Below are 144,179 nucleotides of genomic sequence, written 5' to 3' on the forward strand. Positions count from 1 at the left end.
TAACCCATATCACTGTATAGAGGTCTTTTTTATTGTCTTGTATGGTTATATAGTAGTGCACTGGGTGTAGGTATATATTATTTTATTCAACCAGTTTCCTATTCAGGATCATTTTTTACCCTAAATGTCAGGGGAAGAGTTTAATGTGCTGTGAGGGGAGGGGGGGAAGAGAAAACAAAACAAGAAAAATGGACACAATCATCATAGGAACCTCAAAAATATGCTGAGTGAAAGAAGCCAGAAACGCAGGACTGCAGACTATAAGATTTTCATTTATGTGAAATATCTCAAGAAGACCTATCCACAGAGACAACAGGTTAGTGGTTGTCCAGGGCTGTGGGTGAAATGGGGAATGAAGGCGAATGAGCATGGAGTTTCTTCTTGGGGGTGATGGAGATGTTCTATAATAGGATCAGCTCACAACTCTGTAGATATATTAAAGTCATTAAATTGTACATTTGAAACAGGTGGATTTTAATGTATGTAGGTTGTACCTCACTAAAACTGTTAAAAAATTAGCATCAGGTGGTATGATCGACATTCCTAGGAGAATGTGATGACCTCTAATTCCAGCATGGCTTAAAGAGTTAAACCCTCCTAGATGTCATGCATGCTTAGTGGAAATGCTGGGAATCTCTCTTATACTTCAGATCAGAAGTTTGTTTGTTTGTTTGTTTTAAACAGGATTTTCTGCTTGAGGCTTTTAGTGAACCGATAACCCCTAAAGACATTTACTTATTTTAAACTGTGACAGAATTGATTTAATACATTTAAAGAATTAAATTCTGAAGGACCTCGTAGACCACTTTGTTATGCCTCTCATTTCACAGATAAAACTCTGTTAAGAGTTTTAAAACTCTAATTATGTAATAAAGTTAGAAATACAGTCTACTGTATTTGTACTCATCTGTTTTACTCTTTAAATATTTATGCTATTCTGTTAGGCAGCCATTAAAATGATAATTATTAAGACTGTGTAGAAACATGGAAAACTGTTTATTATACAAATGAAAAAAAGCAGCATGCCAAATGACCTAAATATCATGATTGCCACCAGTGTGTCAAATTTGTGTACATATTGAAGCCTGGAGCATAATAGACAAAAACAATATGTGTGTTGTGGGTGTTTCTCTTTTAATATTCCTGAATGTGGCTGCATTTGTGGCCTGCCTTTGCAGACTTTTCCAGACTCCTTCCAGCACCGGGAGTGTGTGTGATAAGGTTACATCATTCTAAGCCCCTGGAACTCTTCCCTTGTTTACCTGCCCCTGGAAGTCTTCCTTTGTTCTCTTGTTTCTCATCTTACTTTATGGAATCTACCGATCCGGCATGGTTGAAGAATGACTTCTATGTGGGTGGCAACTACTGTTATCTACCTCTACAGAAGGCAGAACATAAAGAAATTGGCTTAAGCCATCACTTCGTGGTTTAGATGACGTTGGAAGAATATTTTGTCTCCAACGTTGAATGAGTTACAAAGAATGATTGAGGGCATTCTTTCTCTGGTTAGCTTTACAACTCAGTGGATTGTCTAGAATGAGGTTCGAGGAAGGGAGACGAGGTGACTCACCCCCAAGACTACCCTGGACTTGATGTTTCAGTGTGACTCTAACTAAATGCCTTTTCCATGTGATAAGCATAAAAGAGCTACATAAACTATTTAAGCATCCCACTGTTTCAGATCCTAACTCTGCCAGACACCTTTCAATCATATATGCTTGTTTGCTGTGGTGATGAAGCTGGAGTCTTAGCCCAAGGCTGAGTTGATGGGATAAATGTGAAGCTAGTGACTATTAATATATTATATAAACACCCTTCCTCATTGAGAGATTGGATCCTACTTTCTAAAATATTTGTGTTTCTCCAAATGATGTTTTTGCTAAATTATAGATGGTGTTTATTAGCTCAGATAGCTGATTATTATACTTTTTTAAAAAAAAGATTTTATTTATTTATTTGACACACAGAGCAATCAAAAGTAGGCAGAGAGGCAGGCAGAGAGAGAGGGGGAAGCAGGCTCCTCGCTAAGCAGAGAGCCTGGTGTGGGTCTTGATCCCAGGACCCTGAGATCATGACCTGAGCCGAAGGCAGAGGCTTTAACCCACTGAGCCACCCAGGCACCCTAATTATACTTAAGAGAAAAAGATTTTATTTATATGACAGAGAGAGAGGAAGGAGAGAGAGAGAGAGCACTTATAAGCCTGGGGATGGGGAGGGGAGGAGCAGAGGGGGAGGAAGATGCAGATTCCCCACTGAGCAGAGAGTTCATCTTGGGGCTTGATCCCAGGACTCTGGGACCACGACCTGGGCGAAGGCAGATGCCCAACTGACTGAGCCATCTAGGCATCCGTGATTACACTTTTATATCATTGTACTTTTCCTGTTGAAGTGTTGAGATGTTATGGCCATAGCAGTTCCATTTTAGGTTGAAAAAGGGGGTGTACTGTGAAAAGGAAAGAGAAAGAAAGGGCAGTGTGAACAAAGCAGAGGACACAATGTCAGATAGATAGGTAGTGCTTGCTGTTAGATCTTTGATTGTATAGTTAATTCAATTTTCCACTCTGGTTTAAGCAATTTATTTTATTCTCTCTTCCCAAAGAGACATCTTCCTGAATTATGGTTTTATTTTATTTTTTTAATCCCACGAATCCTTTGCTCAAATGTCTGGTGAATCTCTCATGACAATGGATTAAGATCTTATTCTACCAACATCCCCGACTTCCTACAGCCTACTTTTTTATCCAGCCCTTGGAACCTTCTGTCCCATCACTTTCCTTTTGAGTCACTCTTCCAAAGTTGGAGACCCATCGTTCCCTATCCTCTGAATATATCTCTACTCTTTCTCATCCCTGAGCATCTGATACTGTGTCATTACTACACTTCTCCTCATTCTAGCCCACTGTATTCTCCTTTCATTATGGAATCCCATAGTATTTTTGTCTTTACTTTTGACTTGGCATTTATTTTTAAAGTTTTCCATATATGGTTTTATTGTCTTATATATAGTTATATATATAAAACACCATTTATAGTGTTTATGATATGCCAGACACTGTTTTCAGTACTTTACAGGAATTGACTCATTCAATTCTCAACAGCATTTCAAGATTATTATCCTTATTTTATAGGTAAGGAAATGGAGGCACACAGGGACTAAGTAACTTGCCCAAAGTCATATAGCAAGTTAAGTGGCAGATCTGGAATTCTATACCAGGCTGTCTAGATTCAGATTTTGTGTTCTTGATCACAGCTCTAAACTACCATTAATAAATTGTCTTTTTAGGTGTTTCATTCTCACAGAGTTAACTTCTTTAAGTCAAGGACATGGTCTTGTTCTCTGCTTTGTGCCTGAAACAAGGAGTTTGCTCTGTGAACATCTGTTTATTGATGTGACCTATTATTATTATTACCTATTTTTATTTTTTTATAGATTGTTATTGTTAAGTAATCTCTACACCCAACGTGGGGCTCGAATGTATACCCCTGAGATCAAGAGTCACACGTTCATGCGCCTGGGTGACACAGTGGGTTAAGCCTCTGCCTTCAGCTCAGGTCATGATCTCAGGGTCCTGGGATCAAGCCCCGCATCAGGCTCTCTGCTCGGTGGGGAGCCTGCTTCCCCCTCTCCTTCTGCCTGCCTCTCTGCCTACTTGTGATCTCTCTCTCTCTCTGTCAAATAAATAAATAAAATCTAAAAAAAAAAAAAAAAAAAGTCACATGTTCTACCAACTAAGCCAGCCAGGAGCCCTGATGTGACCTGTTGTTATCAGTGGTCAGTCGAGTTCTCAGATTTTTCTAGGAGTTTTGGCTTTGTTGGTTTGACTTGATGATTTTATCTCGATACGCTGACACTCCGTTCTCCCTGTAATTACTGGTATGATGTGGTCAGTGTGGCTGTCAACAATTCAAATCTGGGGCTTTTGTTATTACCTAAATGAATGGTACTTAGTAGTGTGTGACTACTTAACGTGTGCAAAACCAAATCTCAAATTTTGCTCTTTGCTTCAAAGTAAGTATTTTAAGTTTGTGTGTTTGTTTTCATAAGTGCTATTTTGTTACTTTTGAATTTTTGATATGTCAGATAAAAGGAGAAAGAGCAGCCTATACTTCACTTTCCTTGCAATATCAAATCCTAAAACCAACTTAATTTTATGCAGTTCTTCTTTGATTTCTTTGGAGAAGAAAAAGCTCTTCATGCAAGGAAGAGTGAAAGTTGGTTATGCTGAAGTTACTTTTAGTCAGTGCCCTGCACATACAATATCTCACCTTTAAGATCACCTTATCTCTCCTGGTAAAGACAGGCTACATAGTCATAAAAGCTGACCTCTCATGTTGTTGAAGTTTATTTTCTGTGTTTCTTTGATCTGTTTCTAATGGCATACTGCTTGATAAGATAGGTACTCCAAACCAGATGTTTGTAGTGCTCTCGTGGTTATAAAGGTGCCTTTGTAATGGTCAGTGAAATAAAAGCTATCTCTGGATAATATAATAAGAAAGTATTTGGAAGAGTATTGAATAACTTGCAGAATCCAGAGGACAATGTCAGCCTCCAGGATAACCGTAACAACTATGGAATCTTAGGGTGGCCAGGCAGGAGTGTCTTTTAAGTTTTGGCCATTGAAATAGCTCAGTTCTGTTTCCTTCCCATGCTCAGCTCAGGATTTGTGTTTTTTGGAAGGGACTCAGATTTGCTCTTAGCTTAAGTCAGTCAGGTGCCCATTTCTTAGTTGGGGTGATTGGCCACCAAAAACACATGAAATGGAAAAGGAGTATTTCTAGTTACCAAAGAAGGGGAAACAGGCCACACCGGCAGACGCCCATTTCTAACAAGGTTCATCTCAAAGCAGAGAGAATTTAAATGATAGTTTTAGCTTGGACAGTGAGAGATTTGGACAGTACCTGAATTCAATCACTAAATTATTCTTCTAGGTGGAAAATCTTAGCAGTTTATTTCATTAATCAATGGACGTTTTATGCTGAATTGTGAAAAAGTGATTTTTTTTCTGATCACATTTTTAAAAGATTTATTTTCGTATTTATTTATTTAAATATTTTTATATTTATTTGATTTTCAAATATATACAGAAATATAATAGTATGAACCCATAGTAGTCATTATCCAATTTCAAAAATTGTTAACATTTTGTCAATTTTGTTTTTATTGATTGCATCTTCAAGGATTATCACAAGATGTTTTTACAACTGACTAAAAACTCACAAATATTCACTATGAAGTCTGAGAAATGCTTTCTAAACATAAATCCAAGCATCAAATTATTACTCTCATACCAAAAAGTATGTTGCCAGTTAGAACAAAAGATGGTCCTGTGTAACATTGATGCAATGTTTACCTGGAAGTAGAAATTTTCTTTCAATCAGGAAGGCTATTTTTACTGGTTTAAGACTGGTGAATCAGTTCCTCAATGGCTCTTTCCAGATTATTTTTCCCAACTTTAGACTTCTGGTTCTTGGAATCTTTGGGAGGTGAATCTGAGGTTTTATTTGACAGTAGATTTTCTTTCTTTCTTTAAGACTTTATTTATTTATTTGACAGAGATCACAAGTAGGCAGAGAAGCAGGCAGAGAGAGGAGGAAGCAGGCTCCCTGCTGAGCAGAGAGCTGGATGTGGGGGCTTAAGCCTGGAATTATGGGATCATGACCTGAGCCGAAGGCAGAGGCTTTAACCCACTGAGCCACCCAGGCGCCCCGTGACAGTAGATTTTCTGAACGCTAGTCTACACGTATACGGTTTAACAGCTAAACGTGCTCTAATCTCTCTTGGCAGTTGAAAGATGCATGAGTGTGATGCAGTCGGGGACACAGATGATCAAATTGAAACGTGGGAGCAAAGGGCTAGTCCGGCTCTTCTACCTGGATGAGCATCGGACCCGCCTCCGGTGGAGACCCTCGAGGAAGAGTGAGAAGGCAAAAAGTAAGACCAGTCTTTGAATTCTTTGCTTGACGTGATATAGTTCCACATGGGTTATATTTGCTGGGCTGTCTGGAAGCTTCAGATCTATGAAACTTTGATAGTTTTGTAAGTTTTGGGGTCAGTTGCTAAAGGATGCAGACAGTCTGAATAAGTAATGACCATTTTGTCTTTTTAATTCCTTGGGGATTTTAATCCATAAAAGTTTTCTTGTCCATGTGAGTGCGGTAAATGTTAATATTTGCCCTGTGCTGGAAACATGATTTATTTTTTAGTTGAGATAAGAGGTTTTATAGCCTGAGTCCCTCTATTTATTTATTTATTTATTATTTTATTAAAATTTTTTTTTAAAGATTTTTTTTTTTAAAGATTTTTTATTTTTATTTATTTGACAGAGAGAGATCACAAGTAGGCAGAGAGGCAGGCAGAGAGAGAGGGAAAGGAGGAAGCAGGCTCTCTGCCGAGCAGAGAGCCCAATGCGGGACTCGATCCCAGGACCCTGAGATCATGACCTGAGCCGAAGGCAGCGGCTTAACCCACTGAGCCACCTGGGCGCCCCATTTTTTTTAAAGATTTTATTTATTTATTTGACAGAGAGAGAGAGAGAGATGGTGAGAGAGGGAGCATAAGCAGAGGGAGAAGCAGGCATCTCGTGGAGCAGGAAGCCTGAGGTGGGGCTCGATCCCAGGACCCCAGGATCATGACTCGAGCCGAAGGCAGATGCTTACTGACTGAGGCACCCAGGCACCCCTATTTATTATTGATTTTTAATAAAAGTTGAAGGGTATTATAAATCCAGTGGACTTAAAAGTGTATTGCCATATTCTGAGCAAAGCTAACTGATCAGTGAGTTAGCTTTTAGTGATATCAAGCAAAAGAGTTTTGATCTGACCCCTACTGAAAGTCTCTCTCCCACACCTTGTACATTCAGCACCAAGTTGGTCTTGGGTCCTGAGTAGTGGCTCTCTCATCTCCTTCCTTCCTGTTTTCATAGGAACCTCCCTGGTCTCTGGTCTCTTCACCTATCTGGCCTGTCGACAAGTCTCCTGACCAGTCTCCATTTTGCTAGTGTCTTTTGTTTTTGTCTGTTAAGATGCTTTCATCTTCAAGTAGCATAAGACATTGACTAAATTAGACTTACACGAAAAATAAAGATATCATCTCACGTAACAAGAAACTCAGAGATCGGCAGGTCCAGGTGTGGGATGTTGAGTCTTTAGTTCTGTTTTCCTCAGGGCTCTAGGCTGTTTCCCCTGTATGTTGACCCTGTCGTCAAGGCAGCAGCAACATGGTGCTTCCTTTTTAGGAGAAGGGAACCCCTTTCCAGAATTTTCTCTCGAAGCGGACTGCCCCATGTCTCCTTGGTCAGAATTGCATTATATTCCCACACCTAAATCGATCATAGGAAATAGGAATGGGGCCTCTCCAATGTCTTAGACATTCCAGAACTTGCCCTGGGGACTGGGGGAAGCGGGGAGGCGTTGGCTCATTTCTCTATGAATTGTGTGGGGAATGAGTTGATACCAGAAGAAAATCGTGGCTTTGCCACGAAGGCAGAGTGGAGGAGATGGTATTAGAGGCAATCAGTAAGATTGCAATACTTCTGATCCACGCTTAAAAACAAGCAAGCAAACAAAAAAGTAGTATTCTAATTTAAGTAATCATCCCTGTTAGTGCTTCTCTGATCCAAATCTGCAGTGTTGTTTCATTACCTAAAAGATGCTCAGCTCTGGTCTCTTATCCCAGGCTCTCTGTGATCTAGCTTCTCCCTACCTTTCTGGCTGTATGTCCCACTATACTCTCTCTTGAGCTTTCTAGTCTTGCACAAGTGACCTATTTAATATCCCTGCAGTGGACCTCATGTTTCTGTATCCTATGTTTTTTTTTCTTCTGGGATACCATTTTATTCCTCTACCTCTCTAAGCCCTGCTTGACCTTTACCGTCCTGGCGTTCTTTCTGGAGATACCAGTCACATTTAGCCATGCTACTCAGTTACCACCAAACGTTTTGTTCCTTCCAATATTTAACTGTCATCTTATGCACAACTCCAGAGTTGGTTCTAGGTCTTTGTATGTTTTCCCTGTGCAAATATGCAAGCTGTAAATTTGATACATTCCTAGTCTCCTTTTTGCCCTGATCTGTGTATCGCTCTTCCTGTCATAAATTTCAACATGTCCTGACTCAGTGCCTGGGAAGGCGCGGTCCAGGCCCAAGGCTGCCCGGGAAGGTAAGGTGGCCAGTCTCCATTTTGCTGGCAGAAGGTCCCTAGCGGGAAACGATAGGGCTTGTATTTCACATTTGAACTTAATACCACAGTTCACAGACAGTGAATTTGTTCATGCTTATTTTTTTTAAAGACCTATTTATTTGAGATAGAGTGAGAGTGTGTGTGTGTGTGTGTGTGTGAAGCAGCAGAGGGAGAGAATCTTCAAGCAGACTCCCTGCTGAGTGTGGAGCCCAATGCGGGGCTCGATCTTAAGACCCAGGGATCGTGACCTGGGCCGAGACCAAGAGTCAGAGGCTTAACTGACTGGGCCACCCAGCTGTCCCTGTTCGTGCTTATTTTTAGAATTTAAGATGATTTTGCTGTTTAAAAAAAATTTTTTTTTCCCCAAATCCATTATGCCATGCAACTGTGTGTTCTGCTTTCCCCGCAGTACTTATCGACTCCATTTACAAAGTCACCGAAGGTCGGCAGTCTGAAATATTCCACAGACAAGCGGAGGGCCACTTTGACCCCAGCTGCTGCTTCACCATTTACCATGGCAACCACATGGAGTCTCTGGACCTCATCACCTCCAACCCCGAGGAGGCCCGCACCTGGATCACAGGCCTGAAGTACCTGATGGCCGGCATCAGTGATGAAGATTCCCTTGCCAAGAGGCAGAGAACCCATGACCAATATCCTCCCTACAATGTTAATGTTGAGCTGTGTGTGTGTGTGTGTGTGTGTGTGTGTGTGTGTATTAGACCGTGTTTTATTTTCCCCTGCAGTTTTGAGGCTTAAAGCCACCTTCCTCTCTCTCTCTCTCTCTTTCTTTACCCCTAGCACCTTTCTTCCCCCTCCTCCCTCTCACCCCAAGTAGATGAATGCACAGAACAGACAGAAATGAGCTGGCATGAACTCCGGCTTCTAAGGAGGAGACTGAATTTAGCTTCACAATCAGAGATCTCCAAATGCAGCCTAAAGTTTCCTAAGAGAGACGTGGTAGCTGGGAAGGTGTTTATTTGGATTAGAGAAAATCCTGCTTTGTGATCAAGTCAGTTTAGTTTAACAGGTACTCTTTGAGTTCTAATTACATATGAGATATTAAGCTCCTTCCTGCTTTTTCTGTCTCTCTTTTTAATTTACAGTATGGAAACTGATGGATACGGAAGGGGAAGTTATTTTTTGCTTCATATCATTTACCTTCTCTGAATTGTAAAAGAAACTAGGGACTTCTCTGAGTGTCCTTGATGAAGCCTGTTCTTGAGGTCCTGTGCTGACCAGATAGTTAACCTCCTTGGTCTGGAGATACCTCTTGCGCTGGTATTGGCCTGGTCATGGGACATGGACTTTCTGGCCTCAATTTCCTTATCTGTAAAGTGAAGACAATGGAGTTGTTGACTGCTTTGATTTCCTTTATCACATTTTTTTTTTTTTAAAGAAGACTTTATTTATTTATTTTGGAGAGGGAGTGAGAGAGAGCACACACAGGGGGGCAGTAGGCAGAGGGAGAAGGAGAGGAAGAAGCAGGCTCCTGGCTGAGCAGGGAGCCTGACTTGGAACTCAATCCCAGGACCTTGGGATCATGATACTTAACCCACTGAGCCACCCAGGTGCCCCCTTTTTCACATTTGGAATGGTCTGAAAATACATGTACCCCTATCTATGAAGGGAGTGGGACTACTTCCTTGCTGTCATTGGAATGTATGCCCTAATTTTTTCCCCCCAGAGTAGTGATAAATTTGTGCTGCTCTAGTTATGATTTCTCACCCAGGGTATTGTTTGAGCAGAGTGGAAATATTCAGCCCATGAAAGGAATTTTGACAGTGTGAAGGTCTGAGCTGATGAGCCATGATGTTTTCATCAATATTCACAGCATGCAGATAAAGGCACCTGGGATTCATAAGTGAGCAAAACACAGACATAGAAACTAACTTTCTGTGCTTTATTCTGTTAATTTAGTTCTTAACTCCTTAACATTTGGTAAAAAAACAAACAAAAATATTGAATAAAATTGCTTTCTGATATAAGCCATGGAACCGTACTGTGTCCCAAACTAAAGGAATATTAATTTTTCATGAACAGGAGAGGTGAGATGGGGCAGTTCACGGGTTGGTTAATCATGGCTCAGTGATGTCATCAGAGACCGGAGTTCTGCCAGGCTCAGCCTGTTGGGATGGTCCTTCAGCGGCTGCCCCATGGTCAGATAGAGGTACACCTGCTTCAGATAGCAGTTCCAAACACAGCACTGCTCTGAGGGATCATAGTTTCTTCTCATAATTCTTTTTTTAAGAACAAAGTAAATTTTCCCAGCCATGCCCTCGCCCACCCCCCGCACCCACTGCAAGGACTAAATCTCATCATTGGCCCAATGGCTGTTCTAGGCCCATTCCTAAAGCAGTCTTCAACAACATAAACCGATTAGCATAATTGGAGCTCGGGACTCTTGCACTCGTAAAAACTGAAAGGGTTTTTGTTTATGTGGGTTTCATCTGTTGATACTGTCATATTAGAAATTAAATCTGAGAATTAAAAAAAATTGTTAATACTCTTAAAATTATAATAAACTGGAGCACCTGGGTGGATCAGTCTTAAGTGGCTGCCTTCAGCTCAGGTCATGATCCTGGGGTCCTGGGATTGAGCCCCGCATGGGGCTCCCTACTCCGTGGGAAGCCTGCTTCTCCCTCTCCCACTCCCCCTGCTTATGTTCCTTCTCTTGCTGTGTCTTTCTCTGTCAAATAAATAAACATCTTAAAAAAATAAAATCATAATAACATTACATGTTAACATATTTTTATGAAAACTATTTTTCAAAACAAATTAGTGAAAAAGAATAGTGTTCTTTCCTCTTTTGCAGGTGTCTTCAATGTCTGTCTGAACAGCACGCATGTATTTTCCTATCCGCTTCTGCATTTAATCTGTACGTTGTATTGTTTTGGTGGAAATATGTGAAGAAAATTTAGCCTCACACAGATAAATGGTTGGAAGGGGGGGACCTCATGGTTAGGGGGATGCTTTGGATTCTACTCTGGGGATGGCTGCACTAAGGCCAGTCGAAGATTCACCTTCTGCCTCCATGGGAGCAAATTGTTCTGGCATACCTGAACGAAACTGAAGTTCTTCAACAAGGAAGAAGGAAGGGAAATGGTTGTTGGGAAGACAAGCAATTGTAGAAGTGCTCTCCTCACCCAGTTAACTCCCACAAGTTCACAGTGTTCCAGAGCTTTTAGCCACGTATATAAACGCTTCTCATAAACTCTGAAGTAGACCAGTAAGAGCAATGGGCATACTGTTGTTTTTTCTAAATGGTGGCAAAATTTACCCCTTCACTCGACCGTTCTAGTTAAGTGAGAAATGCATGCTTATTGCAGTAAGCCAAAGAATACAGAGCTGCATAACAAAAAGATCAATTGTCTTTATCCCTGTCTATGAATTTTGTACCCACTCTTTCAAGGTTACTGATGTTTGCAATCTGATACACCCCCGACCCGGTTGTCTGCTTTTCTGTTGTTGAATTTTGAGAGTTCTGTATATTAATTCCTTAGTAGTTACATGGCTTACAAACCTTTTCTTTTATTCCGTTGGTCTTCTTACCTTCTTGATAGTGTCCTCGGTGCACAATATTTTTGAAGTTTCATGAAGTCCAGTTTGCCTGCTTTATCTTTTGTCACCTGCGCTTTAGAGTGTCATACCCAAGAAACCTTTGCCAGATTCCATACTGTGAAGATTTCATTCTGTTTTCTGCTAAAGAGTTTTATTGTTTTTGGTCTTACATTTATGTCATTGATTCATTTGAATTAATTTTTGTGGATGGTATTAGGTAATTATCCAACTTCATTCTTTTGCATGTCAATATCCAAGCTTTCCAGGCCAATTTGTGGAAAAGACTTTTTTTTTTCATCAATTGGTCTTGGCGGCCTTGTCAAAAATCATTTGACCATAGATGTGAGGGTTTATTTGTGGGCTATTTTGTTATATTGGTTTATATGTTTGTCTTCATACTAATACAACACTGTTTTGATTACTATAGCTTCAAGATAACTTTTGAATTCAGGAAGTGTGAGTTTTCCAGTTTTGTTCATTTTCAAGATGGTTTGGCTACTCAGAGTTCCTGAATTTTAGGATGAATTTTTCTATTTCTGCAGAAAATGTCATTGGTATTTGGATAGAAGTTGCATTGACTCTGTAAGTTGCTTTGGGTAGGACTGACATTTTAACTAAATTGTTTTCCAGTCCATGAACATGGATTCCATCCAGTTATATCTTCTTTAATCTCTTTCAGCAATGTGTTGTGTTTTCATTGTGCAAGTTTTTGACCTTCCTTATTAATTCCTAAGTATTTTGTTATTTTGATGAGATGTACATGGAATTATTTTTGTAATTCCTTCTCAGATTGTTAATGTTCATATATAGAAATGCAGCCAATTTTTGTGTGTTGGCTTTGTGTACTGCTACTTTGCTGACTGAATTCATTTATTCTAACAACTTTTTTATGGAGTCTTCAAGGTTTTCTGTATATCAGATCATATCATCTGCAAACAAATAATTTTACTTCTTTCTAACTTAGCTGCCTTTTCCTTCTGCCTGACTGCCTTCCTGCCTGCCTTCCTTCCTTCTGCTCTGCCTAAAACTTAGTACTCTGTTGAATAAAAGTGGTGGAAGATGGCACCTTTGCCTTGTTCCTGATTATTGAGGAAAGCTTTCAGTCTTTCACTATTGAATATATTTACTGTTTTTTTTCATACGTGTCTTTTACTATATTGAAGAGTTTTCTTTTATTCCTTCTGTCTTGAGTGTTTTTATCATGAAAAGGTGTTGAATTTAGTCAAATGCTCTTCTGCATCAGTTGAGATGATGATGTGGTTTTTTTTTTCCCCCTTCCTTATGTTGCTGTTGATCTATTCTCATATGTTGAGCCATTGGTATATTCCAGGAATAAATCCCTCTTGGTCATGGTGTATAATTCCTTTAATATACTGCTGAATTTTATGTGCAAGTATCCTGTTGAGCATTTTTGCACTACTGTTTCTTGGTCTGTATATATATATTTTTCTTGTGGTATCTTTGAGTTTGGCATCAGGCTAATACTGGCCTCATAGAATGAGCTAGAAAATGTACCCTCTTGGGTTTTTTGAGAAGGATTGGTGTTAATTCTTTTAATGTTTGGTAGAATTCAGCAGAGCTGAATTTAAGTTTAAGTATCAAATATTGAGTTTTCTTTGTTAAGAGATTTTTTGGTTACTGAGTCAAGCTCCTTACTGGTTAGAGACCTATTCACATTTTATTTTCTTTGTGATTTAGTCTCTGTAGGTTTTATGTTTCTAGGATTTGTCTATTTCATTTAGTTTATCCAGTTTGTTAGCATGCAGTTTTTCATAGTACTCTCTTAAAATCCTTTTTATTTCTGTAGAATTGGTAGTAATGTCCTCACTTTTGTTTCTGATTTTAGTAATTTAAATCCTTTCTATTTTTTGTTAATCTAGCTAGCTAAAGGTTTGTTAATGCTGTTGGTCTTTTCACAAAGAGCCTCCTTTTCATTTCATTGATTTTTCTCTTGTTTTTCTATCTCTATTTCATTGCTCTTTCCTCTAATCTTTCTTATTTTCTTTTATGCTAGCTTTGGATTTAGTTTGTCTTCTTTTTTTCTAGTTCTTTAAGATGTTAAGTTGATGGTATGTGAAATCTTTCTTGAATTTCATTTTTAGTCATTATTTCAAAAATTGTTTGTTTTTTAATAGAATTAGAATTGAGGTGCAATGTTATATTAGCTTTAAGTTTATTTTTTTTTAATGTAAGCATTTATAGCTGTAAATTTCTCCCCTTAGCACTGCTCTTACTGTATAAGTTTAGTGTGTTGTGTTTCATTTGTCTTTAAGTGTTTTCTAATTTCCTTTATGATTTCTTCTTTGATCCATTGGTTGTTTAAAAGTGTGTTGTTTAATTTCCATAATTTTCTGAATTTTCTAGTTTTCCTTGTAGTACTTGTTTCTAATTTCATCCCATTGTGGTCAAAGAAGATACTTTGAATGATATCTATGTTTTAAAGTTGGAGACTTAATTTATGGCCTAAAATATGATCTAGCCTGGAAAATGTTCCATCTGTCCTTGAGAAACATGTGTATACTGTTGGTTAGAGTGTTCTGTTCATGTGTGTTAGAACTAATGGGTTCATTGTATTGTTTGCATTCTCTATTTCCTTATCTTCCATCTGGTTGTTCTGTCCATACTGTGAGTGGGGTAATGAATTCTCCAACTATCATTTAGAACTGTCTACATCTCCCTTCAATTCTATTAGTTTTTGCTTCATATATTTTGATTTGTCATTAGATTTGTCATTGTTATAATCATTATATCTTCGAACCTTTTATCAATATATAATGTCATTATTTATCTCTTAAAAATTTCTTTTGATTTAAAGTTTATTTTGTTTGTTATTAGAACCACCTCTGTTCTCTTTTGGTTACTCTTGCATGGAATATCTTTTTCCATCTTTTCACTCTCAGTGAGTGGATCTTAGTTGAGTCTCTTATAGTTGGGTCTTGTGTTTTTATCCATTCTTCCAATCTCGGTCTTTAATCCATTTACAGTTAAAGTACTTACTGATAATAAGGGACTTACTTCTGACATTGTGCTATTTGCTTTCTTTATGCCTTATATCTTTTTGTCTCTTGTTTTCTGCATTCCTTTTTTTGTTTAGTTGATTTTCTTTTTTTGGTAGAGAAATTTTAAATTCCTTCCTCACATCCTTTTGTATAACTTATAGCTGTTTTCTTTTTTTTTATAAACATATAATATATTTTTATCCCCAGGGGTACAGGTCTGCGAATCACCAGGTTTACACACTTCACAGCACTCACCAAAGCACATACCCTCCCCAATGTCCATAACCCCATTCCCCTTCTCCCAACCCCCCTCCCCCAAGCAACCCTCAGTTTGTTTTGTGAGATTAAGAGTCACTTATGTTTTGTCTCCCTCCCAATCCCATCTTGTTTCATTTATTCTCCTACCCACTTAAGCCCGCATGTTGCCCGTCACCACTTCCTCATATCAGGGAGATCATATGATAGTTGTCTTTCTCCGCTTGACTTATTTTGCTAAGCATGATACGCTCTAGTTCCATCCAGGTTGTCGCAAATGGCAAGATTTCATTTCTTTTGATGGCTGCATAGTATTCCATTGTGTATATAGACACACTTTATCCATTCATCTGTTGATGGACATCTAGGTTCTTTCCATAGTTTGGCTATTATAGACATTGCTGCTATAAACATTCGGGTGCACGTGCCCCTTCGGATCACTACGTTTGTATCTTTAGGGTAAATACCCAGTAGTGCAATTGCTGGGTCATAGGGCAGTTCTATTTTCAACATTTTGAGGAACCTCCATGCTGTTTTCCAGAGTGGCTGCACCAGCTTGCATTCCCACCAACAGTGAAGGAGGGTTCCCCTTTCTCCGCATCCTCGCCAGCATCTGTCATTTCCTGACTTGTTAATTTTAGCCATTCTGACTGGTGTGAGGTGATATCTCATTGTGGTTTTGATTTGTATTTCCCTGATGCCGAGTGATATGGAGCACTTATAGCTGTTTTCTTTATGGCTACCATGGGGATTACGTTTTACATCCTAAAGTCATAATATTCTAATATGAATCTACACCATTTTAGCTCAATAGATTTTGTTTGTCCATATTTACTGCATTAGAAAGTTTTCATGTTTGAATTAACCAAGTTGACAGCTGAGGGATTTTATATTCTGAAAATATGCTAACTGGAACTACCCCAGAACTGCACAGGGAACAATTTTATGAGAAACAGAGAAACATTTGATGCTTGTGTCAGTGAGGAGAGAAAAGGAAAGAGGAAATTAATGAATAATAAAGAAGAAGCTGATGTCAAAATTTGGGAAAGTTATGTGGAATTAGGGAACCATTCTCATACAGATTTGCCAGAATTTGATAGGGTTTTAGGCAATACCTTAATAACAGAATAATATCCTTGATTGGGCATACATTTAATTACACTAGTTGAGACGAACAGCTTTGGGATGTTCGTTATTATTACATTTCAAATAGGCCTGAAACTTTCAACTGTGAATGAATACTGAGAATAATGAATCTTCTGTGGGTATATGAAAAAAATCCATCCAGTGTAAAATGTAATTCAAGTTATTTCTGCAATATGGTTATGTTGCATTGAGGCAGTTGCAGTACTCATGTCTATTATAAGCAATATAGTATTGTGTTTAAGGACTCAGCCTGGCATTGTACTGCCTGGCATTCAGCCCCAAATCTGCCATATACCATATAATTTTGGATAAGTCATTCAGACTTTTTTGCCTCAGAGTCTTTGTCTGTCCCCTGGTGATGATATTAATCATAGCATGTGCCTTATAGTTTTGTGAAGATCAGATATCTGAGTTGATACACACAGAGTGCTTTATTTTTTATTTTTTTAAATTTTTTAAGATTTTATTTATTTATTTGACAGAGATGACAAGCAGGAAGAGAGGCTGGGGGGGAAGCAGGTTCCCTGCTGAGCAGAGAGCCCAATGTGGGGCTCGATCCCAGGACCCTGGGATCACGACCTGAGCTGAAGGCAGAGGCTTTAACCCACTGAGCCACCCAGGCGCTCCACACAGAGTGCTTTAAAACACTTATCAAACATACATGAAGCACTTATAAATAATAGCTACTGTTTTTATTGCTAAAGAGAGGTAAGAACTGACACATTTTTTCCTTTCCTATTCAGATAAAGTTTGAAATCTCAGTGGCCCCAGCCTGCAAGCCTCACCACTTTCCTCCATCGGTCCGCTCTCCTCCATGATTCCCCCACCTTATCTCTTGACCCTATAAGGAAAATGATTACATCCGGAGGACTTTAGGCAGTCCCTTATGGATGTTGTGAACCAAAGGTTTACACCTTGCCTATAACCAGGAACCTTGTAAACTGCAGCCTGTAGGGTACATCTGGCCTATCGCCTTTTTTATATGTGCTGCTAAGCTAGGAATTGGTTTTCAATGGCTGAAAAAATCAAAAGAAGAGGAATATTTTGTGAAATTGTGAAAATTATATGAAATTCAAATTTCAGTGCCCATAAGTACAATTTTATTGCAACATAACCCTGACAATTAATTTCTGTGTTGCCTGTAGCCACTTTCTTGTCACGGGAGCAGAATCAAATAGCTACAACTAAGACCTAATGGCTTACAAATCCTAAAATATTCACTATCAAGCTTTTTCCAGAAAAGGTTTGCCCACCCCTACAGTAAATACTAGCATTCAATGCTTTACATTTTCTTGTATTTTTTTGATAGAAAATTCTAGGCCATAACTTGTCATTCCTAGTTTTTCTTTTCAGAATGATAGTTTCCCTTCTTAAACTATCCCGTATTATGATGAGAATCATTAATTTAGAGCTTTCTTGGGTACTCCTATCTTAATTATGAAGAATGGCTTTAAGATATCATAAGAATTTTACCTGTAATTGTGTTGTATACCATGTGTGCTGTTACTGGAAGAGAGTGTTTTTTTTTGTTTTTTTTTTTTTTTTTCTGTCATAGAATCTTAGAGTTGGAAGGGACTTCAGGGTCATCTGGTTGTGTTCAGTGACCTTACAGATGAAGAAATGGGAGGTCAAGAAGTAACATAAGTAACCCTCTGTCACAGGGCGAGGTCAACAAAGAATCAGGACTAATGTGCATTTCCTGGTGTTATTCTACCTCTTTTTGTGTCATACCAATCCCATATCCCCTAAACCAATCGTCAAGGCCAGCTTGTGCGTCTACACAGAAGACCTTGCAGATACAGCCTACCCTTAGGGTTTATATCAGTAGAATACTCATCCTCAGGGTTTGCTTGTCTTTGCCTTTTCTCTGGAGAAGTCTTTGAGAGAGTTTGGTGAAGAAGTAAAAAATGAAAGGATGAGAATATTATCACTACTGGACTCATTTCATCACTCTGAACTCTGCCAGAATACCTTTTTGGGCACAGAGAAGCATCCATAGACAAAAGAAATAGATAGGGATGGGCATTGTGTGCCCAGAAAACAGAAAAAAAAAATGACATTCAGGTACTTATTAGAAATTGGCCCAAATATTTCACTTTTGATTCTTCAGCTATTTTTACTTTCATCCTGGGTCACCTGTTAACTTCCAGGGATCATGTATAATGAGCTCCTACTTGAACTCTATGAGGAGAAATTGAATTAGAAAGAACTGGGGTGGTTATTTTCAAATATAACAGGAACAAAATGTGAGATGAGGTATTTACAGTATTAAAATGACCTCTATATAAATTTAGATGAAATAAGATTTTTGGTTGTTTTTACTTCTTGAGGTACAGTCTCCCACAACCATAATTTGAATCACCCAAGAAATGTAAATGTGCTGTGTTACCATTGGGTGGACTGTTAATATTTTGGCTTTGAAGATCAGTGTGATGTCATCTGCTTGATAAGCAAATATTATCCATTTCCCCTTTTCTCTCACCTTAGTCCCATTCTCCCATTTGTTGGTTTTAAACCTATACCTTTTCCTTACTTTGATTTTCTGGTTTCTTTCCACCACCTGTTTTTTGCTCTTCATTCCCATTCAAATTTTGAAGCTCAATTTGGTTTTCTAAATATACACATGGTTCCCGCCTTCTGTAATTTACTCCCAACAACTATGAATCATCCATTTTAAAAAAGATTTCAGTTCATCCACTGGTTACCATTTATTCTGCTTCCTTACCATGTAAAACAACCCAAGAGCCATTCCCCCTGAGGGGTTTTTTTAAAACCTCAGTTCACCTGATGTAAATCTTTTGTATCCAAATTCAGCTTTATATCCTCAGTCACCTAATACTATACTGGCATTTCGAGGGTAACTTGTAGCATATCTGACTTGCCCTGGAGTTAGAAGTTTGACATTATTAGGCAAGAACCTTCAGAACTAGTAATAGGAAGACCAACATAGTCTAGAGATAGGCCTTCTGCATAGGAGACGAGAGTACTAGACCAGGTTGCCAAAAACCTGGATCTCTTAACTAATTTATCCTTAACGAATTCTCTCTTCTCCTCTAGCTTAATATCTTCATCTGAACAATGAGGACATTGAACTAGACCGTCTGAATTTCAGAATGTAGGAGTGGGCCTAGAGAAGGGAACTGAAAACATTGCCTAGTGTGGGGTGTTGTGAAGGTAAAAATACATTAACTGGAAGGTCATAGAGGAAGAAGATGAGGCCTAAATTTGGTATATATGCAGTTTCTTTCTTTTTTTTTTTTTTTTAAAAGATTTTATTTATTTATTTGACAGAGAGAGATCACAAGTAGACAGAGAGTCAAGCAGAGAGAGAGAGGGAAGCAGGCTCCCTGCTGAGCAAAGAGCCCGATGCGGGACTCGATCCCATGACCCTGAGATCATGACCCGAGCCGAAGGCAGTGGCTTAATCCACTGAGCCACCCAGGTGCCCCTATATGCAGTTTCTTCACATCATATTCCTTAACGTATTGGCTAAGAAAGTGTGAGGTAAAGCAGCTCTCAGGAGGACATGGGTTGAGTCTCCTTTTAAAGCGAAGGGAATCAGGTACGAGTGTCCAGCCACCCGTTGATTATGGTCACTATTAGTGGCTCACTCGCCCGTGGATGGCAAGCAGGGCCTCCTCCAAAGACTTTCTTCTCAAGTTCTGTGTTTATGAGAAATGTCCTTGTGAGGATTCTGTGAGAGAGCCATTTTTATTTTGATGAAAAAAGTGTTTTTCTTGACCTTTCTTCATGTGGGTGAAGCAGACCTTTGAGGAAGCTGATAAGAATGGTGACGGCTTACTGAATATTGAAGAGATACACCAACTGATGCACAAACTAAATGTCAATCTTCCCCGAAGAAAAGTCAGACAAATGTTTCAGGTACGTTTTCACAGTTGGGTTGGCCTTGTATAAAACACACTTTGGAGGTTATTGTTATACTTGGATATTTCAAGGACTGGTCCGTTTTGTTGGAAGTTGATATTATCTGTTCTGTATTATATTTTTCTTTGAGGAAAAGAGGCACTTTGTTTTGTGAAAGAAAAAAAAAAGCTTCTTAAGCTTAACACATATGCACGATTTCACTTCCCAAGATGCTTTTTTATTGTTGCTGTTTTCAGGGAGTGATTATAAGCGCTTTACCTGGCACTTAGATAATGGAGTAAACCCAGTCAAGGGCCTTCAAGGGAGCGATAGCATTTCAGGGGCCCACCCCACAGAGCTCTTGTGAGGATCAGAATCGGACTAGGTAGTCTGAGGAAATGACACTTATTAAAGTCCTTGAGAGGCTCTGTTTCGTTTCAGAGGGGTTTAAGATTTAGAACCCATGATGCTTAGAAGTGCTATCTCACTCCTACCATTTAGGGAACCCTCCATAAGTTCATTCAACTGCCTCCTGGTATTAAATGAAATGCTCTTTCCCTCTTGGTCCGTCCTTGAGGAAAACCCTTGGGGCCAAATGTACCCTGTGGCCCCCAGTTGGGACTATACCTAGTCCTCTATTGAAGGTACAGAAGTGAGCTCTATTGAGTGAGTACAAAGACAATGTCAGATTATTAGTAATTGCTAATATACTAATTAAGGAAGTGCTCTTATTTGGAGAGAAGTCATATGCGCGATCCGTGTTTTGCAATAATTTTCTGTTCTAAGTGATTAGGTGATATTTTGTACATGTAAAAGTAAGCCGAGAGTGTGATATTTTCTGATGGCTAATGTTTTGTGCTACTTTTGTTTTCTAACCGTTTGTTTTTCGAGGCGGTAAGGACAGAAATGACATGAGGGATAAGTTGCAATGATGAATTGAAGGTAGAAGCTGGTTCCGTTCTGTGACCTCTTATTCTTACCGTGGCCCTGTCCTTGGCAAGCTCGTGGCTGGACATGGTTTTCAATGAGGTCACATTGCACTGGAGAACAACAGAAGAGAAAGGAAAAGAAGAGAAGGCAGATGCTGTAGAACAAACCCCAGAGATGGAGAGAGGCTTTGGAGGGGAATTGTATTGCCACAAATAGAGAACTGTCTTTCGACTGTATGGAAGGATTTGCCATGTTCCTGGCACTCCCTGTGACATCTCACTTTTGTCCTGTTGTGAGCCCCACACTCCTAGCTGTTCCTTTCCACAGAAAATTCTCATGGTACTAAAGAGGTAGCTTCTGATCAAAGGAGAGGGGCCAACCTTAAAGAGGAAGGCAAAGTGTATACCTACAAAAATAATGATGTGGGGTTAGATAAGGGAATAACATAAAATATTGATCTATTTTTACTTCTATGATTTTCCCCTTTAGACACCTTTTATTTCTCATGCACTAAGCATTTTGCAGGGCAAATCAGGAAATGTTTATGTCAAATGTCTTATGCGTTCAAAGTAAATCTTTAGACAAGTCTTAAGAAAACACGAGGGGTCTCTTTTTATGACCTTAGGTTTAAAGACTGATGGAGCCAGAAGTAGGATAAGCAGTAGGACCTGCTGGAGAACATGTCCACTGCAGGCCTTGTACCTAGCAGGGTTGTGGAAATGCTCTTTGTCGGAGAGGGTTGGGACCAAAGGTCTTGGTATTATTTCAGGAACATTTTTCTTCTGGTTGAATCGCTGGTGCAGACATTGAAGCCTTCCTAGAATTTTCTTTGCTTTTTTGTTGCAAAGCAAGATTCAACTAAAATGTTTTAAAATAAATCTTTTAAGTTATGGATAGCTACTTTTTTATTATATAATTTTTTATAAACATATAATGTATTATTATCCCCAGGGGTACAGGTCTGTGAATTGCCAGGTTTACATACTTCACAGCACTCACTATATCACATACCCTCCCCAATGTCTATAACCCCACCACCCTCTCCCTACCCACCTCCCCCCGGCCACCCTCAGTTGGTTTTGTGACATTAAGAGTCTCTGATAGTTTGTCTCCCTCCCAATCCCATCTTGTTTCATTTATTCTTTTCCTACCCCCCAGACCCCCATGTTGCATCTTCACTTCCTCATATCAGGGAGATGATATGATAGTTGTCTTTTTCCGATTGACTTATTTTGCTAAACATAATACCCTCTAGTTCCATCCATGTCATAGCAAATGGCAAGATTTCATTTCCTTTGATGGCTGCATAGTATTCCATTGTGTGTATATACCACTTCTTCTTTATCCATTCATCTGTTGATGGACATCTAGGTTCTTTCCATAGTTTGGCTATTGTGGACATTGCTGGGATAGCTACTTTTGAAGTCTTTGAATGCTGTTGTTTATATGTCAGAGTTTTATTGTTCTTAATTGTTTATATTTATAAGGAAGTCTTGAAAAATGTTTTTTTCCTCTGTATCTAGGGTTAGATACTTTGAAACAAAGGTATGGCAGAAATTTTGAATATTAGACCCAGTTTCTTAAGACACAGTAACTGTACAAACAAGCATCTCAGGTTCCCAAACTGGATATTCTATAGACCATTCTCCTTCTACCTTTGAAAGGACTGAAGCCAGTCAGCTCCACAACGAAACTGTGTATGATTTAAATATTGGTTAAAGTGTGTGCTCATAGTTATCCCAAGGTTAGCAACATTTTTAAAAATATATTTTTTATGAACATGTTGACTTGCAAAGCTATGTCTAAAACCCCATAACAGCTGAGTATAGATGTTGCAAAACCTGGGCAATTCAAGATGCCATTCGTTCCCTGTCAGTTTTGGTTCAGTTACAACTGTGTTCACTTAAAATGAAGATCATATGAATGGATTGGCTGCTCATTACATATTCCCAACAATTTTAGAGTTTCCTCAAAAATTCAGCCAATCAGTAGGAAGATACACGTTGAAAGATTCTTGCTCAATATTTCTAGAAATGAATAATTTCAACTAGAAATCAGTCCAGGTAGATTTTTCAGACTTCTGTGGAGGGAAAACAAGGAAGTACCAATGATCCTGATGGCTGTAAGAGAAATAAGCTACCTAGGCCGAATTAAGAGAGATTCTATTATATTTAAAAATTGTATTTTTTTTTAAGATTTTATTTATTTCTTTGACAGAGAGAGATCACAGTAGACAGAGAGGCAGGCAGAGAGAGAGAGAGAGAGAGGGAAGCAGGCTCTCTGCTGAGCAGAGAGCCTGATGCGGGACTCGATCCCAGGACCCTGAGATCATGACCTGAGCCTAAGGCAGCGGCTTAACCCACTGAGCCACCCAGGTGCCCCTAAAAATTGTATTTGATTGAATTACAGTTCAGAAGCTGGTCACAGACTAGTATTTTCATAACATGTTAAATATTTTTTCTCTTTTATTCCTGGTTTGTCTTGTCCAACATTTCTTTTTCCTTTTTTTTTTTCCTTTTTAAAAGATTTCATTTATTTATTTATTTATTTATTTGAGAGAGAATAAGCCTGAGGGGTGGTTGGTCAGAGGAAGAGGCAGACTCCCTGCTGAGCAAGGAGTCTGAAGCAGGACTTGATCCCAGGACCCTGCGTCACAACCTGAGCTGAAGGCATTGTTTAAGCCACCCAGGCACTCCTCAACATTTCTTTTTCATTCTTCGAAAGACCAGCTCTTGGTTTAATTGTCACCCTTGGATGATATATCTGTTTTCTATTTCACTGCTTTTTGCTTGTTTATAATTTATTTCCTTGTATTTTCTTTAGCCTAATTTTCTCTAGCTTTTTGAGTTTAATTATTGAGTTGAATTATTATCTTATCTGTTTTCAGTTTACCTTGTTCTCTAATACGTTAAAAACTTTATTTCCTTCTAATTACTGCTTTAAGTCATCATACGGATTTTAATCTGTAGTGCATGTTTCGTTTCCTATTTAGAAACGTATTATGTTGTCTTCAGACATTTTTTTTTTAAACTTTTTTTTGGTTGGTATATAAATTTACTGTGACCAGAGAAATTGGTTTTTATAAGGTTGAATCTTTATAACATACATCTTTTTTTTTTGTGGTCTAATAAATAGTTAACTTAAATCGACCCATGTGTGCTTGAAAAGAATGTGTTTACCATTTGTGAAATGTGTTCTAGCCTTTTTATAGTAAATATGATTTCCCAGTACTGAGTTTCCTATTTCAAACTCTCATAATACCTTTATTTTTCCTCTGCCTTTAGGAAGCTGATACAGATGAGAATCAAGGAACTCTGACATTTGAAGAATTCTGTGTTTTCTACAAAATGATGTCACTGAGACGGGACCTTTATTTGCTGCTGTTGAGCTACAGTGACAAGAAAGATCACCTAACTGTGGACGAGCTGGCGCAGTTTTTGAAGGTGGAACAAAAGGTATCATTAGACTGTTGAATTGAATTGTTTACTTAAAAATACAACTAAATAGGTGTCTTCTGGTGTTGGACTAAGGTACACTCTACCTTTAGGATAGAGGAGTAAATATTACAATTCCATCAAAAAATCTTATGAGTTATTTTTAACAGATTTCTAGCAGCTTTTATGAGGGAGTGATAAATTGAACACTCACATAACTTTTTAACTGAAATAAGTTGAATATTTTTCCACAGAGTAAGGACGTTTCTCATGTGTTTCATTTTAGATATAATGGTTATGTTTTCTTTATACTAAAAATATAGGTAGGTATTTGTTAGGTATTTGTTAAATGTGACATAATTCTTTTTTTCTTCCTGAAGATCTTATTTTCATTTATTTATTTGTTGGAGAGAGAGAGAGAGAGAGAGCATGAGCGGGCTGGAGGGGCAGAGGGAGGAGAAGCAGAATCCCCGCTGAGCAGGAAGCTTGACATGGGGCTCAATCCCAAGACCTGGAGATCATGACCGGAATCAAAGGCAGACACCCAACCGACTGAGCCACCCAGGCACCCCAACTATGACATAATTCTTAACTAGTATTATAGTAATTCATTGATAATTTTGATAGGAAATCGACATTGGATCATATCAGAAGACCAAGTAAATTAAGTCCTGATTAGCAAAGAGAACCCCTAAATATATTTAAAATAAGAACATTTCTTTAAAAAAAAAAAAAGATTATATTTATTTATTTGAGAGAGAGAATGAGAGAGGGAGAGGGAGAACATGAGGAGGGGGTCAGAGGAGTAGCAGATTCTCCACTGAGCAGGGAACCTGATTCGGGGCTCAGTCCTGGGACTGCAGGATCATGACCTGAGTCGAAGGCAGGTCTGACTGAGACACCCAAGTGCCCTGGCTCTCACATATTAAAGCGTAACATGGGGCTCGATCCCAGGACCCTGAGATCATGACCTGAGCCAAAGGCCGATGCTTAACTGACTGAGCCACCTAGACAACTTCTATGAGTTTGACTTTTTTAGATAATACTTTTTCAGTGAGATCATGTGTCTTTGTCATTTCATGTAGCATAATTTCCTCTAGGTTTTAAAGATGTCACAAATGGGAGGGATGATTTAATCAATCAACCTACATAATGGAACCTCTACCAAAGCCCCTGCCCCACAAGGTTTGCAGAGCTTCTGGGGTTGGCAAAGCTACAGAATGTACTGGGTAGGGGAAGGGGTATACCCTGAGAGGGCACGGAGGATCTGAATACCTTCCCACACACTTGCCCTATGCATTTCTTCATTTGGCTATTCCTGAGTTGTATACTTTGTAGTAAATCAGTCCTAGTAAATAAAGCACTTTTCTTAGTTCTATGAGTCATTCTAGTGAATTTTGGGAACTCACAGGCTTTCTCCTTGACTAAACTCTAGGCAGGCTCTTCTGAGTCCTTTTTTTTATTTTTTATTTTTGACTAGGCTCTGTTGTTGGGCCTTGTCTTCAAGAGTCCAGCTCTAGCAAGAATCCTGCTAAGTCCCTTTAACTAAAACCCGCATCTCTGATACCTGATCACCTCAACAGCTGATAAAATTCCTTATTTTCACCATCTCCTAGGTGATATCACCACTTTTCCTTTAGCAAGAACCCTGTTAGGTAAGTTTACCCAGAATCCCCTCTTATCTCCGATGTTTCCTCCACTGACCCCCACCCAGCTTCTTGGGTATAAAGCCCTTGTATTTATCCTGTATCTGGACCTGAACCAGTATTATATACTGGAGTTCTCTTTTCCCCTATTGTAATAGTTACTGATTAAAATCTGTTTTTATTGCTTTAAATAGTGTCTAGGTCTGTTTTTTCTTCTTTTCTTTTTAAAAAAAAAATTTAAATTTTTATTTTTTATTGAAGATTTTTATTTATTTATTTATTTGAGAGATTAAGATTGAGAGAGATCACAGAGGGAGAGGGAGTAGCAGAGTTGCTTCTGAGCAGGGAGCCCCACATGGGGCTTGATCCCAGGACCCTTTGATCATGACCTGAGTCAAAAGCAGATGCCTAACCCACTGAGCCACCCAGGTGCCCCTGTTTTTTCTTTTTTTTTAAAGATTTATTTACTTGAGGGAGAGAACAAGCATGCACACAGGTGCATGTGGGCCATGGGGGAGGGGCAGAGGGAGAGAATCTTTGAGCAGATTCCCTGCTGAGTGCAGAGTCTGACAGTGGGGCTGGATCTCAGGACACAGGTGATCATGTCCTGAGTGGAAACCGAGAGATGCTCAACCGGCTGAGCCACCCAGTACCCCATGGTCTGTTTTTCCTCTGACAGAACCCCCAAATTTGTAGTAGGCCTAGCAGAAATGGGGGTAGCCTGAATACCTCATTTGCGGCTAGAATCTGAGGTGGAGCAGTCTAAGGGATTGAGCACTTTACCTGTGGGGTCTAATGCTAACTCCTGGCAGTTAGTGTCGGAACTAAATTACATTGTTGGATACTCTGTTGGAGAATCAAAAACTTGCTTGGTGCCAGAAAAAGATACACTAGATTTGGTAATGATTTACTTTACCCCATTCCACAATCACATACATTTTAGGAATAACAGATTCAGATTTAACAGATTTTGGTGTTGCTTTCAAGTATTAGCAAATGTTTCTATCAAAATCAGTTATTTTAGTTCGTTTGCTAATTTGGCAAAGGAAGAGATTCTCCATTAACAATGTTAGCTATGATACAGATACAACATGGGGATGTGGAGTAATAGAAGAATATTCCCCCCCCCCCCCCAGAAAATAAGCCCTACTACATACATTGCTTCTCTGTTTTCTGCTTTTGTAGCTACTTTTGTACTCTCACCTGGACAACTCCTCTAATACTGTAGAAAGAACATTAGACTGGGAGCTCAGAAGATCTACATTCCACGCCCTACAGGCTTTATTGATAGGAGAATTTTGGGCAGGTCATACATAATTGTTTCTGACCCTTTGTTTCCTAATCTATAAAAGGGAGCTGGTATCTACCTTTCCAATCTCACAGTGTCAAACTGAACATTGATTATAATGCTGAATGTGAAGAAGGCCTCTGACATAGATATTCAGAAGCACAGCAATGTGACAAATTAAAATTACAATATTTAAAATTCCTGACTTTAAATTCATTTGGACAAGTGGAATTAACCCGGTCCATTTGAATAGCAATAGTGAATGTCACTTGCTAAAGGGCATGTGTTTCTTCCCTCCTTTTGGTTATACTGACATTCAACGGGTAAATTTTTGTTAGGGAAAACAGAAGCCAGTGTTCTATGACATCTGCCCCTGGCAGACGATTGATTACCTGTATCCAGTTTAATTTTCTAAATTAGCTTGAAGCTACATATGGGCATAATCTGAAAGGAATTTTTAAAAAATTATCATACATCAAGACACATAAGTCATAAAGGAAAATATTAATGTCTTGAAACTTTTAAGTTTCTGTGTGATCCAATTTATCAAACACCATAAAATTAATGTCTAGCACAAACTAGGAATATATTTGTAATATACAAAGGGAGAAACAGTTAAATTCCTTAATGTGGGAAGTGCTGTCATAGACTACTGAGGAAAAAAGATGAATACCCATTAGAAACTTGGGCAGAACATTGGAAACATTAAACATTTAATAAAAAGTCGGGGCACCTGGGTGGCTCAGTGGGTTAAGCCTCTGCCTTTGGCTCAGGTCATGATCTTAGGGTCCTGGGATTGAACCCCACATCGGGCTCTCTGCTCAGCGGGGAGCCTGCTTCCCCCTCTCTCTCTGCCTACCTCTCTGCCTACTTGCAATTTCTCTCTGTCATCTTTAAAAAAATAAATAAATAAACATTTCATAAAAAGTAAATAAGCCTATTGAAAAGTTCACCCTTCATTAGGAATTCAAATATATGAAATAAAATGAAAAGACCATTTTTTACCCACAAAATCAGTAAAGATTAAAAAAAAAAATTCTATCAGACATGGTGTCTCATTTCCTTTGAAGTTGTGGAATGGTATAATCTTTCTTTAGGACAGTTTAATGATCATATTTTATATAATTTATTAAACTTTGACCAATGTGTTTTACTTCTATGGTTCATTCTAAGGAAATAATTGTGTACAATGAAAAAAAAGGATGTAAAGTTGTGCATTTCAGCATTCTTTAAAATAGAGAAAAATTGAGCACCATCTAAATGTGCACCAAGAGAGTCATTAGTTAAGAGTTTTGTGGGATTTTAAGTTTTAAAACGGGATTTTCACAATGGAACAAATTGGAGACAATTTGACGATTCATGTGGCAGTAATTCATTCGTTTCTGATGGCATAAGATTAGTGTAGACACCAGAGTATTCAACTTTTACTGATTCTTGCAGTTGTGAAATGAAATATCACTGCTGGTCACATATGTTGTCAAAGATTATATGAAATCAAATATTGGCCACGGGTCAAATTTTTATTTCACTGAATTCATACCTTTGACAGGCCCAACTGCTGTTTGATTAGGGCCTTTCATTTTTAAAACGTGGATGTGCTTGGAGAAATTCTCTCTCTGTTTTATACCCATGAAGAAGTGCCAGTTAAGAAGAAACCAGCGGGCTGACACTTCTCTTTCACTGCTTCCTTGCAACTGCAAATAAAGATGACCGACATCCACAGGTCTGTGATTCCAGAGTACTAGGTCTGGTTGAGGTTTTTTGTTTTATTTTTACCCACTGTGTTTGCCGAAAAGCAATCTACGTCTTCTCCAGATTTACTATGCATTTGATGGCGCTGGGGCAGAATGTGTTGTGTTCAGTTCTTTTCAGAGTTTTGGTTCAGGAGCGATAATTGGATTTCATTCCCCCATCCCCCTGACAGCTTTTCTTAACAAGCGTCTACTTTCTTTCTATCCTTTTGTGTTCACTTTCTATCCTTTTGTGTCTTGTGGATGGAGGAGAGAGCCAGGAGGAGTGAAGCATCCTTGCTGTCTGCTGTCTGAGCAACCATCTAGCTGTTTACTGAGTGCAAAGGCTACACTCCGTGGAGCAATGGAAAGCAGATTTCTCTTTATTCTGCACTTTCATCTGAAATATACATATGGATGGTTAATTCCAGGGGAACTTTCAGAGCTTTACGGATCTCTTGCTAGAGGGTCTTCTTCTTACTGTTACTGTTTGTCTGGCATGGATATATACATTCTATCATTGTGTTGCTTCTGCCAGTTATCCCCGTTGTGTCTTTATTCTCTCTGCTCAAGTAGTCCCGTGGTTCTTCTGATCCAATGACCAGTGTCACTTGCACCATCTCGCTTCATTATCCTTTACTGAATCCAGAATGATCTGGTGAGAGTCAGGGTCATTCCACCTTGTCTCTCTGTGAGAAATAATTTTAAACACTTCTTCATTTATAACTACCTTTAGTGCCAGTGTACCTTTATTTTTTGGTTAAACATTTTCCTCATCATAAAAGCATTCCTTTTAAGAGTCCTTCTTGAGTTTCTGTTTCATTTACTTAATTATTCACAGTTAAAGCAATTGAGAGTTTTCAGAGTAATTATATCTTGTAATATTTTGCTGCCTCAAATATAGTTCCCAAATTACATTTTCTGTGAAATAGTCATACCTTCTAATGCTTTGAAATTTGTGGTTGAATTTTAGGATGAGTTAGAGGTAGCCAGTTTGGGGAGGTAAATTGTTTTTTATTCAGTTGCAAACTGAAGGACCATTCATTTAGAGATGTTCCTCCACTCCCTTCTGAAATTACCCCAAGATTCAGGAAAGAGACTTCTATTCTTCTGCATAAAATGACAAGGACAAAGAGAACAAGGGAGGAGACAGAACAACAAAATCTTGAAATTTGTCTGATCTAAAGAAGACCCTGAAATTCAAGCCTACAGAGCAAGAAACATGAATCGACTTCACTCACTCAGTGGAATCCCAGAAAGGCTCAAGAATCGAAGTCACATGATGCTCTTGAAAATAGGAGATGAGGCGGGGTGACAGACACAAGCATGGGTTGGAAGTGGGGTTCTGGATCCTCTCTCCTACCTCTTGCAGCAGGACGACTGTTCCTTCTCCAACCTGGCATAACAGGGGAAGTCAGAACTGGAGAAGGATGGCCTGGAAGGGTCCCAAGGCGTGCCAGGCCTCCCTGAGTACTGGACACAGGGAATTGTGGTAGATAGTCTGTGAAGATGGCTGTAGGAATTCCCCTATTCCTGTCTGCGTGCCCCTTGTCAATGTGACCTTCCCTCTTCTCCTATCAAGGAGTGGACTCTTTTCCTGCCCCTTGAATCTGGGCTGGCTTCGGAATTTGGTTCGACTAACAGATTATGGCAGAAATGATGAACAAGGAATCCCTGGGCGCCCTGATGGTTCCACTCCTGCCCTGTTGGAACTGTGCAACTACCACATGAAGAAACCGGGCTAGTGTTTTTGAGGATGAGAGACTTCTCAGGGAAAGAGGCCCAGGACCAGCAGCCAGCACCTACCATAGGCATGTGAGTGAGGCCATCTTAGACCACTGAACTGTAGTCAGGGGACTGGGTACCTGTAGTCACTTGAACAACCCCTAGTAGGTGAAAACAACAAAATAACTGTCCAGCCAATCCAGTCCCACTTACCAGCTTGCACAAATGTGATTTAAAGAAAAAAAAAGAAAAAGAAAAAAAGAAAAGTGGTGGTTGTTTTAAGCTTCTAGGTTTTGGGTGGCTTGTTTCAGAGAACTAGGTAATGAGTTCAAGGACAAAGTGAACTTCTGTGCATTGAAGTGGGAGAGCCATACCCCTCTTCTAATACTCTGCTCCCACATTTATTTAGGGGAAATTATAGATAGGAAATAGGAGGATATTATAAGCCATGGTGGTTGGATAGTGGCCCCAGAAGATATATCTCGAGTCCTAACTCCTGATACCTGTGAGTGTGATCTTACTTGGAAATAGGGTTTTTGTAGATGTAATTAAGTTAAGGATGTTGAGATGATAAAATTTTAAATTTAGGGTGGACCCTCAGTCTAGTGATGAGTGCTCTTAGAAATGACAGAAAAGAAAACCTAGACACACAGAAGACCACGGAGGCAGAGACTGTACTTGGGAAGCCCCAAGCCAAGGAATGCCAAGGTTAGCCAGCAGCCAGCGGATGCGAGGAGTGAGGCATGGAGCAGATTCTCCCTCAGAGTCTCCAGAGGGAATTGGCCCTGCCAACACCTGGAGTCCGGACTTGGGTTCTCTAGAACTGTGAGAGAATCAATTCTAAGTTTGTGGTAATCCGTTAACAGCAGCCCTAGGAAACTAATACACCAATTCCAGGAAGAAAAACCCCAAACCTGAAGATATTTACATCAGATAGCTAGTAAAATAGTACAGCCAGGAACTTTTCCAGCGAAACCCACCAGTCAGTCAGCTCTGCCAGGAATACAGAGGTTCCAACTCATTTATTACTGACTGGGTTTTAAATACATGTTTAAATAATTTTAAAAAGGGGTTTTAAAAAGGCAAGGTTACCATGTTTGAGGAAATCCTCTACCATAAAATACAGAGACCAAGGTAAACTTGGAGGGAATAGAGGCAATGCAGGGAAAAGGCATCTTAAAAACTGCTATTAATGTCAGAGTGATGGAACACAAAACTTCAGCCGTGAAGCCAGAACACTATGCACTGGGAAAAGTCGGTTCAGGGGAAGAGCAGAGCAGAGAACTAAATTCAATAAATGGCTTAGAAGATAGTGAGAAAATCACCCATAAAGTAGAACAAACACAAAAAAATGGAAAATAGGAAGAAGAGATAAGGTAATTAGTGGATCGATCCAGAAGGTCCACTCTCTGAATAATCGCAATTGCAGAAAAAGATAAGAACAAATATAAGGGCAGAAATTATAAAATAAATAATACCAAAAATGGTTAGCATGGAAAGTTAGAACTCTCTCGGTTGACAGGGCCACTGAGTGTGAAGTGCAGTGAATATATAAAGATCCACAGAGAGGCACCTGGGTGGTTAAGTCGACTGAGTGTCCGACTTTTGATTTCAGCTCAGGTCATGATCTCAGGGTGGTGAGATTGAGCCTGGGGTGGGCTCAGTGCTCAGTGGTGAGACTGCTAAGGTTCTCTTTCTTTCTCTTCCCGCCCATGCCTCCTGCCCCTTGCACTCGTGTACTCTCTCTCTCAAAAAAAAAAAAAAAAAAAAAGATGCACCCAGAGATAAATCATAATGGAATTCACAATGCCAAGGATAAAGTGAAACCCTGAAGGTTTACATAGAGCAAGAGAGAGAGAGGAAAAAAGAAACACTGATCCAATTAACAAACAAAAACAGGTCCTGTCAAAGGATTAGAATCAGTACAGCATCAGACTTCTCATCAGCAACTCCAGAAACCAGAAACATAGGGCAACATTTTCTGACCTAGAATTTTCTGACCTAGAATTTTTCATACACATTTCTACAGTAGAAATGTGTATGCAGAGTAAATGTGTATGCAGAGTAAAACACAAGTACACAAGAACACTTATGCAAGAAATAATTTGCTTTCCAAGCGTTCTCTGAGGAGCATGAGGGCAAGAAGTCAGAACCGAAGCTGAATAAAATGCTGGAATCCTACTAGCCTGGAAGAAGAAGGACCTTGGTAGGGGGTAAAAAATTGGAGTTCATGGGTTATTTGTTACCTTTGGTAACTGAGAAGCCATTAGAGCCACTAGGAAGAATTTATGAGAGGGACACTAGAAATTAACCATTGGGTAGGAATTGCAGTAATTAACAGATTGGAAAAAAATTCTGTAAGAAACACAATCATTATACAATAGACTCAGTGTTCAACATTTGCATAATTAGAATAATCTACATTAAACAGTATTTTAATAAAAATTAAGAAATAGCTATCCTGGGTGGAGGGGTAGAGGGAGAAAGTTTGCAGGCCCAAACAGGCTAAATCTTTATCTAACACAATAAAAAAGTCAAGAGACAATGCTTGAAGTGTATAAAAACAGAAAATAGTATCATTAGTATCAATAGTATCATTATCATCATAATATATATATATATATATATATATATATATATATATATATATATATATATATATCATCATTATCATCATAGTCAGGAATATAAAGACTTCTTCCAATGGAAATATCTAGAAATGTTGACTGTTTTTTCTGGAGTGTGGTTCTCAGTATAGAAGGGGGAGTTCTACTTTCAATCATAAGCATCTTAGTTTTGACATTTAATTATGAATATATTACTTTGATAAAAGTAAATTGAAAAGAGCTTAGCAATATTAAAATTTTCTGCAAGTTACATTATGATTTTTGGGTTTGGTGTGCTTTGGGAATCATAGCTATAAGAAATAGAATTATTTACTTCTTTGTTTTGAAATTCTCACTCGTTGTCCAAACTTTGCTAGATAATGTACAAGCTGGGGATAAAAAGTCAGTATCAGAACAGTAGTATGTGATATAGAGACCTTTGACTTTGATCTCTGTAACTAGTCCATTTGAAGTGGGTTGACCTTTAATATGAGGACCAGATAGTCTTTTTTGGATGAGGCTAAGTATTACAGCAAACAAGGAAAGGAGAATGGAATCCAACCTGGACTAGTCAAAGAAGTTAAACTGCAATAACTAACTTGAGACCTCCAAGCATCTCAAAAGGGGATGCCTGGGTGGCTCTGTGGGTTAAGCCTCTGCCTTCGGCTCAGGTTATGATCCTAGGAGTCTCAGGTCACGGTCCCAGCGTCCTGGGATCAAGCCCTGCATTGGGCTCCTTGCTCAGCTGGAAGACTGCTTCTCCCTCTCCCACTCCCCCTGCTAGTGTTCCCTCTCTCGCTGTGTCTCTCTCTGTCAATAAATAAATAAAAATCTTAAAAAAAAAAAAAGGCATCTCACAGGTAAGAAGTTAAGATTTAGTAGTTTTAGCTATATTGAAAGAAACCATCAGTTTTGAAAGTAAGCATTTCAGTGTTTCAGTACAAATAAAGAACTCCCAGATGATAGGTATAGTGTAAAAGAAAAGGCTTTGGATCTGAAGTCAGAAGATTGAAATCGGATCTGTGGTCCTGCCTTCTGTTGGTTTTGTGACTTTGACATAGTGAACCTTCCCTAGCGTAAATTTTCCTATTGTAAAATGGGGATTAAAATTCCAAGTTTACAAGACTTTTGTAAGAACTATTTACAATTATGCACGCGAAGGCTCTTTCTAAACTGCACAGCAGTGCCTGCATTATATAAAGGTAAAGAATCATTATTGTATTCAGGTTTTTTAAAGCTCTTTTAGCACCTGTTGCCTGGTATAGAAAGAACAGTTTTCTGTGTTGGAAAAAGCAAGTGCCTCAGATATTGATACCAAACAAAACTTACGAATGTGCTCCACAGGGAACAGTAGAGAGAAGTTGTTTTCTATTTTCCTTATTAGCTATGTCACAAAACAAGGAGAAAGGAACCATACAGGGCATTAATCTATGTTGAACCCTGCTTCATACAGCAAAATCTCACAATAATTTTTAAAATAAGGTCTAAAAAATTGTGTTGTAGAAAATGCAGGATTTTGCTATTGGGAAGGTTAGCTACTGGGAAGGTTAATAAATTAGACCAGGGAATGGAGGAGGCATGGAAGCTGAATGAGTTATACATTTCCTTTCTCATTATTATGTGTTACTACTGTATATCACCGAGTTACTCCGTAATACTTGAATTTTGGTAGGAAATGGATTACCTTTCATTTTTTTTCTTCCTGTTCTTTTGTTTTGTTTTGTTTTGTTTTTTTAAGTAGGCTCCACACCCAACGTGGGGCTCGAATTTATGACCCTGAGATCCATAGAGTCGGATGCCCAACTGACTGAGCCAGCCAGGTGCCCCTCACATTTATTTTTAGATCATGCTCAGAAAATTGTACGCTTCTTAGAATGTCTACTGATAGTTGCACCAGTTTACTTCCCCAATAGGATGCTTTTAGTTAACACATTCTGCTTTGAATCTTGAACTAGTGACACGTTCCCTGTTCATTTCCAACTAGTTCTATCCCAGGATGATGGTATTTTGTTGTTTATTTTTTAGATCCCATGGGCTCCTGGTAGACTACCTGAGTCCAGGACAAGACCCCTACATGTCTGAACAAATTGCTTCATAAACCGAGTAATTGCAGTGTAAACTCAGGCTTCCCACGGCGCATGAATTTTTAGTTGTTGTTGTTATCAATTTGGCTCTTCTTACTTTGTGAGAAATTATTTGTTTTTTAGATTGTACGTGGTAAACCTTTCTAGTATGTTGCGGACAAATTAATGGCCTGCTCCAAGCCTGGGTAGGGCAATAGAGTTCTTATAGGTAGCATGGTTTCATTTATTTTATGGTATTTTCTGATGTTGTCTGGCAATATAAACCTCTGAATGTAGTAAGGGTTGTGAAATTTATGCAATGGATGCATTAGGCGTATTACACAGCTGGTTTGGGGGAAAAAGCCGTCTCTGTTTTTGCAAGCAGGCAAAAAAGAGCTGCATAACAGAGCTTTTGTTCCCCTGCAAAAGGTTTAAATGCTATCAGATAGACAGTTTAGAAAAATTAGATTTCACTAAAATGTAACTATTGAACCTAAGACTTAATAGACTATTTGAAAAACACTGTGAAGTATGAAATCCTGGCTCATAGGATTAGCTTCCCCTATCACTATTCATTAGTATTTTTAAATGTCATTGTTAGACTGTGGGGCTCAGTGGAATTTTGATCAAAATATCATATCCTGCATGTTGCTGTTTAATTAAAGAAATTATTCCAGAAGAGTTTGCTTTTCCCAGTGACACTGAGTATATAATGTTCATGCAGTGACCTTGAGAATGACTTAGTAGGCTGCACTGCCTTTTTGATGTCACATGTTGATTGTAGTTAATTTAATTCTCACAACTGCCTTATAAGATAGCCACAGAGAAGGTAAGTGACTCATTCAAGATCCCACTGTTAATGATGTGAGCTGGCTGATTTGAACATGAGCCATCTAGCTCCAGAATTCTTTGTTATGCTAGCTGCTTCACCTAGCTTTCTGGTTTTACTTTCTCTCACTCACCTTTGTGATCTTGAATCATCACGGCAGATTGCTCTTCTATAGATCTACACCTACACGTATGGATTTACCTAGAGCATTCTGTTCTGATAGGGAATAATTTCTTTCTATCTGTATTTATGATTGGCAAATTTTAGTGTTTGTCTAGAAAATATTAATTTGTAGATAGCTACTAGCTTATAATGTGTAGATTTTGGCAGTGGATTTGCACTTATTATTGGTTCAGTTTTATTAATTTTGCTTCGTGGAGTACATTTGTCTAGTACTTGAAGGGATGTTTTCACTGATTAAATCTGAAAGATAATGTGGAAGGATTGAGATGATCATTTCCCAAAGATAAAGTTACTATGACACTAGTAATCTCAAACACTGCTCATTTAACCACTCTGCTCTGTATCAGGAATGCTTAAAAAGTGTGTAGAGGCATGCATCTGGTGAAATTGTAGGTGCTTTACTAATGTTCTGTTTTGTTTAGATGAGTAATGTGACAACAGAATATTGTCTTGACATCGTAAGAAAATTTGAAGTTTCAGAAGAAAATAAGGCAAAAAATGTTCTTGGCATAGAAGGTAAAATAACCAGTATTGTCTCTTTTTTTTCCCCCTTTCAAGATTTCTTTAAATTCATGTTAGTTCACATATAGTGTAATATTAGTTTGAGGGATAGAATTTCGTGATTCATCCGTTGCTTTATAACACCCAGTGCTCATTATATCCCATGCCTTCTTAATGCCCATCCCCCAGTTACCCCATCCCCCACCAATCTCCCCTCCAGTAATCCTCAGTTCGTTCTCCATAGGTAAGAATCTCTTAGGGTTTGCCTCCCTTAAAATAACCAATGTTCTTAATTTCTCATTTTTCAATTCAGGTTGTTAAGTTAAATTCTAGCAAAATTTTTAGAAAATCAGGAGGTATTCATGGATTACAGATGATTCAAATAAAACTCACAATACAACATATTTTCCTACAAAACAGATGCCATGATATTGCTCTTTCTCTTACTTCTTAAATGATGATATGCATTTTCCACTCGAAGCAAATCAACTCTATCCCACCATGCATATGCTAGATCTCAAGAAATATTTGGACTTTTCTCAAATGGCTAATTTTGGAAAGCTTCAACCTGGTAATTGCAAAAAAGGAAATTTGGTCTTAAAATAACTAACCTATGACACTAGTGACTTGAAAGTACATGTTTTTTAAAAAAAATATTGGCAATGAACTTGTTTTCCCTAGTTGGTAGCAGTGGAGAGGTTGTTGGAATCATAAATTTTGTTAATACAACTATTTTATTACATAGTTGAGGAAAGTGAGGCTCTCAAAGAAATTAAGTAATTCGCCCACAGTTATGTATTCAGAATTAGCTTATAGGATCTTAGATATAAATGTGAATTTAGGTACATATATGTATAAGTTATATTTATTTAAAATATGTGGGAAAATAAACTTTAGGCTGCTACCCAATAGGAGATCAAGTCCCAGGCAGAACCAGCAATCTTAATGGAGGACCCCCACTGGGGCACTCCATTGCCCTCAAGAGCATCCAAAGCTGTAGTTTATCTTACTAATTTAGATTGTTGACCTCCTATTCTCCTCTACTTTCAGACTCAGTGTGGACAAAAGGGTTTTGATATCACCGGTTTACTTCCTGGGGTGGAGGGTAATTAAGAGAAAGGAATAATTTAAAACTTATTTCATGAAGAACCATTATTAAAACAACTAGAGAGGATAAATTAATTTAGGCCAAGAATTTATTTTTTTTTTCTGGTGGGGCCCCCCCAAATGGGATTAAACATGATTTCTCCATTATGGACATAAGGATAGGCAATGAAGAAATTCTCCAGAGTCTCAGAGGATATTTACAGACACTGTTTTACCCACGTAATTCTTGACGACTTGAAACAATTTACCCTGATAATTCTGCTTAGGTTGTTGGAGATCATTCCCATATTTATTCATTTTTGATGAGTGCCTCTTCTACTCAGGTGTTCTGTTTTGAAAAACTATGGAAAACTCATAGGATTTTCTACATCATATATATATATATATATATATATATATATATATATATATATTTGAGTATAGCTGATATACAATGTCAAATTAGTTTTGGGTATACAACTTAGTGATTTGACAACTTACATATTATGTCATACTCACCACAAGTGTAGGCATTGTCTGTCTTGTTACATTGCTATTACAGTATCACTGACTGTATTTCTTATGCTGTGCCTTGTATTCCTGTGGCTTGTTTGTTCCGGAACTGGAAGCCTAGATCTCCCTCTTCCCATTTTGCCCAGCCCTTTACCCCTTTCCCTCTGGCAACTGTCCATTTGCTCTCTATATTTCTTCGTAATCTTTAAACACTATTTTAAACTCATTAAAAAGTTGCCAGCTACTAGCAGCATCTTCTCAAACCAATTTCATAGTCCAATAATCACACTCTGAATTTAGGCAGTGCCTAACTTTTTACCTGTGGCCTCAACTATGGCACTAACAGTACTGTTTTTTGAATTAATAACTTATCACGTTGCTGGTCAATCAACCAACGGTCGAGCTGGTCAAGCTGAGTCAATATGGCTTGACCACTGCCTCAGTCTCCCATTAGATCATGCTCCGCAGTCATAGCTTGAGTTCAGTAGCTAACGAATGACTTTGCAGTAAGCCCTCTCCCAAGAACTTAATCAAAATTCTTGAAAAGTTGACTGTAGGTTATGTTTAAACTACTATTTCCCCATTGTATTTACGTTTTTGACACTCATTGACCTGAAGCAAATCTTATTGCTTTAGTATTCCTCCCAGTAGCTGTCCTGAGTGTAAATAAGCTAATGACTTTGAACGTACTTTGACCTCTGTTGTCCCCAGTGGGTTTGAGTAAGCACCCGTGCTTTGAAAGCTCGAGTCCTTCACTGTCTCTTTCTTCCATAGGGTTCACGAACTTCATGCGTAGTCCTGCTTGTGACATATTTAACCCGCTGCACCAGGAAGTGTACCAGGACATGGATCAGCCCCTGTGCAACTACTACATCGCCTCATCTCACAACACATACCTGACCGGGGACCAGCTCCTTTCCCAGTCCAAAGTGGACATGTACGCCCGGGTGCTCCAGGAGGGCTGTCGATGCGTAGAAGGTGTGGGCCTTGTCTGAGCTCTGCTGACTGTTGATGAACGTGGCCTTTAGTCAAGTCAGTCAAGTCTAGTATAAACAGTGGAGACTTGAAATAGGCACATGAACCAGAACCATTTTTTTGCTCGTTGTAGCATCATTCTTAACTCGTAATGTTCTCTGACTTCTCCTTACTGTCCAATCAGGAGGCAAGGAGATGAGCTGGAAGTTAGGAAGCACACCTACAGTTGGTGAAAGATTGGGATGACAATGAAAGTTTTCCTAGAAAGGGATTTTTGATTCGACAATGGCAGACATAGTTCTGGACCACTCTTTGATTTCAAGACGCTTCATAGTCTCTCAGTCAACGTTTATTAAATTTCTAATGGGGTCTTGCTAGTGGGGACATAGGTACAGGTGTCTGTCTTCAAGGAGCTGACAGTCTAGCAGAATGGGTGGCCATTAAAAATGGTAGGACAGTGTGAGAATTCCACCAGACCAATCACATACATGGTAAAGAAGTGGAAGTACGAAGAGAAAGGTGTGAGATAAAACGCGATGAGAAATAGGCTGGGAAGGTAAAGTTGGGTCCATCGTAAAGTGTTAAAGGGCTTGAGGAATTCTAGTCTTTGGTAACAAGGGTCCAATGCAAGGTCTTAATACATACTGTGGTGTCATCAGACTTGTAGTTTAGAAAGATCACATGCGTCTCTGTGTAGGAGGACAGTTTTTTTTTTTTGTTTGTTTTGTTTTGTTTTTTAAAGAATATGTGTTTGTGGAGAGAAACAGGGTGAAGCTAGATAGAGCAAGGGAAATGATGGGAAAGGCTCTTAACAATGATTTGGTAGAAGGGTTATAAAAACTTGGACTTGCATCGATATTAAAGAAGACAACTCAGCAGGACCTGGTGCAAGAAGTGAAGGATGTAGGAAATGAGGGTGAGAGCTATAATGAGTGAATGGTGTCACCATGTACCGTAGGGAATCTGGGGTGAGAGCATTCACGTTTTCTATCACTTGAGTTTATTGTCATTTGGTAACATTCTCTTGGACGTTTTTATCAGTCAGTTGGATAATAATATCTGAACAAAATGGAAAGATCCAGGCAAGATAAAGATTCCATAGTTCTGAGTTTTGTATGTGATAGTTAAGGTCTTGGAAGTGTACAAGATCACCCACAGAGAGGAGCGGACAAGCAATGAGGCCTGAGGAGTTAAGTGATCTGGCAGTTACATGCAGGAAGAGCAAGGGGAAACCACCGGGATAACACAGAATGGTCACTGGGATCTAAGAAATGAAATGGGCAAAAATGTCCCATGCAACAGCAAAGTAAGTTAAAGCAAACACTAAATCATCCAATCTGGTTGCATTTCACAGCTGGAAGGTTGCAGGTGTCTTTTGATAGGTTTGGTGACAGGCTAGTGGGAAGTTGGGGGGAGCTGCTGTGGATTCGTCACTTGGCATTTTTTTCCATTTGAAGAAAACTAGGTGATACAGTTTGGGGAGGTTTTGAGACTTGGAAGAAAAAGAAACGAGGACACAGATTCTGTTTTTAGATGGGATATGGGGGCTGAGATTTTCAAAGCGTTTAAGCCTGATCGCCTCTCCTTTCTCTGGGAAGAGAGGATCATTTATGAAGTGTAAAGTGGGGGGAAGTCAGTTTGGGGCTTAAGATCAACAAACAATGGGATAGGAGAAACTGGAGAAACCCTAATTAATTTCAAAAACAGTCTAAAAACCATCCTTTTGTTATTTAAAATCTGCATGCTTAGACTCTTCCCATCCCATTCCCAGGAGATTAGATATGGGCTGGAGTTGTGATGGGATTGAGCCCTACATCAGGCTCCCCAGATGGGCTGTGGGAAGCCTGCTTCTTCCTCCCTCACTCCTGTTGGTTGTGTTCCCTCTGTGTGTGTGTGTGTGTGTGTGTGTGTGTGTGTCTCTGTCAAATAAATAAATAAAATCTTAAAGAGAGAGAGAAAGATTAGGTATAGGAACAGTGAAGATAGATTATAGAACTGATCCAAGCCTCTGGATTTTTAAGTCGTGTAAAATATCATCAAGGTGTTGGTGGGAGCTCTTTTAAGTAATTAGTCAGTAGGTTCATGAGTCTTAGAAAGGAAAAAAAAGTGAATATGGGGCTACAAAATGAGGTAAGACAACCAAGAGATAAAAAGACGGAGAAAGTTGTCATCACACATACAAAAAAATAAGAACAGAGAATTGTCATCACAGAGTGGGATTTTGATGTAGTTACAGGTGATGATTGTATCCAGGCCGAGTCATGGGTGAACATGAATGAAGAGTGGGGATGAGTTTGTTAGCATTGGGAAGGTCAAAGCTAAGAGACTGAGTAAATTGCCCATGTGGACTTTTAACTCACGAAGGATGTTGACAGGTAGATTCCTTATTAAAAATTTTAAAGATTAGAAGTTGGAGATTAAAAACTGTAAACCAGATACTTAAGTGCAAAAAGAATGCTCTGGGAAAGGCACTTAGAAGATGCCAGAAACGTAGAGTTGGATACAGTGAGGTTCCAAAGTGGGGGGATTATTTTTTAAATGAATATAGGAGAACAGTTATTTTTTTTTTAAAGATTTTATTTATTTATTTGACAGGCAGAGATCACAAGTAGGCAGAGAGGCAGGCAGAGAGAGAGGAGGAAGCAGGCTCCCCGCTGAGCAGAGAGCCCGACGTGGGGCTCGATCCCAGGACCCTGGGATCATGACCTGAGCCGAAAGCAGAGGCTTTCACCCACTGAGCCACCCAGGCGCCCCTAGGAGAACAGTTATTTAAAAGTGCCAATCAAGGCCTGGAGCATGCCCCCTGGTCAGGGATTTATACACAAAAAGCACCTGTGGAGAAAGGTAGTGTCCTCCAAGGCAAGCTGGCGGCTACTCAAGGTTCAGAGGTGGAAGGAGAACTCTGCAGAGTCTGATGATAAAAGGGAATTTGTGATGGAACGGAGATTCCACGGAGCAAAAGGGAATCACTTTTTGGTGGGGGTGTGGTGGGGGTTAGGAAAACAGGGGTGTTGTGCTGGGGAGGTGGAATAGTGTAGAGGAAAGGAATAAAGCAGTAAGGTGATAAGACTCGTAACTGGATGGGTCTTTGTCATATAGTTTCTGGCATGTTCTAAGGGTCAATTAACATTTTAAGACTGGACAGGCATTAAAAACCGTCTGCATACAAAACAATTAGAGCTGCTACAGATTTAGTGTTCTGGAACCTCATGCTTTAAGACACAGCATTTTTGCAGTTGGTGCAGAGAACGCCTCCTGTCACCAGTGACAGACAATTGAGTAGCTTAAGTAACTGAGTAATGAAGATGCTTATAAAATATTAACATAAAGAAAAACCTTTTAAAAGTCTCGAGATGACATCTGCTCTCAGCCGTTATTCAACCCTTTGTTTGTTCAGTGCTCAAGAAGTTTTATGTGTGTGACATGCATAGGGGTTCCCTGGGCACAGACCCTCATTGGATTCACAGTGATGGTTGCCTATCATTTGAAATGGTGACATGTCCTTTGAGGCCAAGGAAGGAAAATGACTTGTAATGGCTCTGTGATGTGATTGTTAACTCCAGACTGTTTTGCGATTTTTTAAAAGATTTTATTTATTTATTTGACAGAGAGAGCGATCACAAGTAGGCAGAGAGGCAGGCAGAGAGAGAGGAGGAAGCAAGCTCCCTACCGAGCAGAGAGCTTGATATGGGCCTCGATCCCAGGACCCTGAGACCATGACCTGAGTTGAAGGCAGAGGCTTAACCCACTGAGCCACCCAGGTGCCTGCAGGCACCCTGCGATTTTTTTAACTGCTGTGTCCTGTGGAGTATTTCTTTCGCTTTCCAGGTCTTTCAGTACCCAGTCTTCTCTTTTTTGGTTTTGCTCCCCCAAAAATCAGTGTCCTATCCAAGCCTAATCATGTTCCCATTATCAGTTCCTTATCCTGAATCAGAACATCTAACCCTCCAGTTTTGTTTGGGGTATTAAGAAGGAAATTATCTGATTAAGACAATTTATAGCAAGGTACAAGTGATTTTTTTTTTTTTAAAGATGTATGTATGTATTTATTTATTTATTTAACAGAGAGACAGAGATCACAAGTAGGCAGAGAGGCAGGCAGAGAGAGAGGAAAGCGGGCTCCCTGCCAAGCAGAGAGCCCGATGCGGCACTCGATCCCAGGACCCCGAGATCATGACCTGAGCCGAAGGCAGAGGCTTTAACCCACTGAGTCACCCAGGCACCCCGGTACAAGAGATTTTTAATCTTAGCTTTTTTTTTTTTTTCCTTAAGGATCTTTTAATTTTAAAATGAGAGCTTTTAGAAATTGTCTGCGGTAGATGATTTTGGACATTGGCTTCTCTTGTCTCTCCCTTCTTCTTCCTAACTGCCAGTCACCAAAGTAATAGAAGCTACTTGGCTCTCCTTTTCTAAAAGCTTACCTTGCTCCAGATCATGACACCGACTGAGAACATGTACGGCTCTGGTGTAACTTTAAAGGACACGCAGTCTCTCCAATATCTCCCTCATCAGCTTATAGCCGCAAATCCCTCCCCTATTATTTGGCTTACTTGAAGTTATTGCTATTGGAATAATCTATTGTAAGTGGGCAGTTTCTGGAAGGTTTTTGTTGAGGAGAAGAATTCTATTTATCTGAGGGACTTGATCAGCTTTGTCCGGAATCTGTGTTGTATTTAAAATTATGGTTATCACTTTGGCTTGAATGTTGTGTGTGGAGGAACGGGGGAACTACTATGATTTCAGCTCCTTTTGTGAGCCAGGTCTTGACTGAGTGCTTTCCATCCATTCTCATTTGAGTCTTACAACACTAAGGGGACTAAAATAGCCTCCTTGAGAGGACACCCCAACTTGGAGTAGTGAAGTGGCTCAAGTTCCCATAGTTAGGAAGCATGGGACTAGAGATTTGAATGCAAGTTGATTTAACTCCCCTACTCCACTGTTCTCTGTGAAGTCCATGTGCTTTCTGGAGGAGCAAGCATTGCATGGCATGATTAGCCCCAGGAGGGATCAAATGAAGGTCATCAGGTCCCAGAAGGAAGGCTAGAGAAAGCGAAGTGAAGCACTGAGGGGAGGGTGGTTTTTAAAGAAGGAATTAGCTCGGTTCAAGATTGGGACCACCATTTAAATATTTAGATGTTCCTGTAGACTGAGAATTTGATGACATGATTTTTTGCGCTCTCCTGACAATTTCTGTGAGCCCTGTGCTTTGAAGATCTGAGCTCACAGCTGAAGCTTGGGCCCGAGACACCAGTGTTTATAGGTACCAGTGCTATGTCATCTGCCTTGGATCTGGATTAAGTTGTTTTTTACTCTGAAATAGCTAGAGTTAGGAATAAAGAACCTGATTTATAGAACATAGCAGGTCAAGGATTGGAAATTTCAGGTCCCACAGATATTTTTTGGAAGCAGCTTTTGCCAAGCATAGCACTTAGAGGTAGAGTGTAATGATTCCGGACAGGTTCTTCATGGTAGCATGACCTGAAGAATCTCTCCACCTTTGAGCTTCTAGTTTGATCAAGTTGTGTTTTCTATCTCCATTAGTTCAGTGGCAGGAATGTCCTTGGTCAGGATACACACAGTGTCTTGGGGAAGACTAACAGGTCTTTTTTGGGGAAGTGGGTTTGTCAGCAAATCAACTGGATAACATTTTTTACATGGTCTTTCATTCCCTTGATTTTCAACCCAAGTTGCCTAATAAATATGGATGTTCTGTCCGGGGGATTTTCACCCTCATTATGGAACTGATGTCGCATCACTGCTATCATCGGTTTACAACCTTTCCTGTTATCTCTGGGAGGGCTATCAGGATGGAACGCTTTTAAGTTCCATTATGAAAAGCTGTCATGTTAGCTGCTTGGCTAGCCTGTGGAACTGACCAACCCTTTGTCAGAGTGCTTTCAGGGACCTCTAATATGTGACGTGATTGAAAAACAGGCCCCTAGTAATTTTGTGGCTAGGGGGATTGGTTAGAGGATTTTCGTCTTGCCAGCATTCCCGTTAAACAGTATGAGCTCTTACAGGAACCTTCACTGTCATTTGAACCTGGCTGTGACTGCCACATGTTAGGATGGCCATTACCATTTGGGAATGCTGTTATCCTCATTGAACAGACAGGTGATGAAATGATCTAAAAAGTGAGCATTAGAAGAACGGCCCTTGGACATTGGGAGATGGAGAGAAGAGGGTGGGGGGAAATCGGGGGGAGACAAACTATGAGAGACTGTGGACTCTGAGAAACAAACTGAGGGTTTTGGAAAGGGGGGAATGGGTGAGCCTGGTGGTGGGTATTGAGGAGGGCATGTATTGCATGGAGCACTGGGTGTGGTGCATAAACAATGAATCTTGGAACATCGAAAAAATAAAATTAAAAAAAAAAAAGGAAGATCCACCCTCGGCTACAGATATTCTGCTTATGTTATAAATGTTAGCAAAAGAACATCTTCTTTCATGCCCAATGTAGTTTTAACAGCTGCTTTTCTGTATACATGATAATCAAACGGGCAAGGCATTGCCTGTCTACATCCCTTCTTTGTGAGGATGTTAGTTCATTTATGAGAAACCCTGTTATGTCCTTTTTCCTCCACAAGGGGGCTAGATCAGGGTCTAAATTACTCAAATTACATTTGAAACATCTGTTCCTTCTTTCCATACCTCTATGCAAAGACAAATTAAAGAATGTTAAGAACATGTCAAGAGATGGATGGAGCTTCTGTTCTTAGAAAATGTCTTTGATAAGTTTTACCTCATTTGTAGGCCCAAAGAAACAGTGCAACTCTTTATGCTGTTATCCCAAAACCTTGGATCTCCTTAACAGCATCTTTAAAATTTGTTTCCTATATTCTTATGGTATCAGCCTTTAAAAGATATTAGTCTTTTTCTCCTCTTACCTTTTCCATTTTTCTTCCTAAGGATAATTTAACAGTCAATGTTTAATTATAATTTAGGTAACTCTATTAGGGTATGGAACTAATAGGATTTCTCTCATATATATGAGAGTGCAAAAGAAAGATTGGTCAATTTTAAGAAATTGGCTTACCCGATCATGGAGATGTGCCAGTCAGAAATACGTACATCAGACCAGCAGGTTGGAACCTTAGGTAGGAGTTGATGTTACAGGCTTGAGGAGAATTGCGTCTTCGGGAAATGGGAGTCTTTCGTCTTAAGGCCTTCCACTGATTGATGAGGCCCACACTTTATGGAGAGTAATCCACTTTACCCAAAGCCCACTGATTTAAATGTTAATCACATCTAAAAAAATATCTTTACAGCAACATCTAGACTGGCGTTTGATTAAATAACTGGGCATTGTAGCCTAGCATGGTTGACTCATAAAAGTACCCATCAAATCCTATTAATAGTTATGGTGAACAGCTTTAAAGTTTTAGGGGAAAAATGGACAGATCGTGCCCTGATGTAATACACAAAGCACATGTATGAGGAAGCTACTACTAAAATAAGGAAAAGGTGTGGTCATGAACTGTCTGGCCCTAATTGAAACTCAAAGTTTTGTTTTGTTTTTCTTAATTTATTTTTTATTTTCAGCATAACAGTATTCATTATTTTTGCAACACACCCAGTGCTCCATGCAATCCGTGCCCTCTATAATACCCACCTCCTGGTAACCCGACCTCCCACCCCCCGCCCCTTCAAAACCCTCAGATTGTTTTTCAGAGTCCATAGTCTCTCATGGTTCACCTCCCCAAAACTCAAAGTTTTAACTGGCATTCCATTAGCCAAAACCAGCGTGCAGAATGTTTGGCTCGTGTAGTGATTTTAAAAATGGATGCATTCTCAATATTTTAAAAATTGGGAAAACTCATGGCAGTAAGATCTAGAGTTTTGAGTTTTCTCAGCTCTGGCAAGCAGAGTTGCCTGCCTATGATATATCGAAGGCAATGTCACCAGAACTGGCAAGGTTCTATGGGGGACCCCAGCTTAGCCTTGATTGGGATTTAGATAAGGAACGTGAAAGAGGGCATTTTGGTTGACCTTAAATGAAAGAAGCAGAGTCCTGGAGGTAGGGTTGTCTGTGAGGAAACTTGTGTAATGGAAGAACCTGTCTGTGATTGTCAGGTGTAGGAGAAAATAAGTTTGACTTGTCAGAGAAAATAAGTTTGACTTGTCAGACTTTTTTTTTTTCTAAACATGAAAAAACACATTTTATTGCACTTAAGTTATAAGAAAATAAAATTTCTAAGTGAATCAAACCATAGACACAATCCCTTTAAAGGTTGTTTTCTTCCATCATCTCAGGTTGTTACATAACTAAAATTAACCAACTTGAATCTGATTGTTTTAAATCAGACTATAAATAAAACAAAAAAAGAATAAACAGGAGGAGGAAAAAAAGATCACCTAGGATACAGTGTTAAACCACTTTCACAGTTCAGCTTGAGTTGTGGCTCTTGGAGAATGAGGCAAACCATTTGACTTTTTCATTCATTTCGTTTGTTTGCATGTGACGCCTTTACTACAAAAACTGTATAGTTCCTGCTTTGTCAGTTTCTCAGAGCAATAAAACTGTAACAGTTGTTTTCTCAAATACTGTAAAACACTAAGACTGACCAGAGCTAAGGTATTAAGGCAACAGTAGTTCCTTTAAGAGTTAAACCTAAAATCTCTGTGCCTTAAAACAACTGAAATTTCTTTTTTGTTTATGTAAAGTCCAAAATAGGTGTCCCTAATAGGTGAGTCTTTCAAGGGGTCTAGGGTCATGCCATCTCTAGCACATGTCTTCTGTAGTGATCACAAAAGAAGAGAGCATGGATTAGTGTGTAGGGCAAGTTTTCACAGACCAGATGTGGAAGCAGTGCACATAATTTCAGCCCACATTTCAATGGCCACATCCTACTGCAAGGGAAGGCTGGGCAGTGTATTCCGGCTGTGCGCCAGGGCGGAAGTGGTTACAGGCTGAGGGAGCTGCTAGCCAGTCTCTAGCACAAGAGATGGAGACCTTGGCATTAAACCGGCAGGAGCTGCTGTAGGATATTAATAAATTCAGCATACATGTACTGAGTAAATGCTGTGTTATGTGCTGAGTAGACTTGGGAGCAAATGAACAACACGGTGAAAGCATCATTTTGAGAAACCAGTCTGGTGGTCGAGTGTAAAACAGGGAAGGCAAATGCCTAGTCAGGGTGGATGGTGGTGGTTGTGTTTCTCGAGCTGGGAGCCGGTGAGGCTGTCTATGTATAGAGCAGTATCAGTGTTATCAGTAACAATCAGAATTGGTATGTATCCTGTAGTATTATGAGCAGCTTTACATAGGCATCACTCAAACTTATGATGCAAATACGACCATTCTTTCCCTTCAATGCGGGAAAGCAAGACTTTAAAATGATTAAATCATTTGCCTGTATTCACATAAATCTCGGCAGGACCTGAGGATTTGAACTGAAGAAGTCAGTGTTATTTTATAGCTCCTGTAGAATTAATAAAATGAAAATCTAAAAGAAACATAATGAGTTTAAGTGAACAGTAATGAAGAATTCTGTTACTGATTTGAGAGGGTCACTGCAATTTACCAAAACACTTGAGTAAGCTGAAAATGAAGAAGTGAAATTAGAGAAACAACCCGTTAAGAAGTATCACTAGTCTTGGGTGTACTTGATTGGCTTTAGATTGATTTCTAACGAGCATTCTTGGTAAATGCTAGGGCGCTTATAAATATGACATCTTTGTTAACTGTAAGCACTCAGAAACAAATTGTTATTATCTTTAATTCCTTATTCTGATAAATATGCCAGAACACCCATCTCTCTGTCTGATATCTTTGTCATGCTCATAACAGGTATAATAATATTTAATCTGATAATATTTATCTGATATAATATAGAATAGTATTTATTTGATAGTTCCAGAAATATTAACAAACACCAGAAAACTTTGCATTGTTGATGTGAAGTTCTGTTCTTGGCAGTTGACTGTTGGGATGGCCCAGATGGAGAGCCAGTGGTCCACCACGGTTATACTCTGACTTCAAAAATTCTCTTCAGAGACGTTGTGGAGACCATCAACAAGCACGCCTTTGTGAAGAATGAGTAAGTACAACACTTGGGAGCTAAGCTAGCACACAGAGCACTGGCTGATGTACCACAACTACAAAACCACACCCTTCCTTGGAGTCTTCGTCTCCCTTTCTGTGACCCTCATTCTCTCCTTCCTTCCCAACAAAGAATTGTGAGCTCCATTGTGTGTACTTTCTCATGCTCCATTTCTCACCCTATTCTGTCTGAGGACATTGCCTCCTTGGAGCCTGTTCTTGCGAAGACTGACTTCAGCATTTCTACAGTGTTCATAAAGTTTGGAAACATAGGTTACTATACGTGATAAATAGGTTATTGATATTATATTACAATATAGTAAAATAAAACCTAGGTTTTTAGCCTTGCTGGGTGTCCTGTATATACTGTGACTTGTCACTTGACTCTTTCTTGGCATTGGATAATAGTGACTCTTTTCTCCTTAATACTTGCTTTTTGAGGGGCTTCTATTATAACATTACCCTCTAGCCCATCATTGTTTCTCATTCTTTTTTTTGGGGGGGGGGGTTAAGGTCTTCTATTCCATTTCCTCATTCCTCTGTCATTCTTTCTTTCTCTCTTCCTTCCCTTCCTTTTTTCCCTCCCCCCCTCCTTCCTTCCTTCCTTCCTTCCTTCCTTTTCTTCTTTCCTTCCTTTCTCTTAAGATTTTTTTTTTTTAACTTTTTATTTTTTATAAACATATATTTTTATCCCCAGGGGTACAGGTCTGTGAATCACCAGGTTTACACACTTCACAGCACTCACCAAAGCACATACCCTCCCCAATGTCCATAATCCCACTCTCTTAAGATTTTATTTATTTATTTGACAGAGAGAGAGCGAGAGCGAGCTCACAAGCAGGGGGAGTGCAGAGGGAGAGGGAGAAGCAGGCTCTCTGCTGAGCAGGGAGCCTGATGTAGCACTTGATCCCAGGACCCTGGGATCATGACCTGAGCTGAAGGTAGGTACTTAACCGACGGAGCCACCCAGACACTCCAGTAGTCACTATTTCTTAAGTTAGTGCCATTGTTCTACTTTGGGGCTGTTTAATTATATGTCCAGAACTTTCCCCTCAGTTTCAGAACTATGTAGAAAAATTCCTTTTTCAAAAATTTTTTCTTAAGATTTTATTTATGTATTTGAGAGAGAGAGACAGAGATAGAGAGAGCACAATGGGGAGGAGAGGGAGAAGCAGGCTCCCCACTGAGCAGGGAGCCAGACATGGGACTGGATCCCAGGACCCTGGAATCATGACCTGAGCTGAAGGCAGATGCTTAACCAACTGAGCCACCCAGGCGCCCCTAGAAAAGTTCTTAGTAAAAATTCACCTATGTATCCCATAGGTACCTCAAAATCAGCACATGTCATTACTTATTCAGGTATTTTATGGTGCCTACTCTAAGCCAGGAACGCTGCAGTAAGCTCAGAGAGCCACAGCACTGAACAAAAGAGAAGACTTCTACCATCACGGAGCTTACGTCCCAACCCGAACTCAGCACTTTGTTCTGCCAAACGTCCTCTGGCTCTGTTTCCCTTTAGTAAGAGGTAACACTGTCTACCAGTGTCTTTAGCCAAAAACTGAGTCATTCTAGATTCAGCCAATTCTTGTCAATTCTACTTCCTAAATTATCTTTTGACTCCATTGCCTTCTCTCCGTTTTCATTTCCCTTTGGGTCATTCTCCACTCCAGTGCGATATTTTCCTTTCCGAAAACACAAGTATGCTGCTGTATGTCTTAAAGTCCTTCAGAAGCTCCCTGTGCTATGCAGTCATGTCTTCCAGGTCCTTCAGGACGTGGCCTCTTCTCTTTCTTCCAGGGTCTTCCATCATTGCTCTGCAGGGATTCTGCCTTTGTCTTCCCTTGGATTCCCGAGTGACCCCAGTTCTTTCCCAACTCCCTACCTCGATGTGCCTTTCTCTGCCCCGCACATTCTTCCATTCTTCCACCTGCCTAATCCTTATCCATCCTTCAAGAGGGATACTTGAAGGATGTTCAGTATCCTGAACATGTGTTCAGGTACTGTCCCTCTGTCAGACTTACTGAGATACCAGCTGATTTAAATGCTCCTTTCTCTGTTCTTAGCACCCTGAGCAGATTTCTGTTATATCTATATAGCACTCAATTGTAACTGTTAGCTTCCTGCCTTCTTTTGAGTCTTTAAGACCATGAGCTCATTGGAAATATGTCTTATTCATTCTTTCTGGCCTAGCAGGTGCCTGCAATATACCAGACAGCTAATAAATGATTTTTTTTTTTGGAATTAAACAAAATTACAATTCTGTAAAATTTAATTTTTTAAAAGTTAGTAGCCTTTGAAACTTTTAATATTTGGTCTTCTTATTTATTAACCAGGAGGCTAAAATGCTGTTGCAATGAGAGATGCATGCTGCCTGGCAGCTTTGGTTATTGGTATCAACTGACAGGTCTTTTCTACCCTCATTTTTGCTAGTTTCAGCAAAGTTGATGGAGTGGTTTTGCCATTGTTTTCTAAAATGTGAAGTTGGGTGTTTGACGGGGCTTACTTCAAGTTTGGGGCTATTTAGGAGAAAAGCACTTGAAAAGTTGATAATGCTTGTTTAGCACATTTTAAAAGTTCAGTCTTTCTTTTCTTTCTTAGGCCTTCTTTATACCCAGGTATCTCAGCCTTGGCACCACTGACATTTTGAACCAGATAATTCTTTGTTGTGGGAAACTGTCTTGTGCACTGTAAAATGGTTACAGTGTCCTGACTTCTCCACACTAAATGTCAGTCACATCTCCCCCTCCCCCCAATATTGTGAGCACCAAAAATGTCTTCAGATGTTGACAGCTATTTTGGGAACAGTGAGTCACGGTCTCCCTTGTCCCCCATTGAGAAGTGCTGCTTTAACGTTGAGTATCATTAGACACAAATAGACTTTTTTATAAACAGGTTGGTAATTTAAAAATTCGTTATCAGAACACCTTGATGTGATTGCATAGATAATCTCTTGCTAGTTTGTTGTTGTTTTTCTTTCTAACACTCTGGGATAAAGTCCATGTGGACACAAGAACAAATAGATCGGAATAAGGTAGCCCACTCTGGTTACAAAGGTTCATCTCTTCTATTATCTTTGGCATCAGGTTTTTCTAATGAGGAAAGGATGTAATTTCAGGAGGTTACAGGCCCTCCTGTGAAGCGTGTGTTGCCATTCAAGCCCAGAAGTAAAATTTTTTTTCTCTACATGGATATATTAGCCAATTTAAATATTAGCTATATACTCTGGAAAATATATATGGTCTATTACTTCAGAAGATACATGACAGAAAAGAAGTAGAAAAAAACCGGCAAGCTAAATTTGAAATAATTTCTTACTCTGAAGAAAAAATGTCAGAAGAAGAGTAAGAGCAGAGATCAGTCCGGGTTCCCTTTCTGCCTTGGCCACCAACTCCAGAGGCTGTCTTTGGCAATCAGTGTACTTGGGTTTCATGTTCTCTGCACAGGAACCTGAGGACTGGGGGAGAGTGAATGCTTGCTTCTTCTGAAAGTAAATACTAGTATATAATTCTATACAAATGATTTTCAGTTGTTTGGCATAGGCTGCTATAAATCGTGAAATTCCATTATGCTATTTTATCCTCCATAGTGATTTTCAAGCCAGGGGCTGATAATATATTTTTAAATATCTGTACTTAGTGGTCTATTAGATGTCTTTAGACATTTTAAAAAATGGAATCTAAGTTTTTATCCTGAAGTTTATTTTTTTTAATTTGAGTGTAGTTGATGCACAATGTTACATTAGTTTTAGGTGTACAACATAGTGATTTGACAAGTTGACACATATACTGTGCTCCCCACAATATAGCTACCTTTACCATACAATGTTATTACAATACCATGGACTGTGTGCCCTCTGCTGTACCTTTTATTCCCATGACTTATTCATTCCATAACTGGAAACCCATACCTCCTGCTGCCCTTTGCCCAGTTTGCCCAGCCCCTCCTCCCCCTCCCCTTTGGCAACCATTAGTTTATTCTCTGTATTATAGTGCTGATCCTGCTTTTTGTTTGTTTATTCATTTGTTTTCTTCTTAGATTCCACATATGAGTGAAATCATATGACATTTGTCCTTCTCAGTCTTATTTCATTTAGCTTAATACCCTCTAGATCCATCTGTGTTGTTGCAAATGGCACAACCTACTCCTTTTTTATGGCTGCATAATATTTGTGTGTGTGTGTGTGTGTATGTGTGTGTGTGCATGTACACACCACATCTTCCTTACCCATTTGCTAACAATGCAATGGATACTTAACTTGCTTCTGTATCTTGGCATTGTAAATAATGCTCCAATAAACATAAGGGTTTGTGTCATTTTGAATTAATGTTTTTGGGTTTTTTGGGGGGTAAAGACCCAGTAGTGGAATTATTGGATCATATGGTATTTCTATTTTTAACTTTTTGAGGAACCTTTGTACTGTTTTCCATAGTAGCTGCACCAGTTTGCATTCCCACCAATAGCACAGGAGGGTTTCTTTTTCTTCACATCTTCACCAATGCTTGTTTTGTCTTGGGTGTTTGGTTTTACCCATTCTGGCAGGTGTAAGGTGATGTGTCCTGTGGTTTTGATTTGCGTTTCCCTGATAGTGATGTTGAGCATCTTTCTATGTGTCTGTTGACCAACTGTATATCTTTTGGAAAAATGTCTATTCAGGTCCTTTGTCCATTTTTTAGTTGGATTTTTTGGAGGACTCTTGGTGTTGAGTTGTATGGGTTCTTTATATTTTTTACATATTAACCCCTTTTTGGATATATCACTTGCAAATCCCTTCTCCCTTTTAGTAGAATGCCTTTTGTTTTGTTGATGATTTCCTTCTCTGTGGAAAATATTTAAATTTCATGTAGTCCCAATAGTTTATTTTTGGTTTTATTTCCCTTGCCTCGGGAGACATATCTAGAAAAATGTTGGTACAAGTGATGTCAGAAAAATTACTGCCTGTTCTCTCTTCTAGGATTTTTGTGGTGTGAGGTCTCACACTTTAGTCTTTAATCCATTTTGAGTTTATTTTTGAGGATGGTATAAGAAAGAGGTCAAGTTACATTCTTTTGCATTAGCTGTCCAGTTTACCCAACGCCATTAATTGAAGAGATTGTCTTTCCCCATTATATATTTTTGCCTCCTTTAGATTTTTGAATAAAAAGACAAAATTACAATATATGAGTTTTCTTTCTTTAGGCTTATCTCTCTTAAAATTGCCTCTTTTTTTTTAAAGAGACATAATGAATGAAACATTTTTTTAAATGCAAAATATTAAATGAGGTCGTCCCACATGGTTGATATTTTGTTCAGCCATTATGCCTAGCAAAACAATTTTGGTCAGCAGAGTTTCTTAAAAAATGCTTTCTGGGGTGCCTGGGTGCTCAGTGGGTTAAAGCCTCTACCTTTGGCTTAGGTCATGATCCCAGGGTCCTGGGATCAAGCCCCACATCGGGCTCTCTGCTCAGCAGGGAGCCTGCTTCCTCTTCTCTCTCTCTTTCTCTCTGCCTGTCTATCTGCCTGCTTGTGATCTGTCAAATAAAAAAATAAATAAAATCTTTTTTTTAAAAAAAATGCATCTTTCATGGGACACCTACGTGGCTCAGTCAGTTAGGTGTCTGCCTTCTGCTCAGGTCATGAGTCCTGGGGTTGAGCCCTGCACTGGTCTCCTTGCTCAATGGGCAGCCTGTGTTTCCCTCTGCCTGCCGCTCCCCTACTTGTTCTCTCTCTCTCCCAAATAAATAAATAAGATCTTAAAAAAAAATGCATCTTCCATCTTTCTCATTTTAATCATCATAGCTCTCCCAAATACTGCCACCAGGATTGTAAGGACATAATGAATACAGAATGATATTCAAACAGCCCTGTGAGTTGCCTGTATGTGATGCCTTTAGAATCTGTTGCTGTCCTCTTAGGTTCCCAGTCATACTGTCCATTGAGAATCACTGCAGTGTCCAGCAGCAGAGGAAGATTGCTCAGTACCTGAAAGGAATATTTGGAGACAAACTGGACCTGTCATCTGTAGACACAGGAGAGACCAAGCAACTCCCAAGCCCTCAAAGTTTGAAAGGCAAAATCCTAGTGAAGGTAATTACCCCAAGGGATGCAGTCAAAGGCATTAATGACCAACGAAGCCCTCCCTCCCTTAAGGACTAAAAACTCATTTATCAAGAGAACAATAGAGTCAATCCATGAAGAGTCATCTAGGTTTATGGATGCATCTTGTTCCGCTTTATTAATAGTTATACCTACAGAAAGAGCTTGTTATTGACTGATCACATCTTCTGGGATTTGTTTTTGTGACGTGAAAAGATCAATACTGTAAGCCAAATGTTTACTATTTTAGCCGGTAGTAATTGACCGTGGTGTATGTGTGGGTGCAGGGGTACAGAGGAAGAGGAGGCTCTTTGTGTCCATATCTGAAAGCACTTCTTTCAGATTCTTCTCTCGCACTTCAAGGTCCGATAACTGTCTGTCAAAAAAAAAGAAAAGAAAAGAAAGAATGAGCAGACAAACAATAGTCTTTACGGTTGATCAGCCGTGGTTAGGTAAGTGAGAAGAGCTTGCTTTCCGGAGAGCATGGGCACAGACATAATGCCCCACAGGACTTGTGTGTACGTGAAGGAGCAGTAGGTGAATAGAATGACATTTCATGAACAGGTTTTTCTGAGGGAAGAAATTTACTACCTGCAATGAATATTATTAATACACAGAATAGCCAGAAAAAAATAGTTAATTTGAGATCTCACATGGGTGACTTTGCGATTTTACGTAATTCCAGTTAACTTTGTGTGTTTGGACGAAGTCCATCTTGGGTAGTCATGTTATTTTAAGACTAAAGGTCTAAGGAAGAGCGGCAGGATATTAATATTCAAATGGGGTTACATTTTACTTAAAAGAAATGTGTACCAAAAAAACCAAGTATCACAAAGGAGGCAGAAGAAAGTCAAACAGTGTAATTTCCTAGGACTACTTTAACAGGGGCTCTGAGGGAGGGCAGCAAATGGGAAAGATGCAGAGGATTTATCTTTGGAATTGGTCAAAACCTATTTTTCTGTCAGTGAAATGAGAACTAGAGACTGAATCCGGCAAAGAGTTATCGTCGGGCATTGGTATGTGTGAAAGCATTTTGAATAAAGGCTTCAAATACTGTAAGGGATAACAGTAAGGTCAGTTTTCCTGAAGTCTTGCTAAAACAAACTCTTATGTGGTAAACATTGATTGCTGGGCTGAAAAGCTAAATGTTACCTTAATAGCTTCGTGAATGTGTCCGTGTTTCCTGTACTCTTGAGGTTAAATGCAGAGTAAGTCCATTTGGTTGAAATACTTCCCTTTTGGACAGTGGAATCTAAGGTAGCTATTTGGTATGAATTGAGTCCCTTTTATATAACTGGACTTCGCACCATGCGTCATAGAATGTCTTAGGGCTTATGGGCACCAGGGGATCTTGGGCACTCATTGGGAGGAGTGGCCTCGGCACGGATTGCGAGCATTTCAAGACATTTAAGGTTCATTTGCTAGTAGCGACATTCTTCAGACTTTAAGGAGATCTCCCAGATCTATGGACCAATGCATTTCCATTCGAAGCAAAAACAAAGGAACTGATTTTCCTACATTCCTTTGGTCCAAAGGCAACATTTTAGTGGCTCCTTATAACTTTAGAGGTTGACAAGTTGTTTATTATTAAAATAATAATACACATATTTTCCAACCATATATAGACACACCAATCTCCTGAAAAGCAAATAAAAAGTGGCTTTTGAGCAAAAATAATAGCAAACTTTGTCATTTTCCATAGATTCTTTTTGCTGAAAGAAACTGTAACTATTGGTCCAAGCCTCTTACTTTTTACAGTCGCCAGTCAGAGTCATTACCACATTCCCTGGGTCATGCAGCTTGGAGCTGAGCGGCAGCGATGGTTCTAGTGTCATAATATTTCTGCGTGTCATGGACCGGTTAAACTAATTCTTGGTAATTCCTATGTGCAACAGACTGTAAATCAGAAAGAGACCCCCTAAAAGACACCGGAGCATTTTTTGTTTCTATCAGTTGGATCACAACTACGTTCCTTGAGTCATATCAAGTTCTGCCTTACGTTATTCTGTAATTTCCCTTGGCTGTAACTGTTGATAAGAACCATTAAGAGACACCGTTCTCTTGCATTGCTTTTCTTCCTATCTGCCTGGATAAATTATCTTTTGAGAACCAGAAATGTGCAAGAGTTGGTGAAAAACGTGGCCTTGTGTCTTTTAATTCAGTTTAAATGGATGGAGAATTAGGGCTTCTATGGAGGCTCGGAGCAGGCAGCTTTCTCTCTTTGTTCCCTCACCCACCACAGCTAAAGCCCGGTGTGGCTATCCTGTCAGCTCAATGCTGTGTGCGCACCACGGTTTTGCTTCCCTTTTGTGGTATCAGAACTGTTTCTGTCATTCAAGGATTGTTACTCCTTCCTTACAGATGTTACTTCTCATAGTTGTTAGCTCTGCTCTGCTTTACGTTTAAAAACTATGTTGGTTTTGTTCTAACGAAAGATGGAACTGCTGTCATTACATTTTAAATGTCTTGCATATAGGTCCATCTTGGCTGTCTGTCACTGTGCCCAAAACAGAGACTGTGAGTAAGTAGTTGGTGGTGAATGAATGCAGGAGGACATTAGCTTGATGTCTGTCTGTTCTTGAACATGTCTTGTTGCCGCTTAGTTGAGGACCTTTCCTCTGGTGCCGCTGTATTAGTACAGCGACTCTACAGTGCCCCCTCACATGGAGAAAAAATAAATTTTATAGAAGCCTTCCATATCAGAAAAGACTTAATATATAGACATAAATACTTTAATTCTGAGCTACTTTGTTATTAATGATACACGGGAGAAAGTGAAAAGGTATCCTGCCCATTTACTTAGAATTAGAGGTGTGTGTATATCCATGTATCTGCATCTGTCTATCTCTAAACATGTTCGTGTGAAAAAGAAAGCATGTAGTTTTCACTTTGCAGATAGCACGTACAAATAAGGAGAGTAATATATATCAGTACAAAGGAAAATTAAATCTCACTCTTTTAATCCTATAAACAACCCTCTATAAGTTGAAGAAAATAAAGAAGAAACACTTAAAAATCCAAACCCCATGAGTTTGGAGTCTTCATGTAGATCTTGATTTCATTATGTAAACAATGTAATAAGCTTTGAAACTACGATTGTGTTAAGGACCCAGGGTCAGTAGCTTTGGGTGTCAGGGAAGGTACAGGAAATAGGGACAGAGAGTTCCTGCAAACTTGACTATGCTGGAGATCCTGTGCAGGGAGGGAGGGGGGCAAGGGGAAAATCCAGCATGCTGAAGAAGCCAGTGGTGGTGTGGAGCGCGGGAATACTAAAAGTCACTGGGGTTTGAGTTGAGACAACATCAGCCTGGACAGCAGTCTGGGATGATATTTAGAAATTTATCATTATTTGGCTGCCAGGCATCTGAACGTCTTTCTATCCTCCTCCATCCCTGTGTGTTAAGGAATCCCCTCTTAGTGGCCAAAAATGCTTGACATTAGCATCCATACGTTCTTGGAACTAGGGTGTAGACACATGATCTAGATGCTTCCAGCCAGGTGAACCTGCCCCAGACAGCACATATCTACTCTATCGTCATTTTCAAGCTGGGTGTGTTGCTCCATTTCAGGGCAAGAAGTTGCCTTATCATCTCGGGGATGATGCAGAGGAGGGGGAAGTTTCTGACGAAGACAGCGCAGATGAAATTGAAGATGAATGCAAGTTCAAGCTCCATTATGTGAGTTACAGATGTAATTGCACTTTTCCCCCTCGATGTGTTGGGGTAAAAATTGCTGCCATGTTGGAATCCTCACACTGTGGTGGCTGTGGTGCAAAAGGGCTATTTTGTGAAAGTTACTTCGTTTTTGGGCATATAGATGCTCAGATGCTCACTGACTCAAGGATTTTTGTGTCTTCGAGTTGGAAGGAATGCCCATGATTCACCTGCCTGACCCTCCCTCTAGGGACAAATCCTCTACTGTTACAACTTTGTCGAAACTCAAATTGCTGTTGGAAATGTCATGGTCTTTGATGAAATAAACTGGCTTTAGCCTTCTCTCTGCTTCCTCATGCTAGCAGCGCCATTATGCTACTTGTCAAGGCAGGCTTGCAGGACCCAGCTGTACATGTCTGCTTCTCTAGGGATGCCCATCCTTCCCCTAAGAAAATGTACTTTGGATCAGAGGATTTCCAAGCTCTTCCAGAAATGGGACTCTTGGCTGAATCTTTAATTTACCTCATTTTAGATAAAGTTGCATAGGACCTATGTGATGCTTCAGAACACTGTCCTAGATCAAGGAGCTGCCTTCCTATAAAAGCATGATTTAGCCAGATAATCTAAAGCAAAGGCAAACCCAGAGGAAATGCCTTCATGGTGGAGGGGGGTGTTTTGGATTTCATGCCCCTCCCCCACCTCTACAACTCATGATCGTCAGGATCACCCGACAGCCTGAGAGTAGCACCCCTTCACGTTAGTTTGTTACAGGGTTTGCAATTTCATTCTGTGGAAAAGTGGTATTCCTCTAGAGATCAGGACTTATTCTTCCCTCTTAAAAAAACGTAGAAATTTTGTACAAAATCTCCTAATTTGCATCATTGCCCTGAATTCGTTTATTACATTGCTAAGAACAGTCCATTCTCTTTGAAATAGTAGTAACTAATATCGCTTCCTGTAGTTATCAAAGGGAGCCAGCATGATTACAAAGTGGGCATAGGTAGAATGACAGCCGACCTCTCGGTGGACACTTTTTTCTTGGCTTTGATGTACTTTAGAAGGGATGAAGTGGGAAATACTCAGCTTGAATTGAAAAGGAATAGTTACCATCTATATTCATCTGTTGTCTTTTAATAGTTTATATTAGCTCAGTGAAATACCACTAATAAGGCTATGGTTGCAAGAAATTAAATATATTTACACAAGCGAAATTGTTAAGATATTAAATGGTTTATTTTTTACCCTTCCAGATATTTACTCTTTTTGTTATTCCTATATGCAATTATGGATAATGCAGCTCTGTTTTTTTAAGCATTAGTTTGTAAACCAAATTTTTGTCTCTGATCTTCATTATCTTTGCATCTTTTTTTTTTTTCAAGATTTTATTTATTTATTTGACAGAGAGAAAGAGCGCATGTGCAAGTAGGGGGAGCAACAGGCAGAGGGAGAGGGAGAAGCAGGCTCCCCACAGAGAAGGGAGCCCAATGCAGGGCTCAACTCCAGGATCCTGGAATCATGACCTGAGCCGAAGACAGCCGTTTAACCAACTGAGCCACCCAGGCGCCCCTATCTTTGCATCTTATTTCCAAAATCTCTTGATTGCCAGCATCAGAGTAGTCTGTTATTTGAAAGCAGGGAACAGAGAGGCTTGACTAAGTTATATAGTTAGGGAATGCTGTTTTTAGGGGAATTGAGTAGTGGGAATTTAGGTACTATCACAACGTAGTCATTTATTGCTCTGAGTAAAACCCAAGTTCAAGTTTCTAAAAACACCCAGTTATGTAATTTTTCTTCTGATATCAGTGAGCTCCTAAATTTTCATGTTAAGTATCTATAATTATAAAGGAGAGTTGGCTGTGGTTTTATGGAAACAAATCACCCACTTCACCTGTGAAAATACCCAGCTGCTTCCTCGCATCTTCAAAGCCTTTTAGTTGTTTTCTAGGAAGCCACACAGGTAGAGAGTTCAGAACACGATTATGTAAAGATAGATAGGATCTTTCATTTGGATTCTTTGATTTAGGCTTTCATAAAAGCAAAGAGACCTGAACTGTAAAGTTTTACAGGCATCTCTTTGTTAGACTCTAGGAGAGAATATACCTAAAGGAACAAATATCCTACTGGAAATATATATATATATATATATATAATAAAGTTTATACTTTACTTTTTCGAATCCTTTTCTCCTATTTTTGAGCTCTTCTGAGAAAAGGCAATGCTTGTGTTTAAGAAAGCCAAAGTTTTTTTCTGTAATCAGTCAGTTTATAGTCTTATTGTCAGCTCAGGGCTCCAATGCCTTATCTGAGTGTGGAATGTAAATTGCTTGATCACATTTTTGCAAAAGAGGATGTACTGTGCATACCTTATGTGAAGCCAATAAGTACCATAGAGGAGTTCTTAACCTCAGTTTTAAGTTAACAGAATGTGGTTAGATTTACAAATTATGTCTGCATTATTGCAGTAAATAAACATTTTATGTTAGCATTCATGAACACCAGATCACTAACTCTCAAGAGGCTTACACAAGATCACAGACAGGTTCAGCACATTTTTCCTGAGCATCTTTTGGAAATACAGCCCTCATGTTGTAGGTGTTGGGCACCTGTCAGTAAACAAAACACAAAAATCTTTGCCTTCGTGAAGTTTGCACACTAATGGGAGAAGAGAAGGATAAATCTGTGTAAGTACTAGGGAATGATAAGTGCTGAAGGGAAAAAAAGGACAGAGAGGGGACCACAATTGGTTAAGTGACGGACTCTTGATTTTGGCTCAGGTCATGATCTCAGGGCCCTGGGATTTAGCCTCAGGTGGGCTTTGAGCTCAGTGAGGAGTCTGCTTAAGAATTCTCTCCCTCTCTCTCTCTGCCCCTCCCTCCACTTGTACCCATGTGCACCCTTTCTCTCTAAAATAAAAATAAATGAATCTTTATAGAAGGGAGGGAAGAAGTGTAGAAAGTGTGTATGTGTGTGGTGTGGGCACGCGTGTGTGGGGACACATATATGTACCATGTGAAGAGTTTATGAAACTTTAGATACCATGGCCAAGAATGGTCTCATGGAGAAGATAATGTAAGAGCAAATACCTGAAAGTAGTGAAGGGTTAGCCATGTGGCTGTCTGGGGAAGAGCATTCTAGGCAGAGGCCACAGCAAGTGCAAAGCTCAGAAGCAGGTCTTGAGGTTCCCCTGCATTACCTGCATTATTCTGCTTCCATTAGAAGCAGAATGGGAGGCAGGACCCTCACATGGGGTTTCTTATCCCTCCTGGTCTGCTGTTACTTCTTAAATCGTTTTTTTTTTTTTTTTTTTTAAGTTTTATTTATTTATTTGAGAGAGAGAAAGAGAGAGGGAGGGAGGGAGAGAGAATCTGAAGGACTGTGTGCTGAGTGCAGAGCCTGAATCAGGGCTCGATCCCACGACTGGGAGACCACAACCTGAGCCAGAAACAAGAGTTGGAGGCTTGACCGACTGAGCCACCCAGGTGCCCCTGCTGTTACTTCTAACTAAGAGATTCAAACCACACTGAAAGTTTTTTGCTTGTGTAATAAATTCTCTCTGTTGTTGAATCAATTAAATCCTTTAAGCTTCTGCCTCATATGATTTTGAGGCATCAGCTGTAGAGACAATCTGGCCCATGATATATAAGGCCCATGGAAAAGCCACTGTGTTGTTCAGTGACTCAAGAATCACATGGCTCACATTAAAAAAACAAAACAAAACAAAACAAAACAAAACCCACAAAAAAACAAAAAACAAACACCCTAACACAAACACAAAAAATGAAATCTTGCCATTTGCAATGACATGGATGGAACTAGAGGGTATTATACTATGTGAAATAAGTCAATCAGAGAAAGACAATTATCATATGACCTCTCTGATATGAGGAATTTGAGAGGCAGGGGGTCGTGGAGGGTAGGGAGGGAAAAAAAATGAAACAAGAGGGGATTGGCAGGGAGATAAACCTTAAGAGACTCTTAATCTCAAGAAACAAACAGGGTTGCTGGAGGGGAGGGGTGGGAAGGATGGGGTGGCTGCGTGATGGACATTGGGGAGGGTATGTGCTATGGTGAGTGCTGTAATTGTGTAAGACTGATGCTTCACAGACCTGTACCCCTGAAGCAAATAATACATTATATGTTTTAAAAAACCAAAAAACAAAAAACAAAAAACACATGGCTCAAAGACACGAGGGACAGTTTCCTTTCAACCACAGTACAGTTATCTAACCGATTTGATTCAGTGAGGCCAACACGCCATTATTCATCTTTACGGGGTCCTCTAATGTCAGTGTGACTGACGGACTTTGCACCCCTGTATTTCGACTTCAGTGATTTTTTTCTTCTTCACTGAGTTATTCGCTGTCTTTGTTCTTGTGCTCTGTGAATCTATATTCAGCCAGCTTCTTAGGTACAAATATTAGCTCTCCACCTTGTACGTGACGCTTATCCCATAAACAGTAAGCCTTCCGACCAGTTTTATATGAGCCCTTATCCAGGAACACATAACAACTGTTTCACACCCTGTAAAGAACTAAGAACCATGCCTGACACATGATTTGTGCTCAATACATATTAGATATTGTTAGTAATAAGAATAGCAGAAGCAGCATGATTATTGCTGATGTGAGCCCGGAGCTGGTCCTTAAGCATTGCGTGTTCTCAGGGAGCTAAAGGAGCAGACAGGAGATAGTAGAGGACCAGGAGTACATGCACAGACTTGAGCCACTGAGAAGCTGGTTCCTTAGCCCAAGACCTTAAGATACCAGGCTTGGAAAGGCCCTCAAAACGGTGGCTTGTATATTATCCTTCCAGTCTCCAGATTTCAGCCTAGGGGCAGGGAAAGATGCATTTGGGGATGGTGAGCTCTTCCAGTGATTTGTTTAGTTTTGTTTTAAAGTAAAGGTCCTCCGCGTTGGCTGCACATTGGAATGACAGGGGAGCTTTCAAAAATCCCAACACCCAGGTCCCAGCCCAGAGATTCCCACATAATTGGTCTGGGGCGGGGTTTGGGATTTTGGAACACTCCCCAGTGGTTCCAGTGGGCTGCGGCAGTAGAATGCCACTGTTCGAGCAGCCCTGTTCCTGCCGTTTCCCAGGCTGGAGAGGTATAGCCCGGGTTCTGGCTCTCTGCTTTTCCAGTCATCCTCAGATTTCACTCTGGGGAAAAAAACAGGAATGTGTTTGTGTGAGTTACCTCTTTTGGGCGGACATTCCTAGATCACATTGACCTCTTAGAAATAGGAATTAGGAACCCCGAGGTCTTCTTGGGTGAAAACTACTCCCAACCATGTTAAAGGACTGCAAGGGCTGCTTCCTGCATACGCACCCCCACCCCGCAGCAACATCCTTCCACCGCTGGCTCAGGGAACAAAAGAGCAAGATGCGGCGGGCTTTCAGCCGTGGTCCCTTGCCGCAGCTGCACACTGGCCGACAGGCCTCAGGGTTAAGTGCTGTCTCAGCTTGCTTTCAGCCGCACTCCTGGGTTCCAGGACCAAAGGATAACACGCAAATGAAATCTCAGCCACGCATCTATTTGTTCTCCACGGCTGCTAATTTTCTCGTGCTGTACATCACAGAGAAGAGAAAGATCAACAGGCAGTAATATCATTCCTTCAGCAACACCGAGGGTTTGGAGGGTGTGAAGTGAATAACCAGAGCCTTTGTATGAAGCCGTCATTATTTCCCACCAGTCAGGCTTTGTGTGTGCAGCCTTGCTTTGCTGCCTGTGAATGTCCCTGGGCGTAGCGGCCACAGTTCATCTCCTCACCGTCTCTGACTTGTGTGACCCCGGGCCACGGAAGGGAACTGAGGTTTATCTGGGGCCCTCTCGGTGACCTGGGCATGGTGGGTGCTCTCACATGCCTTCCTTTATGGTTCTCCTGACGGATGTGGCCCCTGTCAGGACTCTGGGTCACTTGAGCCCGTGTGTTGGGAGACGGACGTCTAGAATTCTCTTCCTTCTGCACTTAAGTGAGACCTGCTCTTTCCCACAGAGGGATTGTGGGGATAGATTTCCCAGATGCCCTCTAGGTTGTCCAAACATAAGCCTGCTCATGCTTAATTTGACTCAAGAATTTATCTTTTTCTTTTTTTTTTTTAAAGATTTTATTTATTTGACAGACAGAGATTACAAGTAGGCAGAGAGACAGGCAGAGAGAGGAGGAAGCAGGCTCCCCGCTGAGCAGAGAGCCCGATGTGGGGCTCGATCCCAGGACCCCGGGATCATGACCTGAGCCGAAGGCAGAGGCTTTAACCCACTGAGCCACCCAGGCACCCCAAGAATTTATCTTTTTCTGTAACTACATTAGAAGGATGGCTGCGGCATTATATGAAGAAATAGACCAAGAATCTTGAACCGGAAGTCTTGGATTCAAGTCCCTATTCAGCCACTTCCTAGGCATGTGTGTTTGGAAAAGTTTTGAATCTTTCTGCCTCTGTATCATGACTGAATTTGGCTAACCCGAGTGGCTGCCTTCAAGGGTACTAGGCAGCTCAAATGAAGTATCATTATATGACTGTGTTTTGTAAAACCTTAGTGTGATTTACAGCTTTAGCTGCTTTTTCTATATTTCCCTGGGCTTTTTTCTCCACATGCATATGGTCACTGCTGCTTACTGCTACCTTTGTTTTCTCCACATTTTCCCTCCTGTTGGAATGCTGTCACTCTGCTCTCTGCGATATATTCAACTCTTATTCATTGTAGAACATTGATGTGTGTCCCCCAGAAGATATGTTCAAGCCCTACCCTCTGGTACGTAGGAATGTGACCTTCTTTGGAACAGGAGCCTCTAGATGTTATTAAGTTAGGGCTTGGAGAAGAGATCATCCTGGATTAATGAAGTGGGCCTTAAAAATCCAATGACGAGTAGTTTTCTTCCTAACAAAAGGAGACACAGCAGAAGCTGGGGACACGCAGAAGGAGGCCACATGAAGACAGAGGCAGAAACTGGAGTTAGGCTGACAAGCCAAGGAACGGGAGGAGCTCCCATAAATTGGAAGAAGCAAGGGAGCGTCTTTTCCTACAGGAGGGAGTCTAGATCTGCTGATGTGTTGATTTCATGCTTCAGGCCTCTCAGACCGCAAGGGAATACATTTCTGTTGTTTAAAGCGACCAGATTTGTGGTAACTTGTTACAGCAGCCACAGGAAATGAATGTACTCATCTTTTAAGGCTTGGCAAGGTTTTTGCTGCTCTTGGAAGTCTTTGCCACCTTCCCAAGGCTGGAGGAGGTGCCCCTCTTCTGTCTGGCTGTGATCTTCCTGGTGCGGTCACTTGCACCTGCTTGTGTAGTTGGCCGTTCGTGTGTCCGTCTTCTCTGTGATGCTGAGGGTTCTGTGACAGGGTGGTTGTGTTTTAGTCTTGTTTCTCTCCCGGCATACAGCAGGCAGCTCAGTTTGTTGTGTGCAAAATGAAGTTTGCTCTCCAACTCTCCTCTGTGTTAAATCCCTCCCCAGCACACTGGCCTAGGCTCTCGTGCTGGTGGTGGGAACCAGTGTGTCTGGCTTTTCCTCTCTAGGCCCCTGTCCTCTTTCTGCACAGGCTGCCAGGTTAATACTATTTCTAAAATACTATACTCAGACACTTAGCTACCCAGAGGCTCTCAGCAGCTCCCTACCTCTTGCCTTCATGTCCTTCTGCCATCTGGCCTTAGGGTACCTTTCCAACTTTATCAGCCAGTCCCCTCCTCCATGCGACTTGTGCTCTAGAAAACCTTTGCAGGAGCTATGGGTGACAGGGAAGCCCCTCTCCATAGCTCTTGCAGAACCCCAGGCCTTCCCCCTCTTCTTGGGGGACCTCTTGGTCACTGGGGCAGGAAGGCCGTGCTCCTTCTCAGGCAGGTGCATCGGCCATCCATGGTTCCTTGGACCTCTTTAGCATCTCTGCCATCCAGCAGGTCCACTCCATCTTTGCACCTCCTGCAAGACCTGAAGGCCTGCAATGAAGTGAGGTGCCTTGTTCATTGGATTTACCAAAGACATTCGTGCATGTGATTTTAATACCGGAAGTCAGCAACCTATTCCTGATGTATTTATTTCCCCCAGATTTCCCTTATGTCGTTTATATGGCTTTTCCTTTATCAGATTCTGTGAAAATAGAAGGCATTACCAGAAAACTGTCTGGCTCTAAATATAATGACCTCTTAGTAACGAATGTGTCAGTGGAAAACAGGCCTTAAACTTTTGGTGAGGAATGTAGGAGGAGGTCCTCGTGGAGGAGGACTGGTTTCCTACCCTGTGGCTGGGCTGGCCTCTGGCAGGTGGCTGAAGAACTAAGGATGAGTGTTGGATGTAGACAGATATGAAAGGAGCTGAGGAGCCTGGGGACGATGGGGTCGGGCAGAGCAGGGTGGCTGAAAAGCCATGCTAAGAAAGACGTCAAGGAAAACCCTGTCCCCGGATCACCTAAAAATTGCCTAAGTTGTCATTTGGACACGAGCATAACATTTGAAATTATTTGTGATCTTAAAGTCATTTTAATGATGAATCAGGGCACAGGTCAGTTGTGAGTTCCCTTTAATTATACTTTGGGATCAGAGGTAGGAAAGAACTTTTATCTCAGAATAGTCCTCGATTCCAGAGATTCCCATTGCATTCTTTTCCCCTCAGTAAAGGAGGTGATTTTTTTTTTTTTAATAGCATATTTTTTTTTTACCTCAAATTTACCTGTGCAGATACAGAAAACTTAGTTTTTAAGACTCTCCTTTACTTTCCCTCTATTAAAAGTGCAGTGTAGCATGATGGGAAGGATTGGATTCTGCCTCAGCTTCTTACTAGTTTCATAACCTTGAGCAACTTTGTTTCTCTGAGCATCAGTTTCCACGTCTCTGAAATGAAAATGATAAGACCTTGTAAGGTTCTCAAGGGTTGAATATAATCATAGTAATCTGTATTTGGGGGGGAATGTGTATGGAGGGGGGAGGACCAAAATGGCATATTGTGCTTAACTTCTTACAGGTAATTGAAAGCTAATCAAATTATAGAAGCAATGTTGGCTTGAACGAGGATTGTGTTCTCATTCTGTGTTTCTTAAGGGAAATAATTTTCATTGCTTAATTCTTTGCAGAATAATGGGACCACTGAGCATCAGGTGGAATCTTTCATAAGGAAAAAACTGGAGTCACTGTTAAAAGAATCCCAAATTCGAGACAAAGAAGATCCGGATAGTTTCACAGTGAGGGCTCTGCTAAAGGCCACGCATGAAGGCTTAAATGCACACCTGAAACAGGTACCCAGTTCCCTCTTGTTCTTGTCCTTCGATAGGAAAAAGGAAAGGACCTCATGCTCTGTTTCTGATCATTTGTCGTTGGTGAAATTCTCTAGTTTCTTCCATTTCTCTCCTATTGCTCAAGAAATGAAAATCTCCCATTGCAAAATGATGGGAGAAATTGTTGAAAGTAGATGGACAGAGGCAGAAGTCCCTCAAATATGTTTCACTGGGACCCTCAGGACAGTGGCTCACCTGTTCTGTGCCTGCTCAGCTGAGGGTCGAGTCCACCACGTGTGGCACCCCCCCCCTTTCCTCCCCAGCCTGTCGTCCTCCGTGCTGCTCTGACTGGACCTCCTGAGCATGTCTTCCATCCATCCGCTTCTCCTGGCCGTGGCTGGGTCCTCATCCAGGCCAACGCCAACTGTCACCTGGACCTTTCTTGCCCTCCTTCAATCTGACCTCCATTCTGAAATTAGCATGATGTTTTCAAAATGTAAATCTGATCAGGCCACTCTACTGCTGAAAATTGTGCAGTAGCTTCGTGTTATGAATGGGATAAATTATAAACTCTTTAACCAGGCTTTCAAGGACCTACATCATTGCATTCTTGTCTACCTCTCAGATCTTCTCCTTTTCCCTGTCACACTGCTTCCCACAGTTGTCCCACCAACCATGGCTGTCTGTACGTCATGGTCTTCCTCATATTCTTTTCCCTCTGCCCAGAACACTCCATTGCTACCTCTGCTCTTGCTAATGCCTACTTAGTCTTAAATTCCAGCCTCAGTCTGATGCCCCAGATGAGTCCTGCCTTGACCTGGGATTAGGTTAGTTATCTCTTTATATTGTCCATGGTAGCCTGTGACAGCTTCTCTTTTCTGAAGGTTTTTTTTTTTTTTTTTAACACATATGCAATAATTTGCTAAATATCTGACTTCTCAACTTGATTATAGATTCCTTGAAGACAAGAACCGTGCCAGTCTTAATAACCGTCATTTTTCTGACTTGTTATAGTGCCTGGGCCTTAGTACAACTTTCATAAGAGGTTGCTGAATGAACAAATGATTTGGGCTCCAGCTGAGATTTTAACTCTGCTTTCTAATAGAAGTATCAGAAATGGTTAAGGACAAAGGAGGGTGGGTTTATTGATATTAACTTTGCAGGGCAACAGGGGCATTTATTCTGGCCTAGAGGAGATCCAGGCAGTCACTGGCTCTAATAACTGACTTCCCTGGTACTGCCGCCTCTCCTCCAGGACTCAGGGATCCCCAGGCAGAAGGGGAACCACATGGGGTAACCACGCTTGAATCGAAGTGACAACTGAGCATTGGTGGTTACTTTCTAGAGTTTGTGCTGAGCTCTGGTTGCCCAGCTTCGCTCATACACCCACCCCTAACCTAATCACCGTGAGTACATGTCCTGCTGGAATGATAACTTGCCAAGGGTATAGGATAATATTGGCTTGTTAATCCCAGAGAATTTACCACTGGAAGTGGTGCCAAGGTCAGCCACTCTGATGCTGCACATTAGGCAGAAGGGAATGCAACTGAAATGTAGATTACAGTAGTAATACAGTAGTACTACCCTTACCATTGATCATACAATTCTGAATTTTCTAAAAGATTTTTATAAATAGAAACTGCTTCCTCTTCACCCTACCCTTCCAGCCACTTAGTTTTAACCACACGAATGTCTGTAAAATTGGTTAGCTCACTCGGTTAGCTCACCTTGATGTCTGCTTCTTATTCTTCGTGAACTCTCATTGGCTAACCTGGGCCAGTCACTTCCCCTGATGCTTCTGGAGAAGTCTCTGCTGCATCCTAGATCATTCCAATTGGACAGGCCATGGCAGGTCTTGCAGATTTGGGAGAAACAAACTAAACTCATCCTTCTTTTGCTATTCAGGGAAGAGATCCCAGTGACAATTACCTTCTCAGGTAAGATGGTAAGGGATTTCAAATTTCCAACATGTGCTGGAACAAAACTTATTCCCCTTTTTCTTATTTTTTACTTTCCATTCAATCTGGGTGACTACAAGAATGCATTAGACTTCTAAAGTGGAAACTGTGACTTTAATAAACTGGGCTATAAAGCATTAAGTTTTTTAAAAAAATTAATTATTTTTATTAACATATAATGTATTATTTGCCCCAGGGGTACAGGTCTGTGATTCATCAGTCTTACATACATCACAGCACTCACCATAGCACATACCCTCCCCAATGTCCCTCACCCAGCCACCCTATCCCTACCTCTACACCCCCAAGCAACCCTCAGTTTGTGAGTCTCCTATGGTTTGTCTCCCGATCCCATCTTATTTCATTTTCTCCTTCCTTACCCTCCAAACCCCCCCACCTGTCTCTCAAATTCCTCATATCAGTGAGATCATATGATAGTTGTCTTTCTCTGATTGACTTATATTGCTTAGCATAATACCCTCTAGTTCCACCCACATTGCTGCAAATGGCAAGATTTCATTTCTTTGATGGCTGCATAGTATTCCATTGTATGAGCATTGAGGTTTTTAAACACTGCTGTTAGTTTTTAAAATGTGGTTTTGGGCTCAGTGAGCAAGGACAAGTTACTGTTGAGATGAGTCCATCTGTGTTGGATACACATGCGTATTGAGAGCCATGGCTGAGGCTGGGCCGTGTGGTTCTGGGCAGTGCATCACCCCAGCTTCCTTCTTGCTGGATTGTCATCTAGCCATGCAATACTGCATTCTCCTTGTGCTCTTTTCCCCCTGGAAGGGATTGGAATAAAAGAAAAATGAAGTGCTCATCCTTTAGGCTCAAAGAACATAGTAGACACAAGAAAGATGCCTGTCCTTTGGAGTTCTTAAATCTCCTTATTCTTTTTTTTTTTTTTTTAAGATTTTATTTATTTATTTGACAGAGATCACAAGTAGGCAGAGAGAGAAGGGGAAGCAGGCTCCCCGCCAAGCAGAGAGCCCGATGTGGGGCTCGATCCCAGGACCCTGGGGACCATGACCTGAGCCGAAGGCAGAGGCTTAACCCACTGAGCCACGCAGGCGCCCCCCCCCCCCTTTTTTTTTAATTATCATAGCACTGGCCACTGTCTGGATGGCCATAATTATTCCCTAAGGGGACTTTTCCTGCTCCTGTGCTCTCCCACCCACTCCAATTTCTCATTTATCTCACGACTGTAGTCATATTTCAGAAACAGGCCTCTGGTAATGCCATTTTTCTTGTTTTTTTAAACCACTCAAAGTCTCCTCAGAGTGTGGAGGATAATGTCCACCTTCCAGGATATAGCCCATAGGACTTTTTCCCCAGGCCCTGGCCCCGGTGCTGACTTGTCCACCGATGCGCATGCGTACAAGTCCACCCCCACCCTACTTCCTTTGTCTCCTGGCAGGTGCCATGTTCTTAGCACTCGGCTTTTGTGTTTGCTCCTCCCTTGGCCACCATGCACTTCCTCCTTCTCATGTCACTTAGAAAAGGTCTACCCTTCTTCCGGCTTCAGCTTTTGCTTATCTCCGTGGAAGTCCTCCTTGATCCTCAGGTCTGGTAGGTGGCCTTCCCATGCCATCCTGCCATGCCCTGCACTTTCCCCATCAGAATCTCATTACAGTGTGTTACATTTGTGTCCACCCTTAGGTTACAAGCCCAGGGAGGACAGAGTCTGCATCTCTTTTGCTTGCTGTTCCCTTGTATACATGCCAAGTTCCTAGCACAGTGTCCGATCTGTGGACTCAATAAAAAAATGTGGTACTGATGCTCAGGGAGAGGTCATGTTGGAGATAGGTATTTGTGGGGATTACCCTTCTACATAAAGAGGTCATGTGAGATGGGAGAAGTTGGGGGAGAGCAAGCCAGAGAGACGATGATTTAGAGCTAGGTACCACCCCCACTTTATCATCACCTAGCTTTGTGACTTTGAGCATATTATCTAACTTCACTGTACTTCAGTGTTTCTTATTTGTAAAATGGGATTTTAACCCTACTTCTCTTTGAGGGTGGTTTATACTAAATGAGAATATATGTAATGCACTTAACATAATCTGTGGGGTGTAGGAGGTGCCTACAAAATAGCATGACCATGCACTTCACCTTGCACAGGACAGCCCTACTTCATACCTATTGTCCCAGTGTAATTGTTAAAAGTGCCTATTTCACTCTTAAAAGAGTTTGTTTTGGACAATAAATGACATGGTCCCCTGACTGGTAGGAGGGCTATTCGAAATAGAAAGGAACTCAGAGGTTAAGTGATCCATTCCTCTCCCATTTCACAGGTAACAAAACGGGTCAAGAGAAGGCAACTGATGGACAAAGGACATTTAGCTATTTGGTCTCAGAACTGGGTCTTCTAACTTAGAAAGCAGTGTTACTTCTATGACCATATCTGGCTATCTTCTTAGCTCCAGGGTATTTGAACAGTTAACATTCAGCTTCAGTAGATCTTCCAAGGCAGTCAATAGACATTAACCAGTCAAATGAAATTACCTTGTAAACCCCCTCCTACTCCTGCAGCATTTTCCGAACTGTCTCTTTCCCCAGTCAGTTCTTAACCTTATCCTCTTCCCACCCCCAATCACATTTTTGATTAGTCTCTATGGCTAGACATCAGTGCCTCCCTGCTTCTTCTCTGTTTAGCCAGAAGGCCCAGGAGGATGGGGCCTGCTGATCTCTCCTTATACTGTGTCCTTAGCCCTGAACCAGCTAATACATATTTTTAGGGATGACCATCGAGGAGGAGTCCAAACCCCTTTGGTGGTGTGGGCTTTCTTTCCCCTAATGAGAGATGGGCTTGGGTGAGGAGATCTCTAGCCTGGAAAACTAACCCATAGGAGGAAAATTTCAGAGGCTGCAATGCCTCTTCTAGATGCCTACCACGCAGGGAATTAATTTCAACAAACAGATAAGCTCTGCTGTGGTTTACTTAAATAAACAAAAACAGTCTTATTACCTAATAGATGTATTTGGGTTTTATTTTTTTAGTCAACAGAATTGGCTCTTAAAGACTTTGAGCCATTTTTCAAAATCAAAATCTATTTTAATGAAAGGTGATTATCCCCACTCAGTGCATTCAGAAGAATATCTCTTGTGCTGTAGAGAGTCTTGTGACCAGGCACTGGAGGGACCGGTACAGCTGGACATTTCTAAGAGGCCCTTGACACCAGTTTGGGAAGTGGTTGGTGGTTACTGTCTCCTGGTTGGTACCCACACTTCTCCAGTCCATTGTCTCCCTCTCTTGAGATAGACTCCACAACTTTTGGGGTAGTGAAGGTATGGGACAGGAGGAAATGAATGGGACCTGCTTGTTCTACCTGCCATTCCACCAGAACTAAAGCAAAAACAAAAGCGAGGAAGAGAAATAGTCATATTGTGTTTTATTTACTCAGCATCCAGATGTGAAGGAAAATGGAAAGAGATCACATGGACGATCCCTCATGACCAACTTTGGAAAACATAAGGTATGAATTAAGAGTGACAAAGGTGCATAGTCCAATTAATTTAAAAAGACTGAAAAGTAGCAGGACAATATCATAACCTTGGAATAACAGAAGATTTCTTAAATAGGACTTCAGAAAAGAGAAAGATTGATAAGCTACTTTAAAATTGAAGAACTTCTTAAGAAATTCTTTTTATTATTACTTGATAAGTAGGCTGCATACTCAAAAAGAGTATTTTTGATACCCATATCCAACAAAGGACTTATATCCTGAATATATGAAGACTTCTTATAATCAATACAAAAATACCATATTTTTTTAAATTATTAATTTGAGAGAGAGAAAGCATGCACAAGTGGGATGAGGGGTGGAGGAAGAGGATGAAGCAGACTCTCAGTCCCACGACCCATGAGATCATGACCCGAGCCAAAACCAAGAGTCAGATGCTTACCTGACTGAGCCACCGAGGAGCCCCCATAGTTTTTCCTAAAGGGGCAAAAGACTTAAGTGACCTCTTACAAAACAAGATTTCCAAATGGCTAGTGTGGTAAAGGTACTGAGCCTTACCAATCCCCTGGGAAATGCAAATTAAATGATGATGAGATTTTACATATACCCATATATATTCCCGTCACAAGAGCAGACATAAAACGATTGACAGCACCAAGGGTTAGTGAGGATGCTGAGCAACTTGAACTTTATTCACTTCTAATGGGAGTATGCATTTGTGCAACTATTTCTCAGTATCCATTAAAGCTGTATTATGCACCATGTCTTATCAGTTCTGTTGTTGTGTTTCAGCCTCATGACGTACACCTAATATTTACAGTGGCATTAGTTGTAATAGTACAAATAGGAAACTGTTCAAACATCTGTCAACAATAGAACAAATGAAAATTGTGGTGTGTTTACATAAGAGAATATTTTTCAGCAAGGAAAATGACAAAACAACAACTGCATACAGTAATATCTTTATAAACATGACATTCAGCAAAAGAAGCCAGACCCAAGATAGTACATGCAGTTTGGTATGATTTAGATGAAGTTTAAAAATAGGCAAAAAAGATCTAAGAGGTGTAAGTCAGGATAGTAGTTACCTTTGGAGAGGAGGTAAGGAAGCTTTCTGAATGGAAGATCAGAAAGCTTTTGGGCACCAATACTTCATTTCCTCCTTTGGGTGGTATCATTTTGTGACTTTGGAAAGTCATTGGGCTTCAGATTGTTACATTTTTCTAAATGTATGCTATGCTTAAATAAAACGGTAAAACTATGTTATACCTTTTATTGAAAAGGTATAACATAGTATATAAGAAATCAGTTATTGGGTGGTAAACTTTATGCATGAAGGTTCTGTAAGGCCATTTCCTGTACTTTAAGGAATGTTGTAGCTGGAGTTTCTTGCTCCATCAATAGGATAATTTATTAAAAGTCTGGACAAAGTAGTCATTATACTAAAAAACTGAAAACAACCAAAATGTTCACCCATAAAGTCTTCTTCAGTCCATAATTCATTTGCATAATGTACAATTAGGCAGCCATTGAAAGATGAAGAAATACTTTAGCTACAATAGAATTAAAATTTATTAGAACTCAAATCATAAGAATGAATGTCCACAAGACTGTTGATGGGTTATTTTAATAAATATGAAGAGTATTTATTTTGAAAGTCAATATTCTGTGGCTTACAGAATGACTTTACAACCATCATCTCATTTAATCATCACAACAATAATCCTTTATAAAATAGCTGTCATTGTCCTTTCCTTTTAAAAAAACACAATAGGAAGCTAGAGAGGTTGGCCAACTTGCCCACTGGGTGGGAGGCCAGGCTGGAACATGAGATCATCAGATGCTAGTGTTTGCACACAATGCACCCTGAGGTTTTCAAAACATCAGTAACACCGGAGAAGGTTCTAGACTTTATTTGGCACCTTACTGTCAGTGCAGCAGACTTGAGTGTGTTTATGCCAGCAGTTTGGTTTGGTGTTTTATTTGTTAAGTAAGAGAAAATCTGGAGGGTGATGTGGTCCCATGATTAACACAAGGGTGGTCTCCCTTTTCCTTTCTAAGCCACAGCCTTCAGAGGTCAAGGGTGCTCTCCAAAGATCTTATCTTTGCTTGTGGAAGCTGGTTTTTTTGATGGCAGGTTTTTTGCAATTACCGGATCCCTTCCCATTATTTGTTTTTTTATGTTATGTATTGCCAAACAGTGGGGTTATCTCTAATGTGCTGGGATAAAACTGCGTCATTCCAAAATGTCTTTATTTCTGGCAGCCTTTAGTCCTGCAGCCTTTCAGCCTGAACCCTGTGGGTAATAATTTTTATTCTGTTGGTAGAAATTAAAACGGGTCAAAATCTCAAAAGTGCAGTTTGACTTAGACAGTTATTTGAGCGCACGCTAATCAAAAGCAAGAAAAAGTTATTCATTAAAAAATTACTACTTGTCTTTTTTATCAAATCTATCTTTTATAAGTCAGCAGGAATAGTGAATTTCCTAAGTAAAAGAACATTTTATCCTCTTACAGTCATTTGAATAGATATTATAACTATGACTCTTCTGCTCTTGGAGACCTTCAATGAATGACTAAATCATCTTTCTAAAACCTACATCTTTTGTAGCTTAAAAGTCCATTTTAAGCAAAAAACCCTCAGGTTTGTCTTAATATTAAATATAATTATGATCGTAGACATGCTTTTTATTAATGGTAAGTCAAGCTGCAATATTTGGCTAATTTGTTTTCTTCCAAGTAATTGTCCTTTTTGCATATATTACAATGCCCAGTCCATTCTCTAGATGTTGCAGGTGTGCCTGATGCAGTGAGTTTGTTGTTCAGTTTACTGTGATTTTCCAGCAGAAAACCACAAAATCACGGTCTAAGTCGTATAGTACTGATGACGAGGAGGACACACAGCAGAATCCTGGCAAGGAGACCAGCCAGCTGTACAGGTGAGACTGTACCTCGGTGTTTCCTGCTTAGACTCCCGGGGCCTCTTCAGTCCCATCAGCTTCGCTGTTTTAGTTGTATGTGTCTAGAGAAGTGGATCACAAGGTCAAGTGCTCAGTGCAGCAGGACGTGGATCACATGGTCAAGTGCTCAGTGCAGCAGGACGTGGGAAGATGAACTGGGTGTGAGATAATAACACAAGGAGGGGACCTACACTGCGCCTGGCCCACAGGGAGCTCTTGCTAAGCGCTGGCTGTGGCAGTGGTCAGGGAAGAGGTCTCTTCGGAGAAGAGAGAGGGGCCACAGGAGCTAGTCTGGGGGGCTCTCCTAGGAGACTGAAGGGGCTGATGGATGAAGAGCACATGCGCAAAGCTAGATATCTGAGGTAGCCAAACTTGAAGCTCTTGTTCCTGTGCCGCTGACATGGGGTGTGTTAGGCTTCTCATATCTTTCTAGTTCTTAGGGTCATTGTGAGGATTAAAGGAATTAAATTATTTAGGCTGATAAGCCCTCTTCCAATTAACTAAGCACTCAAAAATATTAGCTGCTGTTTTCTTTATTATTGCCAATAGAATTTGAGATGATAAGATGATTTTCTGGCAGCTCGTGTACACTGTAAAGTCACAGGGGAATGTAAATTATATCATAGATAAGTGCACACGTGCACACACACACACACACACACACCTGTGTGCCTTTATTGAAAGACTGAAGTTAAATGAAATTAGAAGCATAGAGAAGTCTTGTAGGGATGGACATTTAGTGCTCAATTAAATTTTATATTTAGCTTCACTTCAACAGAATATCCATACATAAAAGTAACTAGTAAGGACAGAGAGGATGTATGAGGTTCCTGCCCTTAGGATACAGAAAATTGAATCTGTAGTTACAGTAAAGGATGTAAGAGAAGTGGGATCACCTGCTGTGAATGTTCTTGAATAGAAGTCCAGGTTCCCCTCCTGCCAAAGTTGAGGAGCTGCCTGATGAACTCCGCTTCTGTTACTTGCTGGCTGGAGAACAGTGGCAGTCAAACCCTTCACAACAGAACTCACAAATACAGGAGAAGACACTGGTTCTCAGCTGAGCAGTGAATAAAACCACATGAACAGGGTATTGTGGTGGAAAGAGAGCTGACCTAGGACTCACGCTTGGGTTCTAATCCTGGCTCTACTAGGGGCAGGTAAGGAAGGTGGAGACCAAACCTCTTCCAGCTCTAAGTGATCTGAGTCCTGGCTGTGTATGTCACAGGTTGGGTCGCCGCAGGAAAACCATGAAGCTCTGCCGAGAGCTCTCTGACTTGGTGGTGTATACAAACTCTGTGGCGGCCCAGGACATCGTGGACGATGGTAAGGAGAGAGCTTTTCTTCTTGGGGAAACATTCTCGACTTTCCTTTGTCAACTGTTTACTAACTAACTGTTTGTTAATCGGATCATCAGCATGCATTCCTGGAACTGGTAGCATCCAACGTGTCAGGAAACTGGCTGGCAGTGTAAGTCTTTGCTCACGGTGAGGGCCATATTAATTACTGCGGTACCCTGATTGGCTGGACAGAGGAAGACTTCATTATTATATAAAGACAAATGCATTATAGTAGCATCTTGCCCAAGGCGTGAACTGTGGAGACCTGATGTCCTGGTCTGGTGACCAGGTCACAGATGGGTGTTCCTAGTGCGAATGACCAGAAGAAAGAAGAAAACTAAAGTAGCACCTCAAAAATCCCATATTTTGTCATTGGAAATGTTTTCTTTGATGAAGATAATTTAACCCACAGATTGAAGTTTGAACAGAGCAGGAGTTTCAGAAGCACGGATTCTTTCACTGATTTTCCCCTGTTTTCCGTATCATGTTGCATTGAGAAATCCTAGTCACAGGTGTTCGTACCCCGGGCTTCCCTGCTAGCTGCTCTTCTTCCCTTTATCCTCTTCCCGTCTCATTTCTGTTTTGTTCAGGCATGTGGCTTTTCGACCTGATGCTAATTTTAGTGGAAGTGAAATCTAAATTAAAAATCTTTCATTTTCCCAACTTTTCCCAATCTTAGTAAAGGAAAAACAACATTGTGCCAAGTCTTAAGTCTGTCACAAATCTCTAGGATTCTCCTCAGAGATCTCTCTTCTTTGTTCTTCTCATTCCACAAGTGTATTGTTTTTTGTCTTACCTTTGGTGTTGATTCCTTCCTCAAATAAGACAATTAAAAAAAATAAAATTAATTTCACATGAGAAACTGTCCTTGTAATAACTGCCCATAGCTAGAAAATAAACTCAGTGAGTGGTTTAATGGAGTGAAGTGTGTATCTGGTTTAAAGGAATATAATTCTTTAAGAAGACATATTTATTTATTTGAGAGAGAGAGAAAAAAATGAGAACATGAGCCAGGGCAAGAGGCAGAGGGAGAGGGAGAGAGAGAGAGGGAGAGGTGCAAGCAGACTCTCCACTGAGCAGGGAGCCCGACGTAGGGCTCGATCCCAGGACCCTGAGATCATGACCCGAGCCAGAACCAAGAGTTGGATGCTTACCCAGCTGAGCCACTTAGGTTCCCCAAGGAATATAATTTTTACTAAATACCTTCAGAAACAATAATTCTATTAGCTTAATGGAAAATAATATTGAGTACTCTTTGCTCTTGAACTTGAGTTTTTGTTGTGTGTGCGTGTGTAGCCACAAAATGAGCAATAAATAACGAATGCATGTCTTACCCCAAAGCAAAGCAACTCAGATCTATTCATATGCTAGCTGATAATATGACTAATTAGCAAGGTCATCTTACTGATAGTGTGGTGTACATATTTATGTGGTGAGACAGAGAAAACAGTGGCACTGATTATAGTGTTACTGCACTTGACTGAGGCTTGTCAAAAAGACTGGATTTTCTCCCATCATGTTTAAAACATTACTCATCAAAATCTGCAAGTAAGATTATTTTTAATCTGCTTGACAAACGTAAACGATGTTAATAAGTATGTCAATAAAATATATGTGAAAAGGAAACAGTGTATATGAGGGAAATCGTGTGATTAAAAACCGTAATTTCTTTGCCTCCGTTCTGTATTTATGATCACTCCAAGTTGCATCCCCAGAGTATAACTGTCGGTCATTTGGCCAGTGTTTAAAGCCTAAGGTTATACAGTCCTGAGGGCAACTGGGGCCTGAGTGGGGCCCATATGGGCTCTAATTAACATGCACGGGGTGGATACAATTCAGGCCCCATTGACCCAGCAAGACTATGGAGTTCAACTCCTTGGCTTCGTGAGCTGTGTCCCTCCATCTGGGTTCAGACACACTCGGCTTGTCAGAGTAAACACTGGAATGATGAGGCTCTGGGCAAGTGAGGGTCTTTATTTGGGTCGGCTTCTTCTAGTAGGTCCAGACGACATATGAGTGGTCATTTTGGGAGTGGAATGAGGATGTTCAGTGAAGGAGTAGGAGTAATGGGGACATTATAGACACAGGATTGGAGAAAAGGGGGGATATTGAAGGCTTGGGGGTTACCTCCATCATGACCCACAGATTTGGTGCTTCCTTGGCCCTGGATTGACATGACCTGAGGATAGTCCAGCAGAAACTATAATATAGGCTTCCTATGCTTCTACCTCCCTTTATTTTTTTCCATGGTTTATTTGGATAGTGAAAGATTGTTCTTGTTTCTGAGATTTTCTCTTTTTATAATACTCTTTAAAGTCTTTCTCCATTTTTATTCCTTTTGCCCAAATAGCTTTTGACTGGTTTCATAATTCTAAACAAATTAACATTAAAACTCCATTTTTCTCCTTTAGAATTGGTCTTTTATTTTCTTGGACCCTGAATGCTATCAGTTAATATGTACTTCACGTGTGCTTTTTAGATGAATGTCTTCAATGAATGCCTCTTTGTCATCAGGATTAAGTTACATAATTTTATTTATCCATGACTGGCTAGATCTTTGCCAAAGATATTCTGTTGGAGTCATATCCCTAAAAAATAATTTTCCTGCCAGTCCTCTTCCTGTTAGCCAGACAGACATGAACTAGTGAGATGACTGAATTCCTGGGGGAGCATGGGACTCAGAAATATGCAGTTACCATTGCAAGATGAGTAGCTCAGATTTGACCCCAAATGGTTAAAGAGTCCCAGGAATGGGATTTTCTGGCTCTTTCTTGGCCCGAAGCTACTCCTATTCTGGTTCAATTCACTCTTTTGCTCTGCATTTTATTAAGGACATAATCTGATGTCTTAGAAAGTCTTTTGTGAGTGGTGGTTTCTCGATGGACGTTCTTGCATTTCTTTTCTCATGATTAAAAACTGCCAGGAACCACAGGAAACGTGTTGTCATTCAGTGAAACAAGAGCACATCAGGTGGTTCAGCAGAAGTCGGAGCAGTTCATGATTTATAACCAAAAGCAGCTCACAAGGATTTACCCATCCGCCTACCGCATTGATTCCAGTAACTTCAACCCTCTGCCCTACTGGAACGCGGGTTGCCAGCTAGGTGTGTATGCCTCGGGAAGGATCGGTTCTCTGTATGTCCTGACTCCACGCTGCTGTCTTGCCTAACCTCTCAAACTTTGAACTTGCACAGTGGCACTGAACTACCAGTCTGAAGGGCGAATGATGCAATTAAATCGAGCCAAGTTCAAGACAAATGGCAATTGTGGCTACGTCCTCAAACCCCAGCAAATGTGCAAAGGTGTGTGTTCACTTCATAGTCATCTCTCCAATTGCAGCCACCTTACTGGAGGAGCTCTCTGGAAAATGTGATACATCAGTGTTTTGCAAAATGAATTTTTTTAAAAAAAGATTTTGTCTATTCATTAGAGAGAGGGAGATCACAAGTAGGCAGAGAGGCAGGCAGAGAGAGGGGGCAAGCAGGTTCCCCACTGAGCAGAGAGCCAGATGTGGGGCTCAATCCCAAGACCCTGAGATCATGACCTGAGCCGAAGGCAGAGGCCCAACCCACTGAGCCACCCAGGTGCCCCTGCAACATGATTTTTAAAAAAGAGATGGGTGAAGGTGTTGCATGCAAATTAAAACTCTGGTCACAACTATTTAACATTTGGGTAGCATGATGTTTACAATGTTTTCTTGGGAGGTTATGTACATGAAGAGGGTCATAAATAGCAATGAATTGTCATCTGAGATCCAGTGCCTCCCAGCGTGATACTCACTGGGCGGGCATTGCTTATAAATTGTGCTGCCATGTAATGTCTGAGCCCAATCTTTGAGTGAGTCTGAAACCTGCTAGCAGAATTAAAATACCACCTGAGACAATTTTATTAAGCCCTTTTAGTCAGTGTAGTCTAATTATAAAGCAGTGCTAACAATAGGGAAAAGAAAAATACTTGTTTTTGGTTCTGCTCATTAAAATTCTTTAAAAATTTTCCAAATTGGGTTTTTAGCAATTCAGGTAAAGAAGTGTTAACAGATGTGCCTTCAGGATTTTATGCTTTGCCTGTTTTCTTGCTCTGCTGTTCGCTTTGTTTTGGGTCTCTCTGTTTGTTATATTTACTTTATATACCTATGATAGTTTAAGTTAGAAAATTATTTGAATTTGACATCTACACTGTTGGCATTCTAAGAAAATGCCTCTCTTCTCCCTCTCCATGATTGATAATTGCACCACAGATACTTTAAATTGGCCTGTTCCTTTGCCTTTGGGAGCATGGATTCTAACAGAAACTATAGCTATAGAAATGCTGGCCAGCATTGCCTTCAGGTAGAAGCCACACTGATAGTTATGTGATCATGTCTTTGCTCCAGGAGATACTGTAGTTGTTCAGCACTTGTTGTTTGTTCTGCGTGCTCGAAGGGTGTGAGTGTATGTGTTCCCGTGTTACCAGCCTCAGATTTTAACCTCCACTTTACTTGCCTTAGGTACTTTCAACCCTTTCTCTGGTGACCCACTTCCTGCCAACCCCAAAAAGCAGCTCATCCTGAAAGTAATCAGTGGACAGCAACTCCCCAAACCTCCAGACTCCATGTTTGGAGACCGAGGCGAGGTAAGCCATGTGTATGACCCAGGTGCTTAATTACATGGTTATTTTATTGTGATTACATTTCATCTGAAATACCTTCAGAGTTCTTGCTCTCTCTCTCTCTTTCTCTCTGTGTATGTGTTTGTAAATGAGCACTGGCCTCAGCTCATCGGGTATCAGCTGACTTATTGGCAAGCATTGACAGTCCCTTCTGGAATGCATACACCATCTATGTTGGAGGCATGCCATGTTCTTCCTCTCCGGAGTGGTTTATCACCTCAGGCCCCTTGCCACTCCACCTTGTTAAACCAGCATTTTTGGATCTTGAATGTTGAGTGGGGACACAACTCAGCCCTGCTGTTAGCTTACCATAAACTCTTTGTTGCAAATCTCATCTGACCGGTGATGCTATGTGACCGTCCCCTTTACCTTGTCAGCCTTCGATCCTGTTCTCCACAGGGGCTATTGCCAGCCTTCTCTCTCCTCAAACGGGTGTTCCCATCACTTTCCTTCTCATCTTTCACAGATGACACCATGTCCTACTCCTCAGAAAGTAGGAGCTTCATACGGGATCGTTTGTTCCATTGCTGTTGCCTCCAGCCTAATCCAAACCTCCCTCTTCTCTCGTCAGTTCTGCTGAGATAGCCCCACAGCTGACTGGTCTCCCTGCTTCCATTCTGTCCTTTTAGCAGCAAGAGTAGCTGCTTGGACAGTATCAGAAAATGTATCCTCATCCATTAGTTCCTTTTTTCTTTTCTTCACTGTCTGCAAAAATGAAGACCCTTGATATTTTTTCCTCTCAGACTTTTTAGTTTGAAAATTTTTGAACCTCAGAAAACTTGTCAAGTTAGTAAAATTAATGTCACATCTCCAGCATCTAGTTTCACCAATAAAATTACTAAATTTTGTTATATTTGCTTTCTCTCCCTTTCATGTGTAGATGTATATATGTCTGTGTATATATGTATGTATGTCTGTGTATGTGTATACACACATGTATATGTATACACAGAGATGAAGCAAATGTAACAAAATTCAAAAATTATACACCCATATACGTATATTGGCATTTCTTCATAGAGTCATTTGAGAATAAGTTATTGATATCTTGACCCCTAAATACCTGTGTACTTTAGCGTTTATCTCCTAAGAATAGGAATGTTCACCTCTAGAGCCACAATACAATCATGACATTTAATATTGGTATAATAATATTATCTAATGTAAAATCTGTATTCCTTTTTCTCCAGTTGTCCCCAAATTATCCTTATATCTTCTTTTTTCTTTTTTTTCTTTATGTATTCAGGATCCAATGAAGGATCACACATGGCTTTTAGTTGTCATTTCTCTTTGGTCCTTTAAAAATCTAGAACAGTTCTCTAGCTTTCTTATTTTGTTCTCATGATATTGACATTTTATAAAATGTCCAAGCCAGTTATTTTCAAAATGTCCTTCCATTTGAATTTACCTGGTTGCTTCTTCATGATTGGAATAAAAAGAAATATACTTGCCATCATCCAATTCCATTCTTCCAGGATGTCATGGAGATTACAGTCTGAGGAAAGCAGACACTGGGGTCCCAGGTCTGCAGATAAGGAGACAGAAGTATAGGTACATAATTTGCTTGGAGCAACACAGGAGCCAAGTTTTAAAGCAGGAATTTACTCTTCAGGCCTGTGGTCTTCTTGAATTCCTCAGGGACAGTAGTCATCCTCATTAGCTGCCCTCCAAAATCTGAGATACCCAGTAGTTCAGTTTTACCACAAGGCTCAACTGAAAGGACGAATTTCTAGCATCAAATGATTAATTGAGAATGAGTAGACTTCATGGTTTATTTAGTAAGCAAAAAATATGTGTATCCACCCAATGTTCTCAACATGTTTTTCCAATGTACTTCGAGCTCTTATTCCCTGAAACTCTGTTATTTCTCCTTCCTTTCCAAGCTCCTAAAATGTTTTCTCAAAGTAAATAACTCTCTCTCCTTTATACTTCTCGATCAGCTCTTTCTGGATTCTTAAGGTTTCAGTCTTTCATTGCTCTTTATTCAGAACTTGCATGGTGAAAGAGAGTTTACAAATGACCAACAAAGCAGGGTTCCTCCTTCTGGAGGGGAGGGGATGGTGGGGGGAGGTAGGAAGGAAGACTAAGCATTCACTTTTTTCTATTGATTCTTTTTTAATCTTATTATTTTGGGTACTTTTAAAGTTACATTATAGTACACAGTTGATTTAAATACAGTAAAGTACACAAATCAGATGTGCATAGCTTGATTAATTATTATGCAACACAGATCAATGCAGAACATCTGAGAACCCCCTCAGAAGTCTCCCATTCACCCTTCCAGTAAATATCTACTCTCAACTCCCCCAATCAAACACCAACCCCTATCACAACACGTTAATGTTGTCTGTGTTCAAACTTTATGTAAATAGACTCTTATAGTATATGCTCTTTTTTTTTTTTTTTTTAAACTAATCTCTATACCCAACATAGGCCTTGAACTCATGTCCCCGAGATCAGGAGTTGCATGTTCTTCCAGCTGGACCAGGCAGGCACTCTCAGTGTATACCCTTTTAGGTCTGAATAGCTGAACATGATATCTATGTTGCAGAATTTTTTTTCATTACCGTATGGGAGTCATTAAATGAATAATCCACAGTTTAGACCATTAGGTTGTTTCTAGTATGTGAACATTATGAATACATATTACATATATGAATACAGCTGCTCTGAGCATGGACAAGAGCTCTCATTTCTGTTAGACATATACCTTGAACTGGAGTTGTAGGTTCATTGGATAAAATTTGTGTAGCATCAGTAAATATTGGCAAACTAAAATTTAATCTTTTTTTCTCTTTCATATACCGAAATCTGTTATACAGTTTCTCTTTCTCAGTAAGCACCTAATAAAGTGGGTTACTATTGAAACATGGACATTTTGGCCAATATTCTCAAATTAGTTAACATACATAGATAGAGTTGCAATAATACTCTCTCTTTATTTACATAGATCATTGATCCTTTTGTTGAAGTTGAAATTATTGGATTGCCAGTTGACTGTTGTAAAGATCAAACTCGTGTAGTAGACGACAATGGTAAGATGATAATCTGTTGACTTTTAATCAAGAAGCTCTAGAAATAAAATTTGCTCTGAAAAAGAAAAATTTGGCTATGTAGAAGAGAAACAACCCTAAACTTCATAACTGCCATCTGAGTTTATGTTAGATGCATGGTATGTTTTGGTGGATTTGTGATTTGGTTCTTAAATTCTTTCTTTTGAAGCAATTTTTTTTCTAATGAAGAGAATTGATAGTATTTTAAAGGACTGAGTTAAATCAGAAAGGTTGAATAACCCAACTTTTGTAGCAACATGGACGGGACTGGAAGAGATTATACTGAGTGAAATAAGTCAAGCACAGAGTCTCAGTTATCATATGGTTTCACTTATTTGTGGAGCATAACAAATAGCATGGAGGACAAGGGGAGATGGAGAGGAGAAGGGAGTTGAGGGAAATTGGAAAGGGAGGTGAACCATGAGAGACTATGGACTCTGAAAATCAATCTGAGGGTTTTGAAGGGGCAGGGGGTGGGAGGTTGGGGGAGCCTGGTGGTGGGTATTAAGGAGGGCACGGATTGCATGGAGCACTGGGTGTGGTGCATAAACAACGAATACTGCTACGCTGAAAAGAAAAAAAAAAACTTAGGAAAATGCCTCTTAGATTTTTAAATCGTATTTTCATGATGTAAGTTACTTCAGAGTTCTCACTCATGACTCCTATATGTCTTGATGGCTTTTCATTTTTTTCTGGAGCATGTAAAACTCTAAAAGCAAGTCCAGCATGCTTGGTCCAGTTTACTTCTCAATATGTCCATATGGTGGGTGGACACCATTCTTGTATTCTGGCCATGATGTAAAAAAAGCTTTCTTAACCTAAGCCACATGTCTTTTTCTTGGTAATCTTCTTACATAGTGTTTGTTCATACATTTGACAAACATTACAGAATACCTATTTTTCTCAACCTTTAGTCATTAATACTCTAAACCACAATCCCCAAAACATTTAAGAAATTGGAGGTTTATAGTGAGAGCTTAAGAGGAGTTTTTCTTTTCTTTTCTTTTTTAAATTTAAATTCCATTAGCCAACATTTTTGTACATCACTAGTTTCAGACTTTTTTTTAAAGATTATTTTAGAGAGAGAGTGAGCACGAGCATGAGCGGGGCTGGGTGGGGGGCGCAGATGGGGAGGGAGAGAGAATCTTAAGCAGACTCCACACCAAGTGCAAGCCGAGCCAGATGCCGGGCTCAGTTTCTCTGCCCCAAGATCATGACCTGAGCCAAAATCAAGTCAGACACTCAACCGACTGAGTCGCCCAGGTGCCTCCTTAAGAGGAATTTTCCTAAGTGCTAGCTTAAGGAAAGGAATCTGGGAATTCAGGGAGTAGCAGAAACCTATTACTTTAGGAAATAACATGCGTAAAGGAAGTGGACTTCCTATATTGCGTTTTTCCACCAATGGCCATAGTTTTGTTTTTGTTGTTTTTTTGTTTGTCTTTTGTTTTTTATCTAAAGAAGTACTTGAGAAGTCATTACTAATGTAACAAAAACACAGGGACCTGTCAATGATTTCAGTCCATAATTATATCCTTAGTTGAGGCATTTAATAGTAATAAGTAGCTGATGCCTCCTGGATACATGTATTTAATAAAATTTATTAATTTTTAGAAAAGAAACTTAGAGAGTACTTGAATTTTTATCCATTTATATAATTATTTCATCAGAGAAAATTTTATCAAGAAATAAATGTATTCTTACCTTTCAGAATATAGGCTGAATTATATATCTATTTATTTTCAATAACTATGAAAACTTATCTTCCATGTATTAAGGTTTTGCTTCATAGGAAGACACTGGAAAACAACAGTGCACATTCTGAGTTGACTCTGTAACTATCTGTGTGACCTTAGGTGCACTATTTTCTCTGCATATCGGTTTTCTTAACTACAAAATGATTTAAAAATACTTTCATTTCTTAGTTTAAAAAAAACATTTGTTACTTGTGTGATTTTTAAAAATTATATAGCTTTGAAAGCTAATCATAATGCCTTCCTTTTTCTTAATTAGAAAAAAACACAAAACTCCTGCCTTGCCATCCTTAGAGGATTGCTATAACAATTAAATAAGATGCTATATGTACAGTAGCATTGAAACCTACATAACACCTTATAAAATGTTTGCTGGTGATTATTATAGCGGTAGAATCTTTTGTGGGTCTGAAGCATATTCTTTCATTTCTACAAGGCAGGATCTCTTTCTTCCTTTTTTTTTTTTTCCTCCTAAAACATTATTCTTAGATCAATACTAAAGATACTTTTTGAGCTTTTTGAAGCATTCTAAAATCACCTCAAGAAATGTCCCCTACAATGCAATTTGGGCATCAAAGATTATTAGAATTAATGTAATCATTTACAGGCAATCTTCCTACCAATTATTTTCTGGCAGTGGGGCAAATTCCAAGACTTTATGTCAGTGAGGCACCCTGGAGTGGCTTGGTCATCTTCGCGAGTTTAATAACCATTGCAAGCAATTTTCAGTCTGCTTTGCAGATGTTGCTGCCAATTCATTTTTAGCCAAGCCCTTTGCTTTTCTGATTTTTCTCTTCCTATTTCTCTGAGGATTTAACCCCGTGTGGGAAGAAACCCTGACATTTACAGTACACATGCCAGACATCGCTTTGGTTCGGTTCTTGGTGTGGGATCATGATCCAATTGGACGAGACTTCGTTGGACAAAGAACCGTGACCTTCAGCAGCTTAGTGCCCGGTAGGCAGAGGCTGGCCTCTCCTCTCTGGGCAGACCGTTCAGTTTTTTTTTGGAAAATTTAATATATGATATGTGATATATACAACGTCTGGCATATATGTTATATAAAATGTGGTATATGTGTGTTAACATGTTTTTGAAATGTAAAGAATTATAGTAAAGTCAAATACTTCATTTAGTTGTACCCATGGGAAAGCCAAATGTAAGTCCAAGTAAAAGGAAACTGTTTTCTTTGCTTTTCTCAGGCTACCGGCATGTCTATCTGGAAGGACTGACAGAAGCATCTATATTTGTACATATAACAATCAATGAAATCTATGGAAAGGTGAGAAAGAGTATAGGGCTTAAAGTCATGTGCGACAATAATATGGTCCTTAACAAAGTTATTTTTTTGACTAATCGCTTCAAAGGCACATACATCTTGACAAAGTTCTCTAGCAGAAAACCAGTGAGAAGCCCAGCAAGCCCCGTGTGCCAGGCTGTCAGGTCCTGTCCTGATCCACATATGCTCCTTCCACTGTTTTGGGGCATGGCCTCTCTGGGCTTAGGAGAAAACTGCTATTCTCTCAGAAGCTCCTTTGTATATTTATTGTTAGTACAACAGTAAATATTAACCTAAACATTGAGTTTTATTTTACTACTTAAGAAGACCTAGCCAGCTGTAGCAGGCAATGTGGTGTCTCAGATATTTAATGAATTACCAGCACTAACCAGACTGTGATTCTAGCCCGTTCTTGGAGGGATGCATTCATTTGGTGCCGTTGTATTTAGCCAAAAACCTGAAACTCCATGAATGCATTTAAAGCCACTCACAGGACTTTTAAGGATGTTATAAGGACTTTCTTTTAAGAACTAGACGACAAGAATGTATTCTAGTTTTCTCCTGATGCGACTCTCTTCATTACACAACTCATTTGAGGTTTACAAATCAATAGGCTGTCCTTTAGTCATGCCAAGTAATTGGGGACTTGGCCACTAGAATGAATTCCTGGGACCAGATGTGATTTGGAGGAACTATTAGGATCTTCTTGGCTAGCACCTAGGAATGTCCAGTGCTCTCTATTAGGAAAGTCTGCACTGCTTGGGGTTTTTCTTGTAGAGTTACAGACATTCTCTGTGCCTTAGCTTCCTCATCTATAAAGGTCGGGTAAAAATAGTACCCATCTCATAAAAAACTACATTATCCTTAGAAAGCTGCCTGACATAGAGTAAATGCTCAAAAATGTTGGCTGATATTAATATCATGACTATAAGTCAATTTCTAGGGAGTGGACCAGTTCAGGCTGAATTAGGGGGTATAAGGTTTTTCCTTCCATCAGTTGGTATGGGAGGGGCACTAAGGATTCTAATGTCTAAGAGTGCTGGAGTTTTCTTCTTTGACTTTCTTGTAGTCCTCGGTTTCTGTCTGTGCTGTTCATCTGACATAAATACACAGAAATGTAAATGTCGGAAGATGATTCTTGAGCTTCTAGGGATCCCAGCCTAACTAAGTAGTATCTCTAGTATTTATCCTCTTGAGGGAAACAGTAACATTCAGAATTTATTTAAAACTTGAGCCAGGAAGGAATCAAAGTGTTCCATAGGATTTCTGTTCTCCTAAATAGAAGCCTACTTCTAAGTCGCATTATGGATTACTTTGGAGGTGTATTTGGGTTGGGATGCATAAAGCACAATGTGGCAGTGATGAGCGGAGTACCTCATGAAGCTGAAATCACTGAAGGTGAAAGGAGTGCTAGACGCATATGCGTTCTCATCTTTTGTTGTTACTTGTACACTTGTACAAGTGTACACTTGTACACTTTCTTGAATGAGCCCACATTGTTTTCTGTTGTGTTTGTTTTCTTTCCTTGCAGTGGAGCCCTTTAATACTCAACCCCAGTTATACTATATTGCACTTTCTAGGAGCTACAAAGGTAGTTTCTCGGCATGGTGCCCTGTTCGTGCTGACATGTTTCTTTTTAAATGGTCATGGCAGCATGCTCTCATACCACTCCATTTCCTGCTTCCCACTTGGAAACATGCATCTGTTGCTTTAAGGTGGCTTGAAGTTCATAGCAGTCTATTAAGTGTGGAAACATTTCCCATCACCTTGCCATCTCCGGGTAGGAAGCTTCTGGGTGGCTTGGTTGCAAAAAACAGAAGGTTGCCTCATCACAAAGTAAGGTCCATAAGGCGTGCATGACATTGTGTCAACATGCTGTGAGCTGCAGTTTTCTTGGTTTGAATATCCTTCGATGGTTGTACGATGTTGCTGTGTGTCCACTTTTCATGGAGCTGTCATTTGGAAGGCAAGTTGTTGACACAATGGGATTTGCTTAACCCAGGCGTCCTCCTTTTGTGTCTTCAGAACAGACAGCTCCAAGGTCTGAAGGGATTGTTCAATAAGAATCCCAGGCACGGTTCTTCGGAAAACAATTCCCATTACGTTCGGAAACGATCCATTGGAGACAGGATTTTGCGACGCACAGCCAGTGCTCCGGCCAAAGGCAGAAAAAAGAGCAAAATGGGCTTCCAGGAAATGGTAGAGATTAAGGATTCTGTGTCGGAGGCTTCAAGAGATCAAGACGGTGTCCTGAGGAGGACCACACGGAGTTTGCAAGAGCGCCCTGTCTCTTTGCCTGTTGACAAAAGTCTTCTGGGGGCTTTGTCACTGCCTATATCTGCAACAGCAAAAGACACTGAAGGAAAAGAACACTCCCTGGGTAAGATGCTTTATGTCTCTCTAAGAACAACTCTTTTGAAGCCATATTTTGGTCCCTGATTACCATTATGACCTGGTTGACATTTTATAGTCAAAGTAAAAATATACTAAAAAATAGTTTTTAATGTTAACTTTAGGCCAGATTTTAAACGTCGGGGAGAAGGGGAAAGAACTATTTCCCAGTCCCCTAAAGTCTTAAAATAACACTGACATTTGAAATTGATAGTGAGGGGGATAAGGGGAGCAATCAGGTGTGACAGTATGGAGCCCGGGGGTCTGTGAGGTGTCCTAGGGGAGGTGAAACAGACAAAACTGGAGCAGAGATCTTGGTTTTCCAAGTGGGTTTAATATTTACTGATTGTTCTAGGTAAAATAGAATTATATTGATTTTTTATTTGAGGTTGGATACAGTAATATTTCTTTCCCCAACATACAACACATTTCCATGATTAGAAATATTTATGGAGAAAGAAGTCAAGCTAGATGTCAAAAGCAAGCCATCTTCTTCACTTGAGAAATCTTTGCTTTCTCAAGGGTAGCTCAGGCGGTGTTTTCCTGTGGCCTCATTTCCCTGATCCCTGGATGTTGGCAGAGAAGGAAGCATGTCTATGGCTCCTGTCCAGTTATAGGCTCCTCAGGCATACAGATCAAGCCTTACCTGTCTTTTCCCCTAATCTGAGCATAATGCTTCGCTCATACCAAGAACTTGGTAAAAAATAATGCCTGCTTTGCAAGGTACCAGGGAGCTCCTGAGTTGTGGCAGTGACTCTTTCCTCTGACTTTTGTAAAGGAAGTATCAAAACTGTCCATTTGATGTCTCCATGACAAAAGTGTTTTAATTAAATCAGGATCATCTCAGACAAATATAATGTGATACCTGTTTACTTTAGGGAAATTCTCCTTCTATCATACAGTCTAATTTCAGTGTCCCACTTTCTCACAAACTCCCTGTTGCTTGGATTGATTTTTATTATAAGATATTCTAGGGAAACAAATGAATTTTTGAATGGCTTATTTGAAGGGAGAAAAAAGTTTAAAATTTTGAAAATTCACTAAGAGCAGTGTCAGAGAAGTGATGAAATATGTGCTTTAAAGTTTATTTCAAAATCCTGTTTTGGGAGAAAATAAAGCTGTATTCAATAGAAATAAATACTGGTTAATCCAGAAAACAGTATTGAGTTGATGCATATTTCCTCCCTTAAACAGCTTTATAAATTTGTCATTCTCATTTATATTATATGAGACTTGTGGTAAATATAGAACAAACAAAGCCATGCAATGATTCAAGTTATAATGTAGAAAAAAAATAAGTGGAGAAAATGCAGAATACAAAATTCTATATATAATTCTGTCCCTCTAAAGGAGCTTATAGTAGCTCTTTCTGAGTGGTAACATCATAGGATATTTAATTTTTTTCTTTATAATTTTTGGATTTGTCAAACTTTTTATGATGAATTTTTCTTTAGTTAGGAAGATATTTTAATAAGATAAATAATTTCTTCTTTCTTATATATCCTGACTGAAAACATTTAAAAAAACACTATTGAGAGAATTAGGTAAAAAATAATTGAACATTTGATACAGTATGAGCATTATCCTAAGTATGATGGGGTGCCCCAAATTCCTTTGAATTGTGTGTTTTTATAGATTTCTATTCTGTGCCTAATAACTTACTGCCTCTTTTAGAGGAGAATGCAATATGAAATTTGCATATTAAAAACAAAAATATGATTAAGAAAATATTAGATATTAACAATGGCATAGAATTGGTCACCAAATCTTTACTTTTACACCTCAGAATCAGTAGATACTGGTATTTTAATACATTTATTGCACCGTCCAGTCTGCTTTTTTTTTTTTTAAATAATATGATTTGTGATTTTTTACTAATCCATGTGTAACTTTGAAAGCTTATAGTATCTTGCTTACAGGTACCGCAATACTTTGTTTAACAGAACTGTCTTGTTCTATTTTTATTGCCATGCTTCTGTGTAGTACAAATCTGAATAGGAAACAACTTAAGGTAATCCTCACTGTAAAAGTATGGTAACTCATTGACATTTTTTTTTGACAATGACTATTACATCCTTAGCTGATGTAATAGATACTCAAAGGGAAGCTTCAGTGAAATTCCTATAAATATATTTTACCATTTATTCATCACACAGACACTTTGTTGCAAACCTCTGCAATCCATAACTATATTTTGTCACGATGTAACAGATTTACATTCTCCATTTGTCTGTCTGAAGACAAACATGAGTGTTTGCAGGGTCTACAAAAAGTGATACATATTACCTAAAATGTTGTTTGTTTCATTCAGCAGAAGATAAGGATGGAAGAAGAAAAGGGAAGGCAAGTATAAGAGACCAACATTTGCCAAATTTCAACAAAAAGCTATCCTCTTCCTCTAGCGCCCTCCTCCACAAAGACATCAACCAGGGGGACTCCACCATTTCTGTTGCCAACACGCCAATCACGGGAGAACAGTTGGGAGTGGCAGGTCCCAAGGGTGGGAGAACCAAAGCAAATGTGTCAGGTGATGGCCAGGAACAGGAGTGCCCCAGCAGATTCCTCTCCCCAAGGCAGCATTTGGCTCTTGATCCTACAGTTACCCTAACACAAGGTCCATGTGGTGTGAAAACCAAGGCAAATGGGAATGCTGGAGGCTTTGCCGAGGAAAAAAGTACATTGTCAGGGAACATTTTTTCTCAAAGCAGCCTGGAGATTAAGAATTTGGAAGGGAGTTGGATTACGGGCCGAGCTGCAACGTCCTTTTCTTTGTCAGACGTCTCTGTGCTCTGTTCTGACATACCTGACTCGCATTCTACTGCCATTCAGCAGGAGAGTGAAATTTCCCATCTTATTGACAATGTCACGTTAACCAATGAGAATGAGCCAGGCAGTTCTATTTCAGCACTGATTGGCCAGTTTGAGGAGACCAGTGATCAGGCAAACCTCACAGTTGTTTCTCAGCCCCCTAGCACCACTGTCACGTCAAGTCATCCTTCCTTGCCCACCTTGGAGCAAAAGATGCCCTTCAGGCATGACTTTTCCATGGGAAAATCCAAATCATCCTTCCTGTGCTCGTCTCCTGCCCCGATTGCCTTCTCAAGTCCTGAGACCTCCAAACACTCAACACACACGGACTGTGAAACTACGTGCACTCCTGTCTCCAAAGCCAAGCCAGATGACATCCTTCCCGGTCAGGCCAAGACAGGGGCTGTGGAAAACGACCTGCATGGGTCCTATACTTCTCACTGCTGGTTACCAAAAAGTCCCACCAATGGCAAAGAGTGGGAAACACTAAAAAACCATAGCCCCTCCACTTCCACCGACTTGGCACTGGGAGAGGTCATAGCGGAAACCACTCTCTCTTTAAATTCTGGAGAGAGCAGTCTCGTGGAAGTGGACGGAGACTCAGAAAACCTGTCCATAACAACCTATGAATATAGAAGAGAGGACACAAGTCACTCTGCTTCTCCCTTAAAACCAGAGTATGGCCAGGATGTGGTGGAACATTTTCAAAGACGTTTGAGGAACGGCTACCGTAAAGAGACTTTTCCCCCTTCTGTCTCTGAAATACTCAACAATATTCAAGATGTCAAAAATCAAAGTATTTCTTGTCTAGCCTACCCGGGTGCTGGTTTTCTGCACAACAACTGTTCAAATTTAGACACAAAAGTGAACCAGACCTGTGGGCCCCTGTCCAGTGATGAAGGCATGCACGCCCCTGCACCCAGGCAGCCCACGCACCCCCCTCTGCCTGCTCTGAAGCTACCCAGCCCTTGCAAATCCAAAAGTCTGGGGGACTTAACATCAGAGGACATTGCCTGCAACTTTGAAAGCAAGTACCAGTGCATTAGTAAGAGTTTTGTTACAACCGGCATTAGAGACAAGAAGGGCGTGACCACGAAGACGAAGTCATTAGAGCCCATAGACGCCCTGACCGAGCAGCTGCGGAAGCTTGTGTCTTTCGACCAGGAAGAGGGCTGTCAGGTGCTCTATTCCAAGCCAGATGCCAGTCATTTCCCCAGGGCACTGGTCCGAAAGTTGTCATCCAGAAGCCAGAGCAGAGTGCGCAACATTGCCAGCCGTGCCAAGGAAAAGCAGGAAGCCAACAAGCAAAAAGTCGTCAACCCCAGCCACGCCGGAGGAGTGGTTCTGCGAAACAAACCCTCGGCGCCCCTGCCCGCTGGCAACCGGCACTCCACCGGCTCGTACATCGCTGGCTACCTGCGGAGCAGCAAAGCGGGCGGCTTGGAAGGCCGCGGCATCCCAGAAGGGGCATGTGCCACCTTGCGCCCTGGCTATGGCGACCCGTTTTGCTCGGATCATTCCATTCTGCAGACCGAGCCCAACAGTGAGGATAAACCAGAAATTTATTTTCTCTTGAGACTGTGAATTACATCAAGCTGCATTTTCAATGTTTACAAGGTATTCTGTAGAATTGTCAGAGTTTTCAGTAAACATGGTCTTGCCTTTGAAATGATTTTAAAAATGTATTTTTAAACCTGTATTTGGTCTCCCTTTGACTCCCCGTGTTCTTCCTGTTTCTGCATTTGTATATAGATTGGGGTGACATTTCCCTCTGCGTATGATCTTTCTCCCCTGGAATGTAAACACTCTCTGTATGAAATATGTGCATGCTTTGGTTGTGAAACTTAGCAGCAGCTTGGGTTCTGATGTCTGTCTGTTTCTCCGCCATGCTCTCTACTCTGCCCTCAGATCACAGTCATAAATGTACTCGGTTTTACTCTATCATTGTTGAGGTCATTAAGAAACTTCACAAAGGACAAAGGGATAAATTCTTTATTTTAAAGCCGTTATCATCATTCTTAGTTTTTCTTCTTCCTTGAGAAGACCAGATGCATTTTTATAACTCAGTCAAAAGAAGATTAAAATAGTTACCCTGCCTTTTAAGATTTCCCTACCCTGTGCAGAATGAGTTCAGAGGAGATTGGTAGCAGTTCCCCCCCCCACACCCCGTACCCTCTCATTTTAGAGTAGACTGTGAGGGTATGAACATAAAGCAAACTTCTGTATATAAGGACAAAATTGTTTTACATAAATTTTGTTACATATTTTTGCTAATGGCTTTGTATGTAACAAGAACACAGTTGCCAAGCTATTTGTTGTACTTTTGAATTTTCTGATTAAATTATAGACTGCAAATAATGGCTTTCAGAATGAGGGACTTCTGTCAGACACTAACAGTAATAGTAACACAAGATTGAAAACATCCCCAGAGCTGTCAAGCAAAAAAAAAAAACCAAAAAGAAGAAGAAAAATATTTTCTCATAATGAAATCCAAGTAAATAGATAATTAGAAGAAACCTTTTCCCTTCATGGAGCCAAGTAACTATATTTTAGTACCAACATATGTTATTTTCGCTGTGAATCCATTTTTTTATTGCATGTTCAGATGTCCTTCTTTGCTTTTTTGTAATATTAACTGCAATGATGTTCTTCTTGGAATTCATGGAAATATAATTAAAGCAGATTTTTAAGCATTTTGTGAATTTTTTTTTTTTCAACTGGAGTTCATATGATGATTGCTGAGTAAGGGACCCAGCGTGCTCAGAACTATTTTCCTTTTCATCTTCACGGAAGAAGAGATAACTTCTACAGGGGATAGTTTCAAGCAGCAATTTATGTCTCAGTGTTTTCATTATGCTTTAAAGATCATATTTGTGAGGTGACTTGAAAAGAAATCAAATGTAATGGGTTTCTTTGCATTCTGTGTTAATATTGCTAGTTTAAAAATAGTGCTTCCCAAATCCTGCCCTGGGTATGGGGGCAGCCAAGATGCTGTGTTTGGCAAATCAGACCACCTGAAGGTTTTTTGGATGGGGGGAAGAGTGGGGAGCAAAGCAATCAGACCCTGATTATCCTGAGTCCGCAACTCTGAATTTCTCCCTAGTGCTGAGGATCTTCCTCTCTGTGGACAAACCCTGGGATGCTGGTTGGGGTAGGAGTGTAATAGTGAAAGGAAGAGGGACCCTTACTAAACCTGGGAGATTTTTGTCTTCTTGGGGGTTCGAAACCCCCAAAGTTCTATCCTTAGACCTTGGCTTGTTTTTAAAAAGATCGACACAATGTAAAGTTGTTGAAATTCATTTGCAAAGGGATAGAATTTAGCTGCCTTATTTGATAGGATCAGTATTATTTGAGAAAAAAATCCAAGAGTTTACATTTGGGTGTCATCTGTGTTTCAGAATGATTTAGAAGTGACATAAATGGTTGGTGCTAAGTGATGGGTGATCAGACCAACCCCCAGACACCATGTGTATCTGTTGTCCATACAAATAGTATTTGTCTACTGATAGGACTTAGGAAAACAGGAAAGAGTGACCTATGATTATATTTGGAGATTAATAATAAAGAAGGGGAAGCAATGATGCTTACATTTTAGTACAAGCTTTTAGCGTTCGGATTGGACTCCTGATCAGAGTTTCACTTGTTCGGAGGATGGGTCAGAGACTCATCAGTCCTGAGGAAATCACACAGCAAGTCAGAACTCAAGGATATATTAAAAGGTCTTTTAATTTTTCTTTTCTCTTGAGAGCTAGCAGGGAGGCCCCAGTCTGACTAGAGTAAGCCCTGGGAAGTGTCAACGTTTCCCACTTGGCTCCTTTCTTAGAGATTCTGTAGTAGACGATTCCAAGGCTGGGCAGCAGCAGGTGGCTGGGAGAGTTGCTAGCAGCAGTAGCATGATCCTCAGAGGGTGGAAGTAAAGCTGCTTAATATTTACATTAAGCCATCTTAACACCCTTTAGTGGGTCCCCATGATGTATGAAAAGGTTCCATAGCCTTGTATACAATGTCATCTTTGATTTGGTGCCCTGGTCTCCTCTGCCTTAGAATGCACTTTCCACCTTTGCTCACTACATTTTCCAAGAAGTATCCTGGAGGATCCCTTCTTCTAGAGAGCGTTTTCTAATTGTCATCTTCTCTTCCCTAGTTGTACCCAACCCAGTAGGAATTGTCCAAATTTGCCCGTGGAGAAGGGGGCTTCGATTCCACTCAGCGTATCAATTTGTTCACATGTCTGTCTCTTCCACTAGACTTAGACTTCTCTGAGGACAGGGCTTGTGCCTTATGCCTTTTTCCTAGCTCCAGGCCTGGTATCTATTTGTATTGGGTAAGTACTTGATAAACTGGTGAATAAGAAAACTTGAGGAAAATGTGAGTGAAAGCAAAGCATGTGCCTAACATCTATTGTGTGCGTGGGAGGAGGAAGAGGTACAGAATCTTGTTCCAAGTCATTTGAATGGTGATGCCTGAATTTGTTCTCCTTTAATTTTCTTATCTCCTTGTTTCCAGCCCTTCCTTCCTTTTCTCTCCCTCTTAATATAGTGTCTGTTTAGTCACTTACCGTGAGTAAGAGTAGCATATATATATATATATCATTTTTTCAGTTGTTTTTTGGTTTTGTTGACGGTTTCCTTTGCTGTGTAAAAGCTTTTGTTCTTGATGAAGTCCCAGTAGTTCATTTCTGCCCTTGCTTCCCTTGCCTTTGGCTGTGTTTGTAGGAAGAAGTTGCTGTGGCTGAGGTTGAAGAGGTTGCTGCCTGTGTTCTCCTTAAGGATTTTGATGGATTCCTGTCTCACATTGAGATCTTTTCATCCATTTGGAGTCTATTTTTGTGTGCGGTGTAAGGAAATGGGTCCAGTTTCATTCTTCTGCATGTGACTGTCCAATTTTCCCAACACAATTTCTTGAAGAGACTGTCTTTTTTCCATTGGACATCCTTTCCTGCTTTGTCGAAGATTAGTTGACCATAGAGTTGAGGGTCTATTTCTGGGCTCTCTATTCTGTTCCATTGATCTATGTGTCTGTTTTTGTGCCAGTATCATACTGTCTTGATGACAGCTTTGTAATAGAGCTTGAAGTCTGGAATTGTGATGCCACCAACTTTGGCTTTCTTTTTCAATATTCCTGGCTATTCAAGGTCTTTTCTGGTTCCATACAAATTTTAGGATTATTTGTTCCATTTCTTTGAAAAAAACTGGATGGGATTTTGGTAGGGATTGCATTAAATGTGTAGATTGCTTTAGGTAGCATAGACATTTTCACAATATTTGTTCTTCCAATCCATGAGCATGGAACATTCTTCCATTTCTTTGTATCTTCCTCAATTTCCTTCATGAGTACTTTATAGTTTTCTAAGTACAGATTCTTTGCCTCTTCGGTTAGGTTTATTCCTAGGTATCTTATGGTTTTGGGAGTGATTGTAAATGGGATGGACTCTTTAATTTCCCTTTCTTCTATCTTGCTGTTGGTGTGTAGAAATGCAGGTTTTCAGTTTTTTTCCTGGTTCAGTTTTGGTAGTTTATATGTCTCTAGGAATGCATCCATTTCTTCCAGATTGTCAAATATGCTGGCATATACTTGCTCATAATATGTTCTTACAATTGTTTGTATTTCTTTGGTGGTGGTTGTGATCTCTCTTCTTTCATTCCTGATTTTATTTATTTGGGTCCTTTCTCTTTTCTTTTTGGTAAGTGTGGCCAGGGGGTTTATCAGTCTTACTAATTCTTTCAAAGAACCAGCTCCTAGTTTCATTGATTTGTTGTACTGTTCTTTTGGTTTCTATTTCATTGATTTGTGTTCTGATCTTTATTATTTCTCTTCTCTTGCTGGATTTAGGCTTTCTTTGCTGTTCTTTCTTTCTTTCTCTAGCTCTCTAGTGTAGGGTTAGGGTGTGTTATTGAGACCTTTCTTCCTTCTTGAAAAAGGCTTGTATCACTATATAATTTACTCTCAGGTCTGTGTTTTCTGTGTCCCACAGATTTTGAACCATTGTTTTCATTATCATTTGTTTCCATGAATTTTTTCAATTCTTCTTTAATTTCCTGGTTGACCCATTCATTCTTTAGTAGGATTCCCTTTAGCTTCCATGTGTTTGAGTTCTTTCCAGCTTTGCTCTTGTGACTGAGTTCTGGCTTCAGAACAGTGTGGTCTGAAAATATGCAGGAATGATCCCAATCTTTTGGTACTGTTTGAGACCTGATTTGTGACCCACAATGTGATCTATTCAGAAGAATATTCCATGTGCACTAGAGAAGAATGTATTGTTACTTTGGGATAGAATGTTCTGAATATATCTGTGATGTCCATCTGGTCCAATGTGTCATTTAAGGCCTTTATTTCCTTGTTGATATTTTGCTTGGATGATCTGTCCATTTCAGTGAGGGGGCTTTTAAAGTCCCCTACTATTATTGTATTATAGTTGATGTGTTTCTTTGATTTTGTTATAATTGGTGTATATAGTTGGCTGCTCTTATGTTAGGGATATAGATATTTAAAATTGTTAGATTTTGTTGGACAGACTCTTTGAGTATGATAAAGTGTCCTTCCTCATCTCTTATTATAGTCTTTGGCTTAAAATCTAACTTATCTGATATAAGGATTGCCATTCCAGTTTTCTTTTGATGTCCATTAGCATGGTAAATTGTTTTCCACCCCCTCACTTTAAATCTGGAGGTGTCTTTGGGTCTAAAAGGAGTTTCTTATAGACAGCATATTGGTGAATTTTGCTTTTTTATCCATTCTGATTCCCATCCGTTCTGATGCCCCTATTGATTGGGGCATTTAGCCCATTTACATTCAGGGTAACTATTGAAAGATACGAATTTAGTGCCATTGTATTGCCTGTAAGGTGACTATTACTGTATATTGTCTCTATTCCTTTCTGGTCTACTACTTTTAGGCTCTCTCTTTGCTTAGAGGACCCCTTTCAATATTTCCTGTAGGGCTGGTTTGGTGTTTACAAATTCTTTTAATTTTTGTTTGTCCTGGAAGCTTTTTATCTCTCCTTCTATTTTCAATGATAGCCTAGCTGGATATAGTATTCTTGGCTGCATTTTTTTCTCATTTGTGCTCTGAATATATCATGCCAATTCTTTCTGTCCTGCCTGGTCTCTGTGGATGAGTCTGCTGCCAATCTAATATTTTTACCATTGTATTTTACAGACTTTTTGTCCTGGGCTGATTTCAGGATTTTCTCTCTGTCACTAAGACTTACAAGTTTTACTATTAGATGATGGGGTGTGGACCTATTTTTATTGATTTTGAGAAGGGTTCTCTGTGCCCCCTGGATTTTGATGCTTGTTCTCTTTGCCATATGAGGGAAATTCTCTACTATAATTTGCCCCAATATACCTTCTGCCCCCCTCTCTCTTTCTTCTGGAATCCCAATTATTCTAATATTGTTTTGTCTTATGGTATCACTTATCTCTCGAATTCCCCCCTCATGGTCCAGTAGTTGTTTGTCTCTTTTGCTCAGCTTCTTTATTCTTTGTCATTTGGTCTTCTATATCACTAATTTTCTCTTCTCCCTCATATATCCTAGCAGTGAGAGCCTCCATTTTTTTTTAATTGCATCTCATTAACAGCTTTCTTGATTTCAACTTGTTTAGATTTTAGTTCTTTTATTTCTCCAGGAAGGGATTTTATTTCTCCAGAGAGAGTTTCACTAATATCCTCCATGCCTTTTTTGGTTTTTTGAGCCCAGCTAGCACCTTGAGTATCATCATTCTGAACTCGAGTTCTGACAGATTACTAATGTCTCTTATGGATTAGGTCCCTAGCCATCAGTACTGCCTCTTGTTCTTTGTGTGTGTGTGGTCAGTTTTTCTGCCTTGCCATTTTATCCAGATAAGAATATATGAAAGAGAAAATGCTAAAAGGGTAGAAAAGACCCCAGAAAAATATATGCTAACCAAATCAGAGGAGACCCAAAACCGGGGGGGAGAAGAAAGGGGGGGGAGAATATATATATAGAACAGAGCCACGCACTTGATTTTGGGTGTATTTTGGTGTCTTAGAAGAAACTACTTCCCAAAATTTTAAAGAAAGGGAAACTTAATGTATATATAAAAATAAGAGTAAACGTGATGAAGGGATGAAATGTGACTATAAAGATGAAAATTTTAAAAAGATTCTAAAAAACGAATGGTTAAGTTGGTTGGAAAAAAGAAAAAAAAAGGAGAGAATATGATCAGACTGGAGACTAGAACAAAGCCATGTGCTAGATTTAGGGTATATTTTGATCTATTAGAAGAAATTGTATCCCAAAATTTTAAAAGAAAAAAGCCTATATGTATACAAAAAATAAGGTTAAGTTCATGGAAGAGATAAAATATGCATATAGCAATGAAAATTTTAAAAGGTTTTTTTAAAAAAGGCATTGTTAGTATAAGTAGTTTAAAAATGTTAAAAGAGGAAAAGAGGAAATGTTAAAAAAACAGAATAAGAAAAAATAAAATTAAAAAAAATTTAACTTTGCAAGACTGAAGGATCATGGGGAAAATGCCATGAATTCCATGCATTGCTTTCCCCCAGCTCTGGAGTTCCGCAGTTCTCGTTGATTGGTAAACTTGGTCTTGGCTGGATGTTCTTCCTGATCTTTGCGGGGAGAGGCCTGTTGCAGTGATTCTCAAATATTTTTGCCCAAGGTGGTATTGTACCGCCCTTGCCAGGGGCCAGACTAAGTAATCTGCTCTGGTTCACTCTTTGTAGCTTTTGTTCCCTGAATGCTTTCTATAGAGCTTTGGAGGATGGGAGTGAAAATGCAGCCTCCCAGTCTCCAGCCTGGAAGAGTCAAGAGCTTGGGGCCCCTCTCCTCAATGTGCCCTCGGAGCAAAGCAGTCAGTCCTTCCATCTTCCTGGTCTCCGGTGGCATTCTGTGCTCACCTGGCCTGTGACCGAGTATTTTTCTCTCTGGTGAATGGCCCCATTTGGAGTCTCCAAACCCAACAGATTTCTGCTGCACACTCCTGTGCCACTCCTCCCGGAGGAGGAAGGAGGGGGTCTCTCCAGATATGTCACTTGTGGGGTCCCTGCTTGAAGAGCAGTGGTCCAGTTGTGCCTTGGATTACAGTTTAAAGTAACCCCGGGGTGAGAATCCACTCCTCACCTCTGTCTCTGTAGCCAGCTTCCCTGCCCCAACAGCTGGGAGCTCTGCCACACTCAGACATCCCCAGTCTTTCTGTGACCTTCTGAGTCCTAGACCACATTGTCCCCATGAGGGCTCCACTCCCACTTAGCCTCTGGAGCAATGTCCCTCAGTGGAGCAGCTTTCTAAAAGTTCTGATTTTGTACTCCACTGCTCCACTGCTTGCCGGGATTCAGCCCCTCCCTTCATGGTCTTCTCATGATCTTCCCATTGCTTTGGATTCACTTCTCCGTCTGTCCTACCTTCCAGAAGGTGGTCAATTTTCTGTTCCTAGAATTGCTGCTCTTCTATCTTCTGTTGAGTTTGTAGGTGTTCAGAATGATTTGATAACTATCTAGCTGAACCCTGGGACCTAATGCTGTTTCAGTCTGCTACTTCTCCACCACCATGCTTCCTCCCCTCCAAGTGTTATTTTTTCTAAGCAGTTTTAAATTCACAGCAAATTTGAGGAAGAGGTACAGAGATTTCTCATATGCCCTTCTCACATACACACAACTTCCTCCACTATTTACATCACCCACTATATTGGGTAAATTTATTATAATTTATAACCCATATTGACACATCATTATCACCCAAAGTTCATTGTTTGCATTAGAATTCATTCTTGGGATTATATATTTTTTGGGGTTTGATGAATGTATAGTAAGTATACACCACTGTAGTATCATACAGAAAAGTATCAATGCCCTAAAAATCTTTTGTGTTCTGCCTATATACCCCCACAAACCCTGGAAACCATTGTCTCTTCACTGTCTCCATTAGTTTTACCTTTTTTATAATGTCCTATACTTGGAACTATATAGCATGTTCACACTGGCTTCTTTCACTTAGTAATATGCATTTAAATTTCTTTCATGTCTTTTCAGGATGTGCTAGCTCTTTTTAGTGCTAAATATTCCATTGACTGGATGCATCATAGTTTATTGGTTCACCTACTAAAGGACATCTTGATTGCTTCCAAGTTTCAGCAATTGTGAATAAATTTACCATAAATATCCATGTGCAGGTTTCTATTCTTTAAGATTTATTTATTTTAGAGAGAGAGAGAGAGAGAGAGAGAATGTGTGCATGAGCAGTGGGAATGGCAGAAGGAGACAAAGAGTAGCAGACTCCCCACTGAGTGTAGAGCCTCACAAGGGGCTGGGTCTTGCCACCTTGAGACCATGACGTGAGCTGAAACCAAGAGTTGGACACCTAACTGATTGAACCACCTAAGCACCACTGTGTACAGGTTTTTGTGTAGACATAAGTTTTCAATTCATCTTGGTAAATACCAAGGAGCATGGTTACTAGATCCTGTGGGATAAGAGTATGTTCACTTTTGTAAGATCCTTCTGAACCTTACCTTCCAAAATGGCTGTACTACTTTGTATTCCCACTAGCAATGAAGAAGCGTTCTCATTCCTCCACATCCTTGCAAGTATTATTATTTTTCTTCAGTATTGAGTTGGTTTTTCTAGGTCTTTGGATTTTCATATAAGCTTTAGAATCAGTTTGTCAATATCCATTAAATAACTTTCTGGGGTTTTGGTTGGGATTACGGTGAATCTATAGATCAATTTGGGAAGAACTGACATCTTGGCAATATTGAATCTTTCTATGAACATATAATATCTCTCCATTTATTTCATCCTCTTTAGATATCTTTCATCAGAGTTTTATAGTTTTTCTCATACAGAGAGTTCTTCAACAAGTGTTGTTAGGTTTATACCTAAGTTTTTCATTATGGGGGGTGTTAATGTAAATGGTAGTATATTTTTAATGTCAAATTCCTTATGCTCATTCCTGGTATAAGGAGAACAGTTAACTTCTGTATATTAACTTTGTATCCTGCAACCTTACTGTAATCACTTATTAGTTCCAAGTGGCTTATCTCCCACCCCAATTCTTCTACTTTTTCCAACATAGACAATCATGTCATAAAACAAAGAGTTTTATTTCTTCCTTTCCTATTTGAGTACTTTTAATTTTCTTTTCCTTTTTCCTTTTCTTGTCTTATTTCAATAGCCAGGACTTCCAACACAATATTGAAAAGCAGTGGTGAGAATGGACCATGTGATTTTTCTCAGCTTGTTGATTTGATGGATTACATTAATTGATCATTTTTAAAAAGATTTTAAAAATTATTTTATTATTATTATTTATTTATTTGACAGACAGATCGCAAGTAGGCAGAGAGGCAGACAGAGAAGCCGATGTGGGACTTGATTCCAAGACCCTGGGACCATGACCCAAGCCAAAGGCAGAGGCTTTAACCCACTGAGCCACCCAGGTGTTCCCATTAATTGATTTTTGAATGTTGAACCAGCCTTGCATAACTGACATACATCCCACTTGATTATAGTGTGTAATTCTTCTCTTGCATTGCTGGATTATATTTGTTAATATTTTATTAAGGATTTTTGCAACAGTGTTCATGCGAGATATTAAGTGAGTATTAGTCTGTAGTTTTTGAGCATCTTGTCTGGTTTTGGTATTAGGGTAATACTGGCCTCGCTGAATGAGTTAGGAAGTATTCCCTCTGTTTCTATCCTCTGGAAGAGATTGTAGAGAATTGGTATAATTTCCTTCTTAAATGTTAGAATTCACTAGTGAACTGGGCCTCGTGCTTTCTGTTTTGGAAGGTTATTAATTATTGGCTCAATTTCTTTTTTTTTCAAGATTTTTATTGATTTATTTGAGAGAGGGAGGGAGGGAGTGAGAAAGAGAGAGAGAGAGAGAGAATGAGAGGGAAGAGGGGTAGAGGGAAAATGAGAAGCAGAATCCCTGCTGAGAAGAGAGCCTGACATAGGGCTTGATCCCAGGATCCAGGACCTAAGGATCATGACTTGAGCCAAAGGTTCACTAGTGAACCCATCTGGGCCTCATGGTTCTGTTTTGGAAGATTATTAATTATTGGTTCAAGTTCTTTTTTTTTCCCCCCAAGATTCTTATTTATTTATTTATTTATTTATTTGAGGTGGGGGGGAGAGAGAGACAGAAGAATGAGAGGGAAAAGTGGTGGAGGGAGAAGGAGAAGCAGAATCCCCACTGAGAAGAGAGCCTGACATAGGGCTTGATCCAGGATCCTGAGCATCATGACTTGAGCCAAAGGAAAATGCTTAACTCACTGAACAACACAGGTGCACCTATTGGTTCAATTTCTTTAATGAATATAGATTTCTAGGTTACTCAGGAGTGTAGTGTTTAATTTCCAAGGATTAGGGATTTTCCAACTATTGATTCTAGTTTAATTCCATTGTGGTGTTTATAGCAGATATATGATATTTATTCTTTAAAACTTATTAAGTTGTATTTTATGGTTCAGAATGTTGTCTGTCTTGATGAATTTTCATGTGAGCCTCGAGCAGAATGTGTAATCTCTTGTTCTTGGATGAAGTAATCAGTAAACATCACTTATATCCGATTGACTTATGGTATTGTTGAGCTCAGCTATGTCCTTATTGATTTTCTGCCTATTGGATCTGTCCATTACTGATAGGGAAATATTAACATCTCTAACTATAATAGTGCATTGATCTATTTCCTTTTTTCCTCATGTATTTTGATACTCTGTTTTTAGGTGAAACACATTAAGGATTATTACATCTTCTTGAGGGTACAAATGGACATATAATGTCCATTATATCCCTGATTACTTTTCTTGCTTTGAGTCTATCTGAAACTAATATAGCTATTCTTGCTTTTTAAAAAATTAGTGTTAGCATGGTATATATTTCTCTTTTCCTTTGCTTAGGTCTGTATGTATTTTTATAGTCGATTTTCTTATAGACAACATATAGGTGAGTCTTTTTTGGATCCACTATGACAATATCTTTTAATTGGTTCACTTAGATCATTGACATTTAAAATAAATATTGATATAGTTGCATTAATATCTTTCATATTTGTTACTGTTTTCTATTTGTTGCCCTTCTATTTTTTCCTATTTTTGTCTTCCATGCCTTTTTTTTTTTTTTTAACCTTTCATGGTTTTAGCTGAGAATTCTATAGGACTCTTCATTTTCTCTTTTTTACTCCTTTTAGTGGCTTCCCTAGAGTTAGCAATACCCATTTACACCTAATCCACTTTCAGGTAACACTACATAACACTCACAGGTAGTGTGAGTACTTTATAATAGCAAAATAATTCTAATTCTCCTGTCCTGGTATCATTATTGTCATTCATTTAACTTATAGATAAGCATACATAAGCATATATACACACACACACACACGCACACACTTAAACATGCATAATTGAAAACATTATTGCTATTATTATTTGAACAAACTCAATTGTTACATGAACTAAGAATAAGAAAAGTAAGTTTTTACTTTATCTTCACTTATTCTCTGATGCTCTCCTTTTCTTTATGTAGATTTGAGTTTCTGACCTATATAATTTTTCTTTGTCTGAGATTGTCTTTATTTCTTCACTATTGAAAGATAATTTTATAGGGCACAGAATTCCAGTTTGATAGGTTTTCTCACTTAACACTTCAAATATTTTATTCTACTCTCTTTTTGCTTGTATGGTTTCTGGGGAGACATTGGATGTAGTTCTTATATTTATTCCTTTATAAGTAAGGTGTTTTTTCCCTCTCTGACTTCTTTCAAGATTTTTCCTTTATATTTGATTTTCTGCAGTTTGAAAGCCAAGGTATAGGTATATTGTTTGTTTGTTTGACATTTATCTGCTTGGTGTCCTCTGTGCTTTCTGATTCTATAGTGTCTGACATTTAATGTAGGGAAATTCTATCATCGTTGTTTCAAATGTTTCTTTTGTTCTTTTTTCTCTTTCTTTTCCTTCTAATATTTTCATGATGTGTACATTACACCTTTTGTAGTTGTCCTACAGTGTTTGGATATTCTGTCCTCTTTTTTGTTCTTGGTTTTCAATCTTTGTTCTTTTTCACTTTTTGAAGTATCTGTTGTCACATTTTCAAGCTCAAAACATGGGCTTCAATGAGCCCATCAAAGGCGTTTTTTGATCTCCAGTTTGATTCTTTCTTAGAATTTCTATCTCTCTGCTTATATGTTCTTATTCTGTTTTTGCCTACTTTTTCCATTAAGGCTATTAGCATATTAATTACATTAAAAAATTCCTCTTCCAATAATTCCAACATTCCTGTAATATCTCACTCTGGTTCTGATGCTTTTTTATGTCTCTTCAGACTTTTTTTTTTTTTTTTTTTTTTTTTTTTTGCCTTTTAGTATGCCTTGTAATTTTTGGTTGGAAGATGGACATGTACAGGGTAAAAGGAACTACAGTATATAGGTCTTTAGTCATATGATGATATAGTGTGTAGGTGGGTAGTGGAGTCATTCTATAGTCTTATGATTAGGTCTCTGGCTTTTGGTAAGTCAGTGCCCCTGGACAGTGAACTTCACCAGTACTTCTCAGTATTCCTCCTCCCCTCCCTTAGGTGGAACAGGGGTGGTGCTGGAGTTGAGTATTTCCCTTCCCCCCATTGGTTAGGCTCTAATAAAAGCCTAGCCGGTTAAGTTCAGGTAAAATAGTTTGTCCAAAGGACTGCCTTGTTAAGAACAGAACCTCTGGAATATTTCAACATGATTTCTTTCCCCTTCACAGCTGGAATCTTGAGGGGATTTTCCTCAAATATTCCTGGTAAGCTCCTGGAGGTAAGACTGGGACCCTTCTGTGACTGAGTTCCTCCAGACTTTTTAACTTTCAGATTTGTCCACATTGAATCTTCATCACGTACAGCTCAGGTTTTCCTACCCTGACACTGGTTCCCCTGGAGGTGTCTGCTTATGGGTTTCTGTTCTGGTAAATTGTGATTTTCTGTGTTCACCTGTGTGTTCCTCCAATTTTGGGAACAGTTTGCCCTGTGACCTCACTTCTCTGCCAGATCTAAGATGAGTTGCTGATTTTTCCTTTTGTTCAACTTTTTACTTGCTGTTGGAATGCAGTAGGTGACTTTAAGCTCTTTACATGTTGGACCGGAAACTGAGAGTCCTGAATTTCTCACTTTTTTTCTAAAAACAAAAATAGCTGACACCTTAGCTCAGGATCTCAGAAAAATTGCCTATGACAAAATCTAACACATTAACATTTTGTTGGGGGGGATACATTCTCAGAGAAGAAAGAATGAGATTAGAGGGGAATTGGGGCAGAAAAGGAAGGAGAGAAATTCAAAGAGACATGTTACTGAGAAGGTCAAAGTTTCACGACACAATCAACCAGATGCTTAGATTTGCAGGATGTCTCCAGAGAAGCCATATGAAAAGACTGCATCTCAGAGCAGTCCCTTGAAGAGGAGGAAGGGTAGAAAATAAATCCCTGGATGTCCTTTCCATCTACTTTTTGTGTGCAGTGAAGTCTACCCTACAACTTCCTGTGTGTCCAAGTTGTGTTATGCAGGCACTGGGGCAGCCAGAGCCTCTGGCTAGCAGTGCAGGAGTCTCTCTCTGTCAGTTCAGGCTACATAATGGGATCCTCAATGCATGATGGCAACAACAGTGGCTGGAACTTAACCACTCTAGGAATATTTTGAATAGCTGAAACATTGCAGATGGTTGATACCTGTGCAAGGATGAGTGGATCTAGGGTGATACATAATTTGTGTTTCTTACACTACATCCCTTGTTCCGATCAGATTTACTTTCATCCTTTTATAATATCCTAGACCTTGTGTGAGGACAAGATACCTTTTCTACTTCCTTGAGATGAGTGGTGAGATGCAAGGCCAGTCCTTCTAGGTAGTAGTCATTTTCAATCCCTTAAGCAAGATTCAGAGTGGAATCAGCAAACCAAACTATAGTCTTCACTGGTACAGTTGGTTCCAGGGTCATAATTGATACTTATCAACTCCTTCACTTGTCAGCCATTCTAGTTTCTTTCACCTTCACTTAGCATTTCAGCTGCTGTAGGTTACTTGCCTGATAGAATGGTTGTTTTCCTTTGATCAGGCAATATTTGTTCTGAGTGTCCATGGGGCACAGAACCACCAAGAGATGCCTCAGTGAGTCCTGTAGTCCAGATGTACTCATATTTCTCCCATTTTGTAGCAACAACCCTAGCTTCTTGTAATAGTCAAGGTCAATTAAACCGTAATTCTTATCTTGCTTGTCCACTAGCATGAGAAGTTCCAAGTGGTTTAATTTCCAGTTCAGTGGAACATTTAAGTGTTTTCTAGAAAGCAATGCTACCCTGGGAATCAGGATCTCTAATCCAGCAGATATAAGTTGTAGAGACAAAAAAAAAAAAAAAACCAAAAAAACAAACCACAACCAACCAAACAAAAAAAATTCTGCAACAGGGTCATTGAGAAAGATAGCGAGATGGGCTGATCCTAATTCTACACCTTGGTTCCTGGAGTCCTTCCTTTAGATCCATGTCTAGGATCTGAGCCTGCTGCCATGGCCCCTTTTCATCAGCTGACCACAAGCAGTGGATTGACCAAGGAGAAAAGCTAACACCCAGGGAATAGGTCATTCTATTTACCTAGTTGTTGGGAGCCTCCTTCCGGTAATGCTTATTCTTTCAGTCATTCATAACAGAGACTGTGTTGTTGCAGTGGCCCATTTCTATATAATTCCAATAGAGCATACCAAACTGCTTTTTAATTGGATTCAAGATCTTCTTTCTCAGTTGGTTGTAGGGAATATCCCTTGAGGCCACAGGTATGGGCTGAGGAAGTGGCACCAAGGCAACAGAGATGATATGGTCTAGCCCAACAAGTCTTATTTTTTTTTTTTTTGCATCTTCTAGATTGTTTGAGTCTTTTCCTTAATCTTCTATTTCCTTTATACAGTAGTTTGTTTCTATGTTCTTGACCTTTCGGGAAGGAGTTTATGTTAACACCAAGCTCATGATGGACAACTCCCAATTATACAGTTACGTGGTATACCACAGTCAGGCTTTCAGGCTTTACTTCAAAGGGTATGTCCCTTCATGTTCCAGATCACTGGACCACTACAAATTTCACTGATGTTGCAGGCCCTTAATCATTAAGGACTTACTGACTACTCTGTGACATATGTGCTTCATTAGGGCATTCAAATTACTTGACCCATTCTCCTTATTAGGTCCAATTAGTAAAATGTCAATCTATGTAGAAGGCTAGAGTGATGCACTGTGGAAAATCAATATGATTGAGATCACTACAGAATAGACCACAACTGTAGGAAAATTAACACAGAGCTAGAGCAAGACAGTGAAGATTTATTACTGTCCTTACAATGGAAAGATGAGCTGCTTTGGATCCTATCTATTGACAAAAATCAGGAATAAAGTATTTGAAATAATAGCTGCAAATGAAGTGCCACAGGTTGAGTTGATTTGCTTCAATAAAATTCATACCTAGCCCAGAAACTGCAATTGGGGCTACCATTTAAGTTTATAGTAATCCATTGGCATCCACTATGATCCATATGATTTTTTTCTTGCAGAGGCCAGATAGGTGAAATGACTAGATATGTGAATAACTATCCCTGAATCTCTTTGTTGGTAATTATTTCTGCAGTTCCTCCTAGGAGATGATATTTCTTCTGATTTACTATGTTGGCCAGATAGGAAGATGCATTTCATCTTAATTCACAGGTCAGGAAACCAAGGTCCAACTTCTAAGTGTAAATAGTCCTATTAGGCATTCAGAGACTTGAGGAATGCAATGGTGCATCCTTGGACCTACTGGATTCACAGTGAGATGGCCTTGAGCTCAAACACTATCTACACCCTAGAATCTATAAGGTAGCATACTGGAGGATGATGGTGGTGATGTGGGTTCCCTGATATCAGTGTCATTTCTGACCTCATTCTAATTATTCCCAAGAAGTCTGGGCATTCCCTTTCCTTCATTGCACAGTTACTCTGGCAAAGTTGAGGAAAGGCTAGAGAAATATTTACCATGCTTGTGGTGATGTTTTGGAGACCCAGGTTTCCCTCCAATGGGCTCTGGCTCTGTGAACTGACTTTGATGTAGTAACTGGAAATTGCAGCTGTCCATCATAGTGTCTAACATTAGCCTTATGTTCATCAGTTTTCAGTTCTTTCTGATCAAATAAATGAAGCAAAACCCAAGTGCAATGGTTTTTAAACTTTAGCATGCATGCCAATCACTTAAAGTGCTATCTAAAATATAGACTGTTGAACCACATCCCCAGAATTTCTGCATTGGTAGACCTGGAGTGGAGCTTGAGAATTTTCATTTCAAATAGGTTCCTGGGTGATGCTAAACTGCTTAACCTGTAATCCTACACTATACTACATTAAGTGGTGTCCTACAAATCAACAGTTGTTGCTCTAGATGGTTGTTTGTCTATATTACCTTTGGAAAAACCATTATCAATTAGCTGTAATAATAGTTTACTTTGCCAAGGCACCTTGATTGCCATTTTGGCCATACTGTTCATCATGGTAATTATATCTACCTGACCTCTGCCTTTCTGGAATCCCAGTATCCAGACTGATATTAAGAAGCCCTGTACTATGCCAGAATCTTACGTTGTCAACACTGCCCTGAAGAAGGCAGCCAATGGTGGGCTTCTCAGTGATGTTGGCACTCTCACCATCGGTGCATTTCTCAGTAAAAGTGTCCCGTGGGCCCTCTTGGAGAATGTACTCAAGTCATAGGTTTTCATGTCTTTATTCTAAAATTCTCCTTTTCCTGAGACTTCTGAGCTCTTCCTCATTACTCTGTCAAGGAAGTTCCAACAACTATACCTCAACTTAGCCATTGTGAATCCAGGCTTTCAGGTATCATCCCAGCAAATTGTTAGGACTGGTAGACATTACATTTTATTAGGACATAATTAAGATTTGCTAGACATTAAATTCCAAGTTATGAGTGAATTGTCCATTTTAACATATTCTCTTTTGTTCAGTTTTATTTTTGCTCCCCTGGTCTAACACCCTCAAGTTCTACCTCCATGGGTGCTTCTCTGGTTTTCTTGATGTATTTATGATCTGGTCTTACCACCTGCTTCAGAGCCATCTATAACTTTCAAAGTATGCCTTAAAATGACAATTAACTGAACCTATCAAGGATTTCAATGCCATCATATGTAGTCATCCACTGTGAAATTTCTGTAATTATCTTACCCCTGTATTGATCAATTACCTCCATGGGTGCTTCTCTGGTTTTCTTGATGTATTTATGATCTGGTCTTACCACCTGCTTCAGAGCCATCTATAACTTTCAAAGTATGCCTTAAAATGACAATTAACTGAACCTATCAAGGATTTCAATGCCATCATATGTAGTCATCCACTGTGAAATTTCTATAATTATCCTACCCCTGTATTGATCAATTACAGTGGCAACTTGATATCCCAAAGTTCACCATAAACCTCCACTGTATCCTAGTCAACCACAAGTGAGAACATCAGCAAATCTGATGCCATAGCATGCCAGCCATTATTACTAACTCACTTTGGGTACCAGTTGTCTTATGCTGGCTTTTTCAAAGAAGACGGTCTGAGGGAATAGTTTTGTGCCAATGTTTTGTTGAGGTATAGTCCCAGGGAAGCAAGAGTAAGGGGAAAAGGAAAGAGAGGAAAGGAAGGAAGGAGAGAAACCATAGGAAATATGCCAAGCCAGCCATTGCTTTATAACATACAGCGGGGTGCCTCGTCTTACAGAGGCCAAATAAAATGACTGCATTTCAGTCCATTTGGGGAAGGAATGACAGACAATATCTCTGACTCCTTTCTATCTTTTGCCTTTCACTACTAAAATCTTCTTCCTTAGGGTGTTAACTTTCCCACTTCCCAGCTGTGTTTCCCAGCCTTTCCCAGCCACCCTGAAGAAGACAGGTATCTTCTGGCAAGTGTTCAGATATGGTGACCTCTCCTTGTTGAGCTGCATGGAAACTTCTCAGTCAGTGGTGGTGGCAGTGGCCGTGGCAGTCATGTGTGATCCATTGCTGGGCTGTTCTGGCTGGGAAGTGAGGGAAGCAACTGCAGCAGAGCTAAGCAGGGACGGTGCATAAATTAGGTCCAGCTCAGCCAGTTAGCATATGTGTCAGGCCTTTTAAATACAAATCAAAGGCCTATTGAGCAGAACCAGATTCATGGGCATGCAACCAATAGCTCAGGGCCCCAGTCTCAGAAGTGCCCATGCAGGGGGTAATACTTTATGGCCCCCTTCTGAAATCCTTAATAGTTTTAAAGTGAAGTCCAGTGGGACAATGAAGTATATGCCAAGGACTTAAAGCCTTGGCTCAGTGCAATTCCACTTTCCACTGCTTCTGTCTCTTCAGGAGAGGTTCTCAGCAACGCATTCCCAGCTGGCTGAAGCCATAAGGCCTGAATATTGCCATTACTTTTTACCCCAGCAGACACCAGGGCATAGGAGGAAGGAGGGTCAAGGTCAGGTTTGGGCACTGCAGCGTCTTGGGGTGGGACAAGGTGGCAGTTGTCCCCACCCTGGTCTGGCAGTGCCACAGGCATGTTTCACAGGCAACTTGGTGGGGCCTCTCTCCCTGCCTCAACTGAGGTACCAAGGGTGTCCCTGTGTAGAGTTTACAATCCCTTGGGTTGGAGTGGCCAGCTGTGTGGTGGGGAGATTGACTACACCCACATTCCCATTTGGCACTGGGCCCAGAAAATTATTGATCAGGCTGTCTGAGAATGATCATGCTGGAATGGACTCTTGAAGAATAAATAGGAATGTTCTTGGTGAAAAGAGGAGGAGAAGGAGCTGAAAGGATCTCCTAGGAAGAGGGAAATGCATGAACATATGGAAGCATAAAATTAGACCATATATGCAGAAAATGCTTGTGAGTGTGTGTGCCTTGAGCAACTTGGTGGATGGTGCTTCCATTTCCTTAGATGGGGAGGAGATCAGGGGAGAGTTCTCTCCTGGCCATGATAATTTGAGATTTCTGTTAGACATTGATTTGGAGATGGTGATTTGACAGATTCTGTAGAGACAGGCAGAGGACAGGGCTGGAGAGTTTTGGGAATCTCTGGCACTGGTGGCTTAGGACTGTGGGGTCAGGAGAGGTTGCTCAGGAGGAGGATGTAGCTACAACAGAGAAGGGGATCCAGGACACCCTCATTTTAGGTGATGAGCAGAAGAGAAGGATCCAGAAAAGGAGATGAGAAGCTTCCAGTACAGAAGGAAGAAACTACCCAAGAATGGAAGTATAAATGTTTTTTTTTTTAAGATATTTATTTATTTATTTATTTATTTATTTATTTATTTATGTATGTATGTATTTATTTATTTATTTGGCAGAGATCACAAGCAGGCAGAGAGGCAGGCGGGGGGTGGGGGGAAGCAGGCTCCCTGCTGAGCAGAGAGCTTGATGCGGGGCTTGATCCCAGGACTCTGAGATCATGACCTGAGCTAAAGGCAGAGGCTTAACCCACTGAGCCACCCAGGTTCCCCAAAAAAGTATAAATGTTTTAAGAAGGGTGTCTACACATAGTTTGAAAAGTTATAAATAAAGATTGGCAGGTCAAGATATTTCATAGAAAAAGGTAGCTTTTCCAGCCTCTCTTGACTAATCAGCAGGTCTGACAACACTTGGGCTCATGTTCTGCATGGTAAAAGCCAATTGTAGACACACAGAGCATGGTGCCCAGCAGTTGGCATGCGCTCTCTAGCTTCCCATTCTCCCCCCACCCCCAACTCCCTCTTCCTTCTGATGATTAGTGCTAGTCAGTCCATATTTATCATCATGCTTACATTGTTAGATATCCCACAGGACAGAACTATTTCTCTGTCCATGTCTCTCCATCAAAGTGAGGAAAACAAAAGACAGTCTGAAAGTGCTGTGTGTTTAAAAGCAAAATTGGAGAGAGCTTATTTCATTGTTGAAGTAATGAATGGAATATGTGTTTAATAAGGAAACAAAGCCTCTTCAAAATAAAACAGTTCTGCCTGTTTTACTTGATTGTAATCCATTATCTCCTTGGCTTCTGTCGGCTTTTGAATTGACCCTCCTCTAAATTCATTTGCAAATTCTCCCAGAACAAATATTAGTCAAATGTTTTCATCATGTTATTTTTCCTATTCAATTAACCTTAGTGTGTCCTGACTGTTGGTGTCCATATATTCTGAACACAGACTATATGAAGTAATTGTGGATGTTTTTCAAATTTAAATTCACGTGTAGGAGAATCTGTTCACTGTCTGCTACTGACTCTCCTCTCAGATGCCAATTTGGAGCCAAAAGATACCTGTGACAAGGCCTAATGTCACCAGTTCAAATCCAATTCTACCCAGAAGACCTTTTCTAATCATTCCATGTGCAGGAGACCATCCTGGGGTCTACAGGGAGCATCTGTATAGCAGAAGTTCACTCTGGTCCCTTGAGATCCCTTGCCGCTAGGGGAGCTACAACCGTCCTCACTGACAATGAGGTCTGAGCCTTCTCACCATCCACCCACTTCCCTACCTTCAACTCCTCACCCTGCAGCCCATGCCCCAGTCCATCCCCTCCGGGTGACAGGAAGGTCCTATTTCTGGGAACTATTATATTAAGGCATTATAGTACTGTAAATTAGAAATTTCATCTCCCAGGAGAAGGGGAGACTGGTCTGTTTAGTCAAGTCTTTTCTTGCAAATTCAAAGCAGTGCAATCAGGTGGTTAACAGCTTTACTTCTGGGTCAAACTGCTTATGGTCAAATCCCATTTTTACCATCATCTGTAAAAGGGGAATAACAATACATCCACCACCTATGTTGTGAGGATTATGTGAATTAACCTGTAAAATTGTTGATTAAGAGTGGCTGGCATACACTAAATGGTCAAATTTTGGCTGTTATAGTATATCATTATCTTATAATATTACATATGATTTTATTTTATTTTATTTTATTTCAGTGTTCCAAAATTCATTGTTTATGCACCACACCCAGTGCTCCATGCAATACGTACCCTCCTTAGTACCCACCACCAGGCTCACCCAAGCCCCCAACCCACTCCCCTCCAAAACCCTCAGGTTTTTTCTGAGTCCACAGTCTCTCACGGTTTGTCTCCCACTCACTTCTCTCCATCTCCCAATGATTTCCGTGTTATTCTTTTCATTTTGTTGTTGCATAACCACTGGGCTGATCAGTTTCTTGCTCTTCAGAGTACAATCCCCATTTTTTCACAGAATTTTCTAACTTATGTACAATTCCCTATATACACCCTTTCCTTCTTACAGAGATAGAAATTTCTATTTATAATTTATAGACACATACATACTTACTAGAAAAAAGAGAACATCTATATTCACCGATAGAGATGTACATATTTCTAAGTATCAGAGATTAATAGGAGAAAGGAAATCACTCGTATCTGGCAAAGTCCTTCACTTGTTTCCAGGCACGTTTTTCTTCATACTGCCAAATCGTTCTTCAATCAGTTGGTTTTTTCTGAACTCCTTGACATTTATGCATTGAATAAGTGGTCATTTTGCCTTGTTCTTCGTGCTGTTCTGTGATTTTTTTTTTTTTTACATCTAGTTTCTTATTTCCATTTTGCTTTTCACAGTGAGATCACAGCTTGCTTTGAACACAGTATGATTTCAGAGGGCCTAAACAATATCTGAGATATTTTTCACATTTATTCCCTCAGTGTATCTTCTATCTCCAGTTGCTATTTCAGCACATGTTTGTGGAATGAACTCTAATGTTTTGAACTTACTTTTTTTATTTTTGAGCTTTTCATTTTGAGATCACTTAAGACTTATAAAACAGTTGCAAAAATAACACAGAGAATTCCTGCATACCCTCCGCCCAGCTTCACCAACTGTTAAGATCTCATATAACCACAGCACAGTTATCAGAAACAGGAAGTTAATAGTCATATAATACTACTAATTCATCTAAAGTCTTCATCCAAATTTTATCAATTGTCCCATTAATGATGCTTTTTCTGGACCAGATTCCAATCCAGGATCCCACATTGCAGTTAGGTGACATGGCGTCTCGGTCTCCCCCAATCTGTGGAGGTTCCTTAGCCTTTGTCTATCTTCCAGTGAGTGTGGGGCAGTGTCTTCACTGTCAGAGAAGTCTCCTCAGAACTTAGGAGCTCAGTGTTCCCAGCTCTATCAGGGTCTTCCCACATAGCCACATGCTAGCTTACAGGATCCCATTCTTCCTCAACCAATGCCCTCACTCAACAGCAGATACTCTGTAAGTCTGGGAATTCAATTTGTGTCCTAATTCAGCTAATCACAGGATGAAATACTGCTTTTTATTTTCAGCAGTTTCAGTGCTACAGCTTCAGGGCACATGTAGAAGCTTCCAGGTCATTTGTGTGGTGCCTCAGCTGGGAATGTGAATTCATGAGTTCATCCTTTTTTCTTCCACTGTTTATGTAGTAACATCAGGAGCAACCAACCAACTTCATTATATTAGCTAGATTTCCAAAAATGTTTGAAAGTATCATATATACCTATCATCTAGCTACTTCTTTTAAGTGGTTGATTAAGAATATCCAATGCAAATATTTTATATCTGTATCACCAAGTCATGCCATGGACTATTAGTGCTCTGTTTATGCCTGGAGACAGAGTCATTAACATTTTTTATTTTATTTTACTTTTAGTTTATTAAGATGCAATGTATTATTTGCTTCAGGGTTACAGATCTGTGAATCATCAATCTTACACAATTCAAAGCACTCACCATAGCACATACCCTCCCCAATGTCCATCACCCAGCTACCCCATCCTTCCACCCCCGTCCCCTCCAACAACCTTCAGTTTGTTTCCTGAGATTAAGAGTCTTTTATGATTTGTCTCCCTCCCTGGTCCCATCTTGTTTCATTTTTTTCCTCCCTTCTCCCCACAGCGCCCCTCCCTGCCTCTTAAATTCCTAGTATTTTCAAATCTAGTCAGATAGGAGAATCCATTCCAGACAGCCCAGAATCAAGTCAGAAAACTTACCTTCAAATTCTGTTCCAATAAAGCCATTCTCAGTATCAAAATACCTGTATTAATTAGGGTTTTCCAGAGAAACAGAGCCAAGTGTGTGTATGTGTGTGTGTGTGTGTGTGTGTGTGTGTGTGTGTCTGTGTGTCTGTGTGTGTCCTTGCCTCATATAATTATGAAGGCTGAGAACTCCAGACCCAGGAGAGCCAATGGTATAGTTCTAGTCTGAGTCTGAGAGAAAAAATTCTTTCTCATTCAGTCCATTTGTCCTGCTCAGGCCTTCAACAGATTAGACGAGGCCCACTCACACTGGGGAGAGTAATTTGATTTACTCATTCTACCAATTCAAATGTTAATTTCACCCAGACACACCCTCACAAATACACCCCAAATGATGTTTAGCCAAGTATCTGGATCCCTCATTACTCATAAAATTAACTATTATACCTTCTCAGCACATCAAAACAAAAGACACATGATGCCATTTTGTCTTTTACTGGTGATATTAACTTGGATCACTTGGATAAGCAGAGTGGTCCAAGTTCCTCCACTATAACATTGTTATTTTCCCCTTTGTATTTGATAATTATCTTGTGGGGAGATATTTGAGACTATGTAAATATTTTGTTTCTTATCACACTTTTCACTTGCTAATTTTGGCATCTATTAATTATTCTTGACTGAGATAATTATTACTATAATATCACCAATTGATTGTATTTCCACTATTCCTTCTACATTTATTAATTGGAATTCTCTTCCATTTATTTATTTATTCAATTGTTTATATCACTACGGACTCACAAATAGATATATTCTGGGTTAGAATCCATTACTCTCATTATTTAGTTCGTTTCTCAACTTGCCCTAGATGCAGTTATTAGGAGCATCGCCCTAAATCATATTTAAATAGCTTTTCTCTACAAATGCTCATATTCAAGTAGGTAAGATTAGCATAAAGTTTCTCTATGATTATAGCATTATGGATTTCTTTGCATAGAAATCTCTTAAGAACTTTTTACTCTTTTTTTTTTAAAGATTTTATTTATTTCTTTGACAGAGATCACAAGTAAGCTGAGAGGTAGGCAGAGAGAGAAGGAAGCAGGTTCCCTGCTGAGCAAAGAGCCTGATGCAGGGCTCGATCCCAGGATGTTGGGATCACGACCGGAGACGAAGGCAGAGGCTTTAACCCACTGAGCCACCCAGGCACCCCAAGAGCTTTTTACTCTTAAAAATATTTAATTAAAGATTCTATACCAGATCATGGGAACTTAATAGCCACCTCAGTTAAAAATGAAACAACCACCATGACCACCAAGTTATTTTACTCTTCCAGATTAATAACTGTTTATGGGAATTATGTTAAAATATTAGAAAATAACCTCATCAGCTAGAGATGCCATTTCAAGTAAAATGTGCAGAAACATGAAAACATTGACATTTTAAAGTGACTTCTATGGATCTGATTTTATGAATAATAAATACATAGCATTTAGTACTCTTATACTATTTATAACTAATTCATTTTTATCACAAAATCTTTATAGCTGAAAGAGGCCTAATATATCATCTATATTCATTGATTTCTTTGACTGCAGGTCCCAGAAAGCAATTCTAGCTATCTCAGCCCAAAATGAATTTATTGAAAGGTTATGGAATAACTCTTAGGACTGGAGGGGAGGGGGACCAAGAAATCTGGGTCAAAAAAGACAGGTGTTAGGAGGGGCTGTAGGAATCTCTAAAGAAGGAACTAATGAGTAGACCCTTTGAAGAGCCTCTGCCTCTTTAAAGATAGTCTTTGTTTGACTGCCTTCGAGATCCAAATATCAAAGATAGAGCAGGTATTGTACCTTTATTGACAGTTGCAAAAAGATTGGGTCTGCTTGGAGAGAAATAGTGTCCTGGGCTGGGTTCCCCCACACTCTGAGACAAGGATTCAAGAACAAGTAGTTTATTTGAGAGCTGATCCCAGCGATGTTTTTGTTGTTGTTGTTTGTTTGTTTGTTTTAATAGTGTGGAGGAGAGACAGGGAAGGGAAAGAAGCCAATAAAAGATACGTTACCAAAGCAGTTCTCACGCTGGGCAACCAAACTCTGACCCCAAGGGAGACAGTTTAGAACAGATCAGTTAACTGAGAGATGAGGAAGACAGGATATTTTTCAACCATATGTCTTTACAAGATTTGTTGAGGACTTCTGGGACATTAACCATTGGGTACTGCTGGCTTACCCTGTGTAAAAATTGAACATGCTATTACAACTAGAAAAAAGTTCTCTGACAAAGAGTCCTAGAGGTTTGCGGCAAGCAGTTTTCTGTGAGTAGAAGTGAGTGCTGACAAGACATGGTCCATGAAAGACATGTTTACTATGATGGTTTCCTTAAGCAAAATTGTTACTAAAAGATGGAGGCTGGAGACTAGCCTGATAAAAATGGTAGATACTCCCCTCACCATGAATGCAACCCTCTTATTTTACAGAAAAAGTTGTTTACAGCTCAAATGGCTATACATGTTGTATCAGTTAAGATGCTTTCAACTTTACTAGGAGCGTATCAGGCACAGTAGGCTATATTATACAGTGGTAACAAACAACCTCCGCCAGTCCCTTAACACAACAGAAATTTGTTTCTCACTCATGCTAAGTCAGCAGAGAGTTCAGGCAGTTCTCCGCAGCGGCTGATTTTTAGGCTTTGGTTCATCATTCCAAATGCTTGGGTCTTAGGCAACACCATCAGTGTATGTGCTCCACTGATTACCACTGCAGGGAAGAGCAGCGGGGAGTCAAACACGGGACATGGCCACAATGATTCTAGTCACATTGCATTTCAAGTCAATGAGCCATGCTTTGGTGGCAGAGAAGTGCTGTGCTCCTGTGTGACCAGAGCTGGATATTGGCCACCAAAGGCAGCAAGTTCTCTCAAGGACTTTTTTCTTCCAGTAGAAAAATTTGGAAGTATGTAGTCCCAAGGTTGTTTCAGTAACTCAGCAGTTACTGAAGACTGAGTTGCTGCTTCCTGTCTTTCCACTCTGGCATCTTTGATTTGTCAGGGTCATCTTTTTGTCACAAGATGACTACTACAGGTCCAAAGATCACATCCTCTCATGTCAATATCCAAAAGCTGGAAGAGAGGGGTGGGATCTCTTTGCCTTTTTTTTTTTATCAGGAGGAGTGAGGCCTCTCTGTTTCTCAATTCCCACCCGGGTTTCTTAATCAGGGCAGAAAATTGTTCTTCACATCAGACTTCCCGTTATACCTCATTGATCAGAACTGGGTCATATGGCTATTCCCTAATCGTAAGAGAAGATGACAAAGTAAGCATCTGACTTTTCATTCTCTCTTATGAGAGATAGGCTCTGCCAGTTTGGGTTCAAAGGAAATAGGATACCAAGAGTTTGCCGTGCATGAAAATAGTGTTATCAATGTCCAAGTATGAGGTGTCAAATATTTGCCCAGATCACCATGTTATTGAAATGCAACTTCCTGAATTCCCACCTTGTGGGATTCTGAATCACAGTCACTGGTGGCACTGTTGTGTTCAATCACAACTTCCTATTCTTGAGAAAATTGAGTATTTCCTGAGATCTAATATCAAGCCACCTCCTGGGAACAGGTCTGTTTGGTGGATCAGATGAGAAATGATGGCTCTTGCTTGATGACTCAGAGCAATTTCAAAGAAGTTTCCATCACACAGAGCTTTTCAGATCTCCCGAACAAATTGTAGACTGCAAATGAATAGGAAACTAGGGATTGATTGTGAAAATTTTCACTCCTGAAAAATAAACTACAGCTTGGCTTATTTTTCAAAGAATCAACTTCTCAGATTCTAGGCAGAAAAACAAACACCATTAAATAAACTGTTACTGTGTATTTCAGAATTGTACATGTTATCTGGGACTTTAATAACAGTTACACTATAGAAGAGATGGTAGTGGAGGCTCCTGCTTCAAATGACAACCATCTAACAGCTTCCACTTAAATCGCTTATGACAACAGACAGAAAGGTTGCCATACCATCAAAAGCTGAAACTTAAAAACGATTATAATAAACTGGGTAGAAATATACTAAGTCTAAAGCAAATGGAACTGGGCCGAGGGAAAAAAATCCTATTCAGTATTTTGTTCTGGAAACAATGAGAGCATAAAAACAGTAGGAATAGACTTTCTATCTCCTCTGTCTGCCTCAGGGAGCCAGGTGTACCTCAATCAAAAAAGACACTTGCTTCTCTAAGAAGGCTAGAGGAATTTCTCCTGATTCTGCCCCCAGATTATTTCAGAGATCTCACTGCACGCCTTACCCCCTGAGAAGTACAGCAGAGGAAGCGGGAACGCTACAGTTTCTAGAATGCAGTGCACCATCATGGACTTCCCAAGTCTCTTGCTGGGGGAAGGGGGTTGGATAGGAAGAACTCTGGTGGCAGTGTATTCCTGGGATTATAGAATTCCCTGAGTTGTTCCCCTCATCGGATGCCACAACCCGGGTGGGGTCAAAGACTAGCAACACCTTTGTGAAGTCAAAAGGGCTTTGTGGGAAAACCCAAACTTATTGGAAACACTTCTCTTCTACCTTCAGCACCTACAAGCGCTACTTGTGAGCACTTGCTTGTTTTATGTGTGTAATATGTAATAACTAACATTTCCTGACCACCTGCTGTGGGCTATGCACCATGTTAAACACTTCACACGGGTCAACAAGTAATCTTTACAGTAACTCCATGAGGGAGGTGCTATTAATATTTATTCTCACTTTACAGATAACCTGAAACACAGGGAATTTAAAAATCGTGTTCAAATTTTTAGTCAGTAAATAGCTGAGTCGGGATTTGAACCTAGAAGATCTAGCTCCTATTTCCATCCTCTTAATTACACTTCTATACTGGCCTTGAAATATACATAGTGAAATAGAAGTTGTTTGTATTAGTGTGGGTATTTACATAAGTATAAACATATATATGCTTACATACATTTGTCATGTGATCAAGATGATGAAAAAGTCATTACCTAATAAGTGGGTGCTGATATGGTGCAAGGCAGAGGGAGGGATATATTAGTATAAGTAAAATTCATATTTCAAGCCAGGAGCCCCCCAAATGCAGAGAAAATAGGTGAGGAGACCCCAGTGGAGAGAAAGATGGACACTCACACTAGGTAAAATACTGCTGCTATAGATTGGGCTCATGGCCATGCCCACGTGGTCAGACTACAGTTGGCTAATGGCATGGCAATCTTAGGCAAGTTACTTCGAAAAGAAATAGCTCCTGGACTGCGTCTCATTCCTCCTTCCATATCATCTGCAAAGTAGTGTAGGAAAAGTGCTGTCTCCTTCTATTAGCTGCATGTTCTCTATCTTTCAGTGCCTACCAAGACCTAAGGGGATGGATGATAGGACTTGTTCCATCCTTCCTTTTCTCCTTTCTGTTTAGCATGGGTAAATAAGTAGCATGGGGAAGGGACGAGATAAATAACATCCTTTCAGTTAGGCCTGCCTTTATGTTTGGTATCAGGTCTTAAGTTACTGTTGGTAGCATCAATGACGGAAAAGTGTAAGCTCAAATGTATTTTAATACTCTGGAAGGATAGACATTGGTTATATAAAACTTCTACATTTATTTTTAAAAGGAGGCAAAAAATGTAACAAATTACAAAACAAAATAAAATCGAAGTATAATCTGTGAAAAATAATCACAGAAAAATAAGATTGCGGAAATAAGTTTGAAGCAGTTCGATACCCATAATAATTGTGAGGGACTCTCAGACTGGATTCAAGTCTGCAAGTGATGTGTACACGAGCTATCTGAAATGAAATGTCTTAGAAAGACTGAAAAATAAAGGAGTCAAAAATATATCCCTGGCAAAAATTTGTTAAGGGCATGTTCTCTCGTCTTTAGCTGAACTGACAGAAACTTCAAGGATAGCCTAAGGAGTGCCATAGTCATCAGGGGCTCTTAACTTGGGATTTGTCAACTTGGATGGAAAAACAATTTCACCTTTGTTTTCACTAATCTCTGATAGAAATTCAGTATTTCTTTCAATCACCATAGCATCAAACCATAGTAACTAAAAGTAATTCTGAATTCCTTGAATACCACCAGTCCTTTCTCCTATGCTAAGAATCCTCAGGAGTATAATAATCAAATAAAATAACAAACAAAGGCATAAATGAACAAATACAATAAAAACAAAATACCCGTTTCATAGCAATGGCTGTCAAATAGAAAATAAAAGAGAAAGAGTGATCCAATTCCAAATAGCTGCTAAAAACATTAAATGTTTATTCAGTAAGTTCTGTATAAGACAGTGAAAATATTTTATTGCAGGACATGCACGACTTGATTCAAGAGACCTGGTGAAGGGAAGATTCGATTTGGTGGAACTGTCGATCTCCCTTCCTAGGATCAAAAATATAGTCTTAATCATATAACAATGGATTAAAAAACCAGAAACAACAAAAATTGCAGAATGATCTTAACAAAGGATCTATGTATAGGAGATTTTTCTAAAAAAAAAAGAAGCGTGATGAATAGGTTTAAATCTATGTTGAAATTATGAATTATTTAATAAATTGTTTACCAACTGATTAACGTGCTATGGGTGGGGTAGGGAGCAGAGGAACAGTTAGTTTCTTAGTTCACATTTAAATCCACATAAATTCCAAACCTTAAGAGGCTCTTAATCATAGGAAACATAGGATTGCTGGAGGGGCAGGAGTTGGGGGAATGGGGTAATTGATCAATGGACATTAAGGAGGGCATGTGATATAATGAGCACTGGGTATTTTAGAAGGTTATGTATATAGAAGATTATAGTGGTGCCTGGGTGGCTCAGTGGGTTAAGCTGCTGCCTTCCGCTCAGGTCATGATCCCAGGGTCCTGGGATCGAGCCCCGCATGGGGCTCTCTGCTCATCAGGGAGCCTGCTTCCTCCTCTCTCTCTGCCTGCCTCTCTGCTTGCTTGTCATCTTTCTCTGTCAAATAAATAAATAAAAAATCTTAAAAAAAAAAAGATTATATATGTAAGTGTTATATATATCATATAACTCTACCTCTGAAACCAATAATACATCATATGTTAATTAATTAAATTTAAATTTTAAAAAAAATTAAATAAATCTAAATAAATTCCATATGGATTAAAGGTATAAGTATAAAAATAAAGCCATTATAAAAAATTAAATTAAAAAAAAGCCATAAAGCCTGCAGAAAATGTTAGTGGATATTATATAGATTCAAGGTAAAAAAGACCTTGCTCAGCCATACACCAAAGATAGAAACAGCAAGATATGATAAAGAGAGTTGATGTCATGAAAATTTAGAACTTTAGGACATTAAAGCCACTTTACAAATTATAAAAGCAGATGATAAAATTAGAGAAAAGAAAACAATTTTATAACATTTATGAAAGACAAACGGTTAATAATATTAATACATAAAGAGCTTTTACACCAGTAAGAACAAGGTGAGTGAATATACCAGAGGAGAACACATGCAAAGGAAACAGTCATTAAATTGGTAACAACAAATATATTTTCCAACTTAAAATCAAAGACATTCAAAACAAAACAATGAGCTACTTTTTTTAATGATCATGTTAACAGAGTAGATCTGTATTTTGAAAATCATTGCCAATATAGGGGAAAGAAGATTTTTCATTTGCTACTGGTAGATTTGTAAGTTAGCCTTTGTGGAGAGCAATTATGGAAATTTGTCTGATGTTACTAATGATATGAAAAATGTTCACATTACTTAGCTAAGTAAAAAAAAGTCATTTATAAAATGATTTATATTGTAAATATATTTTCATAGATGAATTTTATATGAAAGTTACACATAATTAAACATAGAATGTTTACAACTAATACAAATTACTCCCTAATGAGACAAGAAAATAATTTCATAGGTAGTAACTCTTTCAGTAATTATAAATCACTGTATTTAATAAAAAATTTAAATACCAACGAAATTCCTTTAGAGTGTTACTGATTTAAATCTAGTGCTTAAATTTTTGTTTAAATTTGCAGACTATAATGTAAAATGTATAAGGAGAGAATGATTTACTGCAATCTTATGTATACTCTCTGTTCCCGTGCCATTAAACTTCACCCAGAGCACACAAAAAGGAAGAAATGAAGTAAAAAAGTGGGCGGAAGAGAGAGAAAAGGTGTATTCTACACTGTATAAAATTTTTATAAAACATATTGGTTAGATAATCTAAGGGTTGGTAAGCTAAATGGAATGTATTTCCAATATTATGCACATTATAACATACTATAATTATGTGCAATTGTGGAAAGGCAATTATTTCTCTCTCTCTCTCTCTCTCTTTTTTTTTTTTTTTTGGCTTAAAAGAATCTGATTCCTGATTTTGTCTGTTCTCTTCCATTTGTCTTATGTTGGTGTTCCCCCAAATGCCTTCATCAACAATATAATTCTAGGTCAAGTTAACCTGAGTGAATTGGGGATTTTCAATGTTCTGTTCTTGCTTTACAAGATAAAGGAATGAAAGCAAGCATTAAGCAGTTTATGTGCTGCACAGACCATTGAAAAAGAGCAGATTGAATGTGTATCAAGCCTACTGCTGGCTGCAGATATGTTCTGGGCCGAGTATTGTTAATTGTTGGTTTACCAAGAAATATATAAGCTTGTGAGCCAATGAAAAAGAAATCCCCATTTCCGTGACTTAAAAGGAAACAAGTCAATGGAAAGTAAGCTCCTGTTTTTCATGTGACAATCCCAAGGGATGTGACTTTTGATGGTTAATTTTATGTGTAAACTTGCCTGGGTGGTGGGATGCCCAGATATCCAGGGAAGCATTATTTCTGGGTGCTTATGAGGGTGTTTCTGGAATGGATGAGCATTTGAATTGGTGGGCTAAGTAAAGCAGATGGCCCTCCCCAGTGTGAGTGGGCCTCATCCAATCTGTTGAGGGCCTGCATAAAACAAAAAGGCAGAGAAAGTCTGAATGAGGTCTGTCTGACTGTTTAGCTGGACATCAATCTCCACTTGCCCTCAGCTCCCCTAGCTCTCTGGCTTTCAGACCCAGGCAGGAATCCACACCATGGACTTTTTGACCCTCAGGACTTCAAACTACATCACTGGCCTTCCTGGGTCTCCAACTTGCAACTACAGATCATGGGAAATCTCAGCCCATAATCATGTAAGCCAATACCTTATAATAAATCCCTTTGCATGTATGTTCCTTATTGGTTTTGTTTCCCTGGAGAATTCTGGCTAATATGTGGACCAATGAGAAATAATCCTCAATTTCTAATAGTCAACTTGAAGCAAAGCATGGAGAACAGAATGCTGGCACGGCATTGAAAATAACCTGCTAGTGTAGCAAAAGCTTTGAGATCAGTTTTCACTTCTCAGCTTCCTACAACTGAGAAACTGAAGTGGAAACCCACCACCACCTGAGCCATGATCCAAAAGGAGGCATCCTCTGACTGCCAGCCATTCCATGAGAAAGCTTCCTCTGAGATTGGATCTCTTCATCACGTCAAAATCGAGGTGATTAAATTGCTTATACAACTGCTAAGTACAGATACATCGCTCATAGTTGTCCAGAAGAAGAAACTGAGAAGCAAATTAGTTCACAGATCCCAAAACTATTGAAATGCCGGTAACTGCGTTCATTGGGTTAACCCCAGCTAAACAGGAGATGTTGCCTCGGATGGGGAAACCCAGAGGTAAAGATGTAGGGATGAAAATGAGGGTTGCTCTTAGGAGCCAGCTGAGCTGGACTGTCAGTTTCTCAGACTTCTACGTAACAGACCAGGCATAGTTGTACCTGCTGTGGGTTCAAAGAGATCAACCCCCTCAAATATTCAGACTGAACAGTATTGAGAGAGGATAAGTAGGCTGGGAGATCAGCTGGGGCACATTTCTGAAAAAATATACTAAGTCCAATAAAGTTAGCATAGAGGGATATTAACTACCTATATTCCGAAGTGATACTGGATGTTAACAAGCTGTCTCGGTTCTTGAGTGTGACACATTCTCCCAGGTGTTCTGCCTCCCTCCCCAGCCGTCACACCATCGAGAACTGGCCTGATTCAAGAATGTGAGGCTCAGATGACCTCAACCTTTCTGAAAATTTTGCGTGACTCAATACTTCGTGTCCTTCACCTAAATGTAACAGAAGAAAGGGCTCATATTATTTCTCGGCATTGATTCTTCTCATTGGATTTTCATTTGGGGGAATCTCCAGAATTCTTTTTGGTTTGCATGGCAAGACAAAGTATTTGGATTTTTATGAAAAGATAGTGTTGTTCTAAGAGCATTTGGGGGAAAATAGGGTTTAGGCTTTATCAAAACTTAAAAGCTGAAAGCAAAAAGTCATCTTGGTTTCTGAAATAGACTCTGGGCCTGAGGGGCAGGTGTGATTCTGAAATTTCAAATCTGTGTAAAACCAATATCCCTTCTAGAAACCTTATTTTCTGTCTGGCTTAATTTGTCTTACAGTGTCATTTCTTCAAAGGACAACAGAAGAAGGGTTATTTTTTCAAAGAATAAACTCCATTTTTAAAAAGATGTATTTATTTTAGAGACTGGGGGGAAGGAGCAGAGAGAGAGAGAGAATCTCAAACAGACTCCCTGCTGAGCATGGAACCCAATGGAGGGCTTGACCCTGAGATTAGGACCTGAGCTGAAACCAAGAGTCAGATGCTCAACCAACTGAACCACCAAGGTACCCCATCAAAGAATAACTTCTAAAGTAGATGACATTTTTCAAATTTCACCAAACATTTCTTTAAAACTTTTAAAAAAATTTTTTTATTGTGTTATGTTAGTCACCACCATTAGTTTTTGAGGTAGTGTTCCATGAGTCATTGTTTGCATGTAACACCCATGCTCCATGCAATCCATGCCCACCTTAATACCCATCACCAGGTTCACACATCCCCCCACTGCCTCCCTTCTAAAATTCTCTGTTTATTTCCCAGAGTCCATAGTCTTCTCATGGTTTGTCTCCCACTCCAATTTCTCCCCTTCATTTTCCCCTTCTCCTGTTATCCTCCATGCTATTTCTTATGTTCTACAAATAGGTGAAACCCTATGATAATTGGCTTTCTCTGTTTGACTTATTTCACTTGGCATAATCTCCTCCAGTCCCATCCAAGTTGATGCGAAAGTTGGGTCTTCATCCTAATGGCTGAGTATTATTCCATTGTATATATGGACTACATCTTTATCCATTTGTCTGTTGAAGGGCATCTTGGCGCTTTCCACATTTTGGTTGTTGTGGACATTGCTGCTATGAACATTGGGGTGCCTATGGCCTTTCTTTTCACTATATCTGTATCTATGGAGTAAATACCCAGTACTGTAATTACTAGGTCATAGGGTGGCTCTATTTTTAATTTTTTGAGGAACCTCCACACTGTTTTCTGAAGTGGCTGCACCAACTTGCTTTCCTAACAACAGTGTAAGAGGATTCCCCTTTCTCCACAACTTCTCTAACATTTTTTGTTCCTTACCTTGTCAAATTTTGTTATTCTGAGTGGCATAAGGTGATATCTCAGTGTGGTTTTGATTTGGATTTCCTTGACGGCTAATGATGATGAACACTTTTTCATGTATTTGTTAGCCATCTGTCTGTCTTCTTTGATGAAGTGTCTGCTCGTGTCTTCTGCCCACTTTTTTACTTGATTATCTGTTTTTTGGGTGTTGAGTTTGAGAAGTTCTTTATAGATCTTGGATATTTAACTTTTAAAGAACTCCTCAGAGCCCTGAGCTAAACTGGACACATGTGAGTGGTAATTTCTTGATCTTACAGAGTACAAAACTATGTTGTTACTGCCTAGGCAGTGCAAAACAAAAAATTGGCAAGTGGAAAACTCATTGTCTGTGCAACTTTACTCACTCTGGCAATTTATTCAGCACATTGTTAATTCACTAGAGTTAATAAATTTCAGCAAAAAATCCCATTATTCTGTACAATATTAGGAACAAAATTAATTGAAAAATACCAAGAGCCCTTTAAAATTACCTATTTGAAAGTTGGACTTTTTTTTTTTTATTTACTTAACAGAGAGAGATCACAAGTAGGCAGAGAGGCAGGCAGAGAGAGAGAGAGGAGGAAGCAGGCTCCCTGCCGAGCAGAGAGCCCGATGCGGGACTCAATCCCAAGACCCTGAGATCATGACCCGAGCCGAAGGCAGTGGCTTAACCCACTGAGCCACCCAGGCACCCTGAAAGTTGGACTTTTAAGATGCCAGGAGTTCACATTACACACAGAAATTTGGAATAAAAAAATGTTTATATGTGATGCAATCAATGAATCTGTGGGTGGAGTACAGTATTTTGTTGTTGACTGAGCATCAATGTAAGAACTAGACAGAACTCTTTTCTAGTTGCCACTGTACTCTTAGTCTTATACTACAATGATACTAAAGTATCATTAGTATCATAGTATCATTAGTATCATCACCATACTTTAGTCTGGGGGTTTTCCTGAAGAGTCTATGAATGGGAAGTGTTGTGGTTGAATTGTGTGAACCCTTCTCCCTGCCAAAAAAATATCTAGGGTCTTTACAGAGGTAGATAGGTTAAAATGAGGTCTTTAGGGTGTGTTCTAACCCAAAGTGACTGGTGTCCCTATAAAAAGGGAAATTTGGACCTAGAGATAGACATGGATAGAAGAGAAGCCATGTGAAGAGGTACGGAGTGAAGATGGCCATCTGCGAGCCAAGGAGGGAGGCTGGAAATAGATCTCTTCCTCACAGCCCTCAGGAAGGACCAACACTGCTGATGCCCTATTTTTGAATTTCTAGCTCCCAGAACTGTGAGACAATAAATTTCCATTGTTTAAGCCACTCAGTTTGTGGTACTTCATTGTGGCGGCTCTAGCCACCTTACACAGGTGGTAAAAGTGTATCTTCAAATCGTGTACAAGATTGTGTGTGTTTGTGAGTGGAAGGACCAGGTTTTCATACTTCCTCTTCCTCTTCCTAGCATTAGACATAAGAAGTGCTAGGGTGATGAAAGGAGACAGGTTCTATAAGAAAGCATAATAATATATATATTTTTTTATTAGCAGCTAATTTATAATTTTTTATTTTTTATAAACATATATTTTTATCCCCAGGGGTACAGGTCTGTGAATCACCAGGTTTACACACTTAACAGCACTCACCAAAGCACATACCCTCCCCAATGTCCATAATCCCACCCCCCTCTCCCAAACCCCCTCCCCCCAGCAACCCTCAGTTTGTTTTGTGAGATTAAGAGTCACTTATGGTTTGTCTCCCTCCCAATCCCAGATTCTTTCATTTATTCTTCTCGTACCCACTTAAGCCCCCATGTTGCATCACCACTTCCTCATATGAGGGAGATCATATGATAGTTGTCTTTCTCTGCTTGACTTATTTCGCTAAGCATGATACGCTCTAGTTCCATCCATGTTGTCGCAAATGGCAAGATTTTATTTCTTTTGATGGCTGCATAGTATTCCTTTGTGTATATATACCACATCTTCTTGATCCATTCATCTGTTGATGGACATCTAGGTTCTTTCCATAGTTTGGCTATTGTGGACATTGCTGCTATAAACATTCGGGTACACGTGCCCCTTTGGATCACTACGTTTGTATCTTTAGGGTAAATACCCAATAGTGCAATTGCTGGGTCATAGGGCAGTTCTATTTTCAACATTTTGAGGAACCTCCATGCTGTTTTCCAGAGAGGTTGCACCAGCTTGCATTCCCACCAACAGTGTAGGAGGGTTCCCCTTTCTCCGCATCCTCGCCAGCATCTGTCATTTCCTGACTGTTGATTTTAGCCATTCTGACTGGTGTGAGGTGATATCGCATTGTGGTTTTGATTTGTATTTCCCTGATGCCGAGTGATATGGAGCACTTTTTCATGTGTCTGTTGGCCATCTGGATGTCTTCTTTGCAGAAATGTCTGTTCATGTCCTCTGCCCATTTCTTGATTGGATTATTTGTTCTTTGGGTGTTGAGTTTGCTAAGTTCTTTATAGATTCTGGACACTAGTCCTTTATCTGATATGTCGTTTGCAAATATCTTCTCCCATTTTGTCAGTATAATAATATTAAACAAATGGGCACAAGTGGATCAGTGTGCTGTGCTGCAGGTTCTGAATGCCTCAGACTGTTGGGAGAAGAGCCCCTGTTCTCAAGTTCACTTTGGAGAGCTGGGTGTTATCAGACCCCTGACTGAGGAAGACAAGATGAATGCTGGAAAGATGTTCACATTCTGCTGAGAATTTTTGTCAGGCAAGACTCCTCACCACGGCCCCTGTCGGAATAGGGTGGGCAAAACCCTCAGTAAGAAGCCTGGGGGCTGTGGGCAATGGACAAAGAGGAAAGTGAGCCCTCTAGCAGGGAAGGTACATGACTTTTCCAGGATCAGGAGGGCCCTGCTCTAGAAATGAAGTGTCCTATTTGGAAATAATCCCTTCCAGATCCAGGGTAGTGCATGATCACTTGAACTTGGGGAGCAAAGTTGCAGGGGTGGGTGTTTAGGGTCATTCTTCTGTCTCTCACAGTGGGGAATGTGGTGACAAAATGAGACTGCTGGGTCTGCTATATTCAAGAAAAATTATCTTCCCAGAAGTCAGTGCATCTAGACATCATTCAATCAGCAGACCCCTAGAATTAATCAACACTGACTTTTGCTTGTCTGTTTGAGAGCTAGACATTTGAACCTTGGTGATATATTGGTAGCAATGGACTATTTACCCACTCGCCCCCTCCAACACCCCAGGCACATATCATACAGGTTCAGAAAAAAAAAGATCTTAACAATTTAAAAATTCTTCTCTTGGGTCCATTCTTATCAAGGAAGAAATTTTGAGAGTTGTTTACCAATGACAGTGGTTCAATTGTTTAGGATGAGAAAGCCTAAGACTAATCCCTTGTCACCTGCAGAGGAATCAGCAATCCAGGGCGCTTAATAGATGGTACTCAACAGTATTTGAAACCAACGTTCAGTCTAATGAAAGGTCACCTAGGATACCTTCAAATTTATGAGGTTTGTTTGAAGTTTGGACCAAGCCAAGGGCTCAGAATACTCTCTTATTCCTCTGGGAGCTGGTAGGGAGAGGATCTGTTCTTTTTCAGAAAATTGACCTCTCTTCCACGAAGAGGTTAATAGGCTTGATTCCAAAGTCAAGAAGAGTCCCCTCTACTCCATCTAAAGTGATGCTGGAGGGCCTAGAGGCTCAGTGATTCTTCCCCTCAAGGGTATGGAGATATTTTTTACCATTTCTAATCAGGGAGGAAATGTACCCCCTTGTAAAGAACTTAATCTGGAGCTAGCAGTGTCCAGATGGGGATTATAAATAGTATACTGGGAGCAGTGTGACCTCTGGTGTGGGCGTGCAGGTTGACAGAGGGAGTGTCATTGGTGGAGAGCAGTGTATAAGCTGTTGGTCCTGGGAGCTACGAGTCAAGAGACGGAATGGTGAAGGCAAAGTACACATGGAGAAACCTAAGTACTTTTTCACACACAAGTAATGTCAGAGGGAGACACTGGCCTTCGTGAGGACCGAGTTGTTACCACACAAGGGACATAGTAGGATGTGTCTGTTTTTCTCCCTTCTCCTTTTCTCGCTAGGAGAAAACACACATAAAAACACTTCGGAGATGCCCACCAGATTTTCTGGGCAGTGTGAGTGTGTTCATCATCAGGAAGCTACTGCATCTTAAACGAAGACATCTCTGAATGCCTCTTTCCCTCCTCTCCTCCCTCTCCCAGAATGCTCTGCCTGAGAACCATCTCGATGGCATCGGGTGGAGTGCAGAGATGATTACTGGCACCCAGAAAGAGAATGCTCTAAGGGCACAGAATGAAACAGGAACCTCTTTGTTTCTAAGTTAAAGTTGGGAAGATAAAGTTGGTGTGTAGGAGGGGTTTCTCTGCTGTCCGTTAGGTGGTGGCTATGTGGATGTATTAAGTGTTAAGAACTAAGGTCCCACCCCAGTTAGAAGTCAAATCTGAAGAAATGCATTGTTTTATATATTTCTTTGGATGCTATGCTTTGGCTGACAATTTGGTAAGACAATTTGGATCTAGATTTTACTACCCACCCTTTCCGTGAGAAGCCAATAACGCTGGAGTTTCAGGAACATGTGTGATTCATTTTTTTCGTAGACAGAGGGCATACTGCTAAAAACTCCGGATGTAATTTAGGAACCATTACTTGAACTAGAGTTCTTGTGTTTTTCCTTGCCAACCTGTTACAGCCGGGGAATAGGGAAGATGAAAGATGTGATGACCATTATTGGATGTGAGCCTACTGTGTGCCAGGTTCAGGGATACATAATGCCTTATTAATCCTCACAAAACTCACAAAAAATGGTAGATATTATTACCTCCATTTTCCTTTGGAAAATGAAGCTAAACAAGTTTAAATGGTTTGATCAAGGTGAAGAACTTGGATTCAAATTTAGTTCTGCCCTGTCCAGGGTCTGCTCCTTTTACCACACCCATCACCTAGGATGTGTGTGTGTGTGTGTGTGTGTGTGTGTGTGTGTAAAGAGTCCTCTTTTGAGTAGAATGGCACCACTCACATGACCAGAGGCTTTTCTCTCTTAGGTCTTCATCTTGGCAGCTTTAGAACAAAATGGTATAACTGAGCCCCATCTCCATCTTGAAGGCTCAAATGAGGCTTCAAGGTGGGCTCATCTCATTGAATTATTTTTTTAACCATCAGTATCAAGTGAGACACTTTCAAAATGCCTTATTCCCCTGAATGTATTCTTATGCGGGACACTGAGTAATTCAGTGGGAGACTAAAAGGATTTGGGGGCCTTCAACAGAAATGTTGATTTATATGCACATATTTTGCCAAGTGAGATTTGTAAATTATAAGATTTTATTCAATCCTTTCTTCTTAGCCATGCAAAATATTCTGGAAACAACTTATTTCATCACACTGAAGAGCACAGAAAGAGCTACGGAGGTGATAGTACTGGGTCTGTTGTGGTGGGGGTGGATCGGTGGGGCAGAATGAAATAACTTTTAGTGAAAATTGAAATCCAAACGGCTACAGATGATGCAGTTGAAATTGTGCCATTTAACTTGTTTTAACAACTACACTTTTTAGCATCTCCCATAGTCAACAGAGGTAAACAAAACCTTTGAAAATGTTACTTCTCAGAGGTCTTAACCACCACAGGGGGAAAAAAATCTGAGTCTAGCCATTCTTGCCTGTTTGATGAGGAGATCAGAATTTCATTTGCTTGTCCATTTTGTGATGTGCTTACAAACATATTTAACATGTTGATTCTCAGCAGTTTTTCTTCTTAATGTAATCACTGATCAGGGGCGCCAGGGTGACCCAGTCAGTTAAGCATCCCACAGTCCCAGGGTCTTGATATCAAATCCTGTGCTAGGCTCCCTGATCAGTGAGGGGTCTGCTCCTGCCTCTCCCTCTGCCTCCCCACTTATGCGCGCTCCCTCTCTCTCTTTGTGCTCTTTCTCTCAGATAAATAAATCTTAATTTTTAATTTTTTTAGTATCTTAATTTTATTTTTTTCAGTGTTCCAAGATTCATTGTTTATGCACCATACTCAGGGCTCCATACAATACTGCCCTCCATGATACCCACCATCAGGCTCACCCAACGCCCCACAACCCCCTTCCAAAACCCTCAGTTTGTTTCTCAGAGTCCACAGTCTCTCATGATTCATCTCCCCCTCCGATTTCCCCCAATTCACTTCTCGTTTCCTTCTGCTAATGTCCTCCATGTTATTCCTTATGCTCCAAAAGTAAGTGAAACCATATGATAATTGACTCTCTCTGCTTGAATTATTTCACTCAGCATAATCTCCTCTAGTCCCATCCATGTTGATACAAATGTTGGGTATTCATACTTTCTGATGGCTGTGTAATATTCCATAGTATATATGGACCATATCTTTATCCATTTGTCTATTGAAGGGCGTCTTGGCTCTTTCCACAGTTTGGCAATTGTGGACATTTCTGCTATGAACACTGGGGTACAGATGGCCCTTCTTTTCACTACATCTGTATTTTGCAGTAAAAATTTTTTTTTAAAAAATGTAATCACTCATCACTTATATATTTGGAGACATTAACATACTTTTGGCTCTGGAAGGGTCTCTGAATCTATTGTATCTTGCAAAGCTGTGCTTAGTCATAACATGGTGTTATTCAGAATGAAGGAGGGAGCTTTTCTCATCTCTCAGTTAATGCTTAACATGCCTTATTTAGTGGCAGAAAGCAAAGAAGATAGTAGATGATATGTGAGAGCTATGAAATCCAGAACATTTTCCTAGAAATTTTCCTAAAATTCTGAATCAAATTAGTGGTCCTCTTTTATTTATTTTTATTTTATTTATTTATTTATTTTAAAGATTTTATTTATTTATTTGTCAGAGAGAAATCACAAGTAGATGGAGAGGCAAGCAGAGAGAGAGAGAGAGGGAAGCAGGCTCCCTGCCGAGCAGAGAGCCCTATGCGGGACTCTGATCCCAGGACGCTGAGATCATGACCTGAGCTGAAGGCAGCAGTTTAACCCACTGAGCCACCCAGGCACCCTATTTTTATTTTTTTTAAAGATTTTTATTTATTTGACAGACAGAGATCACAAGGAGGCAGAGAAGCAGGCAGAGAGAGAGGAAGGGAAGCAGGTTCCCCTCTAAGCGGAAAGCCCAATGTGGGGCTCGATCCCAGGGCCCTGAGACCATGACCTGAGCCGAAGGCAGAGGCTTTAACCCACTGAGCCACCCAGGTGCCCCAGTGGTCCTCTTTTAATATATTACCTGAGGATATGATTAACATTAATATTCAAGGGGCTATGCAGCCCACTACTAATGAACTAAGAGGGAGAAAATTTATGTTTGGTTCTGATGAGCCAATGATAAGAGAATGATACTGTGTTTACAGATATTTTTCTCCACGTAAGCATACCTGCTCATTTCCCACCACCCCTGCCAACTCTACCTCTAGTTTTGAGGTAAAACCTGGTTTCTCCTCAGAATCTGCTGTAGTTTTCTAGGGTAGGTGCTGTAGTTATCAACTGCTACTGGTATGTGGAAGCCCTTGTTAGGGCAGTGGAAGGAGCCAGAAAGTTCCTGTCCCTTCATTGTTTCCTAGGTGTTGCGAAGCTGGATAGTTTCTTAGTATATAGCTTCCTTCTCTGGGGTCTCAGGCCATTGCTATACTTGAAGGCATTATAACATGCATGATTTTTCTTCACTTCCCCTTTAGAGTTGTGAATTATTTTCCTTAAGGGAGTGATAGTTACTTAAATAAATATAGAACACTCCTGTAGCTGCCTCCTCATGTCTATTCACCTGGAATGAACCTAGTTCCATTTAGAACATGCATAACCAAAAACACAGCGTTTATATTCCCTCCCATCTCAGGTTTATAAATGCTCACAAATTGTAAAGACTCTTCTTCCAGAGGAGTTTAAATGATATTTAGGTGTGCTGATGTTACATTTTAAAAGCATAGACAATTCTTGGTTTTGATTTTTGTGTAATAAACACTTATAACAGTTCCAAGCTGAAGATGTTTGTTAACTTTCATTCAATATTTCGTTCTTTCTTTTCTTAGGTTATATTAGATCTTTCTCACCAATCGCAAAAAGAACCATTGGTGGGATTATTGTTAGTATTATTTTATCTAAGTGTTCCTACTACAGAGCATACTGGAAAAGTTTATAGCCCTCTGCCTATTTCTATTCAGGTTCTTTATTGGATATAATAGAAATCTTAATGCCGGTGGTAAATAACTAGTCCTGGTTCTAGGAACAGGTCCACAAAGAATCAAATAACACAGAAACATTGAAAGCAATAGGGAAGAGAAAAATGTTAATGAATGCCCCACAAGAGTAGTAGTCATTGTAATAGAAAGTGTCTTAGTCCAGTTGGGCATGCTATAACAAAATGCTATCAACGGAATGGTTTATAAACAACAGTAATTTATTTCTCACAGTTCTGAAGCCTGGGAAGTTCATGATCAAAGACCCCGTGGATTTGGTGTCTGGTTAGATCCACTTCTTGGTTCATAGCTTACTTTTCACCACAACCTCACATGGCGGAAGGGACCTTTTTTATAGGTGTCTTAATCTCATTCATGAAGACTCCATCCTCATGACTTAATCACATCCCAAAGTCCCCACCTCCAAATATCTTCTTGATGTTTAAAGAATATAAATTTCAGGGGGAACACAGACATTGAGTCTAATGCAATACAGAATTGAAATACCTCATTATTTCTCCAGAATTTATTTCTTTAATGTCTCAAGATTGAACTACGGAAGAACAGACAAGAAAAATCCCTCACTTTAAGGGCTTAATATAATGGAGATTTCTTTAGTATCCAGTGAATTATCCTTTTCCAGAATAAGGATATTCAAAAAACAGACAAATAAAATAACAAGAGGCTGAAGAGGGGGTCTATATAAAGTATCCAAACTGGAGTAATAGAGAAACAAAATTTAGAATACAGAAAGAAATCTCAGAAACATGTGGGATGCTGGTTAACACATATGTAATTACAGTCCCAAAAGGAGATGGGAAAGAGAATGTGGCAGAAATATTTGAAGATCTAATGGGTAAGAGTTTTCAGTGATCTCTAAAAGACATCAACTCACAAATTGAAAAAGGCTCACAAACTATGAATGATCAAACCTCAGTTACATAATAATATTTTTGAAAACCTAGACAAAAAGATTGAAAACCAGAGGCAAAAGAACATCTTAAAAACAGAATAAAGACACAATCCTTTCAAAGATCAACAGTAAGATTTATAGCAGACTTCTCAACAGAAACAATAAACGCGTTGGGTGAACTGAATGATATTTTAAAAGTGCTCAATAAAATATTTTTCCAACCCAGAATCCTATATAAAGCTAGAAAAAATGAAGTTGAATAAATTTTGTCTAAAGTGTCATATTCTCTATCCTTAAGAAACGGTATATTAGGGGATATGGATACAAACATAAATTACAGCGAAATAACACCACAAGTATTATAAGAATTATATCAATAGCTGGCATTATTGAGCATTTCTCAAATCCAAGGGATTATCTTTTTTCCCTAACTTTACTGAGGTATAATGGGTATGCAAAACCATACATAATTAATATCTATATACAATTTGGTGAGCTTGGACATATGTATGCACTCATGTTATAGTCAAGGTAATAAATACATCTATCACCTCTAAAAGCCATATCTCACCCTTTGGTAAGAAAACAACATGAGATCTATCCTTCTAAAGTTTTTTTGGGTGTACAATACCTTATTGTTAAATATGGGCACGATGTTGTACAGCAGGCTTCTGGCGCTTACTCATGTTGTATAACTAACTATATACCCACTAAACAATGACTCCCATGTCTCCCTCCCCCCAGCCCCTGCTAACTATTATTCTATAATCTACTTTGACTACTTTAGATGACTCATATAAGAGGAATCATGTAGTATTTATCCTTTTGTGACAGACATTTCACTTAACATAATGCCTTTCATGTTCATCCATCTTGTCACAAATGTTAGCATTTCCCTTTTTTAAAAAGCTCCATAATATCCCATTGTATGTATATACCACATCTTTTTTTTTTTTTTTAAGATTTACTTATTTATTAGAGAGAGAGACGAGAGAGAGGGGCAGTGGGAGATGGAGAGAGAGAATCTCAAGCAGACACCCCACTGACACCCCACTGAGCACAGAGCCCAAGGCAAGGCTCAGTCTCATGACCTGAGCTGAAATCCAGTCAGATCCTTAACTGACTGAGCCACCAAGGTGCTCCCCACATCTTTATCCGTTCATCTGTCAGTTGACATATAGTTTCTTTCTATATCTTCACTTTTGTGAATACTTTTGCAATGAACATGGGAATGTAGGTGTATCTTCAAGATCCTAATATCAGTCAGGATATATATATATATATATATATATATATATATATATATACACATACATATACACACACACATATATGTGTATACATATATGCATACACATATATATATGTATATATACATGGGGTTGCCAAATCATATGGTAGTTCTATATTTACTTTTTTGAGGAAACTGTGTATATTTCTCCATAGTAACTTTACCATCTTCCATTCTCACCAACAGTGTACAAGTGTTTTAATTTCCCTACATCCCTACCAACACTTACTATTTCATTATTATTATTATTTATTTTTTTTTTTTTTGGTTATAGCCAACCTAATAGATAAGGAGATACCATGTGGCTTTAATTTATATTTCCCTAATGATGAGTGATTTTGAGCACTTTTTCATGTACCTGTTTGGCCATTCTCCATTGTGGAGAAATGTCTATTTCTCTTTGCACATTTTTAAATTGAGTTTCTTTGCTATTGTGTTGTAGGGATTCCTTATGTCCTTTGGAATATATGTATTAACCCTTTATCAGCTATATGGTTTGTGAATATTTTCTCTCATTCTGTAGGTTGCTTTTTTCACTCTGTTGATGTTTCCTTTGCTGAGCAGAGTTTTTAAGTTTGACGTATCCTGTCAACGTTTCAAAATAGACAAAGTAAAACAAATAAATCACTAAAATAGTAATTGTTAAAATTTATTGTGCACATATTAAAAAAAGACAGTTTACCATCGAGGAGCACTCAAGCCAAAACATGGAATGAGGCTCAGGGACATGTTATAAAGTAGCGTATATACTGAGAAGGCAGTGACTGTGTATTCTTTACAGTGATTGGTTATATTACAGTTTTCAGTGATTACCTCATATCAACCTGGGGAACCAGTTCAACTTTTGCTTTTCTTTTCCAGGGGAACAAGCAAGAAAGGATCTATATCAAGTCAACCTTGCAAACTATGTTAAATTAAGCTTTGTTTCCCATTTGTCTATTTTTACTTTTGGTGACATACCCAAGAAATCGTTGTAGAGAACAATGACAAGATTTTGCCTCATGTTTTCTTCTAGGAGTTTTATGGTTTCAGCACATGCATTTAACTATTTTATCCATTTTGAGTTAATATTTGTGTATGGCATAGATAAGGGTCCAATTTTGATTGTTTGGATATGGCTATCCAGTTTTCCCAACACCATTAAATGAAGAAACTATTCTTTTCCCCACTGTGTATTCTTGGCACTCTTGTCAAAGATCAATTGATCATATCTGTGTGGGTTTATTTCAGGGCTATCTTTTGTGTTCCATTGGTTTCTATGTCTGTTTTGATTCCTGTAACTTTGTAACATATTTTGAAATCAGGAAGGGCCGGCGCACCCAGGTTGTTCTTATTGCTCAAGATTTCTTTGGCTGTCGGGGGTCTTTTGTGGTTCCTTATGAATTTTAGGATTGTTTTCTTCTATTTTGGTAAAAAAATGTCTTTGGGATTTTTATAGGGGTTGTATTATATCTGTAGATTGTTTTGAATGGTATGGACATTTAAACAATATTAATTTTTCTACAGCGCCTGGGTGGCTCAGTCAGTTAAGCGTCTGTCTTTGGCTCAGGTCATGATCCCAGGGTCCTGGGATGGAGTCCATGCTGCATGGGGCTCCCTGCTCAGTGGGGAGTCTGCTTCTCCCTCTGCCCCTTCACCTGCTTGTGCTTTCGGTCTCTCTCTCTCTAAAAATAAATAAATAAAATCTTAAAAAGTAAACAGTATTAATCCTTATAAATCAAAACGTGGGCTGTCTTTCCATTGATTTGTGTTGGCTTTAATTGCTTTCGTCCGTTTTTATAGATACAAAACTCAGACTGAGAAAGATTACTTTCTTTTTATTTTCTTCTCAAAGTTAAAACCTTATCAGGAGAAATCAGGGTTTAAATCTTAGCCATCTGATACTATAGCCAGTGTACATAGATTTCTATGGTAACAGAAAGGAAGACTACCTATTTTAGAGGAAGAAGGAGAGGAACTAGGATGTTATATCTAAACTAAATCTTGAGTTATCTAGGGACAAAAGAGGAACAATGAAGAAGTATATATAAAGTTGTATATTGCCTGTGCAAAAGAGCTAGAAAATTCAAGAAGTTAGGGGGAATACTTTGAGGACTCCTTACCACTTTTGCAATAAGCAAATTTATCATTCTCCTTTCTAAAGTTGGGATTGTGGTTCTTAAAAAAAAGTAAGACTCAGGCTCTGGCCATTCCTAAGGAAGAAGGTCAAGGTCCTGACATGTACAAGAAGATCAATTTTCCACTGTCCCTCTTCCATATACAATGAAAATTGAAGGAGACAGTTCTACATCTAAGCACTTGGTGTTTTGTTTGTTTGTTTGTTTGTTTCTCACTCTGGCAAGTTGGAAAGAGATATAATAAGAAGTATTGAAAAATGCAAACCAGAGGAATGAAAAGTTGAATATTATGCCTTTTCACTGTGGTGTGCTCAACTTTTACCTTTGAGCAATCACATTCATTTTGAAACCTCACATGACCTCTAATCTGAAATGATGAAATGTTGTAGGTCACTTCACCTTGGAAGAATAAGATGAATCACTTCAACTTTGCACATGTACTTTATTTTTTTCTTTAGAGTAAAGATGAATTCTTGCCAAAAGCAAGGAAAAAATCCTCAGAGTATTTAATTTTTTTTCTGACAATGTCTGTCACTTATTAGTATTCTTTGAATGAATCGTCCTTTAATTTTTTTTGGTGGAATAAAATGATCTTCTCTCCATACTGAATTTGAACTAGTCATGGGAGGAGAGAGACAGAGGTAAGGAATGGGAAATGAGAGACAGACACACAGAGACAGAGACAGAGAGAGAGAGAGACTAAAAGCAAAATAGATTGTGGGGGAAATAATGTATTACCATGGCCTTATGCAAAAACATTCACACTTTCTTCTCTTCAGCTACCTTTTAACATTTCAGAATAGAAGTTTCTAGGGAAGAACTATGGTAAGTTCATACAGGGGTGAGAGTTGGAGTCTTGGAATCTCCTTTGTTGGTGGCTCAGATTTACAATGTCTTCCCATCTTTACAGGCACAGTATACCACTTGACAGATGTTAGGTAAATGAAAGGAATTTTTAATTAAAGAAGATTTAAAAATATTTTCAGTATGGTCACATCCTAATTCTAACAGTGTCTAAAATGAAATTGCAGTTGAGATTACTTTTGTTAACTAGTGTTTCTAGCTTAGTCT

The 144,179-nt window shown here is 39.7% G+C and overlaps 1 protein-coding gene across 9 annotated transcripts; it reads left to right on the forward strand.

The window, feature by feature from the left end:
• Window positions 1–5,760: 5,760 nt before the first annotated feature.
• PLCH1 (phospholipase C eta 1) lies at window positions 5,761–96,824 on the forward strand. 9 transcript variants are annotated; one of them, XM_082743244.1, is made up of 23 exons: window positions 5,761–5,932; window positions 8,588–8,831; window positions 19,892–20,021; window positions 24,218–24,388; window positions 36,860–36,953; window positions 39,312–39,515; window positions 49,432–49,552; window positions 55,446–55,617; window positions 59,196–59,303; window positions 68,342–68,503; window positions 73,848–73,919; window positions 76,751–76,845; window positions 78,092–78,189; window positions 81,127–81,306; window positions 81,397–81,504; window positions 82,689–82,813; window positions 85,800–85,884; window positions 88,464–88,610; window positions 88,856–88,935; window positions 90,464–90,523; window positions 90,958–91,312; window positions 93,307–93,334; window positions 93,635–93,711. In XM_082743244.1, exons 1-22 carry the CDS (start codon window positions 5,797–5,799, stop codon window positions 93,315–93,317), a joined length of 2,958 nt encoding a protein of 985 aa, XP_082599370.1. In that variant the 5' UTR covers window positions 5,761–5,796; the 3' UTR covers window positions 93,318–93,334; window positions 93,635–93,711. The 9 variants fall into 9 exon arrangements, with proteins under 9 accessions (XP_082599370.1, XP_082599371.1, XP_082599363.1 ...); XM_082743245.1 differs by having other exon boundaries at window positions 93,638–93,711; XM_082743237.1 differs by lacking the exon at window positions 93,307–93,334 and having other exon boundaries at window positions 5,763–5,932; window positions 93,635–96,824.
• Window positions 96,825–144,179: the final 47,355 nt, after the last annotated feature.

Source organism: Mustela nivalis (assembly GCF_964662115.1).
Source record: "Mustela nivalis genome assembly, chromosome: 1".
Classification (NCBI taxonomy): domain Eukaryota; kingdom Metazoa; phylum Chordata; class Mammalia; order Carnivora; family Mustelidae; genus Mustela; species Mustela nivalis.

What these genes read in the sequence shown, in the direction of transcription:
- PLCH1 (XM_082743237.1), top strand. Translation starts at nt 5,797, where the DNA reads ATGAGTGTGATGCAGTCGGGGACACAGATGATCAAATTGAAACGTGGG. An exon ending in GAACGCGGGTTGCCAGCTAG is followed by an intron (nt 81,307 to 81,396) that starts GTGTGTATGCCT and finishes GAACTTGCACAG; the next exon opens with TGGCACTGAACTACCAGTCT. An exon ending in AGGAAAAGAACACTCCCTGG is followed by an intron (nt 91,313 to 93,634) that starts GTAAGATGCTTT and finishes TGTTTCATTCAG; the next exon opens with CAGAAGATAAGGATGGAAGA.